The sequence below is a fragment of the Hevea brasiliensis genome, chromosome 18 (assembly GCF_030052815.1).
Source record: "Hevea brasiliensis isolate MT/VB/25A 57/8 chromosome 18, ASM3005281v1, whole genome shotgun sequence".
NCBI classification, from domain to species: domain Eukaryota; kingdom Viridiplantae; phylum Streptophyta; class Magnoliopsida; order Malpighiales; family Euphorbiaceae; genus Hevea; species Hevea brasiliensis.
The window spans coordinates 36,028,181-36,172,359 of NC_079510.1; the positions used below are offsets into that span (position 1 = coordinate 36,028,181).

The 144,179-nt window shown below is 30.8% G+C and overlaps 5 protein-coding genes, 1 non-coding gene and 1 pseudogene across 13 annotated transcripts; 5 read left to right on the forward strand and 2 right to left on the reverse strand.

Annotated features, from left to right (window-relative positions):
* Positions 1-22,500: 22,500 nt before the first annotated feature.
* Positions 22,501-31,692, forward strand: LOC110669438 (DExH-box ATP-dependent RNA helicase DExH17). Of its 3 annotated transcripts, none has more exons than XM_021831114.2 (28): positions 22,501-22,636; positions 23,107-23,189; positions 23,852-24,032; positions 24,313-24,474; positions 24,587-24,824; positions 24,931-24,967; positions 25,044-25,090; positions 25,329-25,366; positions 25,531-25,552; positions 25,682-25,894; positions 26,006-26,162; positions 26,252-26,303; positions 26,912-26,983; positions 27,105-27,154; positions 27,275-27,392; positions 27,480-27,543; positions 27,617-27,700; positions 27,782-27,907; positions 27,994-28,190; positions 28,283-28,471; positions 28,581-28,832; positions 28,985-29,034; positions 29,291-29,311; positions 29,757-29,839; positions 29,927-30,128; positions 30,292-30,329; positions 30,415-30,783; positions 30,874-31,692. In XM_021831114.2, the coding sequence occupies exons 2-28, from the start codon at positions 23,122-23,124 to the stop codon at positions 31,476-31,478; spliced, it is 3,735 nt and encodes a 1,244-aa protein (XP_021686806.2). In that variant the 5' UTR covers positions 22,501-22,636; positions 23,107-23,121; the 3' UTR covers positions 31,479-31,692. The 3 variants fall into 3 exon arrangements, with proteins under 3 accessions (XP_021686806.2, XP_021686815.2, XP_057996771.1); XM_021831123.2 differs by having other exon boundaries at positions 22,502-22,636; positions 29,294-29,311; XM_058140788.1 differs by lacking the exon at positions 26,912-26,983 and having other exon boundaries at positions 22,502-22,636.
* A 1,355-nt stretch (positions 31,693-33,047) lies between these two features.
* On the forward strand, positions 33,048-38,021 carry LOC131168709 (putative cytochrome c oxidase subunit 5C-4). 4 transcript variants are annotated; one of them, XR_009146102.1, is made up of 4 exons: positions 33,048-33,214; positions 33,581-33,803; positions 36,966-37,066; positions 37,703-38,021. XR_009146102.1 is itself a non-coding variant. In XM_058140949.1 (3 exons), exons 1-2 carry the CDS (start codon positions 33,076-33,078, stop codon positions 33,796-33,798), a joined length of 357 nt encoding a protein of 118 aa, XP_057996932.1. In that variant the 5' UTR covers positions 33,048-33,075; the 3' UTR covers positions 33,799-33,803; positions 36,966-37,197. The 4 variants fall into 4 exon arrangements, 3 of the variants coding, with proteins under 3 accessions (XP_057996932.1, XP_057996931.1, XP_057996933.1); XM_058140949.1 differs by lacking the exon at positions 37,703-38,021 and having other exon boundaries at positions 36,966-37,197; XM_058140948.1 differs by lacking the exons at positions 36,966-37,066; positions 37,703-38,021 and having other exon boundaries at positions 33,581-33,969.
* An 8,663-nt stretch (positions 38,022-46,684) lies between these two features.
* Positions 46,685-48,764, forward strand: LOC110669704 (uncharacterized). The gene is made up of 6 exons (XM_058140540.1): positions 46,685-46,812; positions 46,924-47,393; positions 47,490-48,072; positions 48,162-48,216; positions 48,363-48,473; positions 48,603-48,764. Exons 1-6 carry the CDS (start codon positions 46,685-46,687, stop codon positions 48,762-48,764), a joined length of 1,509 nt encoding a protein of 502 aa, XP_057996523.1.
* Positions 48,765-48,949: 185 nt separating this feature from the next.
* On the reverse strand, positions 48,950-93,169 carry LOC110669695 (cysteine-rich receptor-like protein kinase 42; annotated as a pseudogene).
* LOC131176260 (small nucleolar RNA R71) lies at positions 75,550-75,656 on the forward strand. The gene has a single exon (XR_009146384.1). It is a non-coding gene; the product is annotated as a small nucleolar RNA R71 (small nucleolar RNA).
* Positions 93,170-98,884: 5,715 nt separating the features above from the next.
* LOC110669397 (cysteine-rich receptor-like protein kinase 42) lies at positions 98,885-102,150 on the reverse strand. The gene is given in 7 exon segments (XM_021831058.2): positions 98,885-99,172; positions 99,175-99,537; positions 99,630-99,774; positions 100,024-100,258; positions 100,404-100,754; positions 100,868-100,975; positions 101,275-102,150. Coding segments are annotated over 7 exon segments (1,995 nt in total). The 5' UTR covers positions 102,041-102,150; the 3' UTR covers positions 98,885-99,145.
* Positions 102,151-111,056: 8,906 nt separating this feature from the next.
* Positions 111,057-120,746, forward strand: LOC131175973 (isocitrate dehydrogenase [NADP], chloroplastic/mitochondrial-like). Of its 3 annotated transcripts, XR_009146089.1 has the most exons (17): positions 111,057-111,392; positions 111,647-111,690; positions 111,836-111,945; positions 112,700-112,737; positions 112,962-113,039; positions 113,866-113,919; positions 114,002-114,103; positions 114,195-114,283; positions 114,365-114,468; positions 114,605-114,673; positions 114,751-114,866; positions 115,391-115,425; positions 115,520-115,662; positions 115,925-116,047; positions 119,342-119,447; positions 119,649-119,862; positions 120,581-120,746. XR_009146089.1 is itself a non-coding variant. In XM_058140901.1 (16 exons), exons 1-15 carry the CDS (start codon positions 111,140-111,142, stop codon positions 119,433-119,435), a joined length of 1,452 nt encoding a protein of 483 aa, XP_057996884.1. In that variant the 5' UTR covers positions 111,057-111,139; the 3' UTR covers positions 119,436-119,447; positions 120,581-120,746. The 3 variants fall into 3 exon arrangements, 2 of the variants coding, with proteins under 2 accessions (XP_057996884.1, XP_057996882.1); XM_058140901.1 differs by lacking the exon at positions 119,649-119,862; XM_058140899.1 differs by lacking the exon at positions 120,581-120,746 and having other exon boundaries at positions 119,649-120,078.
* Positions 120,747-144,179: the final 23,433 nt, after the last annotated feature.

The window sequence follows — 144,179 nt, forward strand, 5'->3', positions numbered from 1 at the left end:
AGAAATTTACAAATAATAGAGATATTATTCGCCCCAGCATTACACAATTTGCTACAAATTTCATTGCTTTGGAGTCTATTATTCGATGTAGGATGGGGTTGAGAAATATGTTTGAATAAAAGCAATGGATAGCAAGTAGGTTTGGTCAGGCTACTAGTGGACCTCTTTATGAAGCAAGGAACATTGTTCTTGGCTTGGGTAATGAGGGAAGAAATTTTTGGGAGAAAGTCCAAGAAATAATAAAAATTCAAGAGCCTTTACTTAAAGTTCTGAAATTATTAGATGGTGATGAGAAGCCAACTATGGGTTTTGTATTTGAGGCAATTGAAAGAGCAAAGTTAGCAATCAAAGCTAATGCCATAAGCTATATAGAGTATTGGAAAATCATTGATTATCGTTGGAATATTCAACTACATCATGTTTTACATGCAGCTGGTAAGTTGATGCCTTAATTAGGTATATTCACTACATAAAAAAAAATTAAATCATTTTAATAGCTAATATGTATATTTGACTTTATAGGTACTTTCTTAATCCTCAATACAATATGGTCCACACGATATTGGAAATGATGAGGAAATCATGTTGGGACTGAAGAAGGCTATTTAAAGGTTAGAGAGCGATTTAGCGAATCAAGCTCGTGCCTTGAATCAAGTAAGTTTACAGCTAAGAGAATGTAGCTCTCAAAATTAGTTAAAATTAGAAATGGAGTATAATCCATTTGATTTCATCATGCTTATTAATGTTAAAATTATTGGGTGTATCTACTATCTACTATACTAGGCACTAATGTTTTGAGATAAATTGGGGAGCTTTGGTACGACTTTGGCACAAAGAGCCATTAAGATCAATGATCTAGGTAAAACTAATAACATCTATAATTTTTAAACAATATTATATTAATTTTGACTTTGAGGCTTTGAGCCAATATTAAAGTATTTTGTTTATTTATTGAACTATGTCTATAATGCAACTGAGTGGTGGACTACTTATGGTGAAAGTGATTCTGAACTTAGAAAAATTGCAATTAAGGTGTTGAGTCAAACAACTTCAGCATCAAATTGTGAGAGAAATTGGAGCACTTTTCCCCTTATACATACAAAGTCAAGAAACAGACTAAGGTATAAAAGTTACATGCACTTGTTTTTGTTCACTTTAATATGAGACTAAAAGTGAAAAATGCAACAAGGAAAAGCCGACAGGAGTTGGAAAGACATCACAATCCAATTAACTTGGATTACATTTTTGAAGAAGATGACTTGTTAAATCCATGGTTAGAGGAAAGGGAATCTCCTGTGCTTGATGGTCAAGAAAATCCTTAGTTGGATGAGGAAGATATTGCTCCAACTTAAGTAGAAGGAAGTGGTGCTGCTAGTGGCAATGTTAGACCTGAACATTGTTTTGCATTGTCAAGTTCAAGTAATGATGATGATGGTGATGACGATAGTGGTGGTGGTGAAGTTGGAGGAGGATCAATGGGTGGACTTGGTGTAGGTGCTACTTCACAATTTCAAAAAGGTGGTAGGGGTGGTGGCGAAGGTGGTGAAGTGTCTAGTGGCGAAGCTCCATTTCCAGAATGGCCACAGACATATCAACATCATAGATCATGGGCTTCTGGTGGTGCTGGTGGTGCTGAATTGTCATCATCAAAGGGCAAAGGTGTTCAACACGGAGAGTGTTCTTTTGATTTTGAATCTAGCTATGGGTATGGTCATGGTGGAAATAAAATACATGGAGGCTCATCATCTACATCTACTAGTGATTATGGATATGGACATGGACAAACACTCTCAAATCCATATCCATATAATTATCCCCCTCCTATGTATTCAAAGCAATCATACTTTACACAACCCACTAATCCAGTTGATTCCTTATTTAGTTTCAATCCATCACAGTATTATCAATTGAGTCAATATCAACAAAGTGAGGACCAAAGCTCTCAAAGTCAGAACCAAAGTCAAGACTATCAAGAACCTCCTAGACATTCATTTTGGTGGAAATAAGGTTAGTTATTTACAATTTATATAATTATTTCAGGTCTAAATTAGTTAATGTTAATGATGTCCAAATATGATTAATGATAACATCTTTATTTGATATATAAATGCTTAGTATATAGTTGTATATCTTAATTTTATTTATTTCTATCAATATCTACTCATTTTATGAACTTTGCAAATTTTTCAAAAAAATTTGTGTAGCGCCAGGCCGTTACCATTATGTTACGGCCGTTATAGGCCCGTTTCTATTACTTGTGACCGTAACCACGACTGCTATTGAAAACCATGGATCTGACGCTGATAAAAATTCTACTCGGTAGGAGATGTTCATAGGCAGAAACTTTATCATCTGTACTTTGAATAGTTGTTCATCTTATAATCATAGTATTTTCCTAAGTAGCATCTTTAGGTGGCCCAGAGAGTGTCATCAATGAGTTTCTTGGACTTCTCATTTTTCATATTTCAATATAAATCAAGTTCAAATGACAATAATAAATTACCTCATCAATAGCATTATCAACCAGCTCCGCTATTGCTAGAAAAAGAAACAAAAAAAAAAAAAAAGATTGGAATAAATTTCAGATTCAAGAAATTGAAGAAATGTTGGCACATTTTAGCGTGTGAGAACACAATACATCAAATAAAAGTATATAAATATGCAAATACCACCAAAAACCCATTTATGTGAGGTTGCATTTGAGTGAAGGAACATAGGATGCACATGGAGATGATTTATTTCATCTGCAAATTGAAAAATGAACAGTAGTGATCTTGCTAAAATTAACCCACAACTTAGCCAATTGGTAAAAATGCAACAGGCAAATTCCAGGAAACTTACAAAAAAAAAAAAAAAAAAGTAAGGTATCAAAACCTCCCAACCCCCTCATTTGATGGGTTGGAAAAGCTAAGTTTTTGAAAGTTTTAAATCCTCCAAGAACCTTACCTCTTAAAAAGTCATTCCTTATCTCCAAAAATTTCCCCCAAAAATACTGTAGCCTAGGCATTCAATTAAAACCAATGTACAAAAACAAAATAATTATAAGGCAAATGGTAAAAGAAGTGTCAATATACATTTTCTTTGATTTACAGCTCCATAAACCTGTCCTTAACCTACTTCATAGTCTCCAGCTTTCCAGAATTGCCGAGATATTGGTGGTGGTGGCAATGAAGAGGGTCCAACAGGATGGCTTGAGTCATCAAGTGAACCACCTTGATCTAAAACACCGATGCTTAAAATGTTTGAGCTTTTACTCTCCTTACATACAGTAAATGAAATTTTTTAAATCGAAGGTCAGTATCAAAACCTATTCAACTTACCAATTTGGTGGTTTAAAAAAATAAATTTTTTATCCCCAAACCTTGGTTTCCTTAAAGAAATTCCCCAAATAATGTCTTCTAAAAAAATGAAAGTTTTGATCCAAAAACCTTATTCCTAAATAAAATACCCCAAACAAGATATCTTCTACTTATTACTTTAAAAACTCATTTCTTACTTTCAAAAATTTTAAAATTTGAAACTTCCTACAAAACATAGTGTTAGGTTCTTGTTGTGAAAACTTACCTTTGGGTTTCTCACTTGAACCTCCGATGACACCTAATTCTCTAAGCTCATCATCACTGCATAAATCTATCATATCTAGGACTGGGAAGCTCATTTTCAGAACTAGAAAAAGAAAATAATTTAGAAATCCAAAATCAGTAGAAAGCTAGACACATGTTAGGAAGAGAGTAATGAGTAATGAGTAATGAGTACCCAAGAAGCTTCAATTCCTTGCTACCCAAGTTACAAAGGGGAAGTTTTATCTAAGGAATGGGAAGAGTTAGCAGAAATTAGGCTAAGGGATTCATAAATTCTTGAGCTTCACAGTTTGTAACTTTATTTTTATTTTCTCCTTTTTTTTTTCCTATTACTCTTAAAATAAGATTTTATAAAGTAAGATTTTTTAAGATTTTTAAGTAATTGATAGTATGGGAAAATTTTTAAAATATTTGGAAATTGTAAAGAAAAACCTTAACTCATTAGTTTAATAGATTGAAAAATGGAGATTTTTAGAAATTTTTAAAAATATCGAAAAACCATTCTTTACATAACTTTCCGCTCTTTCAAATATAAATTCAAGGTTTTTAAACTTTGAAAAAACTCTCATTACTTTAAAAAACTCCTCCCAAACGAAGGGTTATTCTATCTCACTTTTACCTTTATTTCTCTTATGAATGGCGAACACTATTTAATTTAAACTGAAATACAGTAAATGCATTTAGTTTAATGTAATTTTAATTTTAAAAATTTTGACATATTCAATTTTATTGATTTTTAAGAAAAATTTTTAAGTAAAATAAAACGAAACCCATATATATCTTGTTAATATATACAAATATGCATAAAACTTCATTGTTTTAGTGAAATAAGGTTTATAAGCCTTTGATGTAATCTGAGTTTGAATCTCAACACCTTCAATTTCTACGGTGTGCTTCAATTTCCATTGTCACCCTTATCCCCACTTCTCCTTCCCCCTCATTACTAGAGATGGCAAAATTCGATTTAAATCTAAATAAATGATCAAATCAAACTAATTTAAAATTTAAATTCATTTTATATAATAATTCAATTCGGTTCGGTTCAATTTTTAAAATTTCAAATTTTAGTTTAATCAGTACTGTTTTTAGTAAAATATTTTTTAAAAAAAAATCAAACTGAACCGATATATATATTACATTTCAATATAACTACTAACACATAGACACATAGTGGACTAGTGGTATAAGGCTTATAGGCCTTCTTTGCAAACTAGAGTTTGAGCCCCTATCACTGCAATTTTTTTCCCCTTTTTTCCACTTTGATCCTATCCATTCATTCAAGATAGATCTACGCCATTGAAATCATACTATATATAACTCTTTTCACTTCTCATCAACCCTAATTGCTACTGTTCTTTTCTTTTCCTCTCCTCTGTTCTAGTTTTCCTATCCAGTCCACTATATTTCATTTGAAGGCTTGCACTAAGTCACCACAACAATCATGGCATAGCCCCTCATACTAGGGGTGAGCAATCGGTTTAAACCGAACCGAACCGAACCGAACCGAATTAAATTATCAAAATCGAACCGCCAATTTCAAAAACGAACCGAACCGAAGTTAGTGAACAACCGAATCGAATCGAACCGTTTTAATTCGGTTCGGTTTAAACCGATCGGTTTGATTTTTTATTAATTTTTTAATTTAGACTTGATTTTTAAGTTATTTGGTCTAATTTTAACTTTGGTTTGAACCTAATAACCATTAATCAATGAAATTAAATAATTAATATATATAAAATTAAATATAATTCATAAATTTTTCATAAAAATAAATTAATTCAAAAATCGATTCGGTTCGATTTAGTTCATTTTGACTATATAAATCACTATTCGGTTCGGTTCGGTTTAACTGATTTTTTTATTTTCAAAACCGAACCGAACCGATTAACTTTTAAAACCGAACCGATTGAACCGAATTGAATCGATTCGGTTCGGTTTTTCGGTTTGAACCGTATTGTGCTCAGCCCTACCTCATACTATAGTGCTATGGAAACAATATGAGGCAAATCAAAGTTGATCCCTTTGATTGAGGATGCAATTTGACAATTTCAAACACCAAGTCTTCGATCTCACCACCCACATCAACCTGTGATCCCATGCAACCAAACCCTTTTTTATATTTTAGTAAATGTAATTGGGATGGAGTTGTAAAATAATTCTTAATAGATGATAATAATCATAAATTATAAATATAAGGTTCAATTATCATCCTAATAATAGAACTTGAACAAATAAATTCTCACAGATCTAGAAAGCCTACTTGATGCAGAATTTAATTGAGCATGGTAATAATTAAGAGAGAACCTTTTATTTAATAAATTTGAATCTAAGTATCCAACTACTTCTAAATGATTAAATCTCTTAGAAATGAGCATGAAATCTTTAGTTCATTGTAGGTACCATAAAACTTTCTTTGTAGCTTTATAGTGATCAATTTTAAGATAAGGAATTGTATAGGTTTAAGCATAAATCAAATTGCCCACAACTGAAGTATAAGGAATTGATTCCATTTCTTAATATTCCAGATCATTCTTTGGACATTGATTGAGATTAAATTTGTCCCCTTTCTATATGGAAACAATTCTTACTGAATATTTGTGTATATTAAATCTCTCTAGAATTTATCAATATAGGCTTTATGAGACAATCTTAATTGTCATTATGATATATCATGGAAATATTTTTTTTTTCAATCACAAAGGATGCCTTTTCTATATCTTTTATTTCAAAATTCTTTGAGAGAAAATCTTTAGTCTTACATAATATGCCCAAATCAATTGCAGCGAGTAAGTTATCATCAACATACAAAATTAAGAAAATAAACATATTCTCACTGATCTTAAAATATTTACATCGATCAATGACTTTTTCTTTAAATCAAAAGACTTTATCGTATTATTGAACTAAATATACTACTGGTGGAAAGATTACTTAAGCCTTAAGCATATAAATTGATTTCTTAAGTTTACACACCATATGGCCTTTTTTTCCTTCAATTGAAAAACCTTTAGGTTGGTTCACATAAACGTCTTCTTCAAGTTCTCCATTTCAAAAGGTTGTTTTTACATCCATTTGGTGTAACTCTAAATCATAATGAGCTACCAATGCCATATAACTCTTAATAAGTCTAATTCTTTAAAACTGGTGAGAAAGTCTCCTTATAGTCAACAACATACTTCTGGGTATAACCCTTAGTAACAAGTCTTACTTTATATCATTCAATTTTGTCATTCAAGTCGCGCTTGGTCTTAAAGACCCATTTACACCCAACTCGTTAAGATACTTTAGGCAATTCAATGAGATCTCGTACTTTATTTTGTTCCATGGATTTCAACTCATCTTTCATGGCTTTTAACCAACAGACTCTGCCTTCCTATGGCTTATGAAAATGAAACTAGATCTTTATTGATTCCAATGTCAAAATCTGACTCTTATAAGTAAACCACATAATCATCATTAATAGTCGATCTCTTTTCTCTTTAAGATCTTCTTAATGGCATTTCTTATGGTTCATCTTGAATAGCTCTTTATAGGTTAGCTTCTTTAAGGTGTGCTTCATCATTATGTTATGCAGCATTGTTAGGACTGTCAATAACTATTGGAATAACATATGGAGTAGGGGTGGATATTCATTAATAGGCACAGGAAAATTAACTTTAATTTCATGTATATCCATATCTTGTATCTTAACACTCCCACTAACTTCATGATTCTTCAAGAAGTCTAGTATTACTAATTTCTACAATTCTTAGACTATGGTTTGAAACATAAATTCTATACCATTTAGATTTCTATGGATGACCAATAAAATATCCACTTATCATTCGAGAATCTAATATCTTTTCATGTGGTTATAAATTCTTACTTCTGCTTAACAACTCAAACATGCAGATTTCTTAAACTAAGTTTCCTTTCAGTCCACAATTCATAAAGTGTTTTTTAGACTAACTTACTAGAAACCCTATTTAATAAGTATATAGTGCATACATCCACAAAGATATAGGTAAAGAAAATTTACTCATCATACTCCTAACTATATCCATTAAAGTCCGATTTCATCTTTTAACCACCTTATTTTATTAAGGAGTACTTAGCATAGTATATTGTACATATATGCCATAACTTTCTAAGAACTTTATAAATGAACCAAGACATATTGTCCCAATTCATTATGTTTTTCATAATATTCACCACCTCTATCTAAACTTACTATTTTTTGCCTTTCTTTCTAATTAACTTTCAACCTCATTTATATACATTTCAAGTGCATCTATTGATTGAGATTTTTCATTAAATATATCCATAATGTGAAAAATCATCAATAAAGTGATAAACTATTTTTCTCCACCAAAAGATGGAGCATCAAAAGGCCCTTATACATTAGTGTGCATTATTTCAAGAAGTTAACTGCTTCTTGTGGCTCCTTTCTTATTGTGTTTAGTTTGCTTTTCGTTAATGCAATCCACACACACACATTAGGATCAGTAAAATCTGGACTCGGTAGAAATCTCATTCTTTATTAATCTCTCTAATCTTTCTTTGGATGTGTGACCCAAATGCTTATGCCACAAAAAAGTAAAATTCTCATTTAATCTACTACACTTAATTCCAACATTACTATAAGTGACAAGCAAGGATTCAACAAAATTATCATCAAGTTTCAGTTAACATAGACTATCAATAAGAATTCCAGAATCAATAAAGGAATTATTATTTATTATTAAATAAACTGAAATATTCATGTCCAAACTTATCATTAAACCTAAATTCATCCATTTTTTGAAACAAAAATGACATTCCTAGAAATTGAAAGGCACATTGAGGGTCTATAATAGGTCTAGGTGATAGTCATTATCTAAGACCAAATAGTAAGTCTCTATACCTTCAATTAGAGCCTTCATATGGTTCTCCATATAGGAAGTCTTAGTTGAGCTTGCAGTTTAGATTGTAAGGAATCCTTTCATCAATTGGATATATAAATAGTAACACTAAAATCAATCCACCAAAATATTATTAGTAATTTCAAATAAGTTTGATTTTAAACATACAGAAGCATAAAGATTGCCTTTCTTTTCAAATCAAACTTTATGTAATAGGCAATTTTTCTGATAGTGTCCTACTTTCATACAGAAGCAACACTTATCTGCCATTTATTCCTTTTCCTCAGCTTGAGTAACATTTGAAGATCCTTTTTTTACTTCTTAAACTTGTAGACTTTAACTTTAAGTTCTTTACTAGCTTCTTGACCCATAAATTTAACTGAATGAGTCTCTTAATTCTTTACTATTGTTTCATCCTAAACTAGTTTGCTGGCCAATTCATTAACATTCCACTTATCCTTAATAGTATTGTAATTAATTTGAAATGTCCCATATTCAGTAAGCAATGAGTTTAGAATAAACTAAAAAGGAATCATCAATTGCCATCCTTAAGGTTTCTAGCATTATTACAATATCACTCATTCCAATAATGTGCTCTTGCATATTATTTGACCTATCATACTTCATGGTTGTGAGTTATGCCATTAGAGTACCAGTGAGTTACTTAATTTCATAATGGAACATATCTTTTATAAGTTTAAGGTTCACAAGTTTAAGGTATTCTTTTGCATTTTCAGTTTGTGAAATCGTAGCCCTAATGTTATTGGCAATAGTCATTTGCAAAAATATAAGGTCAATCTATTTAACTATTCCCATTGCTTATGGTATAACTTTTTTTTTTCACTACTTGTATCCATAATAGCAGCTAGTTTATCTTCCAATAATGCCAAGTTAAGGTCCAAGACATCTAAATGGAATTTGACTTGCTCATACCAATCAAAGAAGTTCAACCAATTAAAACAATAACATATTAAGCTTGCGAATGAAGAGAAACAGCTGCAATATGATATTTATATGCTCAAAATAGATTCAGATAACTTAAGCAATTAGAGTATACTATGGTTCTTCTTTGGGTAGATATTATAATTTACTATCCTAAATTAAATACCTTTAAACTTGATTGAATAATAATTAACTTATATCAAATATACATGCCATCTTTAGACATCCAATAAATATTTGATAAAATATTACTATCCTCATAATTCTCACTATTCATAGAATAATTTATTTACCTTTTGGTAAAATTCTTAAGTTCTGATAACTAGTGGGTATTAATTGACCCATTTTTTTATCATAGGCATCTATTAGTATGTATAATTGATAATTTCTATATTCATATAAATATCATTTATAGTTTAGTCACTTTGGCAACTAATAAACTATTTATTTTATTTTATTTTAGCTTGGCCACTTTGATGACTAATAAACCGAAATAAATAACATAAGTTATGCATATAAATTTTTATCTTAATAAACCTAATATCAATCATTAGGTTTGATAACAAATCTTAATTAGATTGGATAAAAAATATAATTTTAATTTTTTTTCTTGCTTTAAACAGAACATATTCCAAAAAAATATTCTTTCCAACACTTTTCTTTATCATGTTGAACTTTCATGGCCTAATTAAATTTAGGCCAAAACTTAATTAATTAATTAATTAATTTTAAGCATATTCCATCACAAACACGTTTTTACATAGTTTGAAATTCATGGCCAAAACAATTCGGCCACTTTAATAAATTTATTTATTATTTTGTTTCTTTTAATTTCTTTCTTTTGAAAGAACGTGATCTCAAACTTAAATTTCTATAAAATATGATTTTTCATCACGTTAATAATCATCATGCCTAAGACTTAATTTGGCTAAATTTTATTATTATTATTATTATTATTATTATTATTATTATTATTATTATTATTATTAAACTTTCACTTTGTAAACTTTAATTCTACTCAGATCTAACAACAAGCAAGAACATCAATATCATTTTCATCATCATAAATTTAATGGAGAAATTTAATTATTCAAAACCTAGAGCTCTAATATCATATGTAAAATAATTCTTAATAGATCATAATAATCATAAATATAATGTGAATAAAAAATATAAAATTCAATTATTACCTTAATAATGGATCTTGAACAAATAAATGTTTACATATCTAAAAAGCGTATTTAATGCGGAGTTTAATTGAGTAATGGTAATGACTAAGAGAGACCCTTTGATTCAAGAAACTGATTTCTCCCTCTTAACCCTTCTTGATTCACTCACAAAACTTTAATGATAGAAGACTTTCTTGAGATGACCCTAATATCTCTTGACTTTATGAAAGAGAATGTGTATGACCTTATAAGTAGAGAAAGGATCAGCTTACACATATAAGACTTAATTTAGTACGTTCATCAAGTATCCTTTGTAATAACGTGAAAATTTTTTAAAAATAGATAATTTATAAATTAGACTATTATAATATTATTTTATTCAATAAATATATTTCATGAGATTATTTTTTTTAAGTTTTAAAATTTAATTTTCAAACTTTAATTAAAATTTCTTTAATTGTGAAATTCTATAATTTTATATTTTAGATATTTCAAATTTAATGTAATTATTATTATTATTATTTAATTTTAAATGTATTAAATTAGAATTTTGACTTAGTTAAAAAGAATTTTTAGACTTGTTCGATAAGATCTAGAAAGTTTATGGATCAATTTATAGTTTTACTTTTAAATTAAAAAAATAAATCAAAAGGTTAAAAACGTGACAGCAGGCCCCTCCCTTTCTCTCTCTCTCTCTCTCTCTCTTTTTCTTTTTTCGGTTATAACTTCCTTCTCCGGTCACTGTTTATGGCGTTCTTAGTATCAAAACGCTCCTCTTTCTATGGGCATCGTGTAAATACCAAGTTTACAAGATATCATTTCCCGATTTGTGCAAATCGAGCTTCAGAAGTTTTAGCCCATTTTGACTTCCAAACTAATTTCTCCTAAATCAGAATTTTTCTCAAAAATCCAAGTATACCAGTATGTTGTACATTTCAAGAGCTTCGAAACGATACTAATTCAAGAATTTTTTGACACTGAAAAATTTTCGAGACCCACGAGCTTACTGATGAGATTTTGGGTCTTTAAAGTCATCTTTTGAGTTAAATAAAATTATTTTCTAACTCCTTATGTTATGGGCTTCGTGTAGGAACTTTTATTTTGAAGAAATTTCATTGACACTCAAGACTATAATTTTGATATGGACATGTAAGCTCTAGGACCCACTTCAAAAGTAGGTCAATATTATAGTTGTTCCTATCATTTTTAGATGCCTCAAACGAGTTCCAAGTATTAGAAATAGCGTAAGTAATCTTGAATGCAAATTCACTCTTTTTGTCTTTAGTTGAGCTATAGTGCAATACTCAACTCAACTCAACTAAGCCTTTATCCCAAAAATTTGGGATCGACTATATGGATTCGCTTTCTCCACTCTAAACAATTTTGGGTTAAATCCTCAGAAATATGTAATGCTTCTAGGTCATGTTTTACTACTCTCCTCCAAGTCAATTTAGGTCTATCCATTTTTTTTCTTTCTATCCTCTAAACTAATGTACTCTACTTGTCTAACTAGAGCCTCCGTATGTCTACGTTCATATGACCAAACCAACTCAATCTCTCTTCTCTCAATTTATCCTCAATTGGCACCACCCTACCTTTTCTCTAATACTCTTATTGCGGACTTTATCTAGTCTAGTATGGCCACTCATACACCTTAACATTCTCATCTCTGCAACTCTTATCTTAGACGCATATGACTCCTTCGGTGCCTAATACTCACTACCATAAACATAGCCGGTCGTATGGCTATACAATAAAATTTTCTTTTCTACTTATTGGGAATCTTGCGATCACATAAAACTCCCATGGCACATCTCCACTTCAACCATCCAGCTTTAATCCTATGACTAACATCCTCCTCACATCCCCCATCTACTTGAAGGATTGAGCAGAGATATTTAAAGTGATTACTTTGGGACAGTAGCACTCCATCCAAACTAACTCCTTCCCTATTACCAGTTTGGCCTTCACTGAACTTGCAATGCATATATTCTATCTTCGTTCTACTTAACTTAAAGCCCTTTGACTCTAGAATACTTCTCCAAAGCTCTAGCTTTCCATTAACTCCTTCTCACGTCTCATCTATCAGAACAATATCATTCGCAAACATCATGCACCAAGGAATACTCTCTTGTATATGTTTCGTCAATTTATCTAAAACTAATGTAAAAAGATAAGGGCTTATAGCTGATCCTTGGTGTAATCCAATTAAATCAAAAAATCTCTTGTGTCCCCTTCCACTGTGCGCACAATAGTAATTGCTCCTTTATACATATCTTTCAACACTTGTATGTACCTAACAAATACCCTCTTTTATTCTAACACACTCCATAAGACATCTCTTAGAACACTATCATAAGCCTTCTTCAAATCAATAAAAATCATGTGTAGATCTTTCTTCACATCTCTATATTTCTCCATCAAGCTTCTAATGAGAAAGATCACTTCCATAGTTGAACGACCGGGCATGAAGCCAAATTGATTGAGAGAGATAGAAGTATCATGACGTAGTTGATGCTCTATAACTCTCTCCCACAACTTCATAGTATGGCTCATGAGTCTAATTCCTTAAGCTATAGTGCGATAATTAATAAAATATTCATGGGTGTATGAAATGCAATAATTTTAATTATAATATTAAGATAATATTATTAAGGACCTCCAGGAATATTTATAGAATTTTTGGAGTAAGTTTGGATAATTTTGAATAATAGTGGAGTTTAAGCAATTGAATTGGAATGAAATAGTGACACTAGTTTGAGTTGTTCTAGGAGGCCCCGAAGGGGCATTGTGTTATGTTATGTTGTGGGCCTGAGGCCTTTGAGTTGTTGTGATGTAAACTATATTTTCTTGCAGGGAGGTTAAGTCTTAGGTATGGGGAAAATTATGCTGAATTTTTAACACGAATCTAAGAAGTCTTTTGTTTCTTTAATTAATTGTTGTTGGTTTATTCTTGATAGTTCTTTGGTATGTTTTCTTAGGAGATCTAAATCAACCATTTTCTTCTTCTGAGAAAAACTAATAAGCATTAGGTTACACTGTGAGTTGGATATTGATTATATTTTATAATTTCAATATTATTTATATATTTTTGACATGCTCATGCATTTTATAAATATATTTACATGCTTAGTTAAATAAATTAGGAGCACTCTTATTATTGCATATTTATTTATTGATACTTACTTGTGTTTGCCGCCCTGAAGATAATTTGGAGCTCTATGTGTGTTATATATAGGTATATACGGCATATGATGGATATGGATTGGATGGATAGTCACGGCTTGAGCTATTCTCATTAGAACCCAGTCCTTATGGATATAAAAAGTCAGAGTAAAGCATGGCTTTGAGTTGATCTCGCTGGCCCCCACACTTGGATTTAAGTAAAAGTTCAGCTTAAGTTGAGCTTGTTGGCAGGTCTTGGATTAAGAGAGCTGAATAGGAGATAATAGGAGATCAGCTCCCATAGTTATGTATGAAAATACTTTACTGGGTGCGCGTGCAACTCCAAAGTATCTTCTTGTGCAAGTATTGAATGATTTAATTGTTGCATATATTTTGTGTGCATTTCATACTTAGGGATGCATTAATTGTAGATAGTTATAGAGATTATATTTATAATTAATATCTAAACTCTCTAAGTTAAACACTCACCCCTGTTCAATTATTTTTCCCCAGATGGCAAGTGCATATTATTTTGGAGTTAACCTGCTTTCTTTCTTGCAAGGAACTTGAAATGATTAATGTATTACTTGTTAATTTTGTTATTCAAATCTAGAACTTCGCAATGATTATAATGGTATTCTTGTAATGTAAAACTAATGTATTTGACTTAAGGTTCTTATGTGATATTGGATTTAGGGTGAGCTGAGCTCCCCATTTTGACATTGGATGTTGATTTGGTTTGTGAGGGTGATCTGAGCTCCCCAATTGTGATTTTGTTTGTGATACAGGTCGAGTAAGTTTTCTTCCGTTGGATTGTTCATTTTATGGCAGGACTTCATCCATCTGTTTTCTTGATTTTGGGTCTTCCTTTTTGGGCTTTGTTGTTAGGTTGTAGACTACTTAGGCTTACTACAAGTTTCTAGGGCCTTATGTCAATCCAAGTTCTAGTGCCGATTCAACCCAAAAATTGGGTCGTGACATCCTTATACAATTAAAATTAGAATTTGTTTTAATTAAAATAAATATCAATTAATATCATGCCACATTAAAGGAATTAATTTTTGGCCCATTTCATTTTTTAAAGTCACGGCAAAATCTTATAGGAGTGAAAGTATATGGCATTTGGTTTACAAAGCTTCACAACACATGTTATAGCATTAGGGAAGTTTTTGGCTTTTTGATCTCCCACCTATATTTCTATTCATCTGAGCAATTCCTCAACCTAAAGAAAAATGGGATTTGGTAGATAACCAATCAATTAAATCAAATCAAACTAATTTATTTCAATTCAATTTAATTCGATTAACTTTTCTAAATAGATTTGGTTTGATTTTAGTTTTAATGATTTTTTATTTCTTCAGTTCGGTTTGGTCACCCCTACTCACCAACTTAGACCCATCTCCCTTCTCACTCCCTCACAATCACAACAAAGTACCAAGCATTGCTTTCCATCGTGTGATGAATAAATTCTAATGACTTTGATTTGCATTGGCCAATGGGTGTGATTGAGAAGAAAATGAATCTTGAAAGGGAGTTTATTGTCTACCCATTGCATAATATGTTACTTTGTGGGTTTTATATTCTACATTAGGTTTTCTTTTTAAAAATTTTATACCCATTGCATATGTTATAGAGCTATGACTGTATCTTGTGATAGAAACAATAATTGTTGATGAAATTTGGTAGTTTTGGAGATTTTTTTTTTTGGAAACAGGTAGTTTTGGAGATTTATTTGTTTGTTGATGAGATTTGCTTCATATTAATGTTCAATTTTTATTTTATGAATTGAAATTTTGATTTGAGGCTAAGGATTTAGAGGAGAAAAAATTGAAATTTTGCTATTCTGCATTTGTTCTTCAAAATTGAATTTTGAATCCAATCAAATTGAATTAAAATCGATTTAGTTTGGTTTAATTTGGTTTTATTAAAATTGATTTTGATTCAATTTTAAAGTTTGAAAGATTCGGCCTATTTGGTATGAGCGGTTCATTTTGAACTGGACATACCTAAATTATATATAGAGGTGTTTAATGGAGTAAAAGAATGTTTTACTTATCTTATAAATTGGTCAAATAAATTTCTAAGTTATAATTTTAACCTGTTTTTATTTAAAAGGCTTTTAAACTTTATTTATAAAATAATAATAAAAAGTGATGAGAGATGAGTTTTTCATTTGATAATTATAAACTAGAAGTTTACAAATCAGTTTAATTAACTATATATTTCAAAGTTTAATATTATAATTTAATTTAAATGGTTGTCATATTTTTAGTAGAATTTTCTTTAGCTTCAATTTAGATTTAATTATACTAATTAATTTATAGCTTAATTAATAAAAATAATTGTATTTAATTCTTTTTATACTTCGTAATCACTTTACTTATTTTGTAAGATTGTTTCTTTTATCTAAAGCTCAAATTTTTAATATTCATACATATTGTAATTTATTTAATTAATCAATAAAAGAAAATTATTATTTTTGTCACAATATTAATCATTATTTAATTATCATAATTGTTATTATTATTTAAAATAAAAAATTTTAGTTTAATACTAAAAATTATAGCTAAAATTTAGAAAATATGTAACTATATTTATTCAATTGAAACTGAATATATTCATGATTAGTATTTACTGAAATTATTAAAAATTTAAAAATTATATATATATATATATATATATATATATATAAAGAATTTTATATATAATTTTTTTTATAAAATAAAATAAAATAATATTACTATATTTTAAATAAAATAATTATAAAATTTAATTACCACAAGTTGTCACTGTAGGACAAAGAAGAAGTTGAGCTAACGCCCTGAGAAAGAATCAGCTGATAACAAGAGCTGGATCTTTTGCTCAGGCTTCCAAGAAAACTCCAGTCAAGCATGGTAGCGCCTTAACATTAGTCTTGACACCTATGGGATGTTTGCGACCATCAGATGCAAACTTAGATCGGTAACGAGTGAGAACAAACTTCTTAAATGCGACAAAACAAGGGTAGAGAGATAAAGGTAGGTGTTGATGTGCTAGTCCACGCCATGGGCTAGGTCCCACTCTAAAGGTATTGTTCCCGTGACTGGTGCTAACAGCGACCCTGGAGGGTTTTGTCCTAAAAAGGCACCTTTGGGAAAGAGAGGGGAGACTAGTGCTTGTAAGCGACCTAGCCCCTTAACTCCTAACCAATGTGGGACGTTAGGCATCAACATAGCCCCCTAGTCGAGGGGCTTGGGAAGAGGCACATGACCACGTTCCCATAGAGGGCGCCAATGTTGATGTGCTAGATCCACGCCATTGACTTGGCCCGCTTTAGAGATATTATCCCCGTGATTGGTGGTAACAGTGACCCAGGAGAGAATCGGGGGGGAGGGGGGGGGTTGTCCTGAAAAGGTGCCTCTGAGGGAGAGAGGAGAGACTAATGCTTATAAGTGTCCCATATTGGTTAGGAGTCAAGAGGCTAGGTCGCTTATAAGTACTAGTCTCCTCTCTCTCCCTCAAAGGTGCCTTTTTAGGACAAAATCTCCCTGAGTCACTATTAGCACCAATCGTGGGGACAATACCTCTGGAGCGAGGCCTAGCCCATGGCACAGATCTAGCACATCAACAATAGGGAAGGATGCTAGATTAAATGTGAAAGAGGGTTGAAATTTAAATAGTCATATATTCAAACAACTAATTTAAGAAAATGTAAATTTAATATTATTTGTATAAATAAAATGGGCTTTTTGAGAATCACCGCTTATATTTTCTGGTATGTATGCGTTAAATTAAGAGGATTTTGTAATATAATCACATTTTAATATTAAATTGATCATGCTTTATCGATTCAAAATTTATTGTATATCATATAAAAAATGTCAAGTAATCACTGATAAATTGAAGCATATAAAAACAAAAATTCATTGAGACAACTTATCAAATATGTTGAAAATGAAAATAAGAAGAAAAAATAGATTAAAAATTAATTTGTTATTATAACAATAATAACAACAATACCATAAATGTTGAATACCTAAAATTATGATATATTTAAATCTCAGTCAAAATGATTGAATTCTTTTTCAATTGACTATCCAAAATTACAAACCCACACATATAAACCAAAGTTGAAAGTTGTGAAAATCAAATTAAGAAATAAATCTAGTAAAGAGATACTAAAAAATATGTAGCTTAAAACGTAAGCAATTTGATTCTATAGCCATATAAAAATCAAGGGCGAGAAAAAAAAAATATAGAGATCTAAATAGATTTTAAAGTATGTATTTTTTTTCCCACATTATTTCATATTATCCCCTTTTTTATATCTTTATTTTTTTTATTTTTAGAATACTGTAAATATTTTATTCACTTTTAAAATATTTTTTAACATAATAATATCTCAATTTCATAAATTTATTATTATTATTATTATTATTATTATTATTATGAAATACAATTACAAGAGAAAATGAATCTATCTTATGTGTATGAAATAAGAAAAGTTTTTTTATTTTAAATTGTCACGTGACGCTTTTTAAAGAAAGTTTGGTTTGCTAATTATTGGTCAACTTTAAAGAAAGTAATATTATATTATATTATAGTAATGTTATTTTCTTTAATATTATTATATAAATATTTTATTTTTGCTTAAATCATTTAAATTATATTTAAGATACTTGGCCTTATGAATTTGTTTATTTGTCCAAAACTCACCTTCTTAATGTTAATATGTATTGTCACCTATGTCATTAATTAATAAAAGAAAGTAACCGCTTTTTTCGTAATATTAATAGTCATTCAATTATCATGATTGTTAAATATTTTAGAATGGTTTAAAAGAAAACAAAATAATAAATTATATTTAGTGGTCATTAATTTGTAATTTATGGCAATTATTTTGTAACCTATGGCTTTTAAAAGGCTAAATTTTGAATACCAAAATTAATGGTATCACTGGAAAAAAAAAAAGAAATAAGATCAGTCGTTAATCCATTAAAATCGGTTGCTAATCATTTTCGCAATCGATTCACTCGATTGCAATGAGTCTGATTGTAAATAGTAACCAACAACAAAATCAGATGCTAAATTAACTAAACTTAAAAAATAAAATTTTTGATAAAAAGATATCTAGCAACTGATTTAGTTGTAGAAAATTTAGTCTTTAATTTTATAATTTTACAACTATTTTGTAAATTGGTTGTTATATACAACTAACTTGCCAACCGAAAAGTCAGTTGCTAATTTTAAAAAAATTATAAAAAATTTAAATTTCCAAATAAGAAATAAAAAAATTTAAATAAATAACATTTTCAAAATTAATAAAATAATAAATTATTAATGAAAATTAGTAGTAAAAATTAATATAAAAATATTATAAAAAAATACTAATAATAACTATTATAAAAATATTAATAAAAAATTAAATATAAGAACATATTTATAAGACAAATGACTAAAAAAATTACTATATATATATATAACAAAAAATTACTAAAAATTAATACGATAAATAATTTACTAATAAAAAATATATTTGTACAAAAAATTTTATTTTATGTCAAAAAAAATAAATTAAATAAAAAATATGAGAAAAAAAAAAGAAAATGAAGAAGAAAAAAGATGATAAAGAAAAAAATGATAAAAAAGTAGATGAAAAAAAAGATGATGAAAAAGAAAATAGATGATAACAAAGAAAATATATGAGAAAGGAAAAAATAAAGAAAAAAATAGATAAGAAAAAAAATAATTAAGAAAATAGATGAGAAAGAAAATATATTAGAATGAATAAGATAATAAATAAAATAAGAGAAAGAGAAGAAAGAGGTAACAAAAAAAAATGAGTAATAAAGAAAGAAAATGAGTAATAGTTTATATAAGTGAATTAGCAATTAATTTTAGCAATTGATAATTGCTTTTAAAAATTGTTGAGAATTTTTGGAGGGACAATTTTGTAATCGATTCGCAATTAATTGCAAAATTGGTTACTAATAGCAACCAATTTCAATCGGTTATAAAAATCGGTTACTATTAACAAATGATTTGCAAATCGGTTACAAATAAAAAAAAAAATATATGCGAAAATTTTTTGAGAAAAAGAAAATCAGTTTCAAAAATCAGTTATTGTTATCAAAAATTCACAAATCATTTATAAATAATAAAAAAAGAAAATGAAAAATTGAATGGGAATTTTTGGAGGAAAAAAAATCGATTGTAAAAATTGATTGCTATTAGCAATCGATTCACAAATCATTTGCAAATAAAAAAAAAAAAAAAAAAACAAAAGATTGGGTGGGAATTTTGGGAGGAAAAAAATCGATTGCAAAATCGGTTGTAAATATTGATTGCTGTTAGCAATCGATTCATAAATCGGTTACAAATAAAAAAAAGAATAAAAAATTAGGCAAAATTTTTTGGGGGAAAAATCAGTTGCAAAAATTGGTTGCTGTTAGCAACTGATTCGCAAATCGATTGCAAATAAAAAAAAGAAGAAAAAAATTGGGTGAAAATTTTTGAAAGAAATAATTTAGTAATCGATTTACAATTGGTTGCAAAAATCTATTGCTACTAGCAACTAATAAGGAATTGATTGTAAATGACAATTGATTTTAGTAACCAATTGCAAATCAGTTGCTAATTTTTACAACTGATTACAAATCAATTGCTAACTCTAGAGCTAATTAAAATAATTATTTAATTCATAAATCGATTGCTAATTGTATATTTAAAGTTTTTCTAATATCGATTAGCAACTGATTTAGTAACCAATTATAAATCGTTGCTAATAATAACTGATTCTTGAATCGATTGCTAATTTTTTTTTTAGATTAATAATTTTACTAAAAAAATTGGAATTACAAATAGATTGTAAAATCAATTGCTGATAACAGTCGATTTTTCGGTTAGTTGCAATTAGCAACTGATTTCATTTAATTGTAATAATCGATTGTAAAATTAATTTTTTTTGTAGTGTATAACATTTTTAATTAAAAGAATTTTTTTTGTCATGTTGCCCATAATTAGTAAGTATTTTGTGCCATTTGATAACTATCAAATTTTTTTCTATTATCTAATAATACTTTAAAATTGTTCTTTAATTTACAATTGTTTTTTAATTTACTCCATATTTCATTGTTTATATTCAAGTTTTATTGATTTTGATTTGCAAAATTTGTTTACATTTTTATTAATTCTTATAAAATTAGAAATAGTCCATTGAATTTAAAACCAAAAAATAAATAACATCAAATATAAAAAAGAGCAATAGTAGCAAGCAAATGTAATTGTTTGCAGATGTATACGAAAATGAACTTTCAATATTAGTTTTACATTTTTTTTTATTTGTCATTGTTATTTATGCATTGATTATCATGATGACACACCCACACACATATATTATCTTATTTATTTATTTATTTTTATGAATGATAGTATATTTTATTTATATATATATATTAATTAATTTGTTTTTTTTACAAAAATGAATCACAAAAAATAATAAAATATACAAGTTTATTAAAAATGTAAATTCAATATGTAAATATTAAAAATAAAATATGAAAGTGAGAGTATTATAGTTACATGTTATAAATTTTAATAATCAAATTATAAAAAATATTAGAAATAATTTTAATAAAAAGTGAAATATTAATTTGAAATTAATATTATGGTTAAATTTAATGTGTTTAACTTTGTTTATGGAACAATTGCTCTATTATTTATAAAAAAAATTGAAAATACATTTAGAAACACTAAAAAATAATGCTCTTTTATAATTTTTTTTTCTCTTAAATTTTTGAAAGTAAATTCTATATATTTTGTGAAAAAGGGAGTATAAATTTTCAGTGCATCCAATAATTACAGGGTTTTCCTCTCATGCAACATGTTAATGACCTTTCATTGGATCATAACATGTATTTTGAAAAAATGGCCATAGTATTATCACCAACACTAGCCATAAAAGTTTAATGAGAGTTATAAACAATCCTAGGAATTCTCTCATCTCCACCAAAGCAATCGTGATCCCATTGCGTAAAGTCGTAAACATAGCGCAACATCCCTGAGCCAGTTGAATATTTTGGAAAATGGTACCTAAAGCACTTCAGCCCAACAAGTACCCAAATTAACTGCGAATGCTGCACAACTTGGAGACAATATGGTTGGGACAGATGGTGCACTGGGGACTTGAGGGGTTGATGGTTTTGGTAGGGTAGGGCTAGGGAAAAAGGGGTTTGATGGGCAATGGCATACACATGCGCATTGACTCCCAATTGAACCTCGACAATTTGAGCCCACCTTATCTCATAAGGGCACCCAAAACAAGCAGCAGTACACTGCATCCACACGCAGCCTCATTTGCAGACTCTGAAAGCCTTGCTAAGCACACAAGAACAAATATCAACCAAATTGAAGACCTCATTCTTCTTTTTTGCTATAATATCTCTTTTTTGCTTTCGTTCCATAATATGTATGTATGTAGTGTGATATTGTTCTTGTTGAGCAGCTTGGGTATTACTATTTATAGAATACCCACAGCATATTTTTAACTTATCTCAACAACCCTAGATTAAATTTTATTTTAGTTCTTTCAACATCTAATATGATGAATTTCAACCGTGATTAAACTATACTGTCTACATTAATTACGGTGCTTGAATCACACGGAAACTATATGTGTTATAAAATGCAGGGCGAAAGAGCCCAAAAACTCAACCCCTTGGGCTGAAGAAAAAAAAGCCCATTTCTTCGAGCCAGTCTGATCAGATTGGCGCTCTTTTCTGTCTTGTGTCTTTTCAAATTTCGCCGGATTTGCTTCTCTACGTGGTAACCGGGCGAGTCATCCTCTCTCTGACTCAGTGATTGGCATTTCTCTCTCTTTCTCTCGCTAAGCTAAGCCATCATTTGCTTCTTCTATGTTCAAGTAAGTAATTAACAATGGCGTTTAATAGATTTCAGTTGAGATGGCATAGTAATCTCACTTTTGATCATAATCCGTTTGGTTACCTCTAGTTTATGATTTTTTCTTTCACATACAATGATTGCGGTTCAGATGCTCTTTTTTTTTGTATTATTGTTGTGTTTCTCCAAGTATTCTATGGTTTTCACTGAATTATTTCGCAAAATTTGCTCCAGAACTGCTGCTAAGCAAATAATCAGTGTTACTGATCGAGATTCGTGGTTCTTCTGCCTTATTCGCATTAATTCGTGCACAGATTTGCTATCCATGCATTGTATCCTGCTAGTTGTTGTAGTTTTTGGCTTTTTTTCTTAGTAATAGCAATAGCTTAACATTAAGTCTTATAGATATTTGACATGTTCTTCGCCATGACCGTTAATATGCTTTGATCTTAATAATAATAATACCAGTGAATTTTTTTTTTCTTTCTTCAGCAAATAAGCTTGGCAATGGATTCATATTCGCTAAAGTCTGTGTCAGATTTGCCCGCACCATTTCGTTCAATTTTTAACTTCAGGTAATAGTACGATACCTGTTTGTTTATGTTCAATCAATTTGATACGAAAATAAGTAGGTTAGGTAATCTTACAGCTTGTAGCTTGATTTTTCTTTAATAATTTATCATTAATATCCATAAGAATGATAAGAGCTACGCACTAATGTAAATTTTATGATAAGAGCTATGTACTACTGTGAATTTTTCTTTCTTAATGTTGGGAATGTGCAAGTGTGTAATTACCATATCGGAAAAAGATTGGACGAGTGAGAGACGTATATAAGTATGTAATCGGGATGAATCCATAGACCTTAAGTTTTGGGTTGGGTCATGGATGTGGTGTCAATCCTATTAGTGCCTTCTTTCACAAGGTGAAGGATTCTCCTAGGCTCTTTAGACTTCCTGGATCTCTTACACTTAAGTTGAAGATGAATATGTATATCCGCTAGTTGAAATAGTCAGTCAGCCAAAAATATGCTAGAAAGTAGAAACCTTCATTTCCCTCTCCCCACCTTGGCACCTCTCCTTTCTAAAAAATATCCTCTCCCATGTCCTGATGTTGCATGAAGTTCAAGTTGATTTCAAATGGCAGCTTTCTCTGTCAGCTTGCTATTCCCATTTTTCTTCAACCTGCATGGTGGAGTTATTAATACTTAGTAAGTTGTCATTTCTGGTATGTGCAGGTACTTTAATTCACTGCAAAGTGAATGTTTTCCTGTCTGTTACCATTCCAATGTAAATATGGTAATCTCAGCACCAACTGGAAGTGGTAAAACAGTGCTCTTTGAGCTTTGTATACTGAGGCTTCTCTCAAGGTTTATATCAGAGGGGAGGTTTATCCACATCAAGGGAACTCTCAAAACAGTAAGTCTTAAAACACAACAACACCTATCTGTTTGACATAACATTTTATTTCTTTTCCCCACTTCCTCTCAACATTTTATTTCTTTTCCCCACTTCCTCTCTTTGTATTTTCACTATACTTCAGGCATGATGCCTATTTTACAGTTTGATGACATTTTTTTAATCAAGAATATGATTACCTTCTGGCTGGTTTTAATAATGGGGCTACAAGTTTCTGTATTTCCAGTTAATAGCATGCTACTTATTGCCTGCTTGTACCTTCTTTTCATGTGGTATGAAGATCTACATAGCGCCATCTAAGGCTTTGGTACAAGAGAAGCTTCGTGATTGGAATCAGAAATTTGGATCATTGGGGATAAATTGCTTGGAGCTGACAGGGGACAATGAATTTTACAGCATAAGGACTGTACAAGAAGCAGATATTATCCTAACTACTCCTGAGGTCAGTATGCAAAAATATTATGAGCCTTTGACTTCTTCTAATTATAAGTTTATAACCACTTGAAATATCCCTTTATGTCCTGAATGAATGGTATCGTTGTTTGTTTGTATAGAAATTTGATGCTGTGACTCGATATCGCATAAAGGATGGTGGCTTGAGCTTTTTCAGTGACATTGCACTTCTACTTATCGATGAAGTTCACCTACTGAATGATCCACGTGGAGCAGCTTTGGAGGCAATAGTTAGTAGAATAAAAATGCTTGCTCACAACCCTGAAATGAAATCAAGTACTCTATCATGTGTCCGTTTTCTGGCAGTTTCAGCCACAATTCCAAACATTGAGGACATTGGTAAATCTGACTCTCTGTGATGCTGCTATTTGCCAAAGAATTAACACTAACATTGGCAATAGATTAAACATTCAACAATTTACTCATGGCATGTCAACAACTGCAGCTGAATGGCTTAGTGTTCCAGCCCAAGGAATTAAAAGGTTAGGTACCTTTTGTGCTATTCTGTGATATTTACCTCCAGCAAGTTTATTTCATCTGCTTTTCAATTTTGTGCAGGTTTGGAGAAGAAATGAGACCTGTAAAGTTAACAACTAAAGTTTTTGGTATACCCATCTTGGCTGATTGCTTCAGTTCAAATTTGATTCTCATCATGTGCATGACTGTACTATTTAATGATCACAACTGATGGATGCACAATATGAGAGGATCACATACATCTTCTAATTTCCCTTCACATGGTTTTGGCCACATGGCATTTTTATTTTACAGGATGACCACATATTATACCTTCACATATCAATGTTTTGCTGTATTCCCATGATTGCAATTTCCCTTTTGCAGGCTACACCCCAGCAAAGAATGATTTTCTATTTGAAAAGGTGGCTCTCATCATAGTGAAGTTCTGGATAATCTCTCTCTCTCTCTCTCTCTCTCTCTCTCTCTCTCTCTCTCTCTCTCTCTCTCCTTATTAATTAGGAAAGCCAAATGTAAAAATGTAATCATATCTCATTGCTCTGATGGTTTTTATTTCTTCCTCGTCCAGCGCCTTCAAAACTATATATTTGGTAAGTGGAAACATTTAAATTTTTTATGATAATTTTACTTTATGTGTTTCTGTTTTTCTTCTTCTGAATTTTCATTTCCGATGGAATTTAGGATTATAACTGAAACATGTGGTTACAACTATTATGCAGATATTCTGATGCAGTATTCAAGAGGGAAATCTGCTCTTGTTTTTTGTTCAACTCGAAAAGGAGCACAAGAAGCAGCGCAGCGACTATCTCAGACAGCAATGACCTTTGGCTATTCAAATCCATTCATTAAAGACAAAGAACAGCAGGAAAGGCTAAGGGAAGCTTCACTATCGTGCAGTGATAAACAAATGCAATCATATATCCTTTATGGTGGTATAGGCCTTAGGCCAGCTTATCACACTATATTATACATAATATTGTCTTGACCTTCCTCAAGTTCATGTCAAATAGAGTAATTTTATTTAACAAGTTACGTTTTGGCAGTTGGTTATCACAATGGTGGGCTTTGCTTGAAGGATCGCAACCTTGTTGAGGGTCTCTTTCTAAAGGGTGACATTCAAATTCTATGTACGACAAACACCCTTGCACATGGAATCAACTTACCAGCACATACAGTGGTCATAAAATCAACACAGCACTTGTATGTTAGGCACTTTTTCCTAATGTGAAATTATGTTAAAAATAGTCCCTGTTCATGTTTGATTTACAAAAATCTTTATTTTATTACAGCAACAAGGAAAAAGGTCTTTACATGGAATATGACCGATCTACAATACTGCAGGTGTTCTTATTCTATTGATATAATGTCAAGTAATTAATTTGATGAAGTTATTGTGTATGCCATATATTTGAGCTTGAAATATGAAAACCAGAGCTGTATTCTTATATTACTTTGTGTGGTTTTATTTTTGTTCACGCATGAAAGTTATATCTGGAGAAAAAAAGGATGCAGTCTGAGTCTGAGGGACTGCTGGAGTGATTCGTTGTAAATGATTGTAGTGGATATTAAAAGTGGCTGAAAATGACACCCCTGTTTTAAATAGCAAACGCTATTTCTGCAAGGTGGTTGAAAATAACCATAGACATGGATATTCCCAATAGGTCAACCTTTCACAAACTGCTGCTGAATCCATAGTCAGGCAAGAGACAACCTGGCGAAATATCTTAGTAACTAGAGGAAAAAAAAAAAAAAAAGCGCAAATACGAAGCATGTAAAGAGGTGAAACATAATCAACATGAAGGCATGTGATATGGAGGGCCACATATGCATAGCCATAATAACCATGTGTTCCTCTGAAAGAGAAAAAAAATGTATATTCTTATTGTATTCATAAATATATCCTTGAATTTCTGTACTTATTGCACAGAGATGTTTAACTTTTTATACAGATGTGTGGGAGGGCAGGTCGGCCTCCATTTGATGATACAGGAATGGTTATAATAATGACAAGAAGAGAAACAGTAATATAATAAATTATACTCTTCCTTTGTTTTTTGTTTTTGTTTTCTGTCATTAGATTAGTCCTTTCTGATGTCTGAACTGTTTGCCCTTATCGAGTTTTAATTTCATATATGACTTCAGGTCCATCTGTACGAGAATCTCTTAAATGGATGTGAAATGGTGGAATCACAGTATGTTTATGACCAATCTCCATAATGAATCTTTTAACTTTGACAGTGGTGCATTATCTATGAAATACGTGATTTTTGTAGTTTGGTTGCTGATTTTTTTTTTTTTTTGGGTTCTTTCAGATTGCTTTCGTGTGTGACAGAGCACTTGACTGCAGAGATAGTTCAGTTGACTGTTTCTGATATTGCAAGGGCAATTGAATGGATGAAGTGCTCATATTTATATGTGAGGATGAAAAAGGTATGTATTTCTAGCATCTTTTAGAGGACATCATCTGTATATTCTTTGTCATTTAACATATTTAAAACTCAATGCATTGCATGCAAGAATCCTGAGAAATATGCAGTCAGAAAAGTGATTTCTAGAGACCGCATAGAGAAGCATGTGCAAGGTACTGTTCTTACACTACAAGTCTTATTTTTATTTCCATCTCTCCTCCGCTCATGGATCCAATATGATGTCAGAGATTTCTGTTCAGAAAGTTAACGAGTTATCACGCCATCAAATGATCTGGACTGGAGAAGATGGGTTCCTTCTGAAGCCACTAGGTACTCCAGAACCATGTAGCTGAATCTTTGAGAGCTATTGTGGATGAAATTTCTGATTTCTATCCTCTTTGGTGCCTTTAGAGCCTGGAAGGTTGATGACCAAGTACTATTTGAAATTTGATACGATGAAACACATTATGCAGACCCCAGATAACTGCAGTTTGGAAGATGCACTTAATGTTATATGCTGTGCAGAGGAAATTGCTTGTATGTATACCTCTAAATTAGTTATATACCTATTTCTACTTCAACAATTAACAGGAGGAATGATGTATTTAGTTGCTGAAATGAAGGGATACAACTCAGACGCAGTGAGAAGAAGCTTCTAAATGACATCAACATTGATAAAGATGGGCGGCTTCGCTTTCATGTAAATGGTGATAAGGGGAAACGGAAAAAGCGTATTCAAACTAGAGAAGAGAAAATATTTGTTTTGGCAAATGATTGCTTGACTGGGGATCCTTCAGTTCATGATTTATCCCTAACCCAGGTTTTGTTCTATTAACAAATCAATATATCTGAGTGCAGTATCTTATGTTTGGAACTTTACTGATGAAATTAACATCTGCTGTTTGCACCTAGGACATGAATTCTGTATGCTCAAATGGGTGTAGAATTGCCAAATGCATGAAAGAGTTTTTTATTTTCAAAAAGAATTATAAAGGAGCTGTGAACTCAACCCTGTTAGCCAAATCATTATATCAGAAACTCTGGGATGACAGTCCATACTTGCTGAAGCAATTGCCTCGCATTGGAATGGTGACTGCTAAGGTATAAATATACGGTTCTGTTGTACACATGAAGTTTTTTCCTTTTTTTCAGAAAATGCTTATCTTAAATGCTTCTGTCTGTTCATACATTTTCTCTCTTGTGCTTTTAGGCTCTGCATTCAATGGGAATTAAGTCATTTGATGAACTAGCTGAAGCTGATCCAAGGAGAATTGAGATAGTTACTGGCCGAAAGTTCCCATTTGGGAACCATATCAAGGATTCTCTGCTGTCATTACCTCCAAAAGTCAGCATCAGCATTGAGGAAACTGTTTGCCGGAGGCAAGGGAAATCCAAGCTAGTAGTGACGTTCACTAGGTTATCACAATCCATCCAATCGGGGAAAAGGCATTATGCTGATATGGTATGTTCTGCTGAATTTAAATGCTATACTATCTTCAACCCTTGCTGAAGTAAGCAATATAATAAAATAGGAATGCACAACTAAGAATTCTTGGTTAGAGATTATTGTTTCAAAATAAGGGAACCTAAGAACTGTGAATTTTTTTGTTACAGATTATTGGTACAGAAGAAGATAATCTGATTCACTTTCATGAGAAAATAAGGTGAAGAATAATTTGTTTACATTCAGTAATTGGGTATTAGTCCATTTATTCACTTATAATAATTGAAGGATTTCTCCCAGTGGATTTCTTTGTGCTCACATGTTCCATTAAGTGGATAAGTGGAACCATTCTTTCTTTTTTCACATGCACAATTTGTCAGTCTTATTAATACTCTCACTCTATGTTATGCTTGATTCTTTATACTCATCACTGTTTCTCAGTCACTTGTTTTGTGTTTTATCTTACTTGGATGCAGCAGAGTTGATGAATTTACCAGGTACAGAGACTTAAACCCTAGTGCACTTTATATTAATAACACAATAATAAGCTGTATTCTTATGAAGTGTTTTTTCCACTTACATGAAAAAAACAATCGAAGTCATTTAAATGGTTTGAAGAGGAAAAAAGTTCTGGACTTGGACAGATTTAGGAAAGCAATATCCTAATCTGAAATGAAAATTTTCTATCCTAATATTCTACAAGAATAAGATTTTGATTTTTTTTTCACTTACTTGATTACAAATTCCAAAAATAATTTTATCTGAAATAATCACATATTTAAAATCTTGCAACACTAATAGCATTAGATATAAGATTTGATTACTTGGAGAAAATGTGATCACTAGCGGACAGCTTATGTTGTTTGTTATATGATCCCTTAGAACAGAATTTTCAGTTAATTGCTTATAACTTCGAGCCCTGGTGGTTGGTTTTCCTTGCAGCCCCTACAGCACAACAGTTCTCCTATCAACTCCTAAAGAAAGCAAGCTGAGTGTCAAGGCTGATCTTATTTTTGAAGAATACAGTAAAAATCTCGTCATGACATGTCTAATTTTCAACTTTGTTCAATTCTCAAGTTACAGTGCTACATTTATATTGATTTTTCCTGCAGTTGGTCTTGATTTCCACGAAAAACTCGTACTGTTGAAGGACAACAATTCAGGAATGAATTACAAATGTGGGCAGAAGCAGCCTTCCCTTTTTCCTCCACCTGTGGAAATTTGCTTGATAGAAGATGACAATGAAACCATATCTTATGCTTCAGCTGAAAGGCTTTGCAATTTGAAAAAATCAAAAACAGAAGACAGCTCAATGTGAGTCCATTTTTTTTCCCTTTTTTTTTTGGGAAATAGGAAGTTTAATTCTTCTAATATCATAATTGCTATACTATGAAAGTCTGATAATTTAGATGAAGTGAAGTTTTGCATATATTTCTTTGTTCGTCTACTTCATGTTAGTAAACTATTCTCCATCCAGGCCCACTTTCAAACTCATAGATGAAGAATTGGAAGAAGGTATAGCTTACAACAAATCTGGACAATTTTCTGATTTTCTGCCTGATCCTGTGTTGAAGCACTGTTTTTCTTTGAAATATCGAAGGTAAGCATCCCGTTGAAATAAAAAAGGACAATCAGAAAGTCATAACTAAACAAGCAATATTCGACCACATACGTGAAAAGGCCAAGAACTTCCCCATCTTGACTCCTGCAAAATCTTCCTCTTCTCCATTGTCAGAGGCGTTGCTTTTCACAAGAAAGCATCCCTATAAGAAGGACATTGATCTTGATACCGAACTGATTGTTATAGAAGAGATAGAGGGAAGCAAAATTCCACAACAGATTGTCACAAATCCGAGTTCTGAAATCAGAGAAATGGAACAGAATGGGTATAATATCAACAACCATCTCGCTCCAAAGCAGGGCACTCCGTCTAGAAGTTCGGGTACTATGAACTTCTTGGATTACAAAGGTGCATCTTTTACCATATAACAATACTCTGCTCAATCATATTTTTAGCTTTATATTTCCTTTTCTCAATGCTTAACTTTCATTATTCAAGGTGGTCGTCCTTCTGAATCTGAGAAAAGCATTCTGAAGAGTCTAACTGAAGAAACAATATTTGGTCACATACGGGAAAGAGCCAATAATTTTCCAGTGTTATCAAGGACTATGCAATCTGAGTCTCCAATGTGGACCAAGGAACAGTCTACTGAGAATCAGCCTGAGTTTTGCATTGCTGCGTCTGATGCATTAAGTGAAATGTTTTATGATGATAAGATCATGAGGGAAACTGTAATCATTTCAGATTTGGAACCTGGAGGGACAGTGATGAATGATTGTGATTCCAGTGCAGGGGCAAAGGTGAAAGAAAACAAATTTCCTCGAAGTCCATGCCTAACATATGAGAGTTTGAGTATCTCTCCCAGAATTTCAAGAATCAACAATGATCCATCTTGTATGGAAATTTTACCTTTCGACATTTCCATGATAAAGGATAACACTAGATCACTAGACTCAGCAAGCTCCATGGAGTATAAAAGGAAGCAGCTGAAGCATTGTTCTCCTAATGGATCAAAAAGGCAGTGCTGGTCAATGGCAATGGCAGGCAAAACAAAGGAAGTAGATTCATTTCATGGATTTGAAAGTGTTTTTTCATTTCTCTGATTTCTCTCTCTCGGCAATGAGTAGTTGGAGAACAGTGTCATGGTCTAAAATTTGATTCTTCTGTTTTAGTTTCGTACTCCAGGTTATTGTAGTTTGTGCTTATACGCGGTAAATATCCTGTAAATGATACGGCGAAGTGGAATCTTGGCATGATGCGAGTCTTATATACGCTAAGAATATCAGGAAACTCTAAAAAGAAACGTATTCTTTTGAATGGTTTTTTCCGTTAATTGAGCTTTGACTAGGGTTTGAATTTATAACCTCGTAATCTCGATAACGATTATTTGTAAATGATTAGCACCCCCGTGTCATTTGATCCTTTCGTGAACCGTTGCCCTTTTAAGAAATATTAGTTTCTTATCTGGTCGGATATTTACTAGCCAATTACCAGCAACCAGATAAGAATGGCTGGGATTCACTTGTATACTGTTTTTTTTTTCACAAAGCTGCCCAAGCCCAAAACATTCATCTCAAGCCCAAATATGTCTACTTCACGAATTACGAATAATTGTCAAGTTTTAATTTAGACGCATTGACGACAAAAATTCAAATCTTTTATGAGGTGCTCATTTTATTTAATTTTTTATTTATTTTTTAAAATTTTAGATAATTAAATTAGAAATTTTTAATTTACAAAAATTTATTTCATTATTAAAATTAAAATTAAGAATTTTGATTATCTCTTAAATATAGAGATATACATTGTTCGATTATAATCGAAAAATTAATCTAAATTAATGAAATTTGATTATTTTAGTAAGAGTATGTTTGATTTTCGATTGGTAATAATAAAAATTTTTAATTTTTAATTATCAATTTTATTATTTTTTATTTAGTAATAAAATTAATCGAAATAATTAAATTTTAATTAATTAATATATTAATTATAATTTTATTAATATTATATTATTTATAATTATTATTTTTATTTTATAATAATATTTAACTTATTATTATTATCTTATTAATATTAAATTATATTTATTATTTTTTATAAATAAAAAAGAATATAAATATGTTTTTATTAATATTTTATTAAATAATCAATAATATAAAAAATATATATATATTTTAATTAATTCGGTTATAACCGATAACCAATCAATTATTTTCCGTTTCGATTAATTTTAATTTTCTCTTAATTTTTGATTTGATTCTACTAATATTTTTAGAGTCAATTAATAATTTAATTAATTTAAAATTTGATTCAGTTTAATTCTGTTCGATTAATCGAATGCCCACCCTTATTTAAATGTATAATTTAACTTATATTTTTTTTAATATTACATAATAAAAATATTATATTTTTTATTTTATATTTATAAAATTATTTTTATATCTTATTTACCTAAATAAATAATAGGGTGCTTAGAAATAAACTATCCTCCACTGACTTTAAAGTGTTTATCCTAACATTCTAAAAATAAAAATCAAAATTCTCATATTTTAATTTGAGAATTGAATAATTTTTTTAATTAAAAAGTTTTAATTTAATTATTTAAAATATAAAAAATTGAATAAAATAAGCCATTTATACACGTTTTAGATTTTTTCAGTTAATTTAATCCAGTATTGATTTAAAAATAAGTATCATTTAATGGTCGACAATACTCTGCCGCCTTTTTCTCACATTGTCTGTTGGTCTGTCTGGATTCTTCTAAAGCCGCCTTGCCTTCTCTCTGTTCTCTCACCACTCTCTCTGCAGTTCTTAGTTCTATCTCCATCGACAGTCACTGGTGAGCTTCTGATTCTATTGTCTATTTTAATAGCCTTTATATATATGTGATCTCCATTTCTATTTTTCAATTTAATTAAAGAAAGCCTGCTGAGGGCATGTCCCAGCTGTGTAGCAGAGAGGCTTTGTTAATTGGCTTCAATCTCTTTTCTTGTTTTGTGAGATGCCTTCTATGGACCATGAGGAAAAGTAATATAAGCATAGTATTTAAAATTTTCACTTGCCATAGAACAAAGATTTGGTCATTGGATTGCTAGATTACTAATCTTTGTAGTTATGTTTTTGGGTTTGTGAAGCTGTTATTGCAATTAAGATATCTCTTATCAATAATCAGATGATCATAGAAAAATAATTAATCTAGTTTCAGATATTTACTTACAGCGAAACATGGGTGCTGCTCATAAGATTGCACATGTTGCTTACAAGGGTCCAAGTGTGGTGAAAGAGATCATTTATGGAATAGCACTTGGCCTTACTGCTGGAGGTTTGTGGAAAATGAATCAATGGAATAATCAAAGGCGAACCAGGGAATTCTATGATCTTTTAGAAAGAGGTGAAATCAGTGTTGTGGTGGAAGAAGAGTAAATGATGTGAGTTTTGGCTCTTCAACACTTACTGTAGTAACTAATATGTGTTCATCTTAGATGTTAATTAAATTATCTACCAATAAATGTATGCTTCAGATTGCATGTTTGGTCGTATGTAATTAAATGTTATGTATTATATTGAAATGCGATGGTATCCAATTATATTGAATATTGATAATCTTTGAAACATTGAAAATTTTGTTGGGATTTATTTCTGTCTTGGTTCTTCGCTCCTTGATGGCCTATTTAAGCTACTCAAGCCTATGAAGCACGGAAACGGTACTGGGTCACGTTTCCCAGTGTCGAAAACGTTTCTGATGAGGAAACGACCTGACACGGCTGAGAAACATTTTCGGGCAATTTTTGAAAATATTGAAAATCGAAAACGCGTTTTTGGCGACGCGTTTCTTTAAAGAAAATTAAAAAAAAAAAAGGAAAATGGGTAGGGTTAAATCACAAACAGATCGCACGACTTCACATTCACCATCGAGATCAACAGAAGAAGAAGAAGAAGAAGAAGAAGAGGAGGATCAGACCTTTAACGGTAGGCTGCAGCATCGCAGGTAAGGTTCACAACATCCTGTGTAACATCCTCATTTTAGCTAGTCCGTACAATCTTATTCGGTGACGATTAGTCGGTCCCATGACTAGAACGTTCGGAAAAATATTTAAACTAAAAAAAAAAAATTTAGAAAAAATTATAAAATAATTTTTGGGACTCCAGAGAAGGGTCATTGAGGTTCTTATGGCATTAAAATGCTAAGAAAATACTTAGAAAAATTTTTCAATCGGTACAGACAATTTTGACCCGTTAAGCCAAATGGAGGGCATTTTGGTCATTTCGTCTTCAGAGAAGATTTTTGGGCCAACTTGTCCAGTTAAATAAATAATTTATATAACATAAAATATGATTAAATGTTGTTAAAAATTTAATTGAAATTAATTGGACAACAAAAGGATGAAAAAAGGAAAGAAATTGAAATTATGACATCATAAGGATGTCATTAAAAGTCTCCAACCCAATCAAGTGTTGATACATGTCACCAAGGTATATAAAAGAGACAAATGGGCTGGAAAAGGAACAAAAAAAATCAGACTTCTTCTCCCTTTCTCCTTCCTTACGTGACAAACCCATCCACCATTGCCAACCATAGCAAGCTTTTTCAAAGCTTGATTTCCTTAGCTCTCACCCCACTAAACCTTATACTCCCAAAACAAAAAAGTGTCCTTACCCCTTGGTGATTCTTTTGGGAGCAAAAAAAAAAGAAGAAAACAAGAGTTTTAGCAAGTGGGAAAATCTCACTCCTTTGAGGTTAGTGACCTAACCATGAATTTTTCTTTAAATTCATGTTAAGGACTTTGAATGAGTGTAAATTACAAAGAAAAAAATTGTTGAACACCATTTGTATGTAAACCCTAGATTTTTGGTATCCATGGTTAGGGTTTGATTGTGTTGAGTTTAATGAAATTAAAAGACTATCATGGCTGCCCACAAGGATTGATGAAATGAAGTGAAAATGAATGTGGGGTAATGTTTGAGATGTTAGGGTTAGGGTTTGGGATGGAAAAATGGGAATTTGAGCATGTAATGATGAAAGTGAGTTTTAATGGTCAATTAGTGACCATTTGGTTATGTGTAAACAAGAAATGAGGTGGTTTGATTTGTGAGAATTGCAGTTGGTGTGGCTGCCCATGGTGACCTGCAGAATTGGACATGAGTCCAGCAGGTTTGGGCAGCCATAACTTGAATTGTAGAGGTTCAATTGGTGCAAGGCCAATTGGACATGAAACTAGACACATAATGGCACAACTTTTGTGAAGAAACCATGCCCATAAAACCAAACTAAGTGGACCAAAAGCTTGCTCAAATCCGGGTGGCCTGCAGGCTGATTCTGCAGAATGACCAAATGAATAGTGATTGTTCATTTGGCCATAACTCAATGTAGAAAGGTCCAATTGACTTGAAATTTTACCAGAAACAAGCTAAGATATAGACCAATAACTTTCATGAAGAAACCTACCCCAAATTTTGACCAGAACCTATCCAACAAGTGAGTTGCAGTCGGTGACCTGCAGTCTGATTCTGCAGAATGACCAAATGAACAGTGATCCATAACTCAATGTAGAAAGGTCCAATTGACCTGAAATTTTACCAGCAACAAGATAAGATATAGACCAACAACTTTCATGAAGAAAGCTACCCCAAATTATGACCAGAACCTATCCAACAAGGGAGTTGCGATCCTTTATTCAGACTGTAGATATGGTCAGTCCAGAAAAATTTCAATCCGGCCAATTGTGATTTTTGGACCATAACTTGAGCTAAAAAACTCCAAATGGAGTGATTCAAAAAAGGAAATTCAACTAGACAAAATAATGAACAACTTTCATGTTGATCATTTTACCAAATTCCAGCTGCAAAAATGACTAATGAAACAGTAAAAATGAGGTATGAAAACTGAAAATTCTGCTTACTTAACATTAAGCTTAAAAATGGTATTGGCAACCAATACCAACAAAATTTGAATGCAAAATGTGGTATGTTGGGAGTATTAAAACTAATGTACCTATTGTCTATGCAAAAGTTAACATTTTGGTTGACTAATGAAGTGAATAGTAACACCAAAACTTGAAATTAAAAAATTGTAAAACTTAAAAGTATAAAATGCCCTAGTATACCTAACAAGATTGGTTTGGATAGCTTGGCATGCCAATAGGGTTCTGTTAGCAGTACTGCATATGGCTTCATGCCATTCTGTGTTTCATGGCTTTCCCATGCCATTCTGTGACATAATAGCCTTTGGCTATGTTATTGAGTTAATATACTTGGGTTTTGACCCTGATAATTATTACAGCTTGTTAGCTGTTCTGTCGCACATCGTGAGGCACAATGTGACCGATGGTGTGATGGTCCGAGGTACTTAGTACCCAGTGCCAGTTTACCCGTTTATCCAGTCCAGTCAACTAGTATGGGTTACTCGGGCAATGATAATAAACCTTACCAAAGTTTAATCAAATAATAATGCAATTAATATCAGAAGTTAAGTCTACTAAAAATGTAAACACACATTCTGCATATTCGTTTCACTTTATGTTATTTTATTTTTATTTTACATTGTCACCACTAAGCAGAATTGCTTAGCGCGTCGCTTTTGCCACGCGCAGGTACTGGGGACCTAGCTGGGGAGCTCAGCAGACACCAGACAGGGTGAGCCTACAGAGCTGCATCAGGAGTTCAAAGTCACCTCACATCTGCACTGCATATGGTAGGACATTAGGACTATAGGTGGCTCTTTTGTATTTTGCATTTTGTATTAGTTTGAATTGTAACTATAAACTCCTGTAATTATGTATTAATGTAAATATATGAAATTTCATATTATTGAGGTTTTCTGCATTATGTATGTTGATAAATGAAATGTTGATAATTATTTGTGAATATGCTTCAAGTGATGAAGTGAACAGAAAAGTTTTGAAAATAGTATTGTGATTTGAGATTGATATTTTGAGATTGACTTGAATGTGTATAATGGAGTTTGGATTTGGAAATTATTTTGGATGTGTTTTTAAACAGGTTCAGAAGAATTGTTTTTCCAATTTACAGCCGGCACTCTGCCGAATTTTCTATAAAATTTGCGGATAAATTCAGATCTATCAAAATTGAAAATAAATGAATTATAAAGGAGTAAATTGTAATAGAAACATAAATTGGTACTCCAGCACACTGAGTGGCATAACTTGCTCGGCTACATTGTAGACGGGTAAGGGGTGTCACATTTAGTGGTATCAGAGCATCGATTTAGGCGTTTCTGGGCCTAGATAGAGTACATACCATTGCATTGCATTTGTAAGTATTGAGGTGAAACTGATGTAGATCTGTTTGTTTTTTCTATTTTGAATAGGATATGGATCCTGATTCGCAAAGAGCAGTTGAGGAAGAGGTGGAGAGTCGTGCTCCACGAAGGGCTGAATCTGGGGGCAGGGTAGAATCTGCTCCACCAGCAGCTGAGGCACCTGCCCAACCTCAGTTTGCGTTATTTCAGCAAATGGCTGAATTCTACTGGCAAATGATGGGGGCAATTCCACAGCCACAACCACCACTAGCACCACAGAAATCTCATTTGGAGAAATTGAGGAAGCATGGGGCTGTAGACTTCTTTGGGAAGAAGGAGGATGATCCCATGGCTGCAGAAAATTGGTTGGATAGAACCATCAGAGTGCTGAAACAGCTAAATTGCACCCCGAGCGGAGAACTGGTGGGTCTGTGTCCCCTGCCGAGGATGATGCATATCAGTGGTGGGACACAGAACTACCAGTGAGGTGCAACCTGAACGGATCACTTGGGAATTCTTCCTCACAGAGTTCAGGAAGAAATATATTAGCAAAGTGTATTTAGAAGAGCAAAGAAGGGAATTTATCAGTCTGAGACAGAGACAGTTGTCAAGGGCTGAGTATGAGCGTGAGTTTGTCAGACTGAGCAGATATGGGAGGGAGATAGTCCCTACAGAGGCAGAGAGGTGCAGACGGTTTGAAGAAGGGCTCAATGACAACATCAAAGTCATGATCACAGCATTGGAAATCACGGATTTTTCTAAACTAGTAGATGCAGCATCAAAAGTGGAAAGGGTCAGAATCAATGAACAAAATAGAAGGGAAAGACAGCAGAAAAGGGGTCCAGGTCAGTCTAGTACATTTTCTGCTCCCAGTAAGAAGAGTAAGGGTCCTCCTGCTCAGAGTTCAGGACCACCACAGGGTTAGGGTCTCGAGGCCCGAGCCACGATTCACACCTAGGAGAGGCCACCACACTATCAATGGCGCTCTCCGGGGGCGGTGTTTAGGGACCAGCCCACTGCATCTTACGCTTGTCGATCTTGTCGAAGTGGCATAAGAGGGAATGTTGGCGAGTGACCGGTGCATGCTTACGGTGTGGATCGACAGAACACCAGATCAAGAATTGTCCGAAGAGGACTACTACTGTTGCTCCAACACAAACTGACAGACCTACTCCTGCACCACAAAGGGGTAGGAAGCCCGTTAAACCTGAGGTAGCTGGTCCATCACTGAGGCCTGCATCCGAGTCAGTTGAGAGGCCAGACACTAGAATACCAGCCAGGGCCTATGCCATCAGAGCTCAGGAGGAGCAAGATGCCCCGAACGTCATCAGGGGTATGTTTTCCCTCTACAACACTTCTGTGCATGCATTGGTAGATCCAGGATCCACTCATTCCTACATTTGCATCAAACTACCCGTAGAGAGGGGAGTTCCAGTAGAGGAGTGTGATCAAGACATTCTGGTCACAAATCCACTAGGCCACAGTGTGGTAGTGAATAAAGTGTATAAAGGTTGCCCATTGAGGATTCAGGGCTATGAATTCTCGGCAGACCTAATTGAGTTGCCTTTCCACGAGTTTGACGTGATTTTGGGAATGGACTGGTTGTCACGTCATCAGGCAATAGTTGATTGCAAATTGAAGAGGATTTCTTTGAAAACTTCTGAGGGTAATGAGATCACTGTTGTGGGTGAAAGGACAGATTTCATGTCCAATGTTATCTCAGCCACGGTTGCAAGAAGATTGATGAGAAAAGGCTGTGAAGCTTACCTAGCGCACGTGGTTGATACTAGGCAAGCTAAGCCGAACCAGTGTGATATACCCACAGTGAGATACTTCCCAGATGTGTTTCCTGAAGAGTTGCCTGGTTTACCACCAGAAAGGGAAGTCGAGTTTGCTATTGAGGTAATGCCGGGTACAGCACCCATTTCCATTGCTCCTTATAGGATGGCACCCACTGAATTGAGGGAGTTGAAAACTCAGTTGCAAGAGTTGCTTGATAAGGGGTTCATATGCCCTAGTGTGTCACCATGGGGAGCTCCGGTGCTATTTGTGAAAAAGAAGGATGGAACTTTGAGATTGTGTATTGATTACCGGCAGTTGAACAAAGTAACTGTGAAGAACAAATATCCATTGCCCAGAATCAACGATCTGTTTGATCAGTTGAAAGGAGCCAGTGTATTTTCAAAAATTGATCTCAGATCAGGGTATCATCAGTTGAGGGTAAAAGATGCAGATGTGTCAAAAACTGCATTCAGAACCCGGTATGGACACTATGAATTTTTAGTGATGCCATTTGGTTTGACAAATGCACCAGTAGCATTTATGGATCTTATGAACCGTATCTTCCATCCATACTTAGATTGGTTTGTAGTGGTCTTTATTGATGATATCCTGGTGTATTCCAAGACCAGGGAAGAACATGATGAACATTTGAAGATTGTTCTGCAAACCCTGCGAGAAAAGGAGCTGTATGCTAAGTTGTCCAAGTATGACTTTTGGATGAGTGAAATCTCTTTCCTTGGACACATAGTATCAGCAGAGGGGATTAGAGTAGATCCCAAAAAGATAAAAGCAGTGATGGAATGGAAGCCTCCCAGAAATACAACTGAGGTCAGAAGTTTCTTGGGGCTAGCTGGGTATTACAGAAGATTTGTGAAGGGGTTCTCTCTTATAGCTGCTCCAATGACCAAGTTGTTGCACAAGAATGTGAAATTTGGCTGGAACGACAAGTGCCAAGCTAGTTTTGAAAGGCTGAAGGCTATGTTGACAGAAGCACCAGTGTTAACATAGCCAGTGTCAGGAAAAGACGTTGTGGTCTATAGTGATGCCTCACATAATGGGCTAGGGTGTGTATTGATGCAAGAGGGGAAAGTGGTCGCCTATGCTTCCAGGCAGTTAAGGCCACATGAACAAAACTACCCTACTCATGACCTGGAGTTAGCAGCAATTATCTTCGCACTGAAGATATGGAGGCATTATTTATATGGTGAAAAATGCTACATCTATACAGACTACAAGAGTCTAAAATATTTGCCAACCCAGAAGGAGCTCAATCTTAGACAGAGGCGATGGATTGAGTTCCTAAAGGACTATGATTGTGTGATAGATTATCATCCTGGGAAGGCAAATGTAGTTGCTGATGCCTTGAGCAGAAAGTCCATCACAGCTTTAAGATCACTCAATGCCTATCTGTCCTTAGCTCAAGATGGAGCTATTTTGGCTGAGTTGCAAGTGAGGCCAACCTTGCTACAGCAGATACAAGATGGGCAGAGGGCAGATGAAAAACTAATGGCCATTATGGGTAAAATTCCTGAGGGGAAGGAAACTGAATATGAGGTGAAAGCAGATGGGTGTCTATACTACAGAGGAAGAGTGTGTGTATCAGATGATGGGGAACTGAAGACTAGTATTCTGAAAAAAGCACACACTAGTGTTTATGCTATGCACTCGGGAAGCACGAAAATGTATAATGATTTGAAGCCTCATTATTGGTGGCTTAGTATGAAGAGGGATATAGCTGACTATGTGACTAAGTGTTTGACATGTCAGCAAGTTAAAGCAGAACATCAAGTTCCAATAGGATTGCTACAACCTATAAGCATACCGAATGGAAATGGGACCGGGTCACTATGGATTTTGTTAGTGGTCTACCTCTCACTCGAAAGAAGCATGATGCAGTGTGGGTGATAGTAGATAGATTGACGAAGTCAGCACATTTTCTGCCAGTTAGGACTGACTACTCATTGGAGAAGCTAGCAGAATTGTATATCAGTGAGATAATTAGACTACATGGAATCTCACTTTCCATCATATCTGACCGAGACCCAAGGTTTACATCAAGATTCTGGAAAAAGTTGCAAGAAGCCTTGGGCACACAACTTCGTTTTAGCACGGCTTTTCATCCCCAGACAAATGGACAGTCAGAACGAGTAATCCAGGTAAACTTAAGAACTAATTGAATTCTCGCAATTAATAAATTGAAATGATAGTAACAATGTGAATTATGTGATAGATCCTGGAGGATATGCTAAGAAGTTGTGTTATTGAGTTTGAGGGGAGCTGGGATAGATACCTCCCACTGGCAGAATTCGCATATAACAATAGCTACCAAGCTAGCATTCAGATGGCTCCGTATGAAGCACTGTATGGGAGGAAATGTAGAACCCCAGTATGTTGGACTGAATTGGGCGAAGATAAGCTGGTAGGACCAGACCTGGTGAAACAGACTGAGGAGAAAGTGAAGATAATCAAAGCTAACCTGAAGGTTGCCTCAGATAGACAGAAATCATATGCCGACTTGAAGAGAAAAGACATAGAGTATGTAGTTGGCGATAAAGTGTTTCTCAAAGTCTCACCGTGGAAGAAAGTACTGAGGTTTGGGAGAAAGGGTAAGTTAAGCCCTAGGTTCATTGGCCCATATGAAGTCATTGAATGTGTGGGACCAGTGGCCTATTGGCTAGCCTTACCACTAGAACTGGATAAAATTCATAATGTATTCCATGTTTCCATGCTGAGAAGGTATCGCTCAGACCCTTCACATGTCATTTCCATGGAAGAGATTGAAATCCAACCGGACTTGACATATACAGAAGAACCTATACAAATCCTAGCTCAGGAAGTGAAGGAACTGAGAAATAAACAAATTCCATTGGTGAAAGTGCTTTGGAGGCACCACAACACTGAAGAGGCAACTTGGGAAAGTGAAGAGATAATGAGGCAACAGTTCCCTCAACTGTTTGCATTAGGTAAATTTCGAGGACGAAATTTTTATTAGAGGGGAAGAGTTGTAACATCCTCATTTTAGCTAGTCCGTACAATCTACTGTTCCGGTGACCAGTGTCGGTCCGGACAGCTAGAACGTTCGGAAAAATATTTAAACTAAAAAAAAAAAAAATTTAGGAAAAATTATAAAATAATTTTTGGGACTCCAGAGAAGGGTCATTGAGGTTCTTATGGCATTAAAATGCTAAGAAAATACTTAGAAAAATTTTTCAATCGGTACAGACAATTTTGACCCGTTAAGCCAAACGAAGGGCATTTTGGTCATTTCGTCTTCAGAGAAGATTTTTTGGCCAACTTGTCCAATTAAATAAATAATTTATATAACATAAAATATGATTAAATGTTGTTAAAAATTTAATTGAAATTAATTGGACAAGAAAAGGATGGAAAAAGGAAAGAAATTGAAATTATGACATCATAATGATGTCATTAAAAGTCTCCAACCCAATCAAGTGTTGACACATGTCACCAAGGTATATAAAAGAGACAAATGGGCTGGAAAAGGAACAAAAAAAATCAGACTTCTTCTCCCTTTCTCCTTCCTTACGTGACAAACCCATCCACCATTGCCAACCATAGCAAGCTTTTTCAAAGCTTGATTTCCTTAGCTCTCACCCCACTAAACCCTATACTCCCAACACAAAAAAGTGTCCTTACCCCTTGGTGATTCTTTTGGGAGCAAAAAGAAGAAGAAAACAAGAGTTTAAGCAAGTGGGAAAATCTCACTCCTTTGAGGTTAGTGACCTAACCATGAATTTTTCTTTAAATTCGTGTTAAGGACTTTGAATGAGTGTAAATTACAAAGAAAAAAATTGTTGAATACCATTTGTATGTAAACCCTAGATTTTTGGTATCCATGGTTAGGGTTTGATTGTGTTGAGTTTAATGAAATTAAAAGACTATCATGACTGCCCACAACATGTATTTATTAAGTGGATTGATGAAATGAAGTGAAAATGAATGTGGGGTAATGTTTGAGATGTTAGGGTTAGGGTTTGGGATGGAAAAATGGGAATTTGAGCATGTAATGATGAAAGTGAGTTTTAATGGTCAATTAGTGACCATTTGGTTATGTGTAAACAAGAAATGAGGTGGTTTGATTTGTGAGAATTGCAGTTGGTGTGGCTGCCCATGGTGACCTGCAGAATTGGACATGAGTCCAGCAGGTTTGGGTAGCCATAACTTGAATTGTAGAGGTTCAATTGGTGCAAGGCCAATTGGACATGAAACTAGACACATAATGTCACAACTTTGGTGAAGAAATCATGCCCATAAAACCAAACCAAGTGCACCAAAAGCTTGCTCAAATCCGGGTGACCTGCAGGCTGATTCTGCAGAATGACCAAATGAACAGTGGCCATAACTCAATGTAGAAAGGTCCAATTGACTTGAAATTTTACCAGCAACAAGCTAAGATATAGACCAACAACTTTCATGAAGAAACCTACCCCAAATTTTGACCAGAACCTATCCAACAAGTGAGTTGCAGTCAGTGACCTGCAGTCTGATTCTGCAGAATGACCAAATGAACAGTGATCCATAACTCAATGTAGAAAGGTCCAATTGACCTGAAATTTTACCAGCAACAAGATAAGATATAGACCAACAACTTTCATGAAGAAACCTACCCCAAATTATGACCAGAACCTATCCAACAAGGGAGTTGCAGTCACTGTTCACTGCACTGTACATATGGTCAGTCCAGAAAAATTTCAATCCGGCCAGTTGTGGTTTTTGGACCATAACTTGAGCTAAAAAAACTCCAAATGGAGTGATTCAAAAAAGGAAATTCAACTAGACAAAATAAGGAACAACTTTCATGTTGATCATTTTACCAAATTCCAGCTGCAAAAATGACTAATGAAACAGTAAAAATGAGGCATGAAAACTGAAAATTCTGCTTACTTAACATTAAGCTTAAAAATGGTATTGGCAACCAATACCAACAAAATTTGAATGCAAAATGTGGTATGTTGGGAGTATTAAAACTAATGTACCTATTGTCTATGCAAAAGTCAATATTTTGGTTGACTAATGAAGTGAATAGTAACACCAAAACTTGAAATTAAAAAATTGTAAAACTTAAAAGTGTAAAATGCCCTAGTATACCTAACAAGATTGGTTTGGATAGCTTGGCATGCTAATAGGGTTCTGTTAGCAGTACTGCATATGGCTTCATGCCATTCTGTGTTTCATGGCTTTCCCATGCCATTCTGTGACATAATAGCCTTTGGCTATGTTATTGAGTTAATATACTTGGGTTTTGACCCTGATAATTATTACAGCTTATTAGCTGTTCTGTAGCACACCGGGAGACACAATGTGATCGATGGTGTGATGGTCCGAGGTACTTAGTACCCAGTGCCAGTTTACCCGTTTATCCAGTCCAGTCAACTAGTATGGGTTACTCGGGCAATGATAATAAACCTTACCAAAGTTTAATCAAATAATAATGAAATTAATATCAGAAGTTAAGTCTACCAAAAATGTCAACACACATTCTGCACATTCGTTTCGCTTTATGTTATTTTATTTTTATTTTACATTGTCACCACTAAGCAGAATTGCTTAGCGCTTCGCTTTGCCACGCAGTCTTGGAGACCTAGCCGGGAGCCAGCAGACACGCACGGTGAGCCTACAGAGCTGCATCAGGAGTTCAAAGTCACATCACATCTGCACTGCATATGGTAGGACATTAAGACTATAGGTGGCTCTTTTGTATTTTGCATTTTGTATTAGTTTGGATTGTAACTATAAACTCCTGTAATTATGTATTAATGTAAATATATGAAATTTCATATTATTGAGGTTTTTTGCATTATGTATGTTGATAAATGAAATGTTGAGAATTATTTGTGAATATGCTTCAAGTGATGAAGTGAACAGAAAAGTTTTGACAATAGTATTGTGATTTGAGATTGACTTGAATGTGTATAATGGAGTTTGGATTTAGAAATTATTTTGGAAGTGTTTTTAAACAGGTTCTGAAGAACTGTTTTTCCAATTTACAGCCGGTACTCTGCCGGATTTTCTATAAAATTTGCGGATAAATTCAGATCTATCAAAATTGAAAATAAATGAATTATAAAGGGGTAAATTGTAATAGAAACATAAATTGGTGCTCCGGCACACTGAGTGACATAACTTGCTCGGCTACGTTGTAGACGGGTAAGGGTGTCATATCCTGTCTCTTCTTTTCTCTCTAGTCTGCCATATTCATTCTCTAGTATGCTCTCTCCATCCTTATCAACAGAAAAAGAAGAAGAAGAAGAAGCAGAAGGGGAGGAAGACAACATCACAGGTAAAGATGACCCTTTCTTCTTTTCTAGTTCCCCTTTCTTATTCCCGATCTGTGCAGTATTTTCTCATTCCCCATCACATTTAGGTATTTAGGTTTATATAGGGATTTGATTAATTTATTATTTAATTTATTATTTTTCTTTTTTAATTTCTTTGTGAAACAATTTTATTAAGCAACTTCCATTAATTAATTACAATTTTATTCCTTTAATTAATCATAAATTTATCACATTTAATATCAATTTTTTTCTCTAAATGTATATTCCATAATTAGATTTTTCTCAAACCAAATTTGAAGAGTTATCATAAATATTTTTTTTTAAAAAGGAAGATAAAAAAAATTTTCTCAAATTCACTAAAAATTTTCAAGATTTGCCATATTTTTACAATCAACATTTTGAAGGAAATTAAGGACAAATGTAAATATATTTTTAAAGTTATTTTCAAAATTATAAAATTTCAAGTTTAAATTCTAATTAATGATAAATAAAAAAAAATTCAACATTCAAAATTTGTATTTTATATTAATATATTTTATATTTTTATAATAATTTATATATAATGTGTTTAATATAATTTGTTTTAATGTATCGTTATATTAAAATTTTTTATAATGATTTTTATAGTCAATTTATTCAATTCTATTATTTAATTCTTTAATCTTTTAATATATAATTTGCCTTGTGCTTTAATCCTTAGTATATAATTTGTTTAAATAATTTGTAAATTGTATAAAATTGCATTTTCTTTTTGTCATTTTGATAGGACAATATTTGAATGGATTCTTCGAACTCTAATTCTACCCAAGCAAATAGCACTAGTGCCACTTCTTCAAAAATTAGGGTGGAAGAATTTAATCCTTTGTAGAGATATGTAACTAAACTTGAGAAAACTGGAGAAGGAGGGGGTAATTGTAAATGGATATGTAATTTTTGTGTACAAGAAAAGTAATGGACTTATACTAGAGTGATGGCTCATTTATTGAAAATCACTGGAAAAGGGATTGGTATGTGTAAAAAAGTGATGAATGATAGTATTTCTGAAATGAGGAAACAGGAGGATAAGGCAACAAACAGAATTACCCATTCACAACCTAGGTGAGTTTCTTTACCTGTTAGTACAACTTATGTTCCTTCATTAAATATAACTGAACCAAGTATTTTAGCAGCTTTGAAGAAAAGAAGAGTTAATGATTCTCCTCTTGGTAGAGCTTTTGACTTGCAAACTATAGCTCAATTAGATGCAGAAATTGCTAGAATGTTCTACGCTAAGGGTCTACCTTTTAATTTTGCTAGAAATCCTTATTATGTGAGTTCTTATTCTTTTGTTGCTAATCATGTTTTGGGTGGTTATGTGCCGCTTGGTTATAACAAATTGAGAACCACATTACTTCAGCAAGAAAAAGCAAATGTAGAGAGGTTGCTTGAACCAATTAAAAGCACTTGGTTAGAAAAGGGTGTCATTATTGTGAGTGATGGATGGAGTGGTTCCCAGAGGAGGCTTTTCATTAATTTTATGGTTGTTTCTGAGTCTGGCCCCATGTTTATCAAATCTGTAGATTGTTCTAGTAAAGTGAAAGATAAGCAATTTATTGCTAATTTGCTAAAAGAAGTAATTGATGAGGTGGGTCATCAAAAAGTGGTACAAGTCATTACTGATAATGCTTCAAATTGTAAAGGTGCTAGAAAAATCATTGAAGGAATGTTTCAACATATTTATTAGACTCCTTGTGTTGTGTACACTCTTAATCTTGCTTTGAAGAATATATGTGCAGCAAAAAATTTGGAAACTAATCAAGAAACTTATGATGTGTGTCACTGGATCACTGAAATCTATGGAGATGCTTTGCAAATAAAAAATTTTATAATGAATCATTCCATGAGGCTTGCAATTTATAATCGATTTAGCCCTTTGAAATTGCTTTCAGTTGCTGACACTCATTTTGCTTCTATTGTTGTGATGCTTAAAAGATTTAAACTTATTAAGCGTGCTTTAGAAGCAATGGTTATGAGTGATCAATGGGCACAATACCGAGAATATGACCAAGGCAAAGCTAGATTTGTTCGTAATAAAGTGGTAGATGAGGATTGTTGGGAAAAGGTTGATTACATTCTTGCTTTTACTGGGCCCATTTATGACATGATCAGAGTTTGTGACACATACAAACCATGCCTGCATTTGGTTTATGAGTTGTGGGATTCTATAATTGAAAATGTGAAGCAAGTTATTTTTTATCATGAAGGAAAGCAAGCAGATGGGTTTTTTCCTTTCTATTATGTGGTTCATCGAATTCTTGTTGATCGTTGGGCAAAGAGCAACACTCCTCTTCATTGTTTGGCTCATTCATTAAATCCAAGGTAAATTTCTAGCTTACATACTCATCTTCTTGTTATAATTTTTTTTATTATTTCCTAAATTTATTTTCTTATTTTTGATGATTTTATAGTGAAAAATGGCTTCAAGAGGGAGAAGGGAGAGTGCCTCCTCATATGGATGGAGAAGTATCAACTGAAAGAATTAAATGCTTTAGGAGGATTTTTTTTTAATGAAGATGAGCGAATTAGAGCAAATGATGAATTTGTAAATTTTTCTTTGAAAAGTGGACCTTTTGCAGATCTTGATTCTATTGGAAGTATGTATGCTACAGATCCTAGGAAATAGTGGGCATGTTTTGGTTCCAATGCACCTTTACTTCAAAGGTTGGCTTTTAAAATGCTTGGACAACCTACTTCCTCCTCTTGTTGTGAAAGAAATTGGAGTATTTATTTCTTTATTCATTTATTTAGAAAGAATAAATTAACTCTAAAACTTGGTTTTTATCCATAATAATCTTCGTCTTCTGTCGAGAAACTCCTCCCAATATTATGATGAGAAAACAAAATTGTAGGATGTTAGTGGCGATCAATTTGGGAGTATGGAAGATGTGGGAGTTCTTGAATTTGCTAACCTTTCATTGGATGAACCAGAGTTAGAGTCTATTTTATTTGATGAAAATGCAACTACAAGCATGGAGAAGGAGAAAGACAGTAAAGTTGAAAAAATGTCATAAATTTCATTATCTTTTCTTTTTTAAACATTTGAATATGTTGTAGTTAATGTTTATTTCTTATAAGTATGAAACTTCTAAATATGTATCTTTATGGTTGAATTTGAATGTTGATTTGGACTTTATTTATTATTGAATATTATATATATATATATATATATATATATATACCCCTATACTTTTTATATTTACACGTTTTTTTCACGTTTTTGTTTCCTATATTTTTTAAAATGTCGTTTTCCCTTGTCCATTTTCGCGCTTCCCCATGTCCGCGTTTCTGTTTCCGTGCTACTTAGACTCAAGCCAGAGGACTGTAAGGAATTGTAGGAACAAGCTTCAGCTTTTCCTGCTGCGTTTGATACGAAGCTATTTGTGTTGTAAGACCTTCTGGATCTCTCAGGCTCCAACAGAGTAGCATTCATAAAAGGAGGTTGATTTGGGAAAGGAATCTCAAATTCGCTATTAGCTAGCATCCTTACCATTTCTGCCATGGATGGTCTGGATGCAACTGAAGCTTGGGTGCATAAAAGGCCAACTTGAAGTGCCTTGGACAACTCTGGAAAATCATCTCTGAGGCAATGGTCAACTGCTTCTGCCAATCTATTTGAATTATATAAAGTTGCCATACCGGAGGGCAAAAGGTGAAAAATATGTCACGTGATCAAACAGACCGAATGCAACCTCAAGTCCATGGTTTTATGGGGACTAGTTTGATAAGCAGAAACTTGGACAACAGAGATTTGAGTCATAATATTTGCAGAAGTGATTGATTGCGTATTTCGCGAGTAAATGGGTCGTTCAAGTAATAAAGAAAAGATATCGTCCCACAGAGATTTGTTGTTTGAGTACCAAACTATAAAAGTCATGATTATTTGGACTATTGATAATGTGTTCCAAAGGTAAAGTACGAGATGCAGCAAAATAAATTGGGAAAGGAAATTATAATGAATTAAGCAATTAAAATTCTAAGCACTATACTAATTTATTAAAATTTCAGCAAGTCACAGAAGATTTAATTAATTAATGATAAAAATTGATTCCAGAGTTGAGGTTCATGAAGTAAATTTCATCGGGATTTGGATAGGCAAACCAAGATTAAGGGAAATACAAGATTGAAGGAAGTTGATTCTGATTTCCTTAATTTCTCTTTCAAGCAAACTAAAGAGTGTTTTAAAGGAAACTAAATCTCATTCTCATGCGATATTTAATTACCCAATACCCTTTAAGCATTTTAATCAACTTGAAATTCCTCTTAACCCACTAGTTTATTTCTAACACTAGGTGATTAAGTTCATTATCTTGATTATCTATCATAGATTTTCACCTCTCAGTCCTTCAATCTAAGATTAAGAACAAAACCCAAAGGGTACGAACAATGGGTATGTAAATAAGCACATAAGATAAGAATCAAAACTCATATATACTAAAATCTGATTAAAACCAGTCCAAATCCACAAATAAAATTTAAATCATTACACCCAATTCTGAAATCTTAAGTATCTACTCACTCATGCTTGTGTTTACAAGTGAAAAATATGAAATGGAGCAAGAAAACATGAAAATAAGACTAAAAATAAAAGAACCCAGAAGAAGAGAATCTAAATCTCTGAAAATGGACGCTAGAAAACGTCACTCTGCAGGTGTTCTTCCTCTAAAAAATGGCATGTTTCTGTCACACCCCTCACCCGACTATAGTGTAGCCGAGCAAAGTGTGCTACATTCGGTGCCGGAGCACCCTATCTTATCTTACTTTATTCCTTTCATATTTTGATCTCGTTATATTTTAATATTAATTATTTTTCGATGGAGAAACCAGCGGAGTTTCGCCTATTTTATTATCGTTTGGCGTATTTCAATATTCACCTGTTTGAAATTCAATTCAACAATATTTCTAAAATAAAATCTTATCCATACATTTCGGTTTCATAATCATTTCCATTCATACTCAATTCATATGTAAACATTCTCAAATTACATAAGCAAAATTTTCAAATTTCCTTAATTTACATAATTTACAAAATAATTACAAAATTTCATAATTTACATCATAATACAATATTTAGCATTTTATACAAAATACAAAATATGATCTATATGGGCCCTATCTACATGCATTGCTGAGGAGGTGACAACCTTTGACACTCTACAGATCTGGACTCTCAAAATTCTCAGTCAAACGTCCAGTTGGTTATAGCTTCAGTACCTGCGCGAGGAAACAATTCCATCGCGCTAAGCATTGCTGCTTAGTGGTGCAATAATATAACAAGAAGATAAAATATACAAATAAAGAAAGAACGAAGCATAATTTGAATATTTAAGAATCAATTTAATTTAATACAATGTGTCTAATATTAATTATCTTTTGTTCTAATTTGTTCCGCTTTGGAGGCGTTTAATTCCTAAATCCACAGTGATAATGAACAATATACATAATTAATAAAACTACTCAGTTAAATTTATGCTTATATTATCATGTAAGTCACATTTGCAATATTTATGTATGGTATGATTTTCTTTGCTAATCTTTTAGCATTTTCTCTATACTTGCTAGGTTGTCTCAGATTTTTTTCATAATAAGTAAATTTTGATATCGGTCCAGTTCATTTCGATTCTTTCTAATAAATAATTATTCTAATTTATTTAGGTCATCATCTTACTCATTTCTATTATTTAATATCTAATATTTTTAATTGCTAATATTCTTAACTTATTTCAATAAATTTCACTGCCCAAGTAACCTATGACAGGCTGACTAAACTGGATAACGGGTCGTTGGCACTGGACACCGCGGTGCCTCGGGCCGTCATACCATGGGACGCAGAACGTCAACCACGTATGCAGTCAGTATGGCTAAAGAGCCATGATAACACATAATCGGGCGTAAAAGCCATGAATGTTGGCATAATGCCATGAATACGGGCACAAAGCCATGAATACGGGCACAAAGCCATGAATACAGGCATAAAGCCTTTTGCAGTACTGCTAAAACAATACCCTATTGGCATGCCAAACTATCCAATCTGACACACATGTCTAGACAATACAAGGGCACATAATATCATTAAATATTAATATATTGTGTTTTATGACTTCATTATTTCATGATAAATTTCAATTATAATTCATACATTCATTTGATCATTTATATGATCACAATTCACATCAATTATCCTTTTATACTATTGTACTCAAAATACTTTTCCTTTCTACAATAATGAGAACTAATGTCTCATTCATACATTAATATGGTTCATTTACTCATTCATTATGTTATTCATATTAATCACAATTCTAAACAATGGTTCACATGTACCATTGTATACAAAACATGTTTCCTTTTCTCATTTATACATTCAAGAATCTACTTATGTAATTACAAATTTTATATTTCAAGTTGAGTTATTAATATTTTATGAATTCCATTTGTGATGGGCATATAAGCCCTAACTATTTATTCACATCAATTAGGTGACTTATTTTTCATGTTTTAAGTAATTCCATAAACATTTCATGGACTTCAAATTTATGGCCTTAATTTCTTTTTAACAATTTTGACTAAGATGCATAGTCCACATTTGTCATACAACTCTAAGCATTTAAGCTTAGAATTGGTTCTAGGTCTTCCCTTAATTTACTAATCATTTTGATTACTATTCACCTTACTAGTCAACCAAAATGTTGAGTTTTTTATACGTAATGGATATATTAATTCTAATTACACCAAGATCCTACATTTTGAGTTTTACATTTGCTAGTATTAATTGCCAATTGCAATTTAAAGTCCCCTAGATGCATTTCTAATTTCAAATTTTGAATTTCAAGTTTTGGTGTCACTATTCACTTCATTAGTCAACAAAAATGTTGACTTTTGGATAGAAAATAGGTGTATTGGTTTTAGCACTCCCAAAGTACCACATTTTACATTTAAAACTTGTTGGTTTGGTTGCTTTCTCAAAACTTAGGTCATTTTGGCAAAATTGCCAATTTTCGGTTTTGGTGCTCCGAAGTTGTACTGTTCCATTGGTCGATCTACTGTTGGAATTTGACAAAGTTTCCTTCATAGAATATGTTCCTTATTGTCTTAAGTGTATTCTCATTTTTGGATCACCTCAATCGGAGTTTTGTAGCTCAAGTTATGGCCAAAATAAGTTTACGCTCACGTCAATCGCTCATACTGCACTTTTGGGTTCTGGCAGATTTTGATCCAACTTTGGTCAGTAATTTGATCAAGTTAAGTTCATAATTTGGTCTAACTTTCTTCATATGAAATGTTCTACCATGCCTTAGGTTTCCATCGGTTCAAGAATCGCCTAAATCCGAGTTTTCTAGAGAGAGTTATAGCCATCCAAACATTACTGTTCAAATGAAAATCTGCAGAGTTGCAGGTTTGATAACTCAAATTTACTCAATAATTGAATGGGTTAATGGCATAATTTGGGGTGATGTTCTTCATGAAAGATGTTTGTCTATGTCTTAACTTGTTGCTGTAAAAATTTCAGGTCAATTGACCAAATCTACAGTGAGTTATGGCCAAATGAACAGTTACTGTTCATTTGGTCATTTCTGCAGGTGCTGTTGCAGGGTATCCGGATTGGGGCCAACGTTTGGTCCACTTGCTTTGGTCTTTTGGGCATGGTTTCTTCAGAAAAAATGTGCCATTATAAGTCTATTTTCATGTCCAATTGGCCAAACACCAATTGGACCTACACAGCCAAAGATATGGCAGTCCAAACAGGCTGGACTCACAGCCTTAATTCTGCTGTCTCTAGGCAGCCTTCCCATTTTAGTTTACCATGCATTAGCTTACTTCAAATTATGATTAACTTGCCTTAAATGGTCACTAATTGACCATTAGTATGTCCATTAATCATTTCATAAGCCAAGTCCAATTTTTCACTCCCAAACCCTAGTTTCCCATTATGATTCACACATACACCTTAGATACACACTTTCATTCATCACATATGTGTATATGCACCTTAAACATAATCTCTAATTCATTTTAAGTCCATTAAAACCATCAAAAACACTCCATCATTGTTCCTTCCTTAGGGCTGCCAAAATTTATGGTACACATACACATGAGTTTTAGTCCATTTAACTTACAATTTCATACTAAATTCAAGTCCTTAACATGGAAGTAAAGGAATATTAGCATAAGTAAGCACTAACCTCTTGTAGGGTAGAATTTTCCAAGCTTAAACTTCCCTTTCCTTCACTTTCTAGGCTGCCAAACACCTTCCCAAGATGAGTGGACAAGTTTTAATGAAAAGAATTTAAGGTTTAGTGGTGAGAATTTAAGGTTTGGAAGAGAGAAAATGAAATGAATTTTAATGGAGGAAGAAAGGTTCACGTATGGAAATTGGGAAGAAGAAGAAAGCTGCATTTTTCTCTCATTTTCTGCCCATTTTATTGATTTTAAATGGGTTATAGCCATGTGTCACCATATAATTGGGTGAAGGTACACTAATGACATCATGTGATGTCATAAATTCCCATTTAATTCATTTTTTTTCTTTTCTTTTCTACTCATTTTCAATTTAATTTTTAGTAATATTTATTCACATTTTAGATCATAATAATTATTTACTTAACTGGACAAGTCGGCCAAAAATCGTCTCTGAAGGCGAAATGACCAAAATGCCCTCCGTTTGGCTTAACGGGTCAAAATTGTCTGTACCGATTGAAAATTTTTTCTAAATATTTTCTTGGCATTCTAATGCCATAGGAACCTTAATGACCCTTCTCTGAAGTCCCAAAAATTATTTTATGAATTTTTCCCCTGGTCTAGGGCTCCTAGTTGCGAGAACCGCAACTTCCCTCTGGGTTACCCATCGCTTGGGCACCGGCTCACTTGACTTAGTTGCATTTTATTTCTAAAATTTTTACTAAATTTTTCTTATTAATATTTGAGTTAATTATGGTCCCTCACTTTAGTTTAAATATTTTTCCGGACGTTCTAGCTATTCGGACCGACACCGGTCACCGGAACAGCAGAATGTACGGAGTTGCTACCGGGAGGGTGTTACAGTTTCCTTCTTTCCTTCCTTTCTTGATTTTTCTCTCTCTTTCTCCTTATGGTAAAAATGAGAATATGATGCTTATATATCCCCTCAAACTTTGCCCTAAAAATGATCTCTAAAGGGATAAAGACAAAAGGTGTGAAGAGAAAATTTTTCTATGTTAGCAAATCTGCCAGCGTCATCCCACATGCCATATGTTGATTTAAGTTATTTTCAATATGTCTCATGTTGATTCAGATGAGGAGCCTTTAGATTCTGCACAACCAGCTACACGGGGCATGTTGGTCCTTGAAACTTTCAGCATGTTTTGTTCCAAAATCTTTGTCTACACAACCCAATGTTGAATTTACATGCCTCATGTGGATTCCTGCTAACTGACTCTTTTCTTCACACGACCTTCAGCACGGGGCATGTTGAAGCCCTTGAAAATCTCGGCTGGTCTTTTTCCTTAGACAAATTTTTTTCATTTTTCACACTACTTTAAGCTTCTAAATCACTTTGAATTTCTTTTATATGGACTTTTTTGCCTTTAAACCTTGTTAAAACCTATCAAAAACATTAAAATTCCAAAAATCAAATATAATGAAACTAAAATTAACAAATTAACTAAAATAAGCATTAAAAGCATGAAATTACTAAGCTAAAAATGACAAAATAGATACAAAACTACCCTAAAATACCTATATAAAATTGGCTTATCAAATTCCCCCAAACTCAAATCCTTGCTTGTCCTCAAGCAAATTAAAAACAATTATATGCAATTGGGGTACATTTTTCCTAGATTCATGAAAATTACTCATCCAAGCTTTCAAACTTACCTCTAGCCACTAACAAACCATATACCTACCTTCAAGGTATAAGGAATTCAACTCTCACCAAAGTTATCACTGCTTAGCCTTGGGTCAATTATTCATTCCATCAAACCCAAACCAATCAATTACATGAAGAAATCATGCTTAAATAGGCTCTAAAACAATCCATAAACTAAAGTGTCTCAGATGATGATGGAAATAGTTAAATGAATGAATAATGTGCCAATCACATAGGCAACCCAACTAACCCAATCTCCACTAATGTAGCAAAACACAATCAAGAGATCAAAAGGACTTTTAATGGTTATAATGGGGTTAAGGGGTAATAATGTGGCTAACAAAGAAAAGGTAAAAGGGAAGCAAAATATGAGAATAATTAAATTGTTAAAAAGATCAATATACACTTTTTTTTTTTAAAATGGGAGGAAGAACTTTACAATAAATTACCAATGCTAGCATACAATTTTCGAAACTCTTTTAGGGACTACATAAATAACATTGAATTTTGCATTGCAATTGTCCCTTTTTAATCCACCCCCAAACTCATTTCTTTAAGGTGGTAAATAATTTTTATAACATGATATAATTAACAGTCAATTTTACTTTAGTACTTCTCCCATTTAATTATTATACTTTTTCTCGCTTTTTTTTTACTAGGTATATATTACTTAAACAAATTATTCTCATAAATGGTAGGTAAGTGTTTAGGTTTATGGTTAGGTAGATTATAAGTACCAAGGAAATAAGGGGTATAAATGAAGGTTCAAATTGGTTTCAAAGGGAAATTTTAAAGTGGGGTTGGTTAAGGCTAAAAATGTGGATTTAAAATTCAAAGAATGCCTTGATCATTTCTCTTTCAAGTGAATACTAAGATTTCGCCTCGAAAGGTATAGAAGGCTTATTCTAGGATTGGTAAGAAATAATTAGTTATTTCTTACTCTATAGTTTTCTTTAAGCACTCAAAACTTAATGTAATTAATTGGGTCACCCTTGGCTAAGAAGATATAAACCTAGATAAGAGTTTTATAGCCTTATACCAATCCGGAACTTTCAATCCATCAAACTCATCTAGAGGCAAGCTCAACTGCTTTTCAAAATTATTCTCAATCTTCTAAAAATTAGGTAGAAATTTTTTTTTTTTTTATGTATGCATGATTCCTAAAATGAATGCAATGAAAAAAAACTGTATGTAATCTATATGCTATTTATATGCAAGTGTATATATTTACATGGTGTAAGTGTATGGTAAATGTGAACTAAGTAACTAAGTATAAATGAAATGCAATTTAAGTAATGTAAATAAAAAAAATTAAAAAATTAAAAATTTTGTAAAAATTTTGCCCTCCCCCAAACTCAACTGAGACAATGTCCTCATTGGCTTAATTGAAGTGGCAAGAATGTAAATTAAATCAATAAATAATAGCTCGAGAGATATAAATCAAGAAAGAGTAGAAAAGAGTTATCATGTAGAATATATATGCCTAGTGTTGAACGATCAGAATATGTACATGAGGCATGTTAGTTTTGAGTATTTGAAGCATGAGGCATGTTGAACAAAAAGCATGAGGCGTGGTGAAGTAAAGGTAAATTTACATGCCCTGTGCTGAATGCTGAGCAACTGACACTGGTAGCAACATGGGGCATGTCATGCTTCATGAAAATTTCGGTGGGTTTCAAAAAGTTTGCAAATTGAAAGCAATTCAAATAGCTCATAGGAGAGCATAACCTTTAGCATGAGGCATGCTAAAGTAAAGCAATGTCAACATGTTGCATGTGAATGTCCAGAAGTTACCTTAGATGCTGGATTGTCATAGCTAACAGAAGAGCAGCTGCTCTTCTGTATTTTCAATAATCCAGTTATATGACTATCAAAAAGCAATATCAGTAATGTTATTACAATAGCCAATAGAAACTGAGATTAAAAGAATCTGGATTGAAAAGACAAGTCAATTAGCACAGCAAAAGAAATTAATGCGACCAACAATGATGAACCAAGCCAACTTAAGATTCATGAAACAAATAGAAATAAAGAAAAACAGAAATTTAAACCATTCATAAATAGATAAAACATGTAAAAGTTATAAGGAACGGAAGAGTGAAAAACATAAGATTATACCATTGAATTCAAAAATTTTCACCTAGGGTCACATGCACCATGCAAGATTTATTTTTATCTATTTGATTTCAATGATAAACAACATATTAAAACTCTTTTAATATGTTTTTGGATCTGTATTTGCCATTTAAGATTTTAAAATTAATCAGATTAATTTTAGAACCCTAGATTAAATAAAGAACGATTACACTAACCTCTTGATGTGCTGCAGCGTGTCTGCGCCTTTGAGATTCGTCTTCAGGACACCAGATGTTGTCCCTCTGGCTTGTCCACACCAAGAACACCTATGGCAGCCCTTGAACAGCTTCTAAAGCCTTTTCTATTAATTAGAAATTCAAGTTCTACCTTTTAAGAGATTAGAGATGTAAACAGGACACTAGAAACAATTTCTAGTGTTCTTAATTCAAGAGATTGATTGCTAATCTCTTTGAATTGATGAGAGATGAAGAGAAATAGCTGGAGAGGCTCAAAGTGGCGTGACATATGAGAGGAGAGGCTGCTGGTTATGTTTTCTTTTCATAACCACACTTAAATAGCTAGGTTAACACATTAAACCCTAGCCACATGTCACCTTTTGATTAGCTCTAGGTTTAAGTGACCCAATCACATTGTGCCAAGTGTCAAACCTATATTTAATCTTGATTTTAATCATCTTACATGATTAAAAACATTTGGCAAGCTTATGTGTTATGCCATGTGTCACCATCTCATGGTGCCACGTGTCACAATCGTGAAATGACCAAAATGCCCTCGTGTCTTAATTTTGAGTTCTTAACCCAAAATAATTATTTTCTTCTTCTAATTAATTTATATCAAATATAAATTAATTAATTAATCTCTATTAATTAATTTCTCATCAATTAAATTCATATTTAAACACTTTAAATATAAATTTAATTTATACTACACATCCAATAATCTAGATTTGGTTTCAAGTCATGCTAGGGACTTTGCAATTTAATTGCAAACCAAATCTATTTAATTAATCAATTAAACTCTTTAATTAATTAATTAAATCATATTTAAATAGGTGATAACTTGTGTATGTGTGTGACTTACTAGGCTCATCACTAATTGGCAATGAGACATGATATCAACTCTTAATATCATCAGAACTCTTTCTTACCATAAATGATTTCTCTAAATCATTTTATGAACCTCATAGACCATGGTTAACACCTAGCATAGCATGCCATGGCCACCCAATTAGTAATAAGATTTACCTTAAATGAACCTATAATCATATGTTACCATGCACTAGAATCTTTCTGTTACAAAATCCCAACTCAAGCTGGAGTCATGGTTTATGTCAAACTCCATTTGCTATGAATATTATGTTCTCTTTTAATTCCAGTTCTTGATTAAAAGATTTTTCTCATCAGAAACTCTTATCATAATAAATCTATCTGTCCTGGCCAGGAACTTGAAACATCAAGAACAATTAAATGAACATAGGATTTTATCTCTATTTACTTAGAGGAACAGATTCCATCTTGATCAACACCTACCTCCATATATAACTAGTAGGAGCCAACACATGCCCATATACCCATACATAGTACAAGTATGAAAAAGATCAAACTCAAACTACCTATATACAAGATAACTGTGCTATCTCAGGTCTAAAGATTATATGCACTGATATGATTTATGACAAAACATTGACAAGAGTAAACTCCATGTGCTTGTCATAAGTGTCACTGGTTCGGCCTACTTATCATTTATAAGTGCCTATCAAGTTTGTTATATGGCATGAGACTCACCATTCCATCTTATTTATATCTCATATAAATAACTTGGGAACAAACATGAATACAATCTTTCTGGATAAGTCATGTCCTTATTATGAAGTATCCTCGATTGTGAACCTATTTATAATACTTTGTGCTAGAAATATTGTCACTCATATTCTTAACAACTTAAGAATAATATTTCTAACAAAATATCAATGGACCTTTTCTATTACACATAAATATATTATGTAAACGGAAAAGTGGAAATGCCTTTTATTATTAAAAATATGTACAAGATACATACTAAATGATATGCTCTAGGGCATACTACTAACAATCTCCCACTAGCACTAGAGCCATTCATTACAATATCTTAGACCTATCTTCTCAAGATGTCGGTCTAACTGAGTCTGTGACATAGGCTTAGTGAATGGATCAGCTGTATTTTCAGGTGATGTTATTTTCTGCATGGCTACATCGCCTCACCCAACTATTTCTCTGATAATGTGGTAGCGCCTTTCTATGTGTTTGGATTTCTGGTGAGACCTTGGTTCCTTAGCCTATATGACTGCTCCATTGTTGTCATAGTGTAATGGAACTGCTGACTCAATGGAAAGAACTACTGTAAGTTCTGTCACGAACTTCTTTATCCAAACAGCTTTCTTTGCAGCATCTGATGCAGCAATATACTCACTCGAGTGGAATCTGCAATGCGTGCTCGCTTGGAACTCTTCCAACCGATCGCACCTCCATTACAAATGAACACATATCCAGAGGTAGACTTTCTATCATCGATATCCGATTGAAAATCGAATCGTGATAACCATCCAATTGCAAGTCTCCACCTCCATAAATCAAGAATAAATCCTTAGTTCTTCTCAAGTACTTAAGGATATTCTTGACTATCCGATGTTCCAAACTCGATTGGATTGATACCGCTAGTCAAACTAACAAAGATATGCGATATCCGCCTAGTACACAACATTGCATACATTAAACTTCCAATAGCCAAGCATATGGAATCCTGGCCATCTTATCTCTTTCTTCAGGTGTCTTTGGAGACATCTCTTTTGAAAGGTGGATACCATGTTTCATTGGTAACAATCCTCTCTTGGAATCAAGCATGTTAAACCTCTTTAACACCTTTTCCAAGTATAGACTTTGGGATAAACCTATTATTCTTTTCGCTCTATCTCTATAGATGCGAATCCCAAGAATATAGGTTGCCTCCCCTAAGTCTTTCATGGAGAATGTATTTGACAACCATACCTTTATAGTCGTCAACATACCAATGTCATTACCTATCAACGATGTCATCCACATATAAGACAAGGAAAGTGATAGCATCACGAACCTTCTTATATACACATGGCTCATCCTCATTTTTGATAAAACCAAAGGATTTAATGGCTTCATCAAAACGGATGTTCCAACTCCTCGAAGCTTGTTTCAACCCATAAATGGATCGCTTTAGCTTGCATACCTTGGAACCATCTTGGGATTCAAATCCCTTAGGTTGTTCCATGAAAATGTTTTCTTCAATGTATCCATTGAGAAAAGTCGCTTTGACATCCATCCGCCAAATCTCATAATCATAGTATGCACTATTGCTAATAAAATCCTAATTGATTTAAGCATGGCAACAAAGTAGAAAGTCTCCTCATAGTCTATTCCTTACCTTTGGCGAAACCCTTTCGCTACTAGCCTTGCCTTATAGGTCTCTACCTTTCCATCAGAACCAATTTTCTTCTTGAAAACCCATTTGTTCCCTATAGGTACAATACCTTCAGGTGGGTCAACAAGATCCCAAACTTGATTCTTATACATGGAATCAATCTCGGATTTCATAGCATCAATCCATTTTGAAGAGTCTATATCGATATAGCTTCTTCATAGGTAAGTGGATCATCTCCATGATCTACTTCTTCATGAGTAGACAACTCTTGTTCTTCTTCATGAAGAAAACCATATCTCACCGTGGGTGAGATACCTGGTTGTTCTACGAGGAACAGTGTAGATGTTTCATCAATGGGTATAGGTTGACTAGATGGATCTATATCCATCCGATGCATTGGTTGGTCGAATTCTCCAATTCTAACTCTATTTGCCTTCCTTTGCCTCCTTCTTGAACAAACCGTTGTTCAAGAAATGTGGCATCTCACTTATCACAACCTTTTGTGAAGTAGGCAAATAAAAATAATATCCAAAACTATCTTTTGGATATCCAACAAATCGACCTCTTTCTGATCTGGTCTCCAATTTATCAGTGTTCAGCTTTTTGATATAAGCTGGACAACCCCAAATCTTAACATGCTTAAGACTTGGTTTTCTTCCATGCCATATCTCATAAGGTGTGGAAGAAACTGATTTTGATGGAATCCTATTCGAATATATAAAGTGATTCTAATGCAAATCCCCAAAAGGAGATTGGCATATCAAGATAGCTCATCATACTACGTACCATATCCAATAGGGTACGATTTCTCCTTTTAGATACACCATTCAGCTGTGGCGTTCCTGGAGGAGTCAGCTGAGAAACAATGCCATGCTCTCTCAAGTATTCATCAAATTCAGTACTCAAATATTCACTTCCACGATCTGATCGAAGACCTTTAATACTTTTTCCTGTTTGATTTTCTACTTCAGATTTAAATTCCTTAAACTTTTCAAAGGATTCATGTTTGTATTTCATCAAATACAAATACCCAAACCTTGATTTATCATCAGTAAAGGTAATAAAATAATGAAAGCCACTTCTAGCCATTTCTTTAAACGGACCACATACATCACTATGTATTAGTTCCAAAATATTTTCAGCTCTTAGCCCTTGTCCAACAAAGGGTGATCTAGTCATTTTGCCTTGAAGGCAAGATTCACAAGTTGGAGTAGGCTCAGAGCCCAATGAGGATAGAATCCCCATTTTCTCCAATTTTGCAATCCTATCTTCTGCAACATGACATAACCTTAAGTGCCAAATATATTTTGAACTTGAGTTGGTTTTCACCATGGCATTGTATTCTTTTAGATCACTTGCATTCAATTTGTGTTTGTCATTATTATCCAAATAATAAATACCATCATTCATATAACCCGAAAAAACATATTTATTAAAAAAATAAATATTATAAACATCATCAGTGAATCAAATTCGTAGCCATTTCTAGTCAAACTAGATATAGAAATGATGTTCTTAAAAGCATCAGGTACATATAAAATATTATCCAAACACAAAACATGTCCAAACATGTAAAAAGATTTAGATCCTATGGCTAAAGCTTCAACAGTTGAGCCATTGCCAATCCGAACTCTAATATCTTGAGAACGCAAGTCGCCATCGTTTGCTAGTTCCCGCATATCATTAGAAATGTGAGAACCGCACCAAGATCTAAAACCCAAGTCGTAGATGAACTATGAGTATCATCGAATCTAAATAACAAGATATGGACATACCTTCCGAAGGTGTATCCTTCTTGTCCTTCGAGAAGCAAGATACTCAGGCGCCTTTTCCAGGCCCATCCTTTTGGCGTGGAAACACTTTCCTTGCCTCCATCACTTTAGTCTTCTTTTTCTGCTTAGCTATTTTCTTGGAAGGACCAGAATCGAGGTTTCTTTTTCTTATTGCCCTTCTTCTTGTTGGACTTTCCAGTGAAGAAGATGCAACAAAGCTACCTCTTTTCCTTTATTGCACAGCATATTCTTTTGGGCAATAACCAGATGTTGAGTAATTCTAAGGTGCATTCTGTTTAGTCATATGGAAATTTGTCACAAAATTCCCAAAAGACTCGTGAAGGGACTCAAGGATCAAATCCGTTTGTAGTTGGAAATCCATGTTGAAGTCAAGATGTTCCAACCGCTCAATCACCGAATCATCTTGTGGACATGATCCCCAACATTCATCCCTCGGACATCCTCATACGGAATAGGCTGTCTAGATATCTCATACCTAGCATTCCTGCTCTGCTCACCATACAACTCTTGTAGGTGAAGGAGGATCTCACTCGCACTCTGCATGTTCTCATGTTGCTTCTGTAACTCATTACTCATGGAAGCAAGCATGTAACACTTAGCTCTCATATCATGCTCCTTCCACTTGTCCAAAGTTTCATGTTCCTCTTGAGTGGCCTCTGGAGGTAAGGGACTAGGAACATTTGAATCTAGAACATATCCTATATGTTCAAGGTTCAGGACAAGTTTCAAATTTCTTAGCCAATCGCATGATTAGGTCCTGTCAACTGTTGTGATCAAGTATGCTTGCAAGGATATTGGATGGTGGTGGTTGTTTTGTGCTCATTTTTATCAGAAAATTAACTGCAGAAAATAACCAGATTAATTAGTAAATGTATCATGTAATTAACCAAAATGATTATGGTCTTTTAATCAAATTGGTTCTCCCACTAACTTAGCGAATCCTACACTTCCAAAGTAGAAAACGGAAATCCTAGTTGGATGGATTTCTAGTGGGTGATTGAATTCTTATAATTCTATTGATCATCCTCAGTACATCCATTATTGGAATTACAATAAACTATAAGTGAGCAACTCCTTGCCCATCACATCTCATGTGAGGTTCAATCATTTACCTAGCCCCTAATGCTCAAAATCTCAGGTACATCCATTATTGACTTATCTTGCATTAGTTAAGTTGATCCCATTGAGCCAGTAATTATGCAAATAATTTTAATGTCCTCAGGTACATCCAATATTGGCCACCAAACCATTTACATATTTACAACATCTCATGCTTAACAATTATTTCTTAAGAAAATCTCTTAAATTAATTGCATCTCATGCAACTATTTAAAATTTCTTAAAATAATTGCCCCAATGGAGGGCTTATGTTATAATTACTTTAATTATAGCATTTCCAACTTAATCATTTGTTTGGAAGATTTTATAGCCATCCTAATTACTATTAAGGTCTCACTTTGCACATTATCCATTTAGCATGCATATATCATATAATTGCATACATTCCCATACATCTCATGCATTCATGGATAAGCGAAATATGGTATGATCATGGACTTTCTAAGGGATTCAATTCTGAGCCACCAAGAATTGAATCAGGGCATTCCTAGGTGCATTTCATTCATTCATTTTACAAGAGTTGCTGAAGGAGTACATAATCAACACTTGATATTGAATTCCTCCCACTGATCCCACCAATGCTCTTGACCTCCTTGAACTTCTTGCAATCCAATATTACATAGTAATCCTTGGCATACCAAGGTGAATTTACAAGAACTTAAATAAATGAAATTACAACCCAAAAATATTACAAACTTAATAATACATGCCCAAAATAAATTAAAATAAATTAATTTACAATCCCAAAGAAACATAAAAGAAATAAATCCAATCACATTGGTCTTTTATAGTCCATGATCATCCATCATGCATATCACTATTTAACAATTAAATAAAACATACATACTTAAATTAAATTGAATATCTCATATTCAACTTAAAAATCCAGATTTGAATATGATTCAAATAAATTTAAAAATTCAGATTTGAATCTCATTCAAACAAATTTAAAAATTCAGATTTGAATCACATTCAAACAACTTCAAAAATTCAGATTTGAATCACATTCAAACATTTTTTAAAAAATCAGATTTGAATCACATTCAAATATTTTTTAAAAAATCAGATCTGAATTTTATTGAATCAATTTTAAAAAATCAGATTTAAATATGATTCAAACAACTTTAAAAATTCAGATTTGAATCACATTCAAACAACTTTTAAAATTCAGATTTGAATCACATTCAAACAATTTTTAAAATTTTGATTTGAATCATAATTTAATTGTGTGATTAAAACAACTAATTAAACACTTTAATTAGTCAAAGAATAGGCCTTAGATCATACAACAATTGCAGAATTAAAAGCCAAACCTTGAACCACCCATGGAACCATTGTTGCCGCCACCAATGGTGGCTTCACCATGTGTGACGCCACATCTCATGATCCAACCAGCAATGAATCTCTTGATCTCATGATCAAACACACAATTAAATTATATAATCAACAATCTAAATGGCAAATATAGTGGCTCTGATACCAATATAAGGAACGGAAGCGTGAAAAACATAAGATTATACCATTGAATTCAAAAATTTTCACCTAGGGTCACATGCACCATGCAAGATTTATTTTTATCTATTTGATTTCAATGATAAACAACATATTAAAACTCTTTTAATATGTTTTTGGATCTGTATTTGCCATTTAAGATTTTAAAATTAATCAGATTAATTTTAGAACCCTAGATTAAATAAAGAACGATTACACTAACCTCTTGATGTCTTTGCGTGTCTGCGCTTTGAGATTCGTCTTGAGGACACGGATGTTGTCCCTCTGGCTTGTCCACACCAAGAACACCTATGGCAGCCCTTGAACAGCTTCTAAAGCCTTTTCTATTAATTAGAAATTCAAGTTCTACCTTTTAAGAGATTAGAGATGTAAACAGGACACTAGAAACAATTTCTAGTGTTCTTAATTCAAGAGATTGATTGCTAATCTCTTTGAATTGATGAGAGATGAAGAGAAATAGCTGGAGAGGCTCAAAGTGGCGTGACATATGAGAGGAGAGGCTGCTGGTTATGTTTTCTTTTCATAACCACACTTAAATAGCTAGGTTAACACATTAAACCCTAGCCACATGTCACCTTTTGATTAGCTCTAGGTTTAAGTGACCCAATCACATTGTGCCAAGTGTCAAACCTATATTTAATCTTGATTTTAATCATCTTACATGATTAAAAAACATTTGGCAAGCTTATGTGTTATGTCATGTGTCACCATCTCATGGTGCCATGTGTCACCATCTCATGGTGCCACGTGTCACACTGTGAAATGACCAAAATGCCCCTGTGTCTTAATTTTGAGTTCTTAATCCAAAATAATTATTTTCTTCTTCTAATTAATTTATATCAAATATAAATTAATTAATTAATCTCTATTAATTAATTTCTCATCAATTAAATTCATATTTAAACACTTTAAATATAAATTTAATTTATACTACACATCCAATAATCTAGATTTGGTTTCAAGTCATGCTAGGGACTTTGCAATTTAATTGCAAACCAAATCTATTTAATTAATCAATTAAACTCTTTAATTAATTAATTAAATCATATTTAAATAGGTGATAACTTGTGTATGTGTGTGACTTACTAGGCTCATCACTAATTGGCAATGAGACATGATATCAACTCTTAATATCATCGAACTCTTTCTTACCATAAATGATTTCTCTAAATCATTTTATGAACCTCATAGACCATGGTTAACACCTAGCATAGCATGCCATGGCCACCCAATTAGTAATAAGATTTACCTTAAATGAACCTATAATCATATGTTACCATGCACTAGAATCTTTCTTACAAAATCCCAACTCAAGCTGAGTCATGGTTTATGTCAAACTCCATTTGCTATGAATATTATGTTCTCTTTTAATTCCAGTTCTTGATTAAAAGATTTTCTCATCGAAACTCTTTTACAATAAATCTATCTGTCTCTGGCCAGAACTTGAAACATCAAGAACAATTAAATGAACATAGGATTTTATCTCTATTTACTTAGAGGAACAGATTCCATCTTGATCAACACCTACCTCCATATATAACTAGGAGCCAACACATGCCCATATACCCATACATAGTACAAGTATGAAAACAAGATCAAACTCAAACTACCTATATACAAGATAACTGTGCTATCTCAGTCTAAAGATTATATGCATCGATATGATTTATGACAAAACATTGACAAGAGTAAACTCCATGTGCTTGTCATAAGTGTCAACCGTTCGACCTACTTATCATTTATAAGTGCCTATCAAGTTTGTTATATGGCATGAGACTCACCATTCCATCTTATTTATATCTCATATAAATAACTTGGGAACAAACATGAATACAATCTTTCTGGATAAGTCATGTCCTTATTATGAAGTATCCTCGATTGTGAACCTATTTATAATACTTTGTGCTAGAAATATTGTCACTCATATTCTTAACAACTTAAGAATAATATTTCTAACAAAATATCAATGGACCTTTTCTATTACACATAAATATATTATGTAAACGGAAAAGTGGAAATGCCTTTTATTATTAAAAATATGTACAAGATACATACTAAATGATATGCTCTAGGGCATACTACTAACAAAAGTTCCACTAACCAGGAAATTAACAGTTGAAATATAAATGAAATTGGCCAATGTACACAATTAGAAGCTAAAGTTTCATAAATTGACTGAAATTAACAAAAAATAAAGTTCTAAAACTAGGCAGTTGATTGGTCTTCGTCATTGGTGGATTGCACTGGTTCATTTGCTGTTGCAGGTGCTTGCTAATTGGATTTCTCAGAAGCAGTATCCAGGTTTTCTACCATAGCCTTCATTTCTATAAAAGTATCTTGGCCCCATTTGTACAGTTGGTTAAAAGAGGCTGCCAGCTTATTATAAGTATCAATCATTTCTTTGTCATGAATTTTCTGCTTTAATGAAGAAAACTTCTTTTTAATCTTTTTCTCAAGCTTGGCTTGCTTCTGACTTAGAGTATCAACCTTAGCCTCTAAAGTTTTCAAAGCAACCACAATGTCAGAATTAGCATCAAAAACAGGCTGCTGTACTTCACTCATTCTGTCAATTTTGGCTTCCAAATTTTTAAGAAAAGCAAGTAAGTCTGATTGTCCAGCAGTAGGTGGGTGAGAGCTAGAAGGACCAGCATCAGTTTGCTGTCCTACACCCTGTGATTGCAGTTGTTCTTCACCCTCATGTCCCCCATTTTTCAGCACATAAACATCACCCCTTTTTACACAAATTTTCATTTGAGTCATGATAATCCTGTCTAGAAAGGACTGGCCAACCATAGACACCATAGCATACTGGTCAGGGTTAAAACCAAATAATTTGGTAATTACAGTCACCATCCCTCCAACAACTATACTACCAGCTGAATTCTTAGACACTATATGTTTCATATGAGAGCAAAGAAAATAAGCACCATTTATCTTCTTCTTTTCTTTCATGCACCATAAAAAAAATAAATCATTCTTTCCTACAACTCCATTACTGTGCCCTCTACCTAGTATAGTGTAAGACATGAATCTTTGCAAGTATCTCAGAGCAAGGTCTTGGATAGCTGAGGCCTTAGTAAAACTAGGATTGTAGTATTTTCCATATGGTGCAATTGATTTTCAAAATATAGGGGGGGTCATAAATAGTCCTTTGCCACTCAATCACTTTTGCACCATTATTACAAAAACCAAATAAAGCATTCACTTGAGCAATGCCAAGTTCTCTGTCCTAACCCAAACACCTAAAGGAAATGTTGTCCTTATGGTTATTGTTTGTGGGCTGGAAATCCAATTGCAGTGAGCTTAAAAATTCAAATGTCAACTCCTTAAAAGCAGGTTCTTGAATCTTAGCAAAATCACTCCAACCTATATTTCTCAAATATTCACTAACAGATTCATAAAGCCCTATCACCCTGAGACTGTGTTCATCAATGTACTTGGTGGCTAGAATTTTCTTTTTAGCAAGTGCCTCATAATTTTTCCTCATTTCAAAGTCTCTAAAAGTCCATGGGTAAAATGAGTTTACCTGATTACCAGATTGAGGGATAACTGGAATAGTTTGAGACACTGTTGGTGAATGATGCAGAGGCGATTGAACCCTAGTTGGAGCTGAAGAGACCTGCAGTGAGATAGGATTTTGGGCTACAGAGCGGGTTCTGGCACTAACAGGTCGTGGGGAAACAACCGTAGGCTGTTTCGGTGGAGCAAAGGAGCTAAGAATTGATTTCTTTCTTTTTCGTGTCTCATACACAGCTGAAGGGGCCGATTTTATGTGTTTTTGGGAGGGATGTGTGGCGTCTTGGGTTGCATTGTCGGGATTAGGAGTGGAATGAGAGGATTGGCGAGGGGGAGATTTAGGGTTCGTATCGGGACTTTAGGGATTTGGGGCCAAAATGGGTGTTTCAGGTTGAGCATTGGATGGTGTAGGATTTGGTGTTGGGGTTGAAGAGTTACTGTTAATAACCATTTTTAAGGCTCGCAGCTTGGGTATGTGGGTTGAAGGCTGTTTGGTGCGCACCATGGAAGGAACAGTGAAGATTTTTGAGTCATACGGTTGATGAGATGAAAATGGAATGAGATGGCTAGAGTAAAGGTTTAAGTGGTGACATACTTAGGGTTCAACATGAGGCATGTTAGGAATAATTGGGGGGTGACATGCCTTGTGTGAATTGGTGTAAGATGAATAACATGAGGCATGTTGGAATAAAAGGGAAAAGTTACATGCCCCGTGTGATTGTACATGAGGTTCTACATGAGGCATGTGAGACCCCTTGAAACTCTCGGCAGGTTTTACATTTTTAGCAATTTAAAGTGCTAAGAACATGTTGACACTACCCGCAACATACATCATGTTGAACCTAGTGCTAAATGACCTGATATGCAACCCAAAAATGTGATCCTAAACACACTAAAACCAAACTCAAAACACAATTTGCACAAAAATGTCACTTAAAATCCAATTGAAACCCAATTAATCACTAAAAATAATTAAAATCTATCAACCCACCAAACACAAACTAAAACGTTATTCAAGTAATATTCACATTAATAATCATACCACAAGGAATAACACCCAAATTCAACCCCAAACTGATTATTAAAAATTCATGAATAAGGAATAAAATTCTACTGCAAACACTGTTCACATGACTAAATTTCTGTAGAATTGTATCATGAAATTTCACAAAATATCCAATGGCAAATATGTCAATCTCAGTGCAATACATCAAAATTAATTATCCAAAAAATAAAATCAAAAGCATGTTGCTATTAATTACCATGAAAGTTCCTATATTTCTCACCAATTTTCTCAAAATGCTGCAACAAAAATGGCCTTTCACTACACCATGTTGCTGCAATCAGACATAAAGCTCAAATTAGTTCAGATTTGACTTTGTTAAGAATAATATGCATCATGGAAGACAAATATAAGGTTCAACAACTTTCCAAATACTTATTTCTTTAATTCAGCATACACATTTGCTTAAAAATCTCCATTAACCTGCAGAAAGAAATTTTAATGTCAAATTTGAGTTCAATGGTGTATAAAATGAAACAAAATAAAAGAAAATTAAAAATTAAGTATAAGGAAAAATTTTGGGGTGCCTCCCAAAGAGCGCTAATTTTAGGTCATTAGCTTGACCCTCCTTAATTTAGTGAATTGGTGGATCATCAAGGAAACAACTTGTTCCCTTCTTAATAAGCTGGCCTGTGATATAAATCTTGAGCCTTTGACCATTAACTTTAAAAATCCCAGAATTTTCACTTCAAATATCCACAGCTCCATGGGGATAAACTTTGATAACCTTGAAAAGACCAGACCATCTTGATTTCAACTTCCCAAGAAAGAGTCTAAGTCTAAAATTATACAATAGAACCAGGTCACCCTCTTTAAACTCGTTTCTTTTAATATACTTATCATGCCAAAATCTAGTCATTTCCTTAAAAATCCTAGCATTCTCATATGCATCCAACCTTATCTCTTCAAGTTCATTTAATTGAAGCAATCTTTTCTCTCCAGCACTTTTTAAATCAAAATTCAAAGTTCGGATTGCCCAATATGCTTTGTGTTCTAACTCAACTGGCAAATAACATGATTTCCCATAGACTAGCTTAAAAGGTGTAGTACCAATGGGTGTCTTGTAAGCTGTCCTGTACGCCCATAATGCATCATCTAGCCTCAATGACCAATCCTTCCTTGAATGATTAACGATGTTTTCCAAAATTCTCTTCAATTCCCTATTAGATACTTCAACTTGCCCACTGGTCTGAGGATGGTAAGGTGTAGCTACCTTATGAGTAACCCCATATTTCTTCAAAAGATTTTCAAACTGTTTATTGCAGAAATAAGATTCACCATTACTAATTATAGCTCTTGGCACTCCAAACCTAGTGAAAATGAACTTCTTCAAAAATTTCACTACTACCCTTGCATCATTTATAGGGGAAGCAATGGCCTCAACCCATTTTGACACATAATCTACACCTACCAAAATATATTTATTCCCAAAAGACGATGGAAATGGTCCCATCAAATCTATGCCCCAAACATCAAATAACTCAATCTCCAAAATTCCTTGTTGTGGCATTTCATTTTTCTTTGAAATATTCCCCACTCTTTGACATCTATCACATCTCAAAATAAATTCTCTCACAATTTTGAACACGTTTGGCCAATAAAATCCAGTTTGAATTACTTTAGCCACTGTTTTATCCACACTGAAATGACCTCCACAGTCAAAAGAATGACAATGCTCTAAAATGTTTCCTATTTCCTCTTTAGGCACGCACCTTCTAACTAGGCCATCATTACATTTCTTAAATAACAATGGATCTTCCCATGTAAAAAACTTCACATCATGCAAAAATTTCTTTCTCTGTTGATAGCTCAAATCTGGTGGGAGAACTCCACATGACAGGTAATTGACAAAATCTGCAAACCATGGCAATGCAGCAACAACAACTAGCAATTGCTCATTCGAGAAAAACTCATCAATTGGCAATTCTTCTTCATCTCCATCTTTACTCTCATACTTAATCCTTGATAGATGATCCGCTACAACATTTTCAGCTCCCTTTTTATCTTTAATTTGTAAATCAAACTCCTGTAGCAATAGAACCCATCTTATCAGTCTTGGTTTTGCTTCTTTTTTATTCATCAAATATCTTATGGCGGCATGGTCTGTATAGACAATCACTTTTGATCCAACCAAATATGATCTAAACTTTTCCATAACAAATACCACAGTTAAAAATTTCTTCTCAGTGGTGGCATAATTTACTTGAGCATCATCTAAATTTTGTTGGCATAATAGATTGCATAAGACCTCTTCTCTTTTTTCTGACCAAGTACAGCTCCCACAGTAAAGTCACATCACACATAACCTCAAATGGCAATGACCAATCTGGAGGTTTTATAATAGGGGCTGTTGTTAGAGCTTCCTTCAACTTGTTAAAAGAATCAAAACAAGTTTGGTCAAAATTAAAAGGAACATCATGATTTAACAAATTTGTAAGAGGTTTAGCAATTTTTGAAAAATCCTTTATAAATCGCCTGTAGAAACCAACATGCCCAAGAAAACTTCTAATTCCCTTCACTGAAGTTGGTGGAGGCATCTTCTCAATCACTTCTACTTTGGCCTTGTCCACTTCAATTCCTCTATGTGATATCAAATGTCCAAGAACAATGCCTTGTTGCACCATAAATGACATTTCTCTCAATTTAGCACCAAATCTATTTCTTCACATCTTTTAAGCACTTTAGAGAGGTTAGATAGACAATTATCAAAAGAAAAACCATATACAGAAAAATCATCCATGAAAACTTCTATAATTTTCTCAATAAAATCAGAGAAAATGGCCATCATACACCGCTGAAAAGTAGCTAGTGCATTACATAATCCAAAAGGCATTCTTCTATATGCAAACGTGCTATATGGACATGTGAATGTGATTTTCTCTTGATCACTAGGATGTATTGGGATTTGGAAAAAACCAGAATACCTATCCAAATAACAAAAATATGAATGTTTTGCTAACCTTTCTAACATTTGATCAATAAAAGGCAAAGGAAAGTGGTCTTTCCTAGTGGCACTGTTAAGCTTCCTGTAATCTATGCACATCCTCCATCCTGTGACAATTCTAGTAGATATCAACTCATTATTTTCATTTTTCACAATGGTCACAGCTCATTTCTTAGGTACCACATAAACTGGGCTAACCCAACTACTATCAGAAATAGGATAAATGATCCCAACTTCAAGCAGTTTCAAGACTTCTTTCTTCACCACCTCTTTCATATTAGGATTCAACCGTCTTTGATGTTCTATGGTGGCTTTAAAATTATCTTCTAAAAGAATCCTATGCATGCACAAGGTAGGGCTTATACCCTTGATATCATCAATGGTGTAACCAATAACTTTCCTATGTGCTCTTAACACTCGCAACAATTTTTCAACTTGCACATCACTCAAACTTTCACTAATAATGACAGGATAAGTTGAATTTGGTCCAAGAAAAGCATACCTTAATGTAGATGGAAGTGGTTTGAGGTCTACCTGTGGTGCTTCCTTCTCATCTAGCAAAGGTGGTTGTGCAACTTTATGTTTCAACTCCTTAACTTGCAAAACTTGATCTCCTATAACTTCTTGAGTAGCTTCCAAAATTTGAGCAAAAGCTGCAACTTCAGGATTTTCATCCTTTGTTGCTCTACTATGTACCAGACAATTCTCCAAAGGGTCATCGGGATATCTTTTCCTAAATTCTTCTTCCACAATCTCATCAATAACATCCACCCTTAAACAAGAGTCAACTTCATGATGTTTCTTCAAAGCTTGATTCAAATTAAATTCCACCTCTTATTCTCCAACTTTTAATGTCAATCTACCATTCTTCATATCAATTATATCCCCGGCTGTGGCTAAAAATAGCCTTTCTAATATGATGGGTATATGAATATCCTCTTCCATTTCAAGAACCACAAAATCCACAGGAATGAAAATTTTCCTAACTTTTAAGGTTACATTCTCCAAAATTCCTACTGGATATTTGATAAATCTATCAGCTAGTTGTAAAGAAATGGTTGTTGGCTTCAATTCTCCAACCTTCAACTTTTCACAAATAGAGAGTGGCATCAAACTTACACTAGCTCCAAGATCGCACAATGCTTTATCAATACTAGTGTCCCCAATATGACAAGGAATAGAGAAACTTCCTAGATCCTTCAATTTCGGTAGGAGCTTATTCTGCAAGAGAGCACTACACTCCTCTATTAATGCCACAGTTTCATAATCCTCTAGTCTCCTCTTGTTTGACAAAATTTCTTTCAAGAACTTAGCATAAGAGGGCATTTGAGAAATTTCATTTGTAAATGGAATGTTGATGTATAATTTCTTCAAAACTTTCAAAAATTTCTCAAACTGCTTATCTAGCTTTGCTTTCTGAAACCTCTGAGGATATGGCAATGGTGGCTTGTATGGTGGTGGAGGCACATACTTTTCCTCTTCTTCTTTTTCAACTTCCTTTTTCTTGTTTGCTTCCTCATTAACTTCATCATGATTTGAAGTAGATTCATTCTTGTCTTCATCTTCTTTCTTCTTTTCCTCTTCTATCTCATCTTCCTTTTTATCTCCCACAATTTTCCCACTCCTTAGGATCACTGCCTTGCAATATTCTCTAAGATTCTCTGGTTGACTTAGAAGTTTTCCTTATGCTTTGCTAGAAGAGCTTGCTTGTTGAGCTATTTGGTTTTCCAACATCCTGTTATAAGTGGCAAGCTGGTCTATCATTGAAGTTAATTGTTGAATCATTTCTCCTTGTTTTTGTTGAGCAGTTAAGAAATTATCCATCATAGATTTCAAAATTGAATCTTGGTCTGAAGACTGAAGTGGTGGTTGTGGAATAAGTGCATTTTGATTCCTTTATGGTGGAAATCTAGGTGCTACTCTGTTTTGCTAAAAATTCTGTTGTTGTTACTGGAAATTAGGAGGTTGTTGATAATTTTGCTGCTGCTGTCCTTGTCGACCTCCCCAAGAAAAGTTAGGGTGATTCCTCCATGCTGGATTATATGTAGCAGAAAAAGGATTATCAACTGGCTTATAATTGTAATTCCCAACAAAATCAACTTGCTTATTTCCAAATTCTTGCCCATAAGAAGGAAAATCATTGATACAATGCACATTTCCTGCACCAACATCTTCTACATGACTAGATCTTCCAATTGAAGAATCAACCTTCATGCTTAACTTATCCATTTTTCTCGTTAAAGCATCAAATTTGGCATTGAACATACTCATGGCATCTAACTCATATACACCAGCTGATGGTTTCTTCATTTCATTCCTTTCACAGCTCCATTGATAATTGTTATACGCAATTTTATCCAATGCTGAATAAGTTTCATCTTCTGACTTCTCCATAAGATCACCTCCTGAAGATACATCAATTATACTTCTAATTGCTGGAGAAACACCATTGTAGAAATGTTGAACTAGCATTCATTTAGGGATTCCATGATGTGGACATCTCCTTTAAAGATCTTTGTATCTCTCCCAAGTTTCATAGAGACTCTCATCATCCCTTGGTCTAAAAGAAGTCAATTCATTTCTCAATTTTGCAGTCTTGCAAGGAGGAAAGTATTGAGCCAAGAAAGCTTGTGACAACTCATCCCAAGTAGTTATTGAACCCAGAGGTAATGAATGCAACCATTCCCTAGCACGATCCTTCAAAGAAAAAGGAAATAATCTCAACCAGATGGCATCATCTGACACTCCATTTATCTTCAGCATGTCACTAATTTCAAGAAAATGTGCAAGGTGCACATGTGGACTCTCAGTAGAACCTCCCCCAAATTGTGATTGTTAAACCAGTTGACAAAGTGAGGGCTTCAACTCAAAGTTGTTTGCTTCCACTCTAGGCCTTGTAATACTTAGTCTAAAATTTTCAAAACTAGGAAAAGCATGATCCTTAATTGATCTGTTGTTGTTGTTTGCCATAACTTCTATCACTTGTTGCTCTTGTTGTTATTTTTGCTATCTTTGAATTTTGCGTTCAGCTTTTCTTCTTTTAGACTTTGATCTTAAAGCTTTAGCTGTCTTTTCAATCTCAAGATCAAAAATTAAATCAATTTCTTCACTTTTTGTCCTTCTCATATAAAAGATATGTACCTAAAAAACCAAAATAAGAAAATCTCAAAGTAAAATGATAAAGAAAAGAAGTTAAAATAAAATAAAAAAAATAAATAAAATGCCCAAATTAACCAAACAATCAATCGTCTAATATCAAACAAAAACAAATCCCCGACAACGGTGCCAAAAACTTGATTGCGTATTCCGCAAGTATACAGGTCGTTCAAGTAGTAAAGAAAAGTTATCATCCCACAGAGATTTGTTGCTTGAGTACTAAACTATAAAAGTCACCATTATTTGGGCTATCGATAATGTGTTCCAAAGGTAAAGTAAGAGATGCAGCAAAATAAATTGGGAAAGTAAGGAAATTATAATGAATTAAGCAATTAAAATTCTAAGCACTATACTAATTTACTAAAATTTCAGCAAGTGACAGAAGATTTAATTAATTAATGGTAAAAATTGATTCCAGAGTTGAGGTTCATGAAGTAAACTTCATCGGGATTTGGATAGGCAAACCAAGATTAAGAGAAATACAAGTTTGAAGGAAGTTGATTTTGATTTCCTTTAATTTCTCTTTCAAGCAAACTAAAGAGTGTTTTAAAGGAAACTAAACCCCATTCTCATGCGATTTTTAATTACCCAAAACTCTTTTAAGCATTTTAATCAACTTGAAATTCCTCTTAACCCACTAGTTTATTTCTAACACTAAGTGATTAAGTTCATTATCTGGATTATCTATCATAGATTTTCACCTCTCGATCCTTCAATCTAAGATTAAGAACAAAACCCAAAGGGTACCAACAATGGGTATGTAAATAAGCACACAAGATAAGAATCAAAACTTATATATACTAAAATCTGATTAAAACTAGTCCAAATCCACAAATAAAACTTAAATCATTACACCCAACTCTGAAATCTTAAGTATCTACTCACTCATGCTTGTGTTTACAAGTGGAAAATATGAAATGGAGCAAGAAAACATGAAAATAAGACTAAAAATAAAAGAACCCAGAAGAAGAGAATCTAAATCTCTGAAAATGGAAGCTAAAAAATGTCACTCTGCAGGTATTCTTCCTCCAAAAAATGGCATGGTTCTTTCTTTCCTTCCTTTCTTGATTTTTCTCTCTCTTTCTCTTTATGGTAAAAATGAGAATATCATGCTTATATATCCCCTCAAACTTTGCCCTAAAAATGGTCTCTAAAGTGATAAAGACAAAAGGTGTAAAAGGTGTGAAAAGAGAAAATTTTTTCATGTCAGCAAATCTGCCAGTGTCATCCCACATGCCTCATGTTGATTTAAGTTATTTTCAACATGCCTCATGTTGATTCTGAGGAGGAGCCTTTAGATTCTGCACGACCAGCTACACGAGGCATGTTGAAGTCCTTGAAACTTTCGGCATGTTTTGTTCCAAAATCTTTGTCTACACGACCTAGTGTTGAATTTACATGCCTCATGTGGATTCTTGTTGGCTAACTCTTTTCTTCACACGACCTTCAGTATGGGGCATGTTGAAGCCCTTGAAAATCTCGACTGGTCTTCTTCCTTAGGCAAATTTTCTTCATTTTTCACACTACTTTAAGCTTCCAAATCACTTTAAATTTTTTCTATATGGACCTTTTTGCCTTTAAACCTTATTAAAACCTATCAAAAACATTCAAATTCCAAAAATCAAATATAATGAAACTAAAATTAATAAATTAACTAAAATAAGCATTAAAAGCATAAAATTACTAAGCTAAAAAGTGCAAAATAGATGCAAAACTATCCTAAAATACCTATATAAAATTGGTTTATCAGTGATATGGGTCATCCATGAAAGCACTACACCTTTTCCCCATTATGATCACGAGAACCAGTACTCCATGACTGTAAACATCAGCTTTCTCAATCAGCTGCCCGCGTGTCAGATACCCTCTGCATTAATGAATTGATACTATCCACCATTGATCAGATCCTCATAAAAAGAATAAGGAATTATCTTCGATGGGAAAGATGAAGATGTTAAGACTTACACTGTTCCTGCAATGCCAGTGCTAAGATGAGTCTTGTCAGCACCAAAACACCTAACAAGTCCAAAGTCTGCAATTTTTGGAGTTAGATTCTCATCAAGAAGAACATTATTGCTTTTAATGTCCCTGTGAATTGTTCTCTCTTAAGAACCTCCACGAAGATATGCAATCCCCTCTGTTGTTCCAACAATTATATCAAACCGGTCCTTCCAATTTAGAGTCCTGGTTTCATTCTTTCCTGCAAAGGAAACTCGAATGATCATGATTTTGATAAGAACATGTACATCTGATTCCCATCACAAAGAAACCTTCAGAATTAGTCTGTAAAAATATGATGAGCATTTGAAATGATTTAAAGAGAAATATTACCAAAAATGAACTGATCGAGGCTTTTGTTTGGGACATGCTCGTAAACCAAAAGACTCTCAGGACCTTCAATGCTACAATCCAAAAGCTTCGCAAGGTTCTTGTGTTGAATTCCACTGATCAAGTTTACCTCATTGAAGAAAACATCCACTCATTCTCTTGTATTGAATATCAATCTTTTAACAGCAACAGTCTGCCCATTTGGAAATTGTTGGATTTTTTATTTAAAATTTAAAATATATATATATATAACAATTATAAAAAAAATCTTTTTGACCCAGTAAAATTTGTTCCCTATTTTTTGGGAATTAATTTTATTTTTTATTTTTAACGTTACTTACTTGTTACTTTTAAGGATTAGTGGCCTAATATCTCTGATTAGTGGATTAAAACTAGGGATTTTTTAGTCGTTGAAAAACACATTTTTTCTGTTCATGAACCAACCATTATCGTCACGTACTCTCCACTAAATCTCATCTAACCTTTAATCTTGTTTTCTTCTATCTATCACGAATTGATTGTTATATATTCATTTTACATTTATTTATTTATTACATCTTCAAGTTATTTTTTTTTACTTTATCGAAGGAAACAATTTTTCTGTCTGATATTTTTGGGTATATAGATCAATAAATTTTGAGCATTGAGAATAAACGGTTCGGGGAACTCTTAACTGCACACAAGAGCTCCAACGGATTGAAATATCTTGCGAGAAGGACGTGGTTGATTGATTACTCAGTGCAGACGGGTCGTTTCCTCTCAAAGGGTAGCGCCAAAATTCAGCGTGCTTCAATCCACAAATTCACAAGCTACTCTAATCCTTTTTTCTCTTGATTTTATATTGTTATCATATGAATTTTATTGTTTGTTTGTGGTCCATATTTACTGTTTTTTATTTAATCTGATTGCTGATTTGGCATTAATTTTTAATTTTCTATAAATCTTTGAGAGCAAAGTGTTCGTGCTTGATTGTTGAAATGGATGTGTTGAAATCTTTGTCTAGAAAATCAGAAAAATTTACTGGACAAAATTTCCTTTGTTAGCAACAACAAATGAAATTTTGGCTTATTGAATGAGAATTGTTTTCAGTGATTTTGACTGGATTTAAGGATAGAGAGTCTTCTTTTTCCACTGAAAAAACTGTTGCAGTTGTTTCATCCACTAGTCAGTCTACTACTGCTAATGATGATTTAACTGATAAAGATATTTTATGTCATGGAAAAATCTTAAGTGCCTTGTATGATAATATTTATCGTATTTTCCATCATACCAAAACTGCTCTTGAATTGTGGGAAGCTTTAGATTATAAATATGGCACTAAAGAAAAGGATTTGAAAAGATGTTCAATTGAAAAATGGCTTGATTTTCAAATGGTTGATGGAAAAAGTGTTTCTAACCAAATTCATGATTTTGAAAACATTATTTTTGACATGAAAATAAAAGATGTTTCAATTGATGATTCTATTTTGGTTACATATCTTATTAAAAAATTACCACCTTCATGGTCCGATTTTGCTAGAAGTTTGAAAAAGAAACTTGAAATTTCTCTTTTGATGAATTGCTTGTCTCTTTAAGAATTGAAGATAGGCATCGTCTTACAGAACCCCAAAACCAAAAAATTGAATTTCAAGCCAAGGCACATATTGTTCAAAATTTTCACAAACCAAAATCTAAAAGTTTTAAGAAGGTTGCATCTAAAAAGAATTTGAATGGGAGTGAGGCTCAAGTCTTAGCAGAAGGCCAAATAAAACTGGAATTGTCTTCTGAAAATTTTCTTGTATTCGATGGAGTCTTTCATGTTCCTTCTATTGGGAAAAATTTAATTAGTGCACCTTTATTAGATCAGCATGGTTTTAAACTTGTTCTTGGTTCCAATAAAGTTGTTATTAGTAAACATGGTAATTTTATTGGTAAAGGTTATTTGGTTGATGGACTTTATAACTTGAATGTAATGCCTTCTTCTATTAATGCAGTTTCTTTTACTTCTGTTACTAATGTTGAATGTGATACTTTTTGACATGGTAGACTTGGACATATAAATTTTGATATTATAAAAAGAATGATGAGTTTGGATTTAATTCCAAAACATGAAATCAATAAAAAGAATAAATGTCAAATTTGTGTTCAAGCAAAATAACCCAGGAAACCTTTTAAATATGTGAAAAGGGAAACATGCTTGTTAGAATTGATTTATAATCATATTTGTGAAAATAATAATAATGTTTTGACCCGTAGTGGTAAGAGATATTTTGTTACATTTATTGATGATTTTTCTAAATTTTGCTATGTGTATTTAATTAATTCTAAAAGTGAATTATTTGATAAATTTAAAGTTTATAAAGCGGAAGTTAAAAATCAACTAGAAAGGAAAATAAAAATTTTACATTCTGATAGAGGTGATGAGTATTCTTCTAATGAAATGAATGATTTTTGTGAATTGCATGGTAGTATCCATCAAGTTACTGTTCCATACTCGCCTCAATCTAATGGAATAGCAGAAAGAAAAAATAGGACCTTAATGGATATGGTTAATGCTATGTTGCTTAGTTCTGGTTTACCTAATAATTTATGGGGTGAGGCTTTATATTATGCATGTCTTATTTTAAATAGAATTCCTTATAAAAATTCTAGTAAAACACCATATGAATTATGGAATAACAAAAAACCCTCTTTGAAATATTTCAAAGTGTGGGGGTGTTTAGCTAAAGTTAATATTCCTATTACTAAGAAAAGAAAAATATGTCCTAAAATTATTGATTGTGCTTTTGTTGGATATTCTTTGAATAGTAATTAATATCGTTTTCTAGTATTACATTCTGATATTCTTGAAATTTCTAATAATATTATTATAGAATCCAAAGATGCATGTTTCTTTGAAAATATATTTCCTATGAAAAATGTGTTATCTAGACCTGTTAATGAGAGTCCTTCTAGTTCTAATCATAATAATGTGAGTTCATATGAACCTAGAATAAGTAAGAGAAATAGAAAAACTAAAGTTTTTTGTACTGATTTTTTCACCTTCTTACTTGAAGATGAACCTAAAACATATAATGATGCTATGATTTCTGTTGATGCTCCATTTTGGAAAGAAGCAATTAAGGGTGAAATGGATTCTCTTACTTCTAATAAAACTTAGGTTTTATCTGATCTTCCACCCGATTGCAAAACAATAGGGTGTAAATGGGTTTTTAAAAAAAAATTAAGGACTGATGGTTCCATAGAAAAATTTAAAGTTAGGTTAGTTGCTAAAGGTTTTAAACAAGAAGAAGGGGTAGATTTTTTTGACACTTATGCACCTGTTTCTAAAATTACTACTATTAGGCTTTTGATTGCTTTAGCTTCTATCCATAAGCTAGATATTCATCAAATAGATGTGAAGACAGCTTTTTCAAAAAGTGAATTAGAAGAAGAAATTTACATGGATCAACCAGAAGGTTTTTGTAGTACCAGGACAAGAGAGAAAAGTGTGTAAGTTTGTAAAATCCTTGTATGGTTTGAAACAAGCCCCTAAATAGTGGCATGAAAATTTTGATAAGATTATGTTATCTAATGGTTTTAATATTAATATTGTTGATAAATGTGTTTACTATAAGAAATTTGGTAATGCTTATGTTATTCTTTGCTTATATGTAGATGATATTTTAATTTTTGGTAGCAATATCCATGTTATCAATACAATCAAATATTTTTTATCTAGTAATTTTGATATGAAAGATCTAGGTCAAGTTGATGTAATTTTAGGTATTAAATTATTGAGAAATGGTAACAACATTGCTTTAACTCAATCTCACTATATTGAAAAAATATTGAATAGGTTTGATTATGCTAATATGTCAACTGTATCTAGTCCTTTTGATTCAGCAGTTAAATTGAGAAAAAATACTGGAGAAAATGTTTCACAATATAAATACTCTCAAATAATATGAGCATTATTGCATTTAGCTAATCATACCAGGTCTGATATTGCATACGCAGTTGGTAGATTAGGTAGATATACTAATAATCCAAACTCTTTACATTGGCATGCATTGGAAAGAGTATTTAAATATCTTAAAGGAACAATTGATTATGTTATTCATTATTGTGGTTTTCCTGCAATAATGGAAGGTTATAGTGATGTCAATTGGGTTTCTGATTCAGAAGAAACTAAATCAACTAGTGGTTATATTTTTACCATTAGCGGTGGTGCAGTCTCATGGAAGTCTGCAAAACAAATAATAATTTCTCGTTCTATTATGGAAGCAGAATTAGTGGCTTTAGATGCTACTAGTACTGAAGCAGAGTGGCTTCAGAATTTTATGAGTGACTTGCTTTTCATTGTTAAACCTTTACCTCCAATTTCAATACATTGTGATAGTCAAGCTATTATAGCTAGAGCTAAAAGTAAAAATTTTAATGAAAAAAGGAGGCACCCAATGGTTAGACATAAATCTATATGTCATTTGATTTCTCATGGTGTGATTTCTTTAGACTTTGTCAGGTCTGAAAGTAATATTGCGGATCCGCTCACTAAAGGACTGGCATGCCAGCAAATTCTTCAAACATCGAGGGGAATGGGATTGAAGCCTATAAAGTAGTTGCCATAGTGGACACCCATCTTTAGAGGTATGGTGATCCCATGAATAAAGTTCAATGGGTAAAAATGAAATTGTATGGTAACAAGGGAGAGCATATAATATTTTTATTATTGCGAAAAAATTCTGAGTTCCATTTCTATGGTGTAGTGCTGTAACACCCCTATTTGTATAGCCTGGTACATTTTATTGTTCCGGTGACCTGTGTCGGTCCGGACAATTAAGAGAAGTGGAACCACATCTAAGACACCTAGTTAAGCCCTGAACGCAAATAATTAGTAATTGTCAAATAGTTAAGTATAAATAAGAAAAATAGAACACAAAAAGTTAAATAAGCCGGGAGTCACAGCGATGGGTGACCTTCTCGGGAATGACTGCGAAGTCAGTTTAAACTCAAATTTCGAACCGTAAAATGTGACGCCGCGTTTCTTAGGACTATTGCGAACATAGTGGAAATGAGAATATCACATAAAAGAATTGTTAAGCAGGTCAAATAATTAGGTTAGAGATCCCGGAAGAAAATCACCAGAGGCGCCTTTTGGTGGAATGGCTTGGAGAGTTGGAAGAACTCCAGGGTTAAGCGTGCTCGCTTGAGAGAAATCCTAGGATGGGTGACCTCCTGGGAAGTTCTCCATTCCACCTATGGGACAAAACCGTGAGGCTTATGGCCAAAGTGAACAATTCCTATAATGGTTAGAGCCCGATCGTTACAATTGGTATCAGATCAAATTTTTGAAATAAGTTTTAATTTGTGAATTTATGTCTTTTCTTTGCTAAGTGCAACTGCTCAATGTCCTTATTTGTTACATACAGTGCATTACATCATAAATATGAACTAACAGAGGGAATCTCCTTGTGTTACTTGTTCAGGAGATATCCTAATTCCAGATTGAAATGGAAGAAGGGGATTGCTCTGTTGAGCAGTCGGTAGAGGCTGAGGCCCAAGGGGAAGCCCTAGCTGTGCAAAATGTCAGTAGGTTAGTGGCACCGGCCCCACAAATACCACAATTTCCTGCACAATTCGCCCAGCAGATAGCTACTATGTTTCAACAGATGGCTGGGGGTATGCCTGCTCAAGCTCCACCCCAGACTTCTGTGGTGCAAACTCAAGCTCCAATCAGACAGTATGACAAGCTGTTGAAATATGGGACGATAGAATTTAAGGGTACAATAGACCCTTTAGAGGCAGAACAGTGGCTAGAGAGGATGAACCGAGTGTTCAAGAAGCTGCACTGCCCAGATGAACTAAAATTTGAGTATTTAGTATCGCTACTGCAAGGGGATGCGTATGACTGGTGGAAGACCATCCCTCATAGCTTGGCAGAACCGCCAGTATTGACCTAGGACGACTTCATCAGAGACTTCAGACAGAAAAATGTCCCAGATGCATATGTGGATCAAAAATTACAAGAATTTTTAAGTCTGAAGCAAGGGAATAGATCAGTGGCAGAGTATGAGAGGGAGTTCTCCCACTTAAACCACTATGCTGGGAGTCTCCTGTCTACCAGCAAAGAAAGGTGTAAGATATTTGAGACTGGTTTGAAGCCAGTTTGAGGATGCAAGTAGTGGGATTCAGACACAGTAACTTCTCTAAGCTCATCTCTCAGGCACTTGAGTTAGAAAGGATTGAATTAGAAGCAACACCAGCAAAAGAGAAATCAGAGAAGACTGAGAAATCAGAGAAAGATAAAGGGGAAAAATTAGTAGAGTAAAGTCCCAGTGGTACATATGGAAAGAAGAAAAAATTTGGGGGACCAAGCAGAGGTAGAAGTGGAAGGTTTGATGGGGGTTTGCAGGCTTGATCTCAAGCTTCCATGGAGGTTTGCAATGGAGGAGGGAGAGAGAGTGAGGTAGCCGGCTGGTTTAGGAAGAAGAAGAGAGTGATTTTTGTTTTTCAATTTTTGGTTTTATCCCTTTTATTTGACTTAGTCAAATTTTAATTAAATATAATTTATTTGTGATGTCATAGCTTATGTCATTTTGATGATGTCATTTCTTATTTTTCTTTTCTTTTATTTTTTCATTAGTTCTTTAATTTAATTCTTGATCTCAAAATTTTCTTTTCTCTAATTTTATTGGACAGTTAGGTCAGGTGTCAGCTCTAGGGGTGAATTGACCAAATTGCCCCTCACCGGTTCGATCCGGATTGCAAATAATTTAATATTTCTTCCGGATCCCTGACCTAATTATTTGACCTGCTTAACAATTCTTTTCTGTGATTTTCTCTTTTCCACTGTGTTCGCAATAGTCCTAAGGACCGCGTCGTCACATTTTACGTTTTGAAATTTTAGTTTAAACTGACCTCGCAGTCATTCCCGAGAAGGTCACCCATCGTTGTGACTCCCGGCTCATTTAACTTTTTGTGTTCTATTTTTCTTATTTATACTTAACTATTTGGCAATTACTAATTATTTGCGTTCAGGGCTTAACTAGGTATCTTAGATGTGGTTCCACTTCTCTTAATTGTCCGGACCGATACCGATCACCAGAACAGTAAAATGTATCAGGCTATACAAATAGGGGTGTTACAAGTGCTCTCTACTGTGATGTATATGAAGAATTAAATTCAGAATGAACCCAATGGCATATTTTTTTCCTGGGTAATGATCACATATTGCTCTTGGAGGGTTCACCTAGTGAGTGTGGTGGTGGGGTCGCCACTGTGAAAATTTGGGCAATTTTCTAAAGACACTCATGAAATAGATTCGTGTGCATGACCGTAAAGCACAACACTGATAGAACCTAGATGATTTCTCATACTGTGTGTGTGGTGAATTTTATCTGATTCAAAAAGGACTAGTTCAAAATATTTATGTTACTGTGTTCTTTCAGATTAAAACTCACTAACACTAAGTGTAGGTTCAAACCTTGAAGGAACGTAACGCCTATTACACAGTATTATATGCTCAGAATTAATTAAATTTTAAATCATGTGGGGGAATGTTGGATTTTTTATTTAAAATTTAAAATATATATATATACATATATATATATATATAATAATTATAAAAAAAAATCTTTTTGACCTAGTAAAGTTTGTTTCCTATTTTTTTGGAACTAATTTTATTTTTTATTTTTTAACCTTACTTGCTTGCTATTTTTAAGGATTAGTAGCATAATATCTCTGATTAGTGAATTAAAACTAGGGATTTTTTAGTCGTTGAAAAATACATATTTTTTCTATTTATGAACCACCCATTATCGTCACGTACTCTCTACTAAATCCCATCTAACTTTTAATCTTGTTTTCTTCTATCTATCACGAATTCATTGTTATCTATTCGTTCTATATTTATTTATTTATTACATCTTCAAGTTATTTTTTTTAACTCTACCGAAGGAAACAATTTTTCTGTTTGATATTTTTGGGTATATCGATCAATAAATTCTGTGCATTGACAATAATCGGTTCGGAGAACTCTTAGCTGCACACAAGAGCTCTAACGAATTGAAGTATCTTGCGAGAGGGACATGGTTGATTGATTACTTGGTGCAGACGGGTCGTTTCCTCTCAAAGGGTAGCACCAAAATTCAGCGTGCTTCAATCCACAAATTCATAAGCTACTCTAATCCTTTTTTCTCTTGATTTTATATTGTTATCATTTAAATTTTATTGTTTGTTTGTGGTCCATATTTACTGTTTTTTATTTAATCTGATTGTTGATTTGGTATTAATTTTTAATTTTCTATCGATCTTTAAGAGGAAAGTGTTCGGGCTTGATTGTTGAAATGGATGTGTTGAAATCTTTATCTAGCAAACCAGAAAAATTTACTGGACAAAATTTCCTTTTTTGGCAATAACAAATGAAATTTTGGCTTACTGAATTAGAACAGTTTTCTGTGATTTTGACTGGATTTAAGGATAGAAAGTCCTTTTTTTCCCACTGAAAAAACTGTTGCTGTTGTTTCATCCACTAGTCAGTCTACTACTGCTAAGGCTGATTTAACTAATAAAGATATTTTATGTCATAGAAAAATCTTAAGTGCCTTGTCTGATAATATTTATCATATTTTCTGTCATACCAAAACTGCTCTTGAATTGTGGGAAGCTTTAGATTATAAATATGGCACTAAAGAGAAGGGTTTGAAAAGATGTTCAATTGAAAAATGGCTTGATTTTCAAATGGTTGATGGAAAAAGTGTTTCTGATCAAATTCATGATTTTGAAAACATTATTTTTGACATGAAAATAAAAGATGTTTCAATTGATGATTCTATTTTGGTTACATCTCTTATTAAAAAATTACCACCTTCATGGTCCGATTTTGCTAGAAGTTTGAAACAGAAACCTGAAATTTCTCTTTTGATGAATTGCTTGTCTCTTTGAGAATTGAAGATAGGCATCAACTTACACAACCCCAAAACCAAAAAATTGAATTTCAAGCCAAGGCACATGTTGTTCAAAATTTTCACAAACCAAAACTAAGAGTTTTAAGTTGCATCCAAAAAGAATTTGAATGGGAGTGAGGCTCAAGTCTTAGGAGAAGGCCAAATAAAACTAGAATTGTCTTCTGGAAAATTTCTTGTATTAGATAGAGTCTTTCATGTTCCTTCTTTTAGGAAAAAATTAATTAGTGCATCTTTGTTAGATCAGCATGGTTTTAAACTTATTCTTGGTTCCAATAAAGTTGTTATTAGTAAACATGGTAATTTTATTGGTAAAGGTTATTTGGTTGATGGACTTTATAAGTTGAATGTAATGCCTTCTTCTATTAATGCAGTTTCTTTTACTTCTGTTACTAATATTGAATATGATACTTTTTGGCATGGTAGACTTGGACATGTCAATTTTGATACTATGAAAAGAATGATGAGTTTGGATTTAATTCTAAAACATGAAATTAATAAAAAGAATAAATGTCAAATTTGTGTTCAAGCAAAACAACATAGGAAACCTTTTAAATCTGTGGAAAGGGAAAAATGCTTGTTAGAATTGATTTATAGTGATATTTGTGATAGTGATAATGTTTTGACCCGTGGTGGTAAGAGATATTTTGTTACATTTATTGATGATTTTTCTAAATTTTACTATATGTATTTAATTAATTCTAAAAGTGAATTATTTGATAAATTTCAAGTTTACAAAATAGAAGTTGAAAATCAACTAGAAAGGAAAATAAAAATTTTACGTTCTGATAGAGTTGGTGAGTATTCTTCTAATGAAATGAATGATTTTTGTGAATTGCATGGTACTATCCATCAAGTTACTGCTCCATACTCACCTCAATCTAATGGAATAGCAGAAAGAAAAAATAGGACCTTAATGGATATGGTTAATGCTATGTTGCTTAGTTCTGGTTTACCTAATAATTTATAGGGTGAGGCTTTGTATTCTGCATGTCTTATTTTAAATAGAATTCCTTATAAAAATTATAGTAAAACACCATATGAATTATGGAATAACAAAAAACCCTCTTTGAAATATTTCAAAGTGTGGGGATGTTTAGCTAATGTTAATATTCCTATTACTAAGAAAAGAAAAATAGGTCCTAAAACTATTGATTGTGCTTTTGTTGGATATTCCTTGAATAGTAATTCATATTGTTTTCTAGTATTACATTCTGATATTCCTGAAATTTCTAATAATATTATTATAGAATCCAAAGATGCATGTTTCTTTGAAAATATATTTCCTATGAAAAATGTGTTATCTAGAACTGTTAATGAGGGTCCTTCTAGTTTTAATCATAATAATGTGAGTTCATGTGAACCTAGAAGAAGTAAGAGAAGTAGAAAAACTAAAGTTTTTTATACTAATTTTTTCACTTTCTTACTTGAAGATGAACCTAAAACATATAATGATGCTATGATTTCTGTTGATGCTCCATTTTGGAAAGAAGCAATTAAGGGTGAAATGGATTCTCTTACTTCTAATAAAACTTAGGTTTTATCTGATCTTCCACCTAGTTGCAAAACAATAGGGTGTAAATGGGTTTTTAAGAAAAAATTAAGGAATGATGGTTCCATAGAAAAATTTAAAGCTAGGTTAGTTGCTAAAGGTTTTAAACGAGAAGAAGGAGTAGATTTCTTTGACACTTATGCACCTGTTTCTAAAATTACTACTATTAGGCTTTTGATTGCTTTAACTTCTATCCATAAGCTAGATATTCATCAAATGGATATGAAGACAGCTGTTTTAAATAGTGAATTAGAAGAAAAAGTTTACATGGATCAATCAGAAGGTTTTTGTAGTACCAGGACAAGAGAGAAAAGTGTGTAAGCTTGTAAAATCCTTGTATGGTTTGAAACAAGCCCCTAAACAGTGGCATGAAAATTTTGATAAGATTATGTTATCTAATGGTTTTAATATTAATATTGTTGATAAATATGTTTACCGTAAGAAATTTGGTGATGCTTATGTTATTCTTTGCTTATATGTAAATGATATTTTAATTTTTGGTAGTAATATCCATGTTATCAATACAACCAAATATTTTTTATCTAGTAATTTTGATATGAAGGATCTAGGTCAAGTTGATGTAATTTTAGGTATTAAATTATTGAGAAATGGTAACAACATTGCTTTAACTCAATCTCATTATATTGAAAAAATATTGAAAAGGTTTGATTATGCTAATATGTCACCTGTATCTAGTCCTTTTGATCCAACAGTTAAATTAAGAAAAAAATACTGGAGAAAGTGTTTCACAATATAAATACTCTCAAATAATAGGAGTATTATTGCATTTAGCTAATCATACCAGGCTTGATATTGCATACGCAGTTGGTAGATTAGGTAGATATACTCATAATCCAAACTCTTTACATTGGCATGCATTAGAAAGAGTATTTAAATATCTTAAAGGAACAATTGATTATGCTATTCATTATTGTGGTTTTCCTACAATAATGGAAGGTTATAGTGATGCCAATTGGGTTTCTGATTCAGAAGAAATTAAATCAACTAATGGTTATGTTTTTACCATTAGCGGTGGTGCAGTCTCATGGAAGTCTGCAAAACAAATAATAATTTCTCGCTCTGCTATGGAAGCAGAATTAGTGGCTTTAGATGCTACTAGTACTGAAGCATAGTGGTTTCAGAATTTTATGAATGACTTGCCTTTCATTGTTAAACCTTTACCTCCAATTTCAATAAATTGTGACAGTCAAGCTACTATAGCTAGAGCTAAAAGTAAAAATTTTAATGAAAAAAGGAGGCACCTAATGGTTAGGCATAAATCTATACGTCATTTGATTTCTCATGGTGTGATTTCTTTAGATTTTGTCAGGTCTGAAAGTAATATTGCGGATCCGCTCACTAAAGGACTGGCACACCCGCAAATTCTTCAAACATCGAGGGGATTGGGATTGAAGCCTATAAAGTAGTTGTCACAATGGACACCCGTCTTTAGAGGTATGGTGATCCCATGAATAAAGTTCAATGGGTAAAAATGAAATTGTATGGTAATGAGGGAGAGCATATAATATTTTTATTGTTGCGGAAAAATTTTGAGTTCCATTCCTATGGTGTAGTGCTATCTACTGTGATGTATAGGAAGAATTAAATTCTGAATGAACCTAATGGCATAATTTTTCGCTAGGTAATGATCACAGATTGCTCTTGGAGGGTTCACCTAGTGAGTGTGGTGGTGGGGTCGTCATTATGAAAATTTGGGCAATTTTCTAAAGACACTCATGAAATAGATTCGTGTGCATGACTGTAAAGCACAACACTGATAGAACCTAGATGATTTCTCATACTCTGTGTGTGGTGAATTTTAATCTGATTCAAAAAGGACTAGTTCAAAACATTTATGTTACTGTATTCTTTCATATTAAAACTCATTAACACTAAGTGTAGGTTCAAACCCTGAAGGTACCTAACGCCTATTACACAGTATTATATGCTCAAAATTAATTAAATTTTAAATCGTGTGGGGGAATGTTAGATTTTTTATTTAAAATTTAAAAAATATATATATATATATAATTATTATAAAAAAAATCTTTTTGACCCAGTAAAGTTTGTTCCCTATTTTTTTGGAACTATTTTTATTTTTTATTTTTTAACCTTACTTGCTTGCTATTTTTAAGGATTAGTGGCCTAATATCTCTGATTAGTGGATTAAAACTAGGGAATTTTTAGTCATTGAAAAATAAATATTTTTTCTATTCATAAACCACCCATTGTCATCACGTACTCTCCACTAAATCACATCTAACCTTTAATCTTGTTTTCTTCTATCTATCACGAATTGATTGTTATATATTCGTTCTATATTTATTTATTTATTACATCTTCAAGTTATTTTTTTTTTACTCTACTGAAGGAAACAATTTTTCTTTCTGATATTTTTGGATATATCGATCAATAAATTCTAAGCATTGAGAATAATCGATTCGGAAAACTCTTAGCTGCACACAAGAGCTCCAACGGATTGAAGTATCTTGCGAGAGGGACGTTGTTGATTGATTACTCGGTACAGACAGGCCGTTTCCTCTCAAAGGTAGCGCTAAAATTCAGCCTATTTCAATATACAAATTCATAGGCTACTCTAATAATTTTTTTTCTCTTGATTTTATATTGTTATCATTTGAATTTTATTATTTGTTTGTGGTCCTTATTTATTGTTTTTATTTAATCTGATTGTTGATTTGGTTTTAATTATTAATTTTCTATTAGAAATGTCCCTACAAACGCAGAACCAGCCCCTCCTTGGCCTATTCTCCTTGATGGGTTGAAGTAATCGGTCGCCTTTTCCACGGTCTCATACTTGAATTTCAAACTTGATTTCGTGAAACCGATTGGAAATTTTTTGAGATTGTTTCGTTCGAGGCAAAGGCAATGCAAGAAGAATGTGATAAACTAAAACATTCATCCATGAGATGGATGCTAATGTAATATTTTTGCTTGTTTCAAGTAATCAAGTACCTTCCTTTCCCTTTAAAAATCTTTTATAGCCAGCATAAGCTGCAAAGAGAGACAGCATGAGGAGTGCAGCTGCTGCTAAAGCAATAGCAATGGCAACTCCTAAGCCAGAAAATCCTGAAAATTTTAAGGACCAATTAGATGATTGAGATGGCGAAAGGTGATGAAATAGCCCAAACTCAATACGCCAGAAATTAGAATAAGAAGGGAACAAAGGGTAAGAAAGATCCTAAACACATGTTTGTTATAATTCTGTAGAAAGTCATTTTTATCATATCAGGCCAAAAATTACTAATCATCCCCTTTTCCCCATCATTCCACCTGCAATTTCAAGGAAATTAGGCAAAAATACCACCAATCAAAGATACATCTCTAAACATATCTTCACAAAAACAAACATTTTCAAAAGATGAACTTACCATGAGTATCTTCTTCATGATTAAAGAACTTGTCAGTGGAGTATCTCAAATAGAAGCCAGCATTCATCCCTCTACCTTCCTTGCTTGGCAAGCACCCTTTAACCTCCTTTTCTGCCTTCTCCAAACACTCTATACACCCATCTTTCCCAACACTGAGCCAAAGCGTAAACACCCTCAATCCCCATCGCAGCAAACCCACCATTCTTCACAGCTTTACTAGTCACACTAGCAACCGCATACCCAACACTTGTAAAAAACTTCAACTTTCCATTCTCAATGCCAGAGCCCAAAAAATTTTCCTGGCTACATTTAAGAGTATCAAGAGAAAAGGACACAGCCTCCTGAAAGAAATCATATTTATCATAGCGTAGAAAGCACCCATCAAGATAGATGCGAGCAGAGACGGAGGGAAGGCAGAGGGGGATCTTGGTGCGAGAGGCGGAAAAGCAGAGAAGGCAATCAGTCTGCGAGAGGTCTCCGTGGCATTAGGCTAAAGCGTAGATAGGAACAGGGGAGTCGTTGAGTTGGTAATGGTGAGTGGCGAAGTGGCTATTGGTTATGAGCTGCGAAAGAGTTTCCATTTCTCTGATAAAAGCTGGGAGTAGGCCCTTGAGACGGGTTGAGTTGCCGCAGAAGAGGCCGGATTGGGTGACTCGAGGATCCGGAAGGGAAAGAGAGACGAAGGAGTAGAAAAAGGAAGAGAAGAGCCCTGTTCTTTGTATTAACTGATAGTTCAGAACTAAAGAATGCATGGAAACAGTTCTCTCCCTTCCCCTGTGGGTGCAGAGCTCTGGTCTGGAGTATATTTATGGAAATCACGACGCAAAGCACAAACCTGGCCCTCGGGCTAAAGGGGCTATGACCGACCTGGAGAGCCCTCATTTTTTGCTGCTAACATCTTGAAGAATTTAATTAAAAAGAAATTGACAACCACAGCACCATAAGAGCTACTTGGGTCAAATTATTAAGAGACAATTATTAGTCATATTTATATTAATAAGAGTATATTATATTTAAGTATACTTTCATAATAATCATTATTAAAGAATTAAGAGTTTAAGATTTACACGAGATTAAACTGTGTAATCTGAATGATATTTAATAAATATTAAATTTATCTTAAGAGAAAATTATTATTTTATTTCTATATTTTAATGAAATTAACTATTTAGTTTCTATATTTTAAAAAATATATTATTTAATCTCTATATTTTACTTCTGTTAAACTATTTAGTCTCTCTGTCAAAGTTTCTATTATTTATATTATTCAAACTACTATTTAATCCTTCTATTTTAAGAAACTAATTAGTTAATTTCTATATTTTCAAAAACGCTACTATTTAGTTTCTTTATTTTAGTAAAATTAATTAGTTGGTTAATGTATTTTGAAAAATATAGCATTTTAAAAATTATATTGTTAGAAAAAAATAAAAATTTAACTATGTAGAGACTAAATCTGAATTTATATGTTTTTTTAAAATTTTTAATTCCTTGGACATCATTTTTATATTTTCACTTTGAAAAATAATTTTCTTTTATTACTTACAAATTTAAGTAAACTGATTAATTTTTTTGTATAGATAATTTGTACTATTTTTATTAACAAATGAAAATAAAGAGAGAATGAGAGGAACAAAAATGCCAGCATAAAGGAGAAGTAATATGGAGATATATAAATAAAAGAAGATAACAAAGAAATAAGGGAGAGAGGATTATGATAATTTAGGTATAAAAAATAATTATAAAACTAAATAGTTAACGGAGTTAAATTACAGGACTAACTAATATGTTTTTCTAAAATATAGGGGCTCACTAATTAGTTTCACTAAAATAGAGAGAATAAATAATAGTTTAACTAGTACTGACTAACGGAAAAATTAACAGATGGACTAAACAGCTTAACAGAGGTAAAATACAGGGAATAAATAGTATATTTTTCAAAATACAGGGACTAAGTAGTTAGTTTCATTAAAATACATGGACTAAACAGTAATTTACTCTTATCTTAAATAATTAATAGTGTTTTACACATTAGTATATTATTTTTTAAATATTAATATATTAAATTTATATTATATATTATTAATATATTAAATTTATATTATACGATTAATATTTTTTTTTAAATGAAAAAATAAGCCCTTTGGATGTGATAGTTATACATTCCTTAAACTTAAGGCCTAGGTCACCGATTGGTATCCTAAATTTAACCCAACCTTATAGTAAGGGACCTACCACCAAACTCTATGTGACACTCAATGAGATGAATCATTGGACAACCTACCACCACTTTTTATTGCACTCCTAAATAAAGACAATATTTAATTGGTGCGAGGAGTCAAACTAGAACAGGATAAGGCTATCTCATCAAGTTAATCACTGTATTACTATGCTCAACAATTAACGAAGTTTTACAAATTAATATTAATATATATTAATAGTAAATCAAATATTAATATACTACATTAGTATTATCTTGATAAATATAATCTTTCTAAGTTTGATTTCTTTTAATTTAACAAATTAATTATAATAATTATATATTTTTTAAATATAAAAATTAATTAAAAAATGAATTAAATTCTTATACTCCCTCCATTCCAAAAAAAATAGTCTACTTTGCTTTTTGCACATGGATTAAAAATTTTGGTTATTATGGTTTAATTAAAAATTTTTCATATTTTTTTCCTATATGCCCCTAATTAAAGTTGTTTGCTGAAGTAATATTACTTTGACTATATTAAATATAAGATAAATATAAAAAATTACTGTATACCTTTAATTGAAATCTTAAGATTTTTTATTTTTGTGATATTAACTAATATAAAGAGGTTAAAGTAGCATTCAAGTTGTGATAAATTAAAAAAGCAAAAAATTAATAATAAATTATTTTTTTTATATTGTAGTCAAAATTGATAATAAATGAATTATTCACTACACTTTAATTTTTTAAAAAAATTAAAAGTTATTAATTGTTCTAAAGTGTAATTACATGATAGTATAATTGTAAATACAAAAAATATATATTTTTAAAAAAGAAAAGAAAATTATTATTATGTGATGCCGAAAAAAGAAATACAAACTATTTTATTGAGAGGGAGGGAGCATTTATTTTGAAGCACAATCTTACAAATTAGATTATAAATTGGTCAATTCCTAGTGCTACTGTATTCATCATTCAAAAGTCAAATTCATCCATTTTCTGACCCGTTGGTGCTTGGTACAAAGGAACTTAAAAGGAATATTTTTTTTGAGGCTTTTCGGCTTGACTCATGAAAAAATAGTTTATCACATTTAGATTATAAGTATATTATTTTTTTAAAATAATAAATTATATTAATTTAATTTTTATTATTATATTATCATAATATATTTCAATTATATTATAATTTTAAATTAAATAGAATGATATTTTATAAATAAATATTTTATTAAAAATAATAAAAAATAATTTTTAAATTTGTTAAAATTAATAAAAACAATCTATTTAAATTAATGCAAGAAAATAAATTTTTAATGTGAATATGAGAAAAAAATATAATAAAGTCATATAGTGAAATCTTAAAATTAAAGAAAATATAATAAAATACTTAGTCAAATTAACTTTAAATACTAAAATAAAAAATTCATCTACTCTAACTTTTTTTTTCTTATAAACACCGCTTATAAGCTCTTAATTAAATTAGCTTAAATTCTAAGTTAAGCTAAACACCCCCTAAATATTCTCTTAGTTAAGTTAAAAGCATATTTTAATTCCTAATTTTATCATGACTTTTAAAAACATTTCATTTCATATCTCAACTTTTAAAAAGTAAATTTTATAATTTTAGTCACAGTTTAAAAAAAAAAAATTATAATTTTAGTAAGGGCGTCAATAGACTTTTTATTTTTTTAATGTTTAGGAGTTAATTTATGTATTTAACATTTTTAAATTTATTAAATTATAAAAATTTAAAAATGAGATGAAATATTTTTAAAATTAAAAATACCACTAATTTTTTTTATTATTATAAAAGTCAGAGATTAATTTATACATTTAATGCTTTAGTTATTATAGCATTTAACTTAATGGGACCTATTATAGTTTTTAGCTAATATTGCATTTATGGATTGATTGATTGATTGATAGTAAATACATTTGAATGTAGAGAAGACTTTGTAGAAAACCCACTTGCTTGCCACTTACTTTTGCATTTTTCTTTACTTTATATCTACACATTAGAACTTTCCTACTTTGAATGGACAATAAGTTGCAAGAGTTTACCAATTGATTCATACAAAAATGTTAATTCTTGCATATACCAGGTTGTATATATCAAGTTGTACACACTTATCTAATTAAGAATTAATATATTATTAATAATGAATTTTATTATAAAATATAATATATTTTATTATAATATATAATTTTTAATTTTTAATTAATTGATGTCAATAATTTCTCATTAAAAAAGAATAAGAACAAAAACTCTATTAAAATTAACATGATTTTAGCAACGATTCATTATTATTATTAACTCGTATTTACGTGTATTCTATTTATTGAAAAAAAAAATCCCATGGCTTATAAGAGTGGAAAGCCGATTCGGTCTACTCATTTGTCTTTGCACATTTTTATAATAATTGGATTATAAAATAATTTATACATGTATCTAAAATTTTTCCCAAAATGTCAAAGAAAAATTTTCTCCACTTGCTTTTGAAAAATAATTTCTCTGTCGAAATTTTTTTATAAAATAATTTTGAAAAAAAATATTATTTTTTATTATTTAATTGTAATATTGAAAAAAAACTTTCGATATTTGGCATACATTTAAGAATTAATACATTATAAATAAAAACATATTAAAATAAAAAAAGAAAATATTTTAAGTAAAAATATAATATTGTTTACTCTTTTTTAATTTATTATAATATTATATTATATTATATTATAATTATATTTATAAATAATTTGACATATAAATTGATAAAAATAGAATAATTATATAATTTTTAATTATAGAATAATTGTCTCACTGAATTTTACAACTTAAAAACTATTATTTTATGTTCCCTTAATTAGTTATAGTATTTTCAATTGAGAAATTAGTTATTACCGGTATTAACAATTTAATTGAAATAAATTAGTATTTAAATTATTTTAATGATACAATTTTAATAGGACTTTGTCAATATTTCATAAAGCACATGTATAAAAACATCGCAAATCTAAACCTATTAAGTCATAATGTATTCTTTCGTAAAACCAATTAAAAAGGATTGTCCTCATATATTTTCAACCCTTCAAACCTCTAATAAAATACTTTGGAGGGCTAAAACTATTTTTCTTTATATAAAAATATTATTTTAGATATTGTTAAAAAAATGATTTGAAAAAAGTTATTTTTTTATTTTTATAACAAAAATTTATTAATTTTAATTTTTAATTATTTTTTAATACTCTTTAAGTAATATATTTAAAAAATAATAATTTTCTTAATAACAGTTCCAACAGTAATATTAAATAGGCTCATAAAGTATGATTAACCGCAATCTAAGTTATAGACATAGGTTATTTTTCCTAGTGTTTTCAAGAGAAAATTCGTTTATAGAGTATTAATCTTTTTTTAAAGACAAATGGTTTGTTTGGTATTATCGTTGAATTATTAATAAAAAAATATTTTTTTAAATATATAAATTAAAAATATTAAAATTAAATTTAATAATTTATAGTCATAAGAATTCTAAAATAATAAAATAAATCTTTTCAACAGTATTTAATACTTGTTTGACATTGAAGTTTCGAGGTAAAATTCTTTTCAAGAGAAAGTATAATTTTAGATGCTACAAAAAAATTATTTTATTATTTTAATATTTCAATAATTAAAATTTATCAAATTTAATTTTAAATTAATTGTAATGTTATCTAATATATATATATATATATTCTCAACAACAAAATCAAATAGACCCTTAAAATAATGCTTTTTTGGAAAAACTTTTTTTTTCAGAAGCTCAATAACAAACATAACTAAAAAGATTATATGTTGCATTCTTTTGTAAAAAGATTGTTGTGTTATTTTATTAGTCAAAGATGGAACTTATTTAAAAACAATATATATGGGGAAATTTTATAATACTTTCTGTACAATCCTTTATTTAGCAATTTTTTAATAAATAAGGAGAGTAAACCCTATATAATTATTATTAGTGAGACTGCATGTTTATGACATAATCCGGAAAGCCCTCAAGATTAGACCAACTTTCGGAAGACAAGTAACGAATTTTTATGCAAATGGGTCCCCAACAAATCATCCACAACCAACCCTAATTTTGGAGGATTATGCAAGCATTTAAAGTGACAAGAAGACACACAACAAATTTGTTACACATTTTGAGAACTTCTTGCACACACAATGACATAATAGAAAGATTTTCTCTTTTTTTTTTTTAGAAAAATAAATGAATAGAGAAAAAAGATATAAATAAATCAATAACAGACTTATCTCTTGCTGTAAATCTTCACAACCAAAAAGTTTTTAATCATAAACTATACCTTCTTTAGTATCTCTATAAATTTGTACAAAAGGTTGCATGGCATGTCCTTGCTTGCAATCTTGCAAGTGATTCCATAAAGACTAGGAGCTAGAGTCACTGTATTTTACCTCAAGAAGTTCAAGCAAGGGTTACCTCAAAAACTGTTCTAAGGAAATCTTTGAACTTGGCAATCTTTGAAACATAGGAAATCTAGTTGGGGTTTATTTCTGTCTTCATTATTCACTTCTTGATGGCCTATATGAACTATTCATGCTAGAGGACTCCGAGGAAGTGTAGGAATAAACTTCAACTTTTGTGGCTGCATTTGATACATAACTATTTGCGCTGTAAGACCTTCTGGAGCTCTCAGGTTCTAGCAGAGTCGCATTCATAAAAGGAGGTTGATTTGGGAGAGGAATTACACAATCACTACTATTTAGCATCCCCACCACTTCTGCCATCGATGGTCTTAAGGCACCTGAAGCTTGTGTGCATAAAAGGCCAATTTGAAGCACCTTGGAAGCCTCCTGTACTGGAAAATCATCTCTCAGGCAAGGATCAACAGCTTCATCCAATCTATTTGATCTGTAAAGTCGCCATACCTGAGGCAAAATGGTGAAAATTGTGCCACTTTATCAAACAGAACAAATGTTCCACAAATAGGGACTTGTACAACAAAGATTTGAGATCATACTGTTTGCAGAAGTGATCTGGAGTAGTCTATCAACCCATTACACCTTCTGCCCATTACGATTTCAAGAACCAGTACTCCAAAACTGTAAACATCAGCCTTCTCAGTTAGCTGCCCTCGTATCAGATACTCTGGAGCCATATATCCTCTGCATCATGCAGTTTAATTGAAAAAAAAAATCCCATCATCGATATCGAATTGTTACTCTATCCACCATTGATCAGATGCCTGTGAAGAGGACTAGAGGAGCGCAAGTAATGCTTTAACCATTGTTATCCTATAAGGAATTATCTTGTATAGAAAGAGGAGAGAGGAGACTAGAGGAGCGCAAGTAATGCTTTAACCATTGTTATCCTATAAGGAATTATCTTGGATAGAAAGAGGAGAGAGGACTTACATTGTTCCTGCAATTCCAGTGCTAAGATGAGTCTTATCAGCACCAAAACACCGAACAAGTCCAAAATCTGCAATCTTTGGAGTGAGATTCTCATCAAGAAGAATATTACTGCTTTTAATGTCCCTGTGGATTATTCTCTCTTGACAACCTCCATGAAGATATGCAAGCCCCTCAGCCGTTCCAACAATTACATTGAACCGCTCCTTCCAATTTAGAGTTCTGGTTTTATTGTTTCCTGCATAGGAAAGTTGAAAGATCATGAGTTTTAACAGAATTTGGTGACATACCTATCAAAGATTTCTTTCATAAAGAAACCTTCAGAATCAAACTCTGAGAAAATATAATCAGCATTTGAAATGATGTAAAGCAAAAACAATTACCGAAGATGAACTGATCGAGGCTCTTGTTAGGGACATATTCATAAACCAGAAGGCTCTCGGGACCTTCAATGCTACATCCCAAAAACTTCACAAGGTTCTTGTGTTGAATTCCACTGATTAAGTTTACCTCATTGAAGAACTCATCCACCCATTGTCTTGTATTGAAAATCAATCTTTTAACTGCAACAGTCTGCCCATCTGGAAGAGTCCCTACAAATACAGAACCAGCTCCTCCTTGGCCTATTTTCCTTGACGGATTGAAATAATCTGTCACCTTTTCCAGGGTCTCATACTTGAAATTCAACCCTGATTTGTTGAAACTGATTGAAACTTTTTTGAGATTGATACGTTCTAGGCAAAAGCAATGCAAGAAAAATGTAATATATTAAAACATTCATCCATAAGGCTACTATGTGCATTAGATGCTAATGTAATACTTTTGCTTTCAGTAAATAATCAAGTACCTTCTTTTTCCTTCAATAATTTTCTATAGCCAGCATAAGCTGCAAGGAGAGACAGCATGAGGAGTGCAGTTGCTGCTAAAGCAATAGCAATGGCAACTCCTGACAATCCTGAAAAATTAAGGAAGCAATTAGATGCTTGAGATGGAAAAAGGCGATGAAATAGCCCAAACTCAATAACCAGAAATTAGAATAAGAAAGGAACAAAGGGTGAGAAAGATCCTACACAAATGTTTGTTATAATTCTGCAGAAATTCAGTTTTATCATATTAGGCCAAAAATTACCAGTTATTCCCTTTTCCCCATCATTTCGCCCGCAATTTCAGGGGAATCAGGCAAAAAACCACCAATCACAGATACATTTCCAAACAAATTTTCACAAAAACAAACATTTTCAAAAGGGAAATTACCGTGAGCATCCCCTAGTTCTCCTTCATGACTAAAGAACTTGTCCGTGGAGTATCTCAAATAGCAGCCAGCATTCATCCCTATGCCTTCCTTGCTTGGCAAGCACCCTTTAACCTCCTTTACTGCCTTCTCCAAACACTCCACACACCCATTTTTCCCGACACTCTCCCAACACTGAGCCAAAGCATAAACACCATCAATCCCCGTCACAGCGAACCCACCATTCTCCACAGCTTTACTAGTCACATTAGCAACCGCATACCCAACACTCGAATCAAACTTCAACTTCCCATTCTCATCACCAGAACCAGAAAAATTTTCCTGGCTACATTTGAAAGTATCAAGAGAAAGGGACACAGCCTCCTGAAAGAAATCATATTTATCATAACGAAGAAAGCACCCATCAAGATAAATGCGAGCAGAGACGGAGGGAAGGCAACGGGGGATCTTGGTGCGAGAGGCGGCGTAGCAGAGGAGGCAATCAGTCTGCGAGAGGTCTCCGTGGCACTGGGTTAAAGCGTAGATAGGAACAGAGGAGTTGTTGAGGTGGTAAGTAGCAAAGTGGGTATTGTTTATGAGCTGCGAAAGAGCTTCCATTTCCTTAACAAAAGCAGGGACAAGGTCCCTGAGACGTGTTGAGTTGCCGCAAAAGAGGCCGGATTGGGTGATTCGAGGATCGGAGAGGGAGAGAGAGAAGAACGAGCAGATAAAGAAAGAGAAGAGGCATGTTCTATATAGTACTGGGTAGTTCACAGTTAAAGAATACATAGAAGTTGTTTGCTTTCCTTCCTCCTCTCTGTGTATGGAACTCTGATGAAGAAGAAGAAGTGCTGATTCGTTTTTGTTTTCGCTCTTAATTTTTTTTTGCGCTACTTTCCTGCCATTTTTGATTGGGGTAAATTACATAACAGTACCTCAACTTCTAAACTTCAATTTCTAATATAAAATCTATTAATTTTATTTTTACCTGTAATTTTCACTATCAATTTACACGTCAATCTTTAAACAATTAAAAACATGTTTAACCGAAGAAATTTGACAGACTCGGATTCGAATATCTACTCTATTAATTTTCTACCAAAAAATTAAATGTCAAGGAATATAAAATAAAATTGTATTATTAGAAATATGCCATTAAATTAATAGTTTAATATATATTATATAATATAAAAATTTTAATTTTAATGGCCTATTTTTTTAAAAAAAATAATATAGTAAAAAAATTAAAAAAAATAAAATTGTGAGTGAAAGCCACTGTTATTACGTATAAAAGATAAGAAGCAATGAAATATATAAAGGCATATTCTTTATAAAAAAAAAAGTTAAAGGCTTGAGTTTATTTTATTTATTTGTGATTATTTAAGATCTATTTAATTTTGGTGTTATTGGTGATTATTTTTTTAAAAAAATATTATTTTTTTATAAAAAAAATATTGATAGATAAGAAATAATTTTGTTATTAATAAATTTTAATAAAATTATATAAAAATAAATTGAAATTAGTTAATTAATTGATAGTAAAAAGCTTCAAAATGGGTTTTTTCATATGAAATGGTATTAATTATTGATTTTTAAACTTTACAAAACAGGATAACTTAATTGTTAAGAATTAAATAATCATCAATTAATTTTTAATAATTAAGTCAAATACCCAATTAATTATTATATTTATGTTATTAATTTATTTAGATGTTGTTTAATTGTAAATTATTAATTACGAACTTTTTAAAATTTTAATTTAGAAAAAGGCGATTGTTTTTATTTTTATTATATTTTAAATATAATTTAAAATATAAATTTATAATTTTAAAAATAATATCAATATAAACTAGGATATTTTTATTTAAATTTCTCTCATTAAGTCCTATCATAACCTGCGCCCACACGCTCCTTGGCTGGTTTAACATTTTTATCATGCGCCGCTTTTTCTTGACTTTTATGCCCGTGCGTGTCTTATTCTCACCTGACGGTGATATTAGAGCCACCGCAACGACCCTTTTACATTTATTTTTGGATTCTACAAGGTGAAAGTGTATATAAAATTTAAATATTTTATTGAATTATTAATTATTTAAAATATAAAATATTATAATAAAATATTATATATAATATACATAAACTAAATAGATTTAGTGTCATTCGAGTAACATAATCAGGATTGAAATTAGTTAAAATAATTTAAGGTGAATTTTATTAAGATTTAGAATAAATTTAAATATTAAAAATTTCAATTAGATTTAGATACGGGGAATTTTACTAATATTCTATTTATTATTGTACTTATTTGTTATCGTAAAAATATATTTATCTTATAAAAAGTAGATAAATAGACTCGAAGTTGAAACTTTCCAACTCCCAATCTACCTTAAAACTTGATGAACTAGACAGACTACTCTGCTTGACAATGTAAAATTATTATTATTAAAAAAGTATTTTTATTTTTATGAAAATATAATCAAGTTTAGTTAAATTTAAATTAATTTCATTAAATAGAACCAATTGAAGTAATTAATCTTGATAATTGATTATGGGGCAAAATATAATTAAACCATGCTTTACAGATAGATCAGATTGAGGAATTCTTATAGTCAACATCTTTGACTTCTTTTCTAACATTAAAATCTTATTCAAATTTTGCTTGGAGAGTCATTTTTATGTATGAATTTCTAGATTTTTTTTAATTTTTTTTAATATTGTAACTTGCAATTTAATAGAAGAAAATATATGAATCAATTCCATTTCTTGCTTAAATGGTTTTATTTTATTTTATTTTATTTTATTTGTTCATGTGCTGTTTGGTTTTGATTGAGCTGAAAGCCATGATTCCCCTTTTCTTAACTAATCCAACCACTCTTCTTAAATGAATAAATCAAGACTCCATCATAGACTTATATCCATTATTATGATGGTCATGTGTAAGTGTAATTAATTAAATAATCATAATTTTCTTCACACAAGTCTTCATCATAGTTGCTGCTAAACCTTTCATTTTGAATACAAAAACCAGCAACTCTCTGTCAAAAATGGTTGTATCAACCCACTCTTTGACATTTAGGCCTCCGATATTTAATAATAATAAAAAAAAAATCTTAATTCTATTTTTGTCTGTATAGGGATTCATCAATTAGGTATTTGCTCATGATTTTCTATACCCACAAATGCTTGTGTGGTCCAGGGAATCTTTTGCACATCAAAATAAAGGCTTGTTTGGAAGCATGGAAAGTCTTACACTGTGTTCACATTCAAGCAGGAAAATTGCTACTAGAAATCTAACTCCATTAAGTTAATTGTATTGCTTCTTTCATGAGGGATTTGGTCAAAAAAATTCAAAAACGTCGGCTACCTGCTATAAAGCTAATATTGTACACATTAGCAAACTAATTAATATTCGAGAGTTCCTATATCTAACCTTGTTTTGCCTAATTAACACAATATATACATATATACCCTGGGAAGGAAAGCTTATATGATTAAGCTAATTAATTAATTAATTAATTAATCAGAAAAGGAATGTCTTTGCTGATATTCTGAGCCTAAATAATGTAATTCCATATGTTCATCTATGAAAGGTGGCCTGGATGGCTAAGGCAACTTAAGATCCTTTTTTCTAAGCATTTGAACTACTTTTGTCATGATTGGTCTTGAACTAGGTGATTCTTGAGTGCATAATAGACCAATAGACCAATTTGAATGACTCCAATTTCTTTTGTGTCTTCTCTCTCGATACTTTTATCGATGATTTCTGATATTATTTTTTATTGAAAGTGTATTCATGCCTGTGTTTTAAAAAGAAAAAAGGAAAATTCCTACAATAAATATAGCAAAATAAATCAAATTCTCATCTATATGCACTTGAACATTTAGCAAGGTTGAAGGAATTTACATGCGCAATTAGGGCTTCGTGTATATCCTCAGACTGATGTTTGTTGTTTTGTACGCCAGTAACTATTTCGATCACAAGAACTCCAAAGCTATAAGCATCTACTTTCTCAGTTAATCGTCCTTTGGCTATGTATTCATATACCCTCTTAAAGGGAAGACCCACCAAAGAAAAATACTAATTAGAAATTGCAAATGACACAACAAATAATGTTTAGTATCTCTAAGATATATATATATATATATATATATATATATATATATATATATCATGTCAATTAGGAGAAGAATGGAATGATTAGAGTCAAGCACTTACAGTGTTCCAGCTATGGCTGCGTTGAATATGGAATGGTCACAGGAATAAAATCTTTTTGGTTTATATTTCAAGTCTAATAAGACATTGCCAGCTTTAATGTCACGATGAATAATACGCACTTGACAATCCATGTGCAGGTACTCCAAACCTTCAGCTGTTCCTATGATAATTAGGAGCCTCTTTATCCAGGTGAGTTCTTTCTTCTTTTCTGGATCTTTCTTCCATGGGTTGCACAAAAAATCTTTTAGATTGTTTAAGAAAGTACTGACATGGATATATAACTGATCAAACTAACTAATTAATTATAACCACATAGCAATAATGACTCTTTTAATATGTTTTCAGAGTTCAAATCTAATGTTGATAGCTTACCAAATAATATGAGATCAAGGTTTCTGTTAGCCAGGCATTCACAGACAAGAAAGCTATCAACACCAGCAAAACAGCAACCGAGGAATCAAACCAAGTTCTTGCGTTGTGCTGATAATGTCCATTTCATTGCAAATCTCTAAAATTCTACTATCTCTATTGGCATATAAACGCTTTACTGCAATTGCTCTGCCATCTGCTCGGTTGCCCTACTCATTTCATCAGATACACATTTTGAAATTTAATTGGGGAATATATATATTGATGCAACTAAACCAAAAGGAATTTAAGGGAAGGGCATTTGTACCTTGTATACTTCACCAAACCCTCCTTCCCTGCGAACTTGGAAATTTTCTGTTGCTTTCTTTATTGTTGCATACTTGAACTGCAAGAACCGCAGCCTCGCATCTAATAATAAATCCTCCATCTCTTTAAATGTAAAACATGTGAGATAATAGTTAAGTTATTATTTTGCTCTAATGTTAATTATAATATACAATATTCCTGGATTAATGTTTTTATGGAAGGTTTTAGATTCATAAGAAAGGATAACTCCTTTACATTCTAACTTCCATATTTGAATTTGGATCAATGAGATGAAAAACCAACACATTTATGCAACATTTGGCAGGCCGTAATGCAATATAATACAATTTAATTTTCTATTGAACTTAATAGAAAATTTGATTAGAGCCTTAATTAATTAACTAATATTTGGGATTTCTTAGTTTCTGATTTTGCGAAGTGAAGTGTGTGAGATTGGTTTATGGAATAAATTTTAATAATATATTTTTTTTTCCAGCCATGAATATTACCTTTTAAATTTTTTATCCCATTCTTTCTTATGTAGGTGTGTTTGCCCACATAACCCCAATCCCAATTGCCAATAAGCAGACTGTAACCACTCCCATTGTAAATGTGATGGACCACAATATCTGTTCTGCAAGCAAACAAAACAACAGATTCAACCTTTAATTTATATAAACTATAGAAGAATATATATAAATGGAAGTAATTAATTAATTAATCTCTGGTTTTGCCAGTAGATTCATTGGCAAATGAAAAATCTGCATAACGAAGGAAGCAGCCAGCATTAAGGACAAGTGCCTCTGTAGAAGGAAGGCAAGATAAGGCAGATGAGGCTGATGAGATAGTCAAGTATAGCACAAATCTTTGTCCAAAATCTTCCAGCAACTAGCCATTCCATAGGAAGTTATGCCTTTTGAAGTCTCATGCTTCACTGCAAAGCCTCGCCAAACTGGTCCTGTGAATGGTGCCTTCAAAAGCATTTTGTCGAGCACTCTTACAACTACCTCTCTGAAATCCTTTCCGGGGTTTACATCAGTGCCGCATCTCTAATTCCATTCGGTGCCCAACAAAGGAAATACAGTATTGTATGATTTTGAGACAGTAAAGCTTCAAATTATTGCCATTAAGAGGGTTGCAAACTTGCAATATATCCTGTCTTAAAGAGACTCGCTATAAAATATAAATGCATTTGAGATAAGCAACAACTTTCAGTTGGCGCTACCAGTACGTTTATTAATGTACGGTGAAGGGATTAGCAAACAAGTTTCAAGATATTTGCCATAAGTTTCATAAAAAAACAGCATGTCTAATATTTTGACAGATATTATACTGGGCGAAGAAAGGCTCAGATTAGAAGAATAACACAATTACCCACAGAAACATACAACAGCTACTGACATAATGACAATATTGCACAACACTGGCAGTTTTCCCATGAAACTTGAGTATAAATCTCACATGATCCAGCAGAACATTGTAAATTCCAATTACTCTATTTTTCTCTTCTTCAAAATTAAAGATGCCTCAATTCCCCCAACCTCCAAGATTCAACTAGAATGAATTTCTTTCTTTGAGAGACATAAGTGCTTCAGCATATTGTCAAGTGCACATATATCTAGATGAGGGTTTAAGTCCTGATGATTCCAGGTATTGACCAGACATAATAATCTTCTAGACAAACATAATAGCTCAGAAAACTCGTCAGCATTGCTTAGGACATAAACCCAATAATATCATTAAAAATATCTCATTAGTAATTCCAAATTCTTTCATCTTGACTCCATCTGTGAGGAAAGTTGAATTTTCATTAATAATATAAGTTTTTACTAAACCTATGACAATTTGTTCTATGCTAAAACTTCTGTAGTTTTAGCCAAATTAACATGACTAAACTTCAGAAGCATTAATTTATTTCTTCCAAATTTCAAGGCTTGGTAAGAGTGGTTGTGAAGTTTTGACCAAACCCATTTGATACAAAATGCTACTAAAGAGAGTAACATCTCAATCTATTAAAGAGATTAAAGAAAGAGAGCTCAATTGAAGAATGGAAAGTGGTAGGGAGCACTGACACAGTGATGGGACTTTCAAAAGCTCTTACTGAAAAACTCATTGCAGAAGCCCTATAGCATTTGTATGATTTAAAGCTGTTTGATTTAATGTAAAGGAAAAGAAAGTTTCGTGTACCAATAATTGGGTTGCCCCAAATCATATGGGGTCTGGATGAGCAAACCATGATTGAATATATAACCCTGCATTATCATTACTATTAAACTTTTTTTCTGAAAGTCAGGTGAAAAATGACAAGTATATTTTCTTGTGCCTTTTCCGTTGCACTCTGATTCTTGGCAACAAAAGTGTGCCATCACTAACAGACAATCGAGCACCTAGATTGGACAAATGATACAACTATAGTCAGTAAAACATTAACATATTTATGAAATCATTTGAAATTTTTCTAAATTTACAGCAAAGAGTCACTCAGATCAGCTTGCATGCAAAAAAAATAATGCCCACGCTTTTCCCATCCAAAATAGTGCATAATCCAGATAAAAGGCCGTCCCATTACATAATCCAGATATCAGAATTAATTAGAACATGTTCATGAATTGTGCAGTTGATAAGTTCTCTGCACCATAGAATACTTATGCAGAGAAAAATCGTACGATAGTAATCATTCCCTCTAAGTGATAAATCATTGCAAACCCATGCATGTTCTTCGTAATGCACTTAATGACAAACAATTAAAAGATACGAAGCAAGCAACAGTCGATAACTAAATAAAAATTTAGTTCATGATCTTGAAAAGATAATACCAAGACTAGTGAGACTAATCAGCAATGTTGCCAGATACTAATGATACGTTCACACGTAACCCCAAAATCTAAAATTTTGAATAGCTATATTTCAATTTAAATTGGATAATATCAGACCATCAGGGATGATTGATGAAAAATTATTGTGTACATGTGCATCATCACTCTCATAATTTACAGAATAATGATTTTTACTTTTATTTATTTATTTAATGTATTGCATTGTATTACATAAAACGCATTAGGCACGTATAATACGATCATATTATAGAATGGCCAAGGGCCCAGCACTAGTCTCACCCAAACCCAATGAACCTACTTTAGAAAAACCACCATTAACCCAGTAAAATCACTGAAATCTTATAGCCCACAATAACGAGAAACTGCCATGACTAGAGCAGCATCGTTGATCGCTCCATGGCTGAAGTTATGCAGCGACTATGGGAGAAAGAGCAAGAACATCACAAGCAAACTGCAACATTCGAAGCACAAGATCAAACACACTCAGTCACCACTGGATCTAAACCACCAGATCCAGCCAACAGAAACATTCCCAAAGGAGCAAGTGAGATGAAAATGCAGAGGGCCAATGGTATATCAGTATAACTTAGCCATCGAGGGGAGGGGCGAGTTTGAACTCAATAAATGAAAATGAACCGCTTTAATTTGATAATTCAATTCGATTTTTAAGATAATTCAATTCAGTTTGATTCGGTTTTTCATTTTAAGAATTTTGATTATTTTAGTTTAGTTCGGTTTTGGAGATAAAAAAATTAATTGAATCGAACCAAATCAAATTACTTTATTAATTTTTAAATTGATTTATTTTTATGAGAAATTTATGAATTATATATAATTTTGTATATATAAATTGTTTAATTTCATTGATTAATGATTATTAGATTCAAATCAAGGTTAAAATTAAATCAAATAGTTAGAAAATCAAGTCTAAATTAAAAAATTTATCCAAACTTAAAAATCGATCTATTTAAATCGAATCGAATCAAACTGAAATAAATTGATTCGGTTCAATTTAATTTTTCATATATTTTAATTTTATTTTATTTTTAAAATATAATAATTTAATTAATTCGATTTAATTTAATTTAATTTAATTTAAATCAAATATTCAGTCCTACCTGAGTCCACCATTTAATGATAAATCCGGCGGACTCCGCAGAACTTCTTTACATGCATCGTCCCCTCATGACAGAAATGCCACTTGCGAGTTGGAAATCAAATCAAACATAGGGTGCCTAAGCTCCGCCATTCACAATCCATAACTCAAAAATTTACACACCGAAGAAGGAGAGATGACCCCTAACGTGGACGAAGAGACAAAACAACAATCTCTTCCGCTGTCTTTAAGGGTAGAGGAAGCCAAATAAATCTTTAGAGCTTTATAAAATAGTATAAATCGTTATTTTATAAAATAGTACAAAATAATTTTATAAATCTCAAATTATTCAACGTCAATTAAAAAATAAAATATTTATAATAGTTTTGCATTGAGCAATTAATTTAATTAGATTTAACCCATCTAGTTATAATAATTTAATTTTTGTTATTATAATAAAATTTTATTTATTAATTTAGTCACCATGGACAATTCATCGAAGTTATTAACATATGAATGTTAAGGGTAATTATTATTTAATCTCTCAATAAAAATTAATAATTTGATTATTATATTTTAAAAATATATAATTTAATTTCTCAAATTTAAATTATTAATTATTTATTTTTTATTTTTATTAATTTAATCATTAATTAAATGACTAAAAAAATGAGAAATGAAGAATAAAAGAAGTAATAATAAATTTAGGGATAGACGAAAAAATTTATAAAAATGAAAATTTAGAAATGAAAGTATTTTTTATTGAAGGTAAAAATTAAAAAAAGTATATGAAAAAATTTAAAATTTAAGAAATAATTAATATATTTTCTAAAATTTGAGAATTAAATTATTAATTTTGCTATGACATGGATACTAAAAAATTCCGAATAAGAACGTTAAAATGAGTTAAAATGAACTCGACCCCAGCCGAAACGCCTCTACACCGACCCCACTATAAAATAAGCCGCCCTCTCTTTGTTTCCAAAACACAAAAGGGCAAACCCGAAGCCAGAGCTGGACCCAAACCAAAAGATCCCCTCTTTTAAACCCGAAACTTCACTCTAATGCTAACTGTCACTAGAATCCGATTTCTACTCATGCCTGGCGCTACGATGCTCTCCCCTTCCAAATCATCGGTAGGCCTTAAAATCCGTAGTTCCCCATTCTCTTCCTCTTCTAAGCTCTTCAATGGGGGACCTCTTAGGAGCCGCGTTGCTTTCTCTTCTCAGTTATCGCGCTCCGTTTTTCTTCGATGCTTTGCTTCTTCCAGTGGCTTTGATCGAGTTAAAATTCAAAATCCAATCGTTGAAATGGATGGTAAAATCTCCCTAAAACCCTAGCACGTGTTTATAATCGTGGTCGAATATTCTCTGTTTGGTTGATGTTTAAATCAAAGGAAATGGAAGGCAACAGGAGTTTTAGTTTTATTGTTTACTTGTTCTTTTGGATTGTGGTGAATGAAACTCTGGAATTCAGAAGCTGAAGCTTTAATTGTTATTAGTTTCTTAATGAATTAGTGGAGGTTATTCTTTTAATTTTTACTGAGGAAAGTATGATGTTTTGATGATTAGGTGATGAAATGACGAGGATCATTTGGAAAATGATAAAAGATAAGGTACACTTATTTGTCTTAACATCAATTTTTTTTCACAGGTTTCCAATTTTTAATGCGAATTGTGCTTATGTCAACATTTAGTCTTATACTTTTGGTGAAAGCATGTTCATTAGTTTTAACTGGGAGGTTTGTTTACTGATTGCAGCTTATATATCCCTATCTTGAATTGGATATCAAGTATTTCGATTTGGGGATATTGAATCGTGATGCTACTGATGACAAGGTTACAGTAGAAAGTGCTGAGGCCACTCTGAAGTAAGCTTTATTTATTTTTCATTTCATAATTGCTATGCAGGTTTAATTCCCATTCTATTTATTGTAAGTAACGTTTGGTGTCTTGGGGTTAGGAAATAAAATGATGAATGCTTAAAAAGCCACAATGTAGCATTTTTCTGTGAATGTAATTCAGATATGTGTACTATAGGCAAGTAATTGGGTAGCGGTTGTACCATCTTGAAATGTAAGTTGAGCACCTCGGTTTTTATACTGAATTGATACTTGCTTAAGGAAACTGTTGATGCTAATCATACAGAAGATTTAAAAAATGTGGTAAAGAGTAAAGACCTCAATAATGGTTTTAATTGGGGGGCAATAATTTTAGAGCCCTGTGCTAGATTTACATTACCTCATAAAACATATGCAATGATGGATATGAAGAGGTTGGGAGATGGTTGATTGATATGATTTTGTTTGTATTATAGAAACGTAGTAATTGAAGTTGAATGTTGGGGAGAGCTTTTGCATTGGTTAGGTTTTAGGTAGACAGGCACATGAAGGATTTTTGTGTTCTTTATTGTCATTATTCTGATACAGTGTGTGGTTTTTCACAATGAAAGATGTTGGTGTTCCCAGGGGCTTGCAAAATTGAAAGAAGAAGAGGGGGAAAAGGAAACAGGATTTAATTAAGAAGGAGAGAATTGTCTTTTAGGTTCTTTGGTGGTCGTGCATTGATGCTTAAAGACATAATAAATAAGCTTATGTTCCCATCCTAATTTTTTATGTACTGCAGATACAATGTTGCTGTAAAATGTGCTACCATAACTCCTGGTAAGTTACTCTTGTCCAGTCTTCCCATTTTTGGCTATCTTTTGTGATAATAACAAATTTTACTTCTAGGTGCAAGCTGACCTTGTTGAATGTGCTAGTTTATGCAATTATTGATTTACTTCTTGTTTTATATGTCAAATGGGTTCTTTTGCTGCATGAAAATAACTTTATTTGATGGGGATTATATAGCTGAAAGTATTGATTGTGTTTTCCCTTATATGCAGATGAGACCAGAGTTAAAGAATTTAGCCTGAAGTCTATGTGGAGGAGTCCAAATGGCACAATTAGAAACATCTTAAATGGTTTGTTATTGATAAATATACCCCTCATCTTTTAAGATCTTTATCCCTTTGATTTTTATTTTCATTCTAAGTATGGTCAAATGTGTGACAATCTTTTAGCAACATCCTATGTTGTTGAAGCTACTATAAATTAAAGTTCTCATCACATGAACTATTTCTAACATTTTAGAGCAGCAGAACACCATTGCACATATTTGCTACTGCTGAGCTTATTGTTTTACGTTTCATGATGTCTTTGACTGTATATTATATCCACATCAAACAGGGTGTATGTAAATAGTGAACAAAAGGAAGCGTCAATTAGCTGGTTGTTTTCCTTTCCTCAGGGGCAGTTTTCTGCTGGTGGATTTGTTTTCTTTGAAAACTTATTATTAAACAACCATCTGAAAAATTTGTGCAAAGATTCAGACGGTATTAATGTTTCTTCTTCTTCTTCTTCTTCTTCTTCTTCTTCTTAGGGGATTTCCAGGAAAATTGTTGAATAAATGCTCTCATTTTTTTCTCAACAACCTTCAGTAACTGTACTAGTAGACTAGCAGGCACTGTTCTTTTCAGTAGAGATGATAAATTGTGGCAGAGAATATTGAAGTTGTCAGATGATTTTTGTTCCTGAAGTTGTGCATCTCTTTGTGCGTATGAATGGCATGGATGTGGTATTTGTGAAGCTGGCATATTTCGTATACTTTGTCCTTCTGTGCAACTTTGATTCAAATGCCAGAATGTGAATGTTTTACTGTTTCTGCTGCTATTTATTATTATTATAATAATTATTATTATTCTTATTATTATTGAATGCTTATAATGGAAGGTTTACTTATTTCTACAGGCACTGTTTTTCGTGAACCTATTCTCTGCCAGAACATTCCAAGAATTGTTCCTGGTAATGTTCAGTTCCAGCTGTAGGCCTGTGTGCCTTCTAAGTGATTTCAGTCTCTATTCAAAACTTATAAACAGGTCTTCAGGTTGGAAGAAACCCATATGCATTGGTAGACATGCCTTTGGTGATCAATATCGTGCCACAGATACAATCGTTAGAGGACCAGGAAAGCTTAAAATGGTTTTTGGTGAGCTTTAAATATTTCTATTTGCAAGCTGAGAAAGCTTATTACCTCCAAGTTTTACTTGTGCTTACAACTTTCTCTTCTTATTATGCAGTCCCAGAGGGTGGTGACACCCCCATGGAGCTTGATGTTTATGATTTTAAGGGCCCAGGTGTAGCACTTGCTATGTATAATGTTGATCAGGTTTGTGTTATTACCTGGATATTTCCTGAATATCTGCATTGTGATGTGTAAGTTACTTAAATCTTTGTGTTAATTGTTCAGTCCATTCAAGCTTTTGCCGAGTCATCAATGTCATTGGCATTTGCAAAAAAGTGGCCTCTTTACTTGAGCACCAAAAACACAATTCTGAAGAAATATGATGGCAGGTAATTGCTTGTTGTTGCAATGAACTTCTTGCACCACATGCCTCAATACTAACTATTGTTGTTGTATCAATTAAATCTTTGAGTGTTAAATGTGAGAAGAAATGCACAATAATATTCATCCCTAGAGTTTCCACAGGTTTAAGGACATATTCCAGGAGGTATATGAAGAGAAGTGGAAGCAGAAGTTTGAAGAACATTCGATATGGTATGCCTAAATATGGCTTATATTTTTGTAGTTTGTCTTGGTCAAAATAGCTGGTGGAAAATCTTTCTGATTTTCAGGTATGAGCATCGGCTAATTGACGATATGGTTGCTTATGCGGTAAAAAGTGAAGGTGGTTATGTGTGGGCTTGCAAAAATTATGATGGAGATGTCCAAAGTGATTTACTTGCTCAAGGTGATGTAAATTGGTTGTTCTAACTCTCTTTGGTCATATATATCTCTAGGCTTTTAATATTGGTTGATCATTTATGTGATTAGGCCTCTCTGTATGGTGGGTGGTATTTACCTTGTTGGGATGCCTTGGGAGGAATCTCCCTTCTTTTTTTTTTTTTTTTTTTCCTTCTAAATTTCCAATAGATATTCAGATTTAATTATTTTGAATTGAGATTCTTAGGAAATTGTGCATATGCATGTGTTCACCTATATTATATGTAAGAAAATAGTGACTCTGGAAAAATACATGGGGAAGCTGACATGAATTGAGGACACCACGGTTAATAGAAAATGGACTCTAATTGCAGATTTGTTATTCAATAATTTTTTAATGTCCTTTCTGTGTACTGACTTGAAGAGGCATAGTAAGTGCCAAAATGAATGGGTAATTGGCACTTCTATTTGTTTATCAATATGAATGACCTTAAACATTCACTTATTATGTATTTTTAGTATACCTGCATAAACCTGGTTTGTCTTGTGCAGGATTTGGTTCGTTGGGCCTCATGACCTCTGTGTTGGTTTGTATCAAGTTATTCATTATTCAAGAATAATGCTGAATTATATAGTTTGTTATGTGATGAAATTATGCTTTAATAACTGCAAAATGTGCAGTTATCATCTGATGGAAAGACACTTGAGGCTGAGGCTGCTCATGGGACTGTTACTCGGCATTTCCGGTTATATCAGAAAGGACAAGAAACCAGCACAAATAGTATTGCTTCAATATTTGCATGGACACGAGGGCTAGAACATAGGTATCTTAACTGCTGCTAATTGAAATAATAAAATCTCTTTTATTCTTAGATAGTTATTTGTTGTGATTCATATTGCCAATACACTTTTAATAATATTTTGGTTTCTTTTTCCTTTTATGTAATCTTTGGCTTTGATTCTATAAAGTTGGCCTTTATCACCATATGAGTTCTTATATTTCAAATTATCTTTTTTAACTATGTTTTTCATCAACAAATCAACAATTTTCTTGAGAAAATTATTTTTTTTTTCCTCTTCCCATAGGGCCAAACTGGATAAGAATGAAAGGTTGCTTGATTTTGTGCGCAAGTTGGAGGCTTCATGCATTGAGACTGTAGAAGCAGGAAAAATGACGAAGGATCTAGCTATTTTGATTCATGGCCCTAAGTAAGTGGCATTTTGATTTTACTTGTTCATCATTGCTTATTTGTGGTTTTCTCTTTCTTTGGTGGATATTGTTTGTATTACATGTCAGTGATCTTTAAGTTTGAATCAGTGGAAGTGTCAGTGATTGATAGGTCATCTCGCAAGCTCATGTACAATAATAAATAATCGAATAAAAGCACAAATTAATGTGGAGAATGAATCATAGTCGTCAAGACATGTCTTAGGCTCCAGGCGCAACAAACTCAAAGCCTAGCATCTGTAGCACCCAAAGGCAGGCACTGTCACTCTGGCACATGCGCCTTTTGGCACTGGCACACGCATTAGATGGTGCAAGGCGTGTGCCTTTGACACATTTATTCTTGATTTATGCTTTTTTTTTTTTAATACTATGAAGATTAAATATTCATTATTCGATATACTTCATAAATCGGCTTACCACAGGCTCATCCACACCAAATCACACAAACAATTATGGAAAAATAGAAACGGCAGACTTGAAGATCAAATTGAACATTCAACATTGAAAGCTTAGGGTTTTTATTTTTCTTCTCTGAACAGAATGGGGGAGATTGAGCTGTCCAAATCAATTTCCTCTTGGATGATGAGGTTGAAGTTGTGTTTAAACATGATACTTAGGGTGCAGTTGCCAAAGCTTCTAGAATTGAAAGGAATGTCTATAGTACTAGAGCAACAAAAGACAAAAATGGTCTGCCTACATCCACTCTAAGTGTTAGGCATAAGCAAACGGCAAAAATTTAATCTTATAATTGGGGAGCCAATACTCTTCTAGTACTTGTAGATAAGAATGAAAAAGAGATTGAGTAGTATTGATGAGGAAGAATAGCCGAGTATAATGAGGATGGAGAAGAAGAAAATATTGAATGTTTTGAAGATGATGATAATGGAGATGGACATGGAGACCATGTTACTCTTGATGAGGATTGAGTTGTAGTCTTTTAGTTGTTTTAGGTTTTATTGCAATTTCATGACCAGTAATATAGTTGAATGTATGATTTAGGTTTGCACTTCTAACCATCTCTATTTTTATGTTTGTTTGGATATCATTGCCTTAGGGCTAGAACTTTAAATGGTTTGTTTGTTAAATCATTAGCTAAGATTGAAGGATTGTATTATGTATTTTAGGCTAGGATTATGCAGATTTTAAGGATAGAATTATGCACAAATTATGTTTGTTTGAATATCAATGCCTTAGGGCTTGAACTTTAAATGGTTTGTTTGTTAAATCGTTAGATTATGTCATAGGGTTTGTAGTTAGCTTATGTCAACTTAGATCAGCCATCCTTTGTGTTTAAAGCAAGACAAGGTTTGTAAATTGAAATGTTCTTATCACTGGATTCTGATAAATAATGTTTGTATGATGAGAATGGATGTAGATGAAATGGGATGCTATCATCCAGATGTGCATCTCCTGCATTATCTGAGCCATGGGACAGGAGTTTTGCTTCCTTGAATGGTTTTTATGATGCTTCTTAGAATATCTACATATGCCTTTAATTCATTATTATTATTATTATTTTTAGAAAAGCTAATAGGGATCTGCGTAGTTGATACACCTACAGTAATTGCTGGTAGAGATCATGGACTTATGTCCAAAACTTCCTCCAAAGTATATATATTCATGTAGGAAAGGCCTATTTTTAAGCCCTTTAGCATTTGCGTTTTTGTTAATGAGCCTCATAAATTATTGTTTTTTATAGAGCGCATTGAATCCTTTTTTAGCAGATTTAATAAAATAATAATAAATTAACTATCGATGTTAATTAAAATAATATAAAACAATTAAATTTCTATAATAAATATTAATAAATTTAAAAATTATTAAAAAAAAAATCCTAATATCAACACATGAACATAACCTAGTTCAATCAATTCTTGAGATACCTCAATGCCCTCAACAAGCTTTTCAAACAATTCAAGAGCTTCTGCGTTTCAATCTTTTGGCTTTCCACATTCAATCGAGCTGCACAAGTTGATAACAGCAAACCCAAAAGCAAAAGAAATGCCGTCAACTCTCTCACTTTGCTAAAATGTGTACCACTACCATTTCACTAAAATGCACCAAGAAATAACAGGGTAAAGTTATGTGCCAGGGAGGAAACAGCTTAAGCATAGTCGATATTACAATGTGCAAAAAGAGAGAAATAAAGAAGAGGGTGATTGTATTTCTTAAAAAATCTAAAGAACACTACACTTTCCCTCTGAAAAAACCCATATGCCCTCTTAAAGCTTACCTGCTTCAATCCATGTCCTTGAAGATCGATCATCTTCTCTGATGCTTCAAACCATTTATGTGAAGACCGAATATCTTCTCCAATGTTGATCGTCTTCTTCATTTGAAACCCATGTTGCGAGTGGGGCAAGATGAGATTTGGAATGGGTTTGAGATACTTGTCTTAGCAGATTAGGGATGAGGTCCATGAGGATGTGATATTTTTATTGGTAGATTAGAAGTATGATTGAAAAATTAGGGATTTTGAGGTTTACTCAAACACCATCCTTGGTCGCATCACTAATCTGAAGCCCAAAAAATTGAGATGATGAAGCAAGGGACTATCGAAACCTGGAGACGACACTACTACATTCTAAAACAAGGCAAAATCTTTTGGTTGGAGGATGCCTTTGAACCATTGGTGGAGATTGAGACAAGCCGACTTAGAGAGAATTGGATTGAGCTTGATGAGAAGCTTGTTTTTAGTCAAATTTGCTGAGGACTTCATCCAACAGTGGTAATTTAATGGGTTTGGTGGTTTTGTTGGAGTGGGAGCTGATTTGGGTTGAGATTTTAGGGTTGCGGAAATTCTTTTTCTTTTAATTGATTTTTTTTTATTAACAATTAATAATGAAAGTACAAATTTCTCTCTTCATGCTTCTTAAACAGTGTGTGATGTACTTCTCTGAAAAAAGTATTCAATGTGATGAGAAATGGAAGTTGAAGGGCTTAATAAAAAAAATGATAATTGACGAGGGGCTCAATAGCACAAATATAAAAAGTTTAGGGGTAAAAATGGATAATTTGATCTAGTTTCTTCTTAGTGCATGGTTGGTTGAAATGAAATCTTTAGTTCATTATTCTGTTGAATTTTATTTGATTGTATTTCATTTCTTCAATTAGATTTTTATCACGCATGCACTAGTTTGGTGGTTTGTGAATCAGCGAGAACATGCCATCTCTAATTATGTTTTGTTTCCAAGTCATTAAGTTGAATTTGTCCCTACCTTCTTTAGCAAGGTTTGCTTGGTGAGAATTAACAGAGATGCTGCTGATTCATGCAGGGTGTCGAGGGAGTTTTATTTGAACACGGAAGAATTTATTGTTGCTGTTGCACAGAATCTCGAGGCAAAGCTTCGGGAACCTGCAGTTGTTTAACCACACATTTAAGTTTCCATTTTTTGTTTTTTGTTAAAAGCATTTTATAAACAAAAAACAAAAAGTCAGAAACGAGAAAAAGTGGTTTTTAGATAAATGACTTATTTTTATTCTCTGTACACTTATTCTCTTCCAATGATTCTCCTATGTTAATTATCTTCTCTCTCTCTCTCTCTCTCTCTCTCTCTCTCTCTCTCTGTACTTTGCAAACAGAATCACCACTTAGCACTCTCTCTTTCTCGGCACCCTCCATTAGAATGAAGATTTCAGAAGTTCTCAACAGATTTAACAAAATTCTCCAATTTTAAGAAATCTTCTCTGATTCACTTTGGCATGACCTTGGTAGAAGGAAAGAGGACTTAATACTGAAGCACATCTGATTTCAATTTTAATTTAATTTTTGTTTCATCCCCTTTAGATCGACAAAGTAAATTTAGGTTTTTAAAACGTTTTTGTATTGGTTGTGCTAGCAATTTTTGGATGTGCGTTGATGTTGATTAATGTTGATAGCTCAAGTTATTGCATTTATGGAGAGTTTTTGAGTTGGGTTCTCTGCTTGTAGTAAGCTGTAATAATCATATGAATGATGGAGATTCCCCCTTTTTAAAAAATAATGAACCCTTAGTTTCTCTGTTCTAGGAAATTCCTTGAATGGGATAGTTCTTTTGCAAATAACAGGGCGTGCCTGACGTATATGATACTCTAATCATAGTTTCTTCATCATTGATAAAATCTTTAGTGTTTCATGAGAAGGTTGGTTTTTCCAAAGCGTATGTTGTTTGGCGATGCTCTGAACTTTTATTTAACTCGGCTATTGTTTAAATGCTAGAAGCAATTTGCAAATTTTAGACGAGTGGCTTTAAAATTTGAGCAAATGAAAGAATTACGCCTGCTGTTTAGGGATTGGCTGGGGGATGAAATGTAACCGGATTAGTTAGTTGCGGTTCTAGCTAGTTTCAGTTTTTAGCCAGTTTTGGTGCGGTTTAATTTGAGTTCTGGTTTCGGTTTTGACGCAATTGGTACCAGTTGGAAAATGGTTTGGTTAACATGACGTTTTTTAAGCTAACTCTATGTATTTATTTATTTTTAAATCTGGATTGAAATTGACGTTTTGATCTATCAATTTTGGTTGAATTTCGATTCAGGGCTTGGGGAGGGGATTAAAACCAATTCTCTTATAGCTGGTCCGGTACTGACTCAGGCGGGTTTCAGTCCATTCAGGGCCTTAACTGCTGACCCCTGGTTGGGTCTTTCTTGGTAATGGAGGTACAATTGATGTTCATATTATTCTATTTCCGTTTGTTTGAAAAATATTTTCATATTTTTTTAGCATTTGGGGCATTTAGAAATATGAATTATTAGAAATATGAATTAATAGAAGATATTTTTCTAGTAAAAAGGAAAATTAAATTTTTTTTTTTAAAATGGCTTTCTTTTTTTATTTATTATTTTCTAGATTTTAATGATTTTATTAAAATTTAAAAATTTGCATATATTATTAGTTTAACGGTACAAGTAAATAATGAAAAATGTTTTTATACATAAGGAAGTTATTTTTCTCAAAATAAATGGAGTTTGGCGTTTTCATATGGATATTTTTATTATTATGTGCATCTGTATTGAGCAATTCTTCACCATATGGAATTCACATTACTGCAATGTATCAAAATTCGCATTAATATTTTTACATTGTTTGATAAGAGTAAAGTAAGGTTTATCAAAGTAAAGTTTTTAGTAAAAGTTTTTCAAGGTATTGGTCAGAAGTTTTTAAAAATTTATAAAACCTTTACTTAAATCAGATACTCTCCTAAACACAAGTTAATGAAAAAACCATGATCAGGATTAGATGTGACAACCAACAAAAAGTGTTCTATCCAAGAATGTAAGGATCTCTGCAGCTCAACTCAACGGTGATTATGTGGTGGGTTTGGCCTACCATTTGCTACATAATCAATACCAGCCAATGTTTTACCATTTGTCTTGACAGCACATTGGCATCTAAGAGATTGATATCTGCTCCAAGTTGCTTTGAGGTGTCTCTAGCAACATTAAAAATCCCCAAAAGAAGAAATCATCTTCAATCAATCAATCATATGTCTCGATTCTTGCAAAATGTCTCATTCGTAAACACTGCATGAAGGAAATGTAGTTTCAGTTTATCCTCAAAATTGTGAAACCAAAAGAAACAGAGAAAGTTGAAACCATAAGCATCGTACATACGTTTCGGCTGAGTCAGTAACGTTGTATGGGTGCATGGCTATTTATTATGATTGTCAAACTCGTGCAATTAACTCTTTTTGCTAAATTTTGTGCAAAACAATAATATTAAAAATAAAATAATATATTAATATTTATATATAAAAATTATTAATAATATAATATAAATTTAATATTTATTAAATAATATTCAAATCAATTATATATTGATTCAACTCTAATTTAATTTTAATTAAATTTTTAGACCAAACTGAATCTAAAAATTTGTCTAATTTATAGATAAAAAAAATTAAGAAAATTTATTATTTAATCATTACATTTTAATAAAATTAATTATTTAATCTTTTTATTTTAAAAAATACATTATTTGGTTTATTTATTTTTTGTCTGTAAACTGTTTAGTTCTTCTGTTATTTTAAAACAAAAATTTTTCCCCAACTTAATTATATATTCAATCATGTAATTTGAATAATATAATTTATTTATTTCATGTAATTTTAAATTTATTAATTGTTTAATTTCTATTTATTACTATTATCTCTCCTTTAATTAATGTAACTAATTGAAAAGTTAACGGAGTAATTAAATAATTTACAAATTAAAAATAAAGTAAATAAATAATATATTTTTTAAAATAAATAAATTAAATAATAAATTTTATTAAAATATAACCGTTAAATAATAATGCTTTCAAAAAATTATTACTGTTGATCAACAAGTGTATGATATGTGCATGTCTTAACATTTTGTTTTTTTACATGGAATTTGTCCATATTAATGGGTATTTACTATTTTAGAGGCCCTTTAATTTAATTCTCTAAGTATTTTCTGTGTTTTTTTTACTGGGAAAAAAAACACTTGATCAGGTATTACTTGATGTAAATCTTTAAGTAATCAAGGCAATAATCTAAGAAAATTAATTTTTAATAGAGAAAATACAAAAATAATCCTTAAGGAATTGAATTAATTTATAATTAAATAATTTAAAAAATATATAAATTTAAATTTAGTCTATACACAATAAAATTTTTATTTTTTATCTAAGAATATGTGTTTTAAAATATAAAAATTAATTAATTATTTTTACTTAAATAGAAGGATTAAGTAATAGTATTTTTTTAAATATAGGATTAACTAATTAATTTTATTAAAATAAAATGACTAAATAATAATTTGATTGTATTATTTAATAGAAAATTTGATGAATTAAATAGTTTAATAAACAAAATATAAGAAGTAAATAATATATTTTTTAAAATATAATATTAAATAATTAATTTTATTAAAATATAAAGAATAAATTAAAATTTTCCTTAATTTTGATTAGATAATATTACATATTTGTGTCAAGAATTTGCCTAATTTTATTACATATTCCAAGGAAGTAGGCGGCTAGGTGCTATGATATTGTTAGTAGCTTTCCATTTTCAAAGAACTAGCAAAGTTTGGTTCTAAGTCTTCTGCAGCCATTTGCTTAACATTGGTATTACCTGCACTGGATTAGTTTTAGAACAATGATTCGTTAAGGAATTAATTAAACTATATATCTTCTTAAAATGAAATTCTAGATCCTGGATCAAAATAAAGATTAAAAAATTTGACTTATAATTTATTTTAATTTATATAAAATTTTAAATAAAAATTTTATTTTAAAAAAAAATTTAATATGAAACAATAACTCTAAGGGCTATTTAATATTATTGTTAAAATTGCTATTGAGTAAATTATTTTTTTAAATATATTAATTAAAAAATAATTTAATATTAAATTTAATAAATTTTAATCATAAAAATATTAAAATAAAAAAATTATTTTTTAAATTATTTTTTTCAATGATATCTAAAATAATACTTTTATTTCAAAAAATAATTGTCACCTTATAAACGAAATGCCAAACAAACAGATACTAAATCACATTCTCCTTTGTCTCACCAAATCATTCTCCTTAGTCCTTTCCCGTCACCCTTTTTTAACCTTTTTTTAAGCTAGAGAGGATGAATCACGTGGCAAAAATGAATGGAAAAGGAGGCGGCTTTCTTTCAATAAAATTACATTTTGATCCTTCAAGTTTTGAAGAATTTCGTTTTCAGCCACAAAATTTCTAAACCTTTACTTTTAAGTTCAATTTTAAATTAAATCTCTTCCCAAAACTCCTACGAATTGCAATTTTCTTTTATAAAAACTCCTACTAATTAATTATCTTCTCTTATTATTATTATTATTCAAAAATTGGAGTGTTACAGTAGAACTCGGTTATGACTATCTTTATTGAGTCTGAATCTGCTAATGCTATTGCCAGGGTTGCAAATGAGTGTGGAAGGCCAGGGCGTATGCAGAATGAGTTTGATTTTATTCATGATATATATGATCCTTTCTCTTGGCAATGTCCATTTTACAAAGATAATATATCAATGGCATTGCTGATTTCTTTGCTAAACAGGTTGTTTAGAGATCCTCTGAATTCTATCTTTAGATCAAATATGATGATCGGAAGATGTGTTCTTCAACTTTTCACAATCATGTTATGATTCTTTCTTGTGGCTTTTATGCTTGCTATGATATGTTCTTTATGTTACCTTTGTCATCTTCATTGTTTTTTTTTTCAGTAGTTCAGGATGATTGTGATGGAATGGTCTCATGGTCAAGGTTAGAACCTCCTGCTGGGTTTTTCCCCATTTAATATTACTAAAAAGATTTATTATTAAAAAAATTCTAGTGGAATTTCATTCAAGTTTTGACTAATCCATTAAATTAAGGTAATCTTATATAATTTTTTTTAATGTATTCTCAACATTTTATAAACCAACAACATAAATTTTACCAAATTCATTTATATTAAATAAAATTTAGAATTTATCTGCTTTTTTTGGAATAAATCATTTTTAAGAAAAAAATTTAATTAAATTCTCACACAATTATTCTAAATTTTTATTTATTTTAAAATGATTTTTTAAAGTTAAAAGGAATTGAATTCTTTTCATATTTTCTAGTATTTAAGATACTAAAAAAATGAGTTAATAAAAAAATATTTTCTTGGTTAAAGAGAAAATTAAGTAATTTGAAAGGAAAATGACTTTCTCTCTCTAAAAGAAGAAGTTATTTTTTATTTTTTACACTTTGATAATCTTATTAAAGTGTGAAAACACAATAGGAGTGAGCATTCTGCTCAAACTAAATTGAATCAAACCGAATTAAATTATGAAAATCGAATTATATATTTTAGAAATCGAACTGAATCGAAAAGGATGAAAAATCAAATCGAATCGAACTGCTCTATTTCGGTTCGGTTCAAATCGATCGATCTTAATTTTTTATTATTTTTTAATTTAGACTTGATTTTCAAGTTATTATGTCAAATTTTGATTTTGGTTTGAACCTAATAATCACTAATCAATAAAATTAAACAATTTATATATAAAAAATTAAATATAATTCATAAATTTTTCATAAAAATAAATCAATTTAAAAATCAATTCGGTTCGATTTAATTCGATTTGAATATATAAAATTACTATTTAGTTCGATTTAATCGATTTTTTACCTTCAAAATCGAACCGAACCGAAATAATAAAAAATTTTATAACATAAAATCGAACTGAATCAATTAAATTTTAAAACCGAACCGATTAAACCAAATTGATTTAGTTTGATTTGATTTTTCAATTTGAACCGAAATCTGCTTATCCTTAAAACACATGATATAAATAAATAGTTACTATTAGTTTAATATTGTAATTAAATAACTAAAAATATTTTTATGAAAAATATTTTTTTAAAAAAATATTTTTTATATTTTTCATATACAAAAACAGTACTTAAGAAAAATAATTAATTTGCATTTAGAAATGGAAATGGATGTCTATACTTCAAGATTCCTAGAAATGGATGAAGCTATAACATTGAGTCATATTTCAAACAATGTAACAGATGACATCAATCTATAAACAATTAAAAAGGATTGAACTTTTGATGTCGAATTAGTTAAAAAAAAAAAAAAAATTCTGAATTAGTTGGATGAGAAAAAGTGAAAAATTTTAACTTATATATAATTTGGGATGATAATGATTGTACCCAATTTTAAGATCACCATATAAATAAAACTATTCATATGTTTTTATTTTGATTCACTTTCATAAAATAAAGACTTTTCACTTATGCCAATCAAGCTTTAGTTTCGTGATACTTGAAAGTGTTTGATTTAAGTATTAGATGAATGATTAAATTAATATGTTTGGTAAACCTACAAAAACTATGTTCGATAGATTATCAATTGCGGTTTATAATCATTTTCAAGGTTGTGAGATGTTGAGTTTAAAAATTAATAATATTAATTGGAGTTTAAAAGTAAACTAGTTATTTCACTAGCGCATTGCATGGATTATTTTTTATTTTATTTTAATAATATAATTTAATATATTTTTTATTATATAATTTCAATTTTTTAAAAAAAAAATTTAATAATATTAAAATTTTAATTAATTATAATTTTATTTTACATTTAATAAATAAATAAGTATATTAAATTTATTTTTAATTAGTCTTTAAATTATTTAACATATACCTATAAAATAATAAATAAAATAGAAAGAAAATACATCCGCCACTTGGCAATTTTAGATATATTATTATTAAAATTTTTATATTTTAAATACAAGAAATTTTTTAAAACTATACATTTAAATTTTCTAAATAATTTTTTAATGAATATATATATATATATATATATATATATATATATGATGAATATAGTTTTATAATGTTTGAAGTTGTAAATTTAAGAAAATTTTAAAATTTTTAAAAATATTTGAAATTTTAATAATTAAGATATGATTTTTATAGTTGAAATTTAAAAATATTTAAATAAATTAATATTTAATATGATAAGTTAATTTTTATAAATAAATATAAAAGATGAAGGTAAAAAAAGAGGTATCATACAATAATTTTTAAATATTTTTATTAGCCTAGGTAGCACACTATAATAAAAAGGTGCCACGTGCACAAACTATTTATTGTTTTATTTTAATAATATAATTTTTTATGAGAATTTTAATAACATAATTTAATATATATTTTACTATACCTTATAATTTCATAATTATATTACAAAATTTTAATAATATTAAAATTTTAATTAATTATATTTTAATTTAAATTTAATAAATAAATAAGTTTATTAATAGATTTTTTAATTAGTCTTTAAATTATTTGACATATGAAGTTGTAAATTTAATAAAAATTTAAAATCGTTAAAAATATACTAAAAATAATTTTAAATTTTAATAGTTAATATAAGATCTACATAGTTGAAATTTAAAAATATTTAGATAAATTAATAATTTAATATGATTAAGTTATTTTTTATTATAAACATAAAAATAAAAATAATAAAAAAGGTGACACATGAAAATTTTTAAGCATACTTATTAACTTATATGGTACAAGGAGATGCCACAATACAATTTTTTAAATTTGCTTACTAGCATCCGTAGCACATTTTTATGAAGCCTTTTTTAAAGCTTGGCACATTCTCATGAAGTCTCTCTCTAACAATGTAGAACGAGAGGCCAAATAAGCAAATATGTTTTTTTTTAGAGTTGAGCTAACGTGCTATGTCATGTAGTAAATAGAGTTATAAATGTATAATTATAATTAAATTAAATAGTTTTATTATATTGTTATTAATTTAATTAAATATATGATAAAAATGTTATTTATTTAGATGATAGCTTAATAAGTTAATTTTTTTTATTAATATTTATATTAAAAATTCAAATATTGCATATATATATATATATATATATATATATATATTATTTCTCTTTCCCTAGAATTTTTATAGTTGTAATTAATAAAATTATAATGGTAATTTATATTATTTTCTTATGAATTGATGAAAGTTTCACTAATTGATTGAATGTGAATAAATTTGAGAAGTTAATAGTTGTAAGTTTATAAGTCATGTATTATTGGATTGATAGTATTAATAAAATAAACTTTAGAGCATGTACGGATAAATAATTATTAATATATATTATTATTATTTATTAAAGGATGAAAACAGGGGCTATTATTAAATTTGGAGAGGATTAATAAAGATAACAGTTATTTTTTATTTCGATTCGATTTAATTTGCTTCACAATTAATTTATTTTTTTTTATTTCACCCTATCTACTGTATAAGGCTAAAATAGAGAGATATTCTCCCCTTCTCAAATCTTAAAATCTATCTTAATAATAATATTTTTTAATAAAAATTAATTTATTTTTATATATTTAAGTATTTAAAAATTATACATATGTGTATGTGTTACTTAAAACTTATATTTATTGTTTATAATGTATTTCTTAATAAATAAATTTATGTTATATAATATAAATTAATATAAAAGATAAAAAGAAAATCTTTGTCGGAAAATTTTCCCTGACCTCAGTCCTGTGCTATATGAAGATGAGGAAAGCGATCCCCACTTTCAACCCATCCCGTTGTCATCCTTAAAATTTACATAATCATATAAATTTCATTATAATTAACAACAAAAATTATAAATTGCCCTATTAGCAAACAATAATTAATATTCAATATTTAATTTTTATAAATCATATAGTTTATTAATTTTAAATAACCAAGAAAAAAAAAACTTAACAAATAAGATACATACTACACTCAAGTCAAAAAAACTAATTTAGGAAAAATATTTAAGCAATTTAAATTTAATAATATTTATATAAATAGATCACCAGCCCAGCTTTTTAGGAGTCATCTTTCAGATTCACAGGTGAACATACAAATTAAGAAGGTTTTGCAATATAATTGCTCTCATGCTAGACTGATTATAGTTTATCAATTTAAAACTTACTATATATTATAAAATAATAATAATAATAATAATAATAATTATTATTATTATTATTATTATTATTATTATTATTATTATTATTATTATTATTAAAGAGTTAATGTGTTGTAGACTTACAATATATCTTTTCTGTTTTAAAAAACTCAAGGGGCCAGATCCATTTATTTTTATGGCCTGATTTTGGAATACTAAAAGCAAGATTACCCACGGCTTGCTGTGGGTTGACACGACATTTTTCAATAACATATATTTATATTTTGTAGCTTACATTGATGAATATTTAATCAATATCTTATTCTTAATTTAGGAATCTATTCCTTCTTTATTGTCACTACATATAAAATTAATTAAAAATAATAAATATAAACTCTTTGGTGATATAAATATAGTTAGAATAAGCATATTTTATATAAAAACTTTTATTAAATAATTATTTCATTAGAATTTATTAAATTTTAATTATTTTTTATAAATTGAAAATTCTTTAAAAATCTTTTCATTTTTTTCAATCAACTCATTCATGATTTATTTTGCATTATGAAAAAATAAGAGGGTAATTCAATAAAAGATAATATTCTTTAAGTATATTGGTGTCTCCTTTCTTCTTAAGCAATTTCCCCAACTTTTTAAGATATATATTTTAGCAAAAAAATTTTCTTTTGAACAAAAATTAAAATAAATTAGTCTTTATTTCATAATAATCTCTAAGGCTTTATTTGTTAATAAGAGAATTGTGTTTTTTAGGTAATTAAATTTATTTTTAGATTTATTTTCATATTTCGTGGTCAAATATTTAAAAAAGTGATTCACATAATAATAATAATAATAATAATAATAATAATAATAATAATAATAATAGTATACTTTTTGAAAAATATTAAATTGGATAGATTTTAAGAAGTAAATTTATAGTTTAAATTGAATGATTGGATGTAGAATTTTTTTATTAATATAATTTTAAAATTAATTATCATCTTTTTATCAATAAAAGACAAAACATTTACTTGTTAAAAAAAATAATAATTCTAGCATAATTTTAAAATATAATTATGGTCATAGTCAATTGATATAATTTTGAAAGAAATTAATATTTATTAGTGAATAGGAATAAAATATATGAATTGGGGATAATTGTAAATTTTTTTTTCCCTTTTTATGTATGCAGAATTTATTGTAAAAAACTTTTCCTTTTGTCATATCTCCTTCTTAAAATAAAATAAGCTCTCATATTTTATTTTTTAAAATAAAAAGAATATTAAATTTCCTCTTTTTGTTCATCATAAATGGTATGTTTCAACTGCTCAATCAAATTTGTATTAACGTAGACAATTCTATAATCATCGAGTCTGAGTTTGTATTCTGGTATTTTATTTTTAGAGGATCATCTCATGTACAAAAAAGAGAAGGATAAAGAAGTCTTTCTCATGCCTCTCTTTTAGAGGGTATCTCTTAGATTATAAGCTAGCTTATAAGCTCTAAAAATATGTTAACATGCTTATTTATAATAATTTTTACACTCATAAATTGAGCTTATAAGTTAAAAAAAAAAATTAAGGAACTCAACTTTTTTATTTTTGTATTTATAAGTCCTATTTATAAGCTAGTTTAACCAAGTATTTTATTATAATATCTTTATTTAATTTTTAAAATTTCATCATAAATCTCATTTTATGTCATTTTTAGTCATTTTAAAAACAAATATACTTATAAACTATTTTTTATCAAACATATTAATTAAATATGTAATTACTTAAAATTTTAAATACTTGTAAGTTTAAATTAGCTTATAAACCCTAGATTTTTATAAACTGATTTTAATAAGTGAAGCAAAATATCTTCTTAGTTATATATAATAATTATAATATATATATATATATATTAAAAAAAAGGAGGGGGCCAAGACCCCCACCCTTTGCCTTTTGGTACGCCCCTGAAGGAAAATTTGAAGTATTTGTACACTTTTACAAGTAAAATTTGTAGTTTGATTAATGACAAACAGGTGTTTTGTGCTTTGTTGCAAAAAACAAAATGAGTTTTTCTCTTAATATTGTTAAATATTACTGACATTACATTAAATATTTAATTAAATAAAATTAAAAAAAAAAAATGGTTCCCCGCTTAACCACCCACCCATGCTCTCTCCAACACCTTCCTCCTCCCATGTTCTCTTTTTTTTTTGTTCTTCCTATCCATTTTTCTTCATTTCTCTCCCTAGAAAAATAATAAGTATACCAACAATTTAATGGAATAATATTAATTTATAAAATATTAATTCAATAAGAATAGATGCACACAAAATTTGAGAGGAAGAAAGACATATGAGGAATATGTTTCCCAAACCGTTTACTCTCAACTCTAAAGCATGATGCCAATATAGCAACATGTGTAAGTATATATATGGCCAAGCGTGAATGTTGCGTGTTTGCTCCCATAAGAAGCATAGAGGGATTCACAACCAATCTTGCTAATAAAGCTCTTCCATTTGGTAGTTCTAATATTACAATTGATACATTTCACCGATCGATATAGCATGAGACAAAACTATAGTTCAGTATGATCACACAGTGACCTCCACACCAAAATTATTAATTAAATAGCTAATATATATATAGCTTATTACATATCATTCTTCTTATTTATCTTAATATTAATATAAAATATTATAACTTTATCAATGTAGATTGTAATGCAACTCTTAATCATGAGCAACTTCAAACTTGGACTCTAAGTTGAAAATTTTCATGTCCTTGTCTTTCACTTTGAAATGTACATCACAACTATAATTAAATTCGTAATCCTCACCATCCATCAACTTTGAGAAGAACATAAAAATAAAACAAAAAAAAATGTTAATATCAGAAAAATAAAAATATAAATGTACAAAATATTTTTTTATTCAATAAATAATGTGAACACTTACAAATGTAACTTTCCAAATTCAACTAAAAGTGAAATCTTGTGGCTCAAACCCATTGCAATTAAAATGCATGAGTGAAGCATCATTATCATTTTCAATAACCTAATTGTGCCAAGTAATAACAGACACTGATCCTTGATACCTACAATTTTTACACTAAACAATATGTTATAGTAAAAAAAAAATTACAATTTGGCAATTGATATTCAAAAAGTTAATTGACACTGAAAAAGCATGTCTAAAAATTTTAATTGACAATTAAAAAAAAACTTTTCTTTGGTAAGTAATTTTTTCTAATATAATCTTGTACTTTATTATTTTGTGAGCAGAGTATATACATACTTCTTTGCAACTTACAGCTTGACAGCTAGTGAATTTTAACCGTAATTTAAAAAATTAATAATGATTTAAATAAAATCAAATAAAAATAAATAAATATTTATATAAATAAAATCAACTATTTGGCCTTAAAAAGATATGGCAAACCATTATTAGGTCCACCATTAGGCCATAAATAATTGAGACTTTTAAGTTTAGCTTTAACTTTAAAAACAAATTTCACTATGTTTGATAAAATTATTTAGAGAATGGTTAATGATTTTTGTAGGTTCAAGTTAGCAAGCTTCTTGGCTTTTATAAGCAATTGATTTCAAAAGTGAAAATTTCATTTAAAGACAAAATACATAAAGGTATTAGTAAAGTCTATTAAGTGTGAGTAAAATTACACAAAACATATGTAAGTTATTAGTAAGTCTATTAGTAAAATCTCAGCTCATGCCTCTAAACTTTAATATATTGCTAGAAAGTACAGATGGATGATATACAATATGGTATAAAGGAGAAATTATATGTTACTTCTACTATACCATGTAAGATAATTTACATGAAATGATAAGCCAATAAAGTATAAACACGTATACATAAATGGACTCCATAAAATAATAACTACCTAACAAAATCTCACATTTGGTCCAAAAAATTTCTAACAAAAGTTTAAAATGTTATTTTTTTTTGCCTAATTAAAACAATAAAATTTAATGAGCTCATAAAAATTTTTAATTAAGCCAATTAAATTAAAAAATTAGTTATCCATATTTTAAAATTTTCTTTTAAGTAAAAAAAAAGATTTAAATTCTGAGTAAAATAAACAATACTATGTCAAAATGCTACGTCTATCCAACATTAGACTCGGGGGACTAAAAGGTAGCTATTGTTCCCTTTAAAAAATTAATTAATTAAGAATAGTATAAATGTGGGTTTATCCTTGATAGACTCTCACATCTAATTTATCGATCTATTTAAACAAAAATATTTAATGAGCCCATAAAATAAACATTAAAAGAATTTTTTTTATTAGCACAACTGAATTTAAAAAATTAGTGGCCTATATTTTTAAATTTCCTTTTGAGTAATAAAAAAAGAATTTTTAAAAGAATCAAATTGTGAGTAAGCTATATAAGACACCTAGGTCTAAAAAGTTGTATCCATTATTGGCCCTCTATATCTAACTATTATATTAGTCATTTATTGATATTTTTTATTGGCTCAATTAAACATAAAAATTAATGGGCCAATATTCTAATAATTTAAAAGATTAATTTTTTTATTGGCCCAACTTAATTAAAAAATTAATAGGCTATATTTTTTAAAATTTCTTTAAAATAATAAAAAAGAAACTTAATGGTAAGTAAGATATATAAAACACTTAAATACAGATAAATATTGCATGCGTCGTTAGCCTCTCCTAAGTCTAAATATTGCATCGTTACTGAGAATAAGATGTAATCATACAAATTGAAAAACTGCAAGTTTTTCCATTCTTCCTATTTGGAAAACTGGTAGCCAGTGATTGTCATATAAATAATATTTTTTGGTGTTAACAAAGAAACCTTAATCTTATAGCAACTAACAACACTGCTATTGTCACAAATAAATAAAAGCATTTCAACGTGAAATAAACTTATTGTGGCTGAAACATGAAAACATTAAAAAAATGAAGAATAGAAATTGTCAATTCACTTTTTATTGTTTAATAATAGAGCTTAATCTTATTTAAGATTGAAACATCACATGCAACGATAATTATATTATTAAAGAAGATCACTATTATCTGAGTAATAATGATTCTAATTTAAGAGATAATTTTTAATCTTTTCCTAGATGTCTTGCTCAAAAATATAATTGCTTTCTTCATGATTACGTTCTTGCTTAATGTTTACATCTCAGTGTTATGTCATAGTACCAACATCTTTTACTGATAGGAGAAATTTGCTTCATTTTAACATTCTGTATGCAATACTTCCAGTAGGAAACAAGAAGAGACTTGTAACAATCACCCTCTCCTTCATAAATTAGCTTCTTGTATGATAACTAAAACATGTGATAAATAATAACATTAAGCAAACTACAAACAAAATTCCAAAAAATTCATTTTTCCTTTTTGTTTATCTCGATACATTATTTAAAGTTCACATGCATTTATTTCAACCAAAAAAAAAATGTAATGGTGGTAACTTTGCAAGCAAATATTACTCAACTATTTCATTGTACAAAACATAAGTAACATTACAATTCAACATTCATAGCGACTTGGAATCGCTTCATAATAAAGTAGATCTGCAAGCAACTATTTCTATATCATTCCTAAATGGAATTCCTATATAAAAAATAATTAATATCATACCTTAAAAAAAGATTTTAAGTTGGATCTATGTATAGACTTTTTAAATGAGGAGAAGTTTAAAGCATAGTAGCCACAAGTTCAGCAATAGGACGATAGGGATCAATAGAAATTGAAAACTTCAATTCTTTCATGTTATGCAATGGAGGTGATATGACTTGTCTCAATTCACAAGTAATAATATAATCTTGAAAAGATAATCAGTGAACTTTTAAGATGATTCTAATTAATCGCATGTATGATATATCAATTGGAATTCACATATTAATTCCATGAGTGTCTATATCTACAGTTTATTATGAATTAATTCGAGTATACATAAACAAAGATTCAAATAAATAATAGAAATTATTTACTAGACATACTTCACCTATGTCACTTCCCAAAGGAATTCAATCATTCTAGTATACCAGGAAAAATGCTTCTTATAGGATTTGAAATACAAATGACTCTTGGGCAAGATCAAATCATTTGAATAAAATGAAATTATATAACCATAATATGAAAAGATGTATAGATTAGGCATATCAATATGAAGTTTAGCCATATTTTCACATGGATCTATCCACAATGTATGAAGACTGGAACTAGAAATCTTCTCTAACATATGGCAGTCACACAAGCTCAAGCATTATATATATAGAGAGAGAGTACAAATGAAGAGTAAACTTATGAATGGATAAATATATCTTTAAACTTTAGATTATTTATAATATTATAAAGTTTAATAAAAGATAAAAATAAAATGTTACAATGAAAATAATAAAAAAATAAAAATAATAAGATAAGAATAAAAAATTTACTACAAATAATTACGACAAAAAAATAGAATCATATTTCTATTTAAAATACAATACTAGTAAAATTCTAACATTATTTAATATATTTAGAAATAAAATTTTTATAATATATAGTAAATTGTTTATTTTGATACAATAAAATTATATATTGACACCATATTGACATATAAGTACATTATGATTATGAAATAAAATTTCATTTTACATATTCATTAATTTCTTGTAATTCGTTAAATAAGAAATTTTTATTACCAACCATGCTACAATCAAATATAATAAAAAATTTAAAAAGCAATAAAATATAATAAAAATAAATTAAATTGAACCTTTTATAATAATTTAAGCTAAAATAATAATAATAATAATAATAATAATAATAATAATAATAATAATAATAAAATTATGAATATTAAATAAAACTAAACTTTTTAACTTTTTTATGATTATGAATTATAAAAAAATAATAATAAAGCAACCAAAGATGAATGTTAATTTTAAGAAGTAACTGAAGTATAATTAAAAAAAAAAGAATTTTATTTGATTTTAATAAAAAATTAATACTAACAAAAACAATTGATGACAACTATAACTAAATTCAATTAATTTATTCTCCTATATATCTGTATTATGATAATTATTTTATAATTTTGTTAAAAAAATATAATTATTTTATTTATCACGATTTATTAAAATTAACACAACAGAGTTATTATTATTATTATTATTATTTATTTTTATTTTTGAAGGTAGGGTATGCACGGCTCATAAAAATCAGTACTTTAAAAAATTCAACTAATTGATAAGAATTATATTTAAAAAAATTGATATTATAAAAACTGAACCATGTTGATCTGAATTTATTTTACAATTTTAATAAGGTTTTAGTTTTCTTTATTACTAATTGAATTAAAAACAGTATCAAATTGTACCAAATAAAAGAATGAGACAAATATAATTTTATTCATATATTTGGCATATTTTTTAAATATATTATATAATTTTAATATAATTATATATTTATATGTAATTAAATATGTAATATATATAGTAAATTATTAATAATGAACTATAAACACACTAATATTATATCTTATTTATTTAATTTGACACATATGCAACTCATGTGCTTAAAAGATTAGTATATATAAATGTATGAATGAGTGGGCGAACTTTTAAATCAACTAAAATTTTCTTATAATTTAAATAATAAATATTAATGTAGTATTGTAAATAATAATGATAATTAAAAAAAATAAAAAAAATAATAATTAATATAAACTAGAATTATTAATGAAAGATGACACATGGCAAATTCTTAAAAAAGAGTGCCACATGGCATCCTCTTAAAAATGCCTTCATACTTTATATAAATGAATAGATTAGACAAGTTGATTAAATATCAAAAGATATATTTCTAATATGCAAGCTAATGTTTTAAAATTAATTTATAAAGAATTATATTTATTAAATTTATATATTAATATTAAAAGTAAATTAATAAATTAATATTTATATATAAAAATAATTAATAACATGATATAAATTTAATATTTATTAATAATATTCAAAATAAATAATATATTGATTCAACACTAAATTAATTTTAAATAAATTTTTAGACCAATCCAAATCTAAAATATGTCCAATTTATAGACCAGCGAAAAAGATAGAGAATATTTAGTCATTGCATTTTACTAAATTAATTATTTAACTTTTTTATTTTAAAAAAGTATACCATTTAATTAATCCCTTTATTTTTACTCTGTTAACTATTTAATTCCTCTCATTATTTTAAAGTAAAAATTTTTTCCAAATCAAATATATATTCAGTACCTATAATTTGGATAATGCAACTACTTAATTATCATAATTTTAAATTTATTAATTATTAAGTCATTATCTATTATTATTCTCTCTCCTTTGATTAACTTGACTGATAAAAAAGTTAACGGAAGGGATTAAATAGTTCACAAACTAAAAATAAAATGAATAAATAGTATATTTTTTAAAATAAATAAAATAAATAATTAATTTCATTAAAATGTAAAACTTAAATAATAATTTTCTCAAAAAAATACGAATTTTGATCAACAAGTGTCCATATTCATGGGTATTTTGGAGGCTCTTTCTTAATTTCACCGCTAACGTAGCTAATCTGCTAATCAAATAATCATATAAGTATTTTAGGTTTTGACTTCAATATAGGTGCGGTAGAAATGCTTTTAAATTTGTAGAAAATAATTTTTTTGAAAAAAAATTTATTTTTATTTTTATGAAAAATAAAGAAAAACATAAAAAAATATATTCATCTCTCAACAATAAAAAATAGTATTTTAATTCAAAAAATAAAAAAAACATATTTATCATAATTAAAAGAAATAAATTATTATAAAATATATTTAAAAATCATATTATTATTAAAATTATTTTGATATGTTATTATTTTTAATATAATATAATTAATGTTTTTTATCATTAAAATAAATATTTTTAATAGTTATTTAATTTAATTATGAAAAATTATAATATATTTTTTTATTATAGAAAATTTATTGTTTTTCATCTGTAAAATAGTTAAACAACAAGACTTATTGTAAAGGAAAATAATGAAAAACAACTTCAAACTATTTTCTAGATCTTAGTTAAATTTTAAAAAATTAAAACCTAATTTTTCAATTCCCAATTTAGAAAATAACCACATTTGAATACAAAACTCTATTTTTCAATTTTTTTAAAAAACTTTTCTAAAACATATTCCAATTTTTTTACTAATGAATATGTAATGTTCCCATGGAGTGTGTTCAGCTTATTTATACATACATTTTTATTAAGAAATAATAATTTTGTTACATTTTCCAAGGAAGCAGCCGCTATGATATCGTTAATTAGTCGCTTTAAATTTTCAAAGAACCAGCAAAGCTTAGTTTCAAGTCTTCCGCAGCCATCTAATTAATATTTGATATTACGTGCATTGGATAAATAGATATGACTATATTTTAAGAACAATGATTAGCTAAGGAATTTTTTAAACTATCTTCTCAAAATGGAATTTCTAGATCTTATGTCAAAATAGAGATTCAAAAATTTGACTTATAATTTATTTTAGTTTATATGAAATTTGAAATAATTTAAATTTAAATGACTTATAAAATTAATTATTTAATTAAGAGTCATTTTAGAAATCTGTATGATTAAACCTAAGTTAATTAATTTATTATTATTTTTCAGTAAAATAAAGGTATTTTCTAATCTATTAAGATAAGTCTGCTCATATTGAGGAAGTCCATTATGGGGTAAAACGCTTTTCACATGAATTTTCTTTATTTACAAAGATCGAATACTCAACTTTAATTAATTTATTTATTATTTGAGTTAAACCAATTAATTTAAATTTTGATTAAAAATTAAATAATTTTTTATAAAAAATTTAATATTTTAATGAGGAACAACCCTAAACTCCAATTCAATGAATAATTTGAATTAATTCACAATTTAAAATGATTTGACTTGAATCTGCAACTTGAATAAACAGAACCTAAATCTCCTATCACCTCTAAAGATAAAGTATAATTCACTGCTTAATTTTCAAAGATATTTTCAAGCGTATGACACAGTTTGATTTTGGGGTTAGTGATCCTATCTTTTTTTTTTTTATTAAAATGCTTCATATATGTTTTTTTTTTTTAGATAAGCAAAATATTTATTGATAATTAAAAATAAAAAAAAACTTAGCATATAGCTCATATCCAAATCCAAGTTATCAAACTCTTTTCATACCATAAGCATAATGTAATGTTATGAAATGAATTTTTTAGTTCATTATTCTATTGAATTTTTATTTGATTATATTTTCTGTCTTCAGTTAAATTTCTATCACACGTGCATTGTTTGGTGGTGAGAAGCCAAAAAGAATTTTTTTATTAACAATCCACCTTCACATGAGCCTGAGAGAAATAACCCAAAGATGCTTTGAGCTTTTATTAACTTGGCTACTGTTTAAATGCTAGAAGCAATTTGCAAATTTCAGACGGGTGGCTTTAAATTTGAGCAAATGAAAGAATATGCTTGCAATTTAGGTACTAGCCAGGGGATGAACCGAAACCGGATTGGTTAGTCATGGTTCTACCCAATTTCAATTTTTACTTGGTTTTGGTTTGGCTTAATTTTGATTTTGATGGTTTTAATTTCGGTTTAAAAATAGTTTGGTCCACATGCGATCCTCTAAAGTTGCCATCTATTTAAAAAAAAAAAAAATGGTTTGAATGAATTGAAATCAAATTGAGAATTAAAACTGACAATTTTGATTTGATTTCAATTTATAGCTTAGCGAAAGAGATTGAAATTTAGATAAATTAATATTTAATATGATAAGTTAATTTTTATAGATAATTTTGAAAATAAAGATAATAAAAGAGATGTCCTACGGCATTTTTAAACATAGTTATTAGTTTATGTGACACATTATAATAAAAAATGTGACGCATGTGTGAATTATTTATTATTTTATTTTAATAGATAATTTAATATATATATATATATATTTACTATACTTTATAATTTCATAATTACATTACCAAATTTTAATAATATTATATTTTTAATTAATTATAATTTTATTTTAAATTTAATAAATAAATAGATTGATTAATAGATTTTTTTAGTTAGTCTTTAAAATATTTAGATAAATTAATAATTTACTATGATAAGTTATTCTTTATTAATAAATATAAAAAAAATAATAAAAGATGTGACATATAATAATTTTTAAGCATACTTATTAATTTATGTGGCATACTTTATAATAACATTAGCGTCATATGACAATTTTTTAAGTTTGCTTGTCAGTTTCCGTGGCACACTTCATAAAACTTGGCTTTAATATATATATATATATATATATATATATATATATATATATATATATATATATATATATATATATATATGGGATAAGTTAATTAAATATTAAAAAGATATATTTCTGATACCCATGCTAACATTTTAAAATTAAATTATAAAGAATTATATTTATTAAATTTATATATTAATATTTATATATAAAAATTACTAATAAAATGAAATAAATTTATTAAATAATATTCAAAACAAATAATATATTGATTCAACTCTAATTTTATTTTAATTAAATTTTTAGACAAATTCAAATAAAAAAAATTGGTCTAAATGAGTAAAAAAATTAGGAAAAATTATTATTTAGGCATTACATTTTACTAAATTAATTATTTAGTCTATTTATTTTAAAAAATATACTATTTAATTAGTCATTTTATTTTTTACTCTATAAACTATTTTGTCCTTCCTATTATTTTAAAGTATAATTTTTTTGCCAACTCAATTCTATATTCAGTATTTGTAATTTAAATAAATAACTATTTAATTCTTATAATTTTAAATATTTCAAATCTATCAATTATTTATTCACTGTCTTTAACTACCTTTTCTTTTTTACCTAACTTAACTAATAAAAAAAATTAAGGTGAGAAACTAAATAATTCACAGATTAAAAATAAAATAAATAAATGATATATTTTTTTAAATTAAATAATTAATTTTATTAAAATTTAAAGACCAGATAAATTTTTTTTTTCAAAAAATTACTGATGTTGATCAACAAGTGTATAATATGTGCGTGTCGTCACGTTTTTTTTTTTTTGACATGAAATTTGTCCATATTCATGGTTATTAATTTTGGAGGCTCTTTCTTAATTTCACCACTAACGTAAACGAATCTGTTAATCAAATAATCATGAGTTTTGACTTCAATGTAGATGCAGTAGAAATGTTTTTAAATTTTTGTGATTGTAAAAAGTGAAACTGTTTAATTGTAGAAAATATTTTTTTATTTTTTAAAGAAATTTTTATTTTTATTTTTTATAAAAAATAAAGAAAATTATAGAAAATATGTTCATCTCTCAATAATAAAAAATGATATTTTAATTCAAAAAATTAAAAAAATTATTCATATCTTTTATAATTAAAAGAAATAAATTATTATAAAATATATTTAAAAATCATTTTTTATTAAAATTATTTTAATATGTGTTTTTTTTATAATAATATAATTAATATTTTTATCATTATAAATAAATATTTTCCTATATAATTATTTAATTTTAATTATGAAAAATTATAATATATTTTTTATTACAGAAAAGTCATTGTTTTTCATTTGAAAAATAGTTAGAAAACAAGACTTTTGTTGTAAAGGATAATAATGAAAAACAACTTAAAACTTTTCTTAAAATTTTAGTTAAATTTTTCTTAAAATTTTAGTTAAATTTTGAAAAATTAAAACATAATTTTTTAATTTTTTATTTAGAAAACAACCACATTTGAATACGAAATTCTAATTTTTATTTTTTTTTTAAATATTTTTAAAAATATATTAATTTTTCCACAAGTGAACATATAATGTTCTAGCCGAATGTGTTTAGTTTATTTGTAGACACATTTTTATTAAAGAATAATAATTTTGTTACATTTTCCAAGGAAAGGTAGGCTCTATGATATCGTTGGTTAGCAGCTTTAAATTTTCAAAGATTAAGTTTCAAGTCTTCCGCAGCCACTCGACCTTAATTAATTTATTATTTGAGTTAAACTAATTAATTTAAATTTTAATTAAAATGACATGAAAAAATTATTTTGCAAAGAAAATTTAAAATTTCAATAAGCAACAACCCTAAACTTCAATTAAATGAATAGTTTTAATTAACTCACAATCTAAAATGATTAGAGTTGAATATGCAATTTGAATAAGTCGAACCTAAACTACTTGTCACCTCTAAAGATAAAATGTCGTTGACTGCTTAATTTTCAGAGATATTTTCAAATGTATGACACAATAGTTTGATTATGGGATCACTCTAGTGATCCTGTATATTTATTGATAATTAAACATTAGGAGGAAAAACTTAGCATGTATGCATATCCAAACCCAAGTCATCAAACATTTCATACAGTCAATTTAGCTAGACACAACATGTTATGTGAAAAAACTTGGCATCCATTACAAGAAAAATTATTCCATGCAAGCATTAAATGTACAACCTGAATATTAGTGCATGTTTGGTACCATAATATAAGCATAATGTAATGTTATGAAATGAATTTTTTTTAGTTCATCATTCTATTGAATTTTTGTTAACAATCCACCTTCACATAAGCCTGTGAGAAATGACTCAGAGGAAAGATATTAGATTTTGAAAAAACTCAAATCGAACTTTAAAATCCATGTACTTTAGAGAGGTTAAGAGGTTATAAAGAGATTCCAAACCTATAAGCAGGTGATGTGGGATAAGAGACTAAGAAGAATCTTCGATAGCATTCAAATAACACATGTTGTGTTAGACATGTATGATTATTCTAATCATAGTTTCTTCATCAAATGGATGAAACCTTTAGTGTTTCATGAGAAGGTTGGTTTTTCCAAACCATATGTTTTGTGACAATGCTTTAAGCTTTTATTAAACTTGGCTATTGTTTAAATGCTAGAAGCAATTAGCAAATTTCAGATGGGTGGCTTTAAAATTTGAGCAAATGAAGGAATATGCCTGCAATTCAGGTACTAGCCAGGGGATGAACCGAAACCGGATTGGTTAGTCATGGTTCTACCCAATTTCAATTTTTACCCGGTTTTGGTCTGGCTTAATTTTGATTTTGATGGTTTCAATTTCAGTTTAAAAATAGTTTGGTCCGCATGGTATCCTCTAAAGTTGCCATCTATTTTTTTAAAACAAGATTTGGTTTGAATGATTTGAAATCAAATTGACGGTTTGAATTGGCAGTTTTGGTTTGATTTCAATTTAGGACATGGCGAAGAAGATTGAAACTAGCTCTTTTATAGCTGGTCTAGTTTCGCTTTAAGACCTTAAAATGTTGGCTTTGGCTAGTTTTGGGTTTGACCTGAGACACTCCGATTCAGGGCCTTAATTAGCCCTTGATTGGGTCTTCATATGCGAATTACAATTGGTGTTCATATTATTGTACTTCATGAGGGTATTTTTATCATTTAGTGCATCTGTATTGAGCAATTCTTCACCATATTTTCACACTGGACCAATTCTAAAAATCTTGCTATTCATAGATGAGGGAAAAAAAATTACTCCTGTTGATTAACAAGTGTATATAATATTATTTTCTTTTTGTACATGTAAATATTGGAAAAATACCTATTTTGACCCTTAAAGTATAAGTCAATAGTTTTATAAGTTTTTAAAGTGCTTCAGAGTATAAACAATCTTTCAAATTTTAAAAAATATCAAATAAGTTATTTAAATTTTAAAAATAAATTAAATAAGTCATTTAACTTTTAAAAAATAGATATAAAAAAAATTAAACTATAATTTACTTGTATTATAACTCTAGCCAAGACTGTGTACCAAGATCTTCCAGTGCACAGGTCTTCATAGACAATCTTGAGTATCTGTTTTTCAATATTCCGGTATGTATTTGCTGCATCTTAGAACAAATTAAAAAATTATTCTTTATCAAATGATTGAAGGAGTTTCTCTATAGTTCATCATAGTTTTTGTAGATAACTTCTTAAATTATTCAATAAAAAATAAATTGAAAATTAGACAAGTAGAATTGCTAACGAGACCTCATGCATTAGAAAATTTTCGTGCAACATCTTGATTAGATCTATACTAGAAATAAATTATAATGCACTCCTTTTTAATGTATTTTTAAAAATTAAAAGGTTTATTTTATTTAGTTTAAAATTTAAAAGATTTATTTAATTTTTTTAAATATCTTAATGCTTTATATAATTATTTAGTATAACTTTAAAGAAGAAAATTTATTTTCACATTTTTTGACACAGAATTCTCTGAGGAGGGTCGAGCGCCATCAAGGAGAGGAGATTTGTGGGTGCGGGGTGAAAGTGAGAGGGAGGGAGAACTAAATTTGAGACGACGAGGGAGGTTGGACACAGGGACGTAGCCATTCATGGGCCAAGGGGGCACTGGGCCCCCTGGGATTTTAAAAATTTTGAAGGGTGTAATAATAATTTCACAAAAAAAAATTATTATCCATTAAATTTTGATAGGCACTGGATCCCTTAGAATTTTAAAATTTTTTACGAGGGTAGTAATTTTTTAAAAAATAGTATTTTTTATTATTATTTACAAAATTTTGATGGAGCAGTGGCCGAATATTTTAAAAACCTTTAGTAGTTTATCAGTAATTAAAAAAAAAAATAAAACTCTAAATCCTTTGCTGTCTTATTGAAAGAATGATATCAACAGTAGA

What these genes read in the sequence shown, in the direction of transcription:
- LOC110669438 (XM_021831114.2), top strand. Translation starts at nt 23,122, where the DNA reads ATGGATTCATATTCGCTAAAGTCTGTGTCAGATTTGCCCGCACCATTT. An exon ending in TTATCCTAACTACTCCTGAG is followed by an intron (nt 24,475 to 24,586) that starts GTCAGTATGCAA and finishes TTGTTTGTATAG; the next exon opens with AAATTTGATGCTGTGACTCG. An exon ending in CATAGAGAAGCATGTGCAAG is followed by an intron (nt 27,544 to 27,616) that starts GTACTGTTCTTA and finishes ATATGATGTCAG; the next exon opens with AGATTTCTGTTCAGAAAGTT.
- LOC131168709 (XM_058140949.1), top strand. Translation starts at nt 33,076, where the DNA reads ATGGTCGACAATACTCTGCCGCCTTTTTCTCACATTGTCTGTTGGTCT. An exon ending in ATCTCCATCGACAGTCACTG is followed by an intron (nt 33,215 to 33,580) that starts GTGAGCTTCTGA and finishes ATCTAGTTTCAG; the next exon opens with ATATTTACTTACAGCGAAAC.
- LOC110669704 (XM_058140540.1), top strand. Translation starts at nt 46,685, where the DNA reads ATGGCTCATTTATTGAAAATCACTGGAAAAGGGATTGGTATGTGTAAA. An exon ending in TAATGCTTCAAATTGTAAAG is followed by an intron (nt 47,394 to 47,489) that starts GTGCTAGAAAAA and finishes ATATATGTGCAG; the next exon opens with CAAAAAATTTGGAAACTAAT. An exon ending in CTCCTCATATGGATGGAGAA is followed by an intron (nt 48,217 to 48,362) that starts GTATCAACTGAA and finishes TGTATGCTACAG; the next exon opens with ATCCTAGGAAATAGTGGGCA.
- LOC131175973 (XM_058140901.1), top strand. Translation starts at nt 111,140, where the DNA reads ATGCTAACTGTCACTAGAATCCGATTTCTACTCATGCCTGGCGCTACG. An exon ending in AGTGCTGAGGCCACTCTGAA is followed by an intron (nt 111,946 to 112,699) that starts GTAAGCTTTATT and finishes TATGTACTGCAG; the next exon opens with ATACAATGTTGCTGTAAAAT. An exon ending in CTATGTATAATGTTGATCAG is followed by an intron (nt 114,284 to 114,364) that starts GTTTGTGTTATT and finishes TTAATTGTTCAG; the next exon opens with TCCATTCAAGCTTTTGCCGA.